Source organism: Haemaphysalis longicornis, unplaced genomic scaffold, assembly GCF_048455015.1.
Source record: "Haemaphysalis longicornis isolate Haplotype H1 unplaced genomic scaffold, Haemaphysalis longicornis Haplotype H1 scaffold_12, whole genome shotgun sequence".
NCBI lineage: Eukaryota > Metazoa > Arthropoda > Arachnida > Ixodida > Ixodidae > Haemaphysalis > Haemaphysalis longicornis.
This window is the reverse complement of record NW_027526225.1, coordinates 62,622,814-62,741,700: the sequence shown is the minus strand read 5'-3', so window position 1 is coordinate 62,741,700 and position 118,887 is coordinate 62,622,814. Positions and strand designations below refer to the sequence as shown.

Genomic DNA, 118,887 nt, shown 5'->3' with positions numbered 1-118,887 from the left:
TGCTAGTCTTATTAATGAGTGACGACAGTCTGGCCTTGTAGTCCGGGGCTTCCACTGGCCGCCTTTGCGATTCGTGTCTGATAAGACTTATTTGAGCTGAGCAAGGTTCATTGTGTCGAGGAACTGTTGTCTGGTGTTGCGCTTTTGAGGCTGCTTTTCTGTTTGCTGGACCACATTGGGTGGAGCAGATCTCCCGTCTAATCACAGTGCAGACGTGTGGTATTTATGAATGTCCAGGTTATATTTGCGTAGGGTTGGCGAAACTGGAAGTGTGTTTGTGTAAAGGTGTCAGAGTAACACTGCCTCTGTTCTTTTGAGTGGATAGGGGAAGGCAGAAGAGCAAATCCTCCTCTACTAAGGTGAAGCTCGAGCAGGGTCTTTTTGTAGGTCATGCACAATGAAGAAGGTGAATGGGATGGGCCGTGTTTCTTAGCTCCTGGGGAGCAACCAGCAGGGGTGAATGCCTGGGATAACAAGTCACGGTTCTATCCCTGATCACCCGGAATTTCGGGTGGATGATGCAAGATTATGCAAAGGGCCTGGCAACGTACCCTGTCCCTGATAAAATTTCAGCAAGCCTCTTGGGAATCTCTTATGATTGCCTGCGAATGGGGAGGTTGCCACTGTGATGGCTACCTCTTCTGTGCCAGTCATGATCAATGGTTTTTGCGGATGTCATTGCTATTGGTCTCTGGCTGGACGAGCAGGCTATGACTGGGCCCTTTTTTTGGGGCTGACAGCATCCAAGTAGAGATTGGGGCGGAGGGCAGGTATCATGTCTTTGACAGGGTCTGGCCTCTGAGTGTCCTACGAGCATGATTTCCCTCTGGATGCATGTGTGTGCGGAGGAGACGAGAGTCAATGCTCGTCTTATTAATGAATAAGCGTTCTTTACTGAGTACCCCAACACGGTGTACTAATGGCTTGTAATGTGTGTACAAGAAATGTATAACTGGCATAGTTTGGACATTTAATCGCAGTATAAATGGAAGGTTCTCAAAAGGAAACGAGCATAACATACAATGAAATGAAAAGTTTCAATTTCGCTAGATAGGCAAATCTGTCAACCGTTGCCCACCACGAAAACTAAAGTTTATCTGTAAAAACAAACAAAAAAAACATCAAATGAAGCAACAAAATTGCAAGAGTACCTGTCTAGTGCCCTCGTGAATAACGAAAAAAAAAACTGCATACAAAGTCTCTAAAAATGAAAATGAAATAACAAAATCGCAAAGGTATATCTAATCAAGCACCATCATGTGGTTAACTGCAACTAAAATGTGAAAAATGAACTAATTGTATTGCAAAGGTCTGTTTAATCTAGCACCATCGCATGATTAACTGAAAAGGAGTAAAGAGAAATTTGATGTGCTTTTACAATGCGCCACCAAGGAAACGGGAGGTTGGTAAAACGGAGGAGCTTCAATGGCTGCACTAAAACCTCATCACAAGAGACACTCAAGGTCACCCGGGAAACATCTCCCTTGTAACCAAGGCCTCTTGTAACCAAAAATTCTAAATACTGTGCGAAGTTGAACCTAACCACTTTGTCATAAGCGTATTCAGACAGGTCGACAAGAAAACTCTCACTTTGGCTTAAGTCATTGTCAGTCTAGTTTTAGGGAGTGCAGATTGTATTAGCTTCCTTCCCAACTTTTGTAGGTGGAGCACTTCACTTTGCAAGCGTTCCTGTTCTAGTAATACCAATAAAGTGATCTTAGACAATTGTCAGCCTCAACTGCTGACACTCTGTCCTACAATGCCCTCGTCATCATCTACTCCTCTGGTTCATCCTCTAGGGCACCGTTTAATTGTCCGAGGATCACATGGTCTGTAGGCTCCCCGAGCACACAAAGTCCACATCTGGAGACACAAACTCCTCAAAAGTTTCTGGAACCTCTGTGGTCTCTTGGATGCAGGCCCAAGCTTCATCTTCAGGGCAGTTTTCCACAAGGTCCTTCATTTAAGGCCCCCGGGCCCTTTCATCAAGTCTCTTCTCAATAGTGAATAATTTACTCTAAGGACCTCAAAAAGTTGCCCTAAATAACGGAGGATCTCTTGTAACCATGTCTTCTGTATGCAATGTTGCTGACATGGTGAACATAGGAAAACCGACCAAACCATTCTCAAATGTCCCTTATAACCAAGTGTCTCTTGTATCGAGGTTCTACTGTAATACTAAAATTTCTTTCCAGCATTAGCTGCTAGTGCTGGGTCTGCCAGGTTTACGTTGTTAATGCCAAAAAAAGAAAGAAACGTTCCCGATATCGCTGTTTCGGAATGTTTGTGAATATTGCGGTGATGCCGCTATCCCACAGACAGGTTTCGCTATACCACAGACAGACACGCAGGTTTAATTTCTCCCTATGCCTAGGGGGCCCTAGCTTCTTCCCTATAAAGCTTACCAGTTCAAGTGCATAGGTTTCGACATAGCCTCTAGGAGAGCAAACATGGACCTAAAGGACAACTGTTTTTTGTTCATTCTCAGACACTTGCATCCTCCAGACATCAAATTCACTTTCACTAAGAAGATTACCTGTAATAACACGTCGAAAACAATTCCCACTTTGTGAACATGACACTGCCGACTCTTGTGAACAGGTAAAACGTTGTACATCCCCCTTTTTTTTCCCAAGCTTGCCGGAATACCGTCCTGATTTTTGCTTGCAATGGTTACCGGCACCACTGTACCTGGAAAATAAAGCTTAGTGTTTTTTTTCAGCGAGCCCCGTACTACTGGATCTGAATTTGGGTAAGAATTAGTAGTTCTTGTTTTTTAAATGATTGATCAGTTTCGGTGATCTCAAATTCACTGCTAAGAGCTATGCATACAAAAACTACAAACTGCTGGATTTTGGGAAGTTACGTCCTGAGGAGGGCTTTTAGACTGAATTTCATAAGGGTTCAATTGAGGGACAACTTTTGTATTTTAGGGTAGGAAGAACGGTAGTAGATTTTTACAAAGTTTGGAATATTTCGTAGGCTAGTAGAACGTTTTGGATCTATTTTTTTTAATATCACGCGTACGTGTGTGATTTTCTGCTAATGAGGGATTAGAAATTTGTACAAGTTGCAAGTTTTCATTCATTCATTAAAATCTGCAACTTTCACAAGCGACAACAAATTGGCCACTGAGCTCTGATGCTGACTAAGCCCCACCGTTTGTGGGGCTAACCTCTTCAGTGTTCATTAAAGTTTTCTCTCTCTCTCTCTCTCTCTCCTCTTACTCAAAAAGGTTTTCCAAAGAAGCTCCTCAAAGGGTAATTGAGCGCATGTTTGTAAACTAGGTTAATAGGCAAAGAGTGGCACACATTCTTCAACATCTGTTACGCGTGCTCACATGTTGAATAAGTTTGTGCTTGTGTTATTTATGCCCATTCCTGCATTTTAACACAGCACTCAACTCTTAGAAGAATGTACCTGGGCTTTAATGTACAAGTTATGCATTTGCACTTATACACTGTATTTCAATTGCTTGGGCCCATATCCTTTGGCCTCTATGTCATTCGCAATGATCTGTTGGCTGCTGCTATGAATAGATTTACTGTATTCGCTGTATATGCAGGAACTCTAATTATGGAAAGATAAGGTGACCGTATTTTTCAATTTGTTGGAAAGGAAACATTCTAGGGTGTTTGGAGGAGCATGCAGTAGGAGCTAAAATAAAAATATTTAAACTATATATGGCCATCAATGCAGATACGTATTAGTGGACCGAATTCTGCATTGTACGGGAATGTGAACAGTTCCGCTAGCCCTTCGCAAAAAACTCGGCAAGATTTATGTACTTATTTATGTTGTTTTAGTTGTCTGTGGTACAAGCCTTAGGCAAGTTTTTACAGGAACCATTTATTTGTTTTGCATTATTATAGCTGTTATGTTAGCAACATGTTCCATTAACTTTGCAACATCACATTATATAGTGAAATTGATCGCTACATGTTTACACCTCCAAAATGAGACATGTGGTCCCCCATCTACAAAGATTTTTTCAGTTGATTTTTACGGCGGTCTTTAATGTGCAGGCTTTAACACCGAACCACAGACTTTTAGGCGAGCAGGCTGTGTGGAACCAATCACAGACTTTAGAGGCATTAAAATTAATCTTGAAAGCTGGTTGAAAGCAGTGTACAGTTTTGGAAGTATTTTCTGGCATAAGGCATTTAAGTTCAATTAATAATTCACGGAGTGATTAAATCTTAAGAGCGTCAAGTGAGTATACCTTCACAGCATCACTTATGCAATGATGCTATGGTGGTTGCAAATTCGCAAAAATTCTGTTGTCACGAGAATCAAATCCTTTTACCAAATCCTTGCGAGGAGAGAATTCGGGGGGCAGGAATGTGGTGTGCTGTCTCAAATTGGCTGTTGTAAATGAGCAGATGGCCCTCGAAAGCATTGTGAGCATGCTCTGATATTTCATTTTCACTACAATTATTGGATCTTTACTGATCGTTTTCAGAATTTCTGTGGCTTGCATTTTGTCCTGATATGGAACGAATGGCAGCTCACTATATTTAATGCCGAATTAGCAACTTGGGGTGAAAGCAGCGTGTCTGGATTTTTACCCAACTCGCCTTATCCCTGCCATGCACGGACTAGCCAAAGTCACTGGTAATTACTAATTACTTTTCATAGTTACCTACGATCGAACGTAAGCAATGGCTATGCCAGCTGTGGCTTCAGTGAGCGGCGTGGCCTTGCCTGGGGAGGGGGGAAGGGGGGGTATAAAAACAAAGGCCAACTGCTGTCATCGTGAGTCGTTATGCGGGTGTGCAACAACACAAAAATACACTAATCATTAACCATAATTGCAAAAAAAAAAAAAAAATTAAGTGACGGGGATTCGAACCGCGGACTAGCATCTAATAAGCGGAGGCGGTAACCGCTAGACTAAACACGGAGAGCTGCGATGCACTGCATCAGCAATATTGTAAAGTTTCTATACCCACACTTTGATAAACGCCCTCTCGTGGTGCATTTGTTTGATAAGCAACCGCTTCTGATGGATCAGCGTCGGTAATCTCCGCACCAACAGCAACTGTGGCAACAGCGTGAAAGAACGACGGAAGCAACGACTGCTGTCAAGCGTTGTTCCTTCGCGACCTTGTCATTTCCCGCTGTATGTGTCGATATGAACACCAGCCGACACGCCGAAATCGCAGTGTCGTCCCGTAACGCCGACCATCTCGACGCTGAACGTATCGCCTCGTCCAGCCATGAGTCCGCCTCGTTCGAGAGCGAAGAGGAAGTTGCGAAGCGGACGTTCGACAACGCGCACTCATAACGTCGCTACTGGTACGTACACATTTAAGCATTCTGCATTTCCCGCGCGAAAGTCTGCGAAGTGAGACGCCGTAGTGTACACCTAGAGGGCCGTCAGCACGAACGCTTTCGGCGGCGGGGAAATCATTTGAAGGCACGAAAGCGCTGCTTGTGTTGCTAAAGCTCTGCCGTTCACGACGGTGTCGTGAAGTTTCCCGGCATCGCCGACGATTGCACCCGCAACGTAATCGGGCTGATCGCTGGTGCGTTCAAGCAAATCCAGCCAAACTGACGTACGAGCCAGTGTTTACGTGTGTAGTAGGGAACGCTCCGAGGTTGCCCAGCATCGCTTTCACTCGAAATTGGTAAACAAAGACAGGTTATTGAGTTGCACGATAGCCTGCTTCAAATAGTCGAAGATGGCCTGCTGAAATAATTGTGTACGAAAACGCAGAAAGCGATCCGCCGGTGACTGTCACGCAGCGTTCAGAGCTGATCGCAGTTTTTTGCGTAGTTTGTGTGACGGCGCCACTCGGACCCTCATGGCTTTCGGAAGTTCACATCGCCGTTTCCTTCGTGCAAATGTGCTAAAGCCGACATTTTTCTGTTTCGCCGAACGCGTTTAAACGGCACGGAGACGCAGACCTACCTGACCGCGTCCTTAAGCGCCAAGTGAGCGTACCAGAGTCATGGTGCATATCATTCATCATGTGTATCGATCACACAGGGAGCGGTGTCGTGATGTCTCATAGCTGATTGTCGTCTGTTTTTCACCGAAGATGTTTATGACTAGGGTTCTGACAATTTTATACCTTTGCTACACTGTCCTCCGAATGTCATTTGACTCAAATGCGAAGTTGTGCTGCTCCACTGGGTTTTGAAATGCCATTCGAGCCAAATGAGCACCAAGACAGACATTTGGGGCTCTCGAATGCCATTTCTAGCACTCTTGCGCACGTGTTCCAAGTCACGAGCGTTGGGAAGGACATTTCAGTCGAAGGACCTTCGAAATTTCAAGTGGCATTCAGACTGGAAGGAGTTTCGCCATTCGAACTGGAAATTGAATTGAATGACATTTATTAAGATGGGGGAGGCCACATGGCCGTAGTTGGGGAAGGGGAAGAAAGGAGGAGAGGGGAAGGTGATCACTCAATCGTTAGAGATGACTCGTTGAATATAGATGATCAGTGATTTCTTTGGGGGGGGAGGAGGGGGGGGATGGGGAGTGTAGAACCCATCTCACACAACCCTTGCCAGGCCACTCTTAAAGGGACACTGAAGTGAATTTGTCAAGCTCCCGTTTTTGCTTGCACTGCGTAGACTGGCTCAAATTAGCACACTTTTCATCGTTTATTCGGTTGACAAATCGGTAATTATTTTACAAAGCGCGAAAGAAGAAAAACTACCATGCGCGGTTTGCGGCGGCCGCACCAACTAAAGCTGTGACGTTAGGAGGAGCGGGCACCGTGATTGGACGATGCCCAAGGTGAGCAACCGAACAAATTTCGGTTTCGGTTTCGGTTCTGTAAAACACAACCGTTGGCGTTGTTGGATGGGCATTCTCAATAACTCAGTAATCATCGTACCGCGCTTCTGCCATGTTGTCAGCTGTAAAAATGCATAAAGATAAGACTCCTAGGACGGATTGGAATCGTAGCATTCACTAGCGGAAACCTACGCAGTGCATGAACGCCCTCCGCGTACCCGCAGACGCCCAAATGTCATGCGCTTTTCCCCCATATTTGGAGCTTGCCTCCCTCATGCCTGTGTCGTAAAAAGCGTGTTCGCACCAGGCCAAGGATCTGTTCATTCTGGCCTGTGCCCACTGCCTGCAAGCAGTCGGTGCTTATGGCAACAGCACGCCAACGAGAACTCGCTAGCGCGCCAGTGCCAGCCTGCGCGCGTTTTGTGAACTAGTTCGTGGAGCCATGAACGTTGCGGCCCAAAAAAAGGTGAACTCAATTTAGAAAACATCGGCGGAAAACAAAATAGTTAACTTACAAAAAAAAAAAAAAAAAAAAAACGCAAGTACCCGCGGGGATTCGAACTCGTGACTTGCAAAATACTTGCGGTGGCAAACCTAGCACCCCAGACCGCTCGGCCACGGAGGGGGCTCTAGAGGCAGCGATAATATAGGGTATATATTGTACAACCAGTTTACACTTTTATTTAGTTTTGGCATTTAAAGCAGCTTAGGTGACTGTTTGTTGTATTGCACTCGTGCAGTAAGCGTCGCCCGAGTTTCCACACTAGCTCACGTCTACCAATTGCATTTCGTAGACGGAAAAGCGTTCGCAGATGCGTAGTCGTGCTGCTGACCGCTGTAATTGTTCGCCCAGCGCAAAAAAGTGCTTCCCGCACCCTAGTTTTACGCTGTACGGTAAAAATATCAGTTGATTTTATTTCCTTAGTACCTATATTGACTTCGCTGACTCTTCTCCCGCCTTCAAGAGGCCTTATATTTTCCTACTGGCATACCAGTCAGCGAAGCGTCGCATGTGCGCTTGTGCGCAGCGCTTGTGTGAAGCGACCTTGACTTGGAGCTAGATACAGTGTACAAACTAACCAAGTAAAGAAAGGCAAATTCTACCATTCACAAGCGTGTCCTGGCTTCGTTTCAACTGAGCGAACGAATTGCGACGACCCGTCGACGGCCGGCGGACGAAACGCTGGGCCGACTGACTCTGTCTGAAGGCCGGGGAGCCGTGCAGTGCAGCCAATTGCCAGCTTATCCCCTCCTGACGTCACACGAAAACGCCGCAGAAAATGGGCGAGCGTAAAGAGAGGAGGACAGCATTTTCGAATTAATTTTTCTACTGAATAAAATCGCGTAAACGCGCCCAGGGTGGTCGAAACATGGCCTGGGGACTCCGGACTACAATTTGCGAAAGTAATCCCGCAATGTTTACATATCACTTCAGTGTCCCTTTAATGGAAAACACACAGAGCATGCAGAAGAAATCGTTTTTTTTTTTTTCTTTCGCAGCGCCGGTGTTGAGAGTACAGTTACCTTGTGATCGAAAACAAAAACGTTCGCGTTTCAAAGGCCTTTGAGAACCTCAAAGGTCGTTGGTGGTGCTCCTTTGACTCAAATGGCATTTCAACCAAAGGCCTGTGAAACGTCGTGTGGGAGCTCAAAGATGTCATTTAACATTCGACTCAAAGGCTCTCGAACCGCTGCTGCAGCACGGGTGTGGCGCCGCTAAGGGGGGGGGGGGGGGGGGTGCCATTTGTGCCCCTACAATGTGTAATGCCAATGTCGAAAACTGGAAAACGACCGCAGCGAGACCACAGCTTTGGCCTGTTCAATTTACGTCCCCAACAGTCTATTCAGATTTGTTTTCTGGTACAATGGAACAAAGTGAGTAGAATTTTGGCATCCAGGAATGTCATGGTAGTCGATGGGCGCGGCTTGAGGAGTTAATTGGCTGCAGGGTGAGCGGAGGCGAACAAGGAACGATTCCTGGGAAGGGGGTGCCGTTGATTGACTGCGACGTTCGGAGGAATGTAGCGAGCGAGCTTGTTTTTCAATGGGACGACAGGGGGCTAACAAAGCCCCTTCATCACGCCTAGGACCACTGTCGGGGCGGCGGACGAGAGCAGTACGGAAGGCGGGGGGGGGGGGGGGGGGGGTGAAGGGGGGAGGCATCAGGGCCAACGAGTCTTTGGTCATGTGTCCTCGGCGGTTTTCCACGTGCCTTTTTTTACGCACATGAGGTGTTGTCATATTTTCAGAAGGAAACCAAGGTGAAAATGACTTGAAAAATAAATACGGGGAAGATTGAATCTTGAGGAAGCGGAGAATGACAATTACAACGAAATGAAAGTAAGTGCGAAACATGCAATGAAGGTTGGTGGGGAAGAGCGAACTACAAATGGACCTTTTTCCAGTACCGGTCCCTCTAGCGGCCGCCACGGCGAACTAAAAATGGCAGTAAGGCGCACCCCCAAGAAAGTTTGGCTTTCGGAGAACTCGTGCACAAAATATCCTGGTCCTGCTACCCCTCCCGCACTGAGCCGTCACCCGCACCTTTCACATGAATGTCACGGTAGCAGGCGAACGTTCTCGGGACTAATCTGCCGTGTTCGAAGCGCCCCCCCCCCCCATTTTTTTTTTTTTTTCATTTTCGTAATCCCCTCACTGGCAGCCATGTGCTGGCAGCGTGGTCAGTCTCAAGCGTCTTCGCCCCTTTTCTTAGAAATCCATTATTGTATGCACGTACGAACCCACCAAGAGGAGTCCAAAGAGAGAAAAAAAGAAAAAGAAAACGTGCAGATTATAGCCGCTCCCTAAGCAGAAAACCGAGGGGCGCGCTTTTGTTTATTTTGCCCGAGGCGCCTGCCAAGAATGGCGGACCGGCAGCCCGCGCATGTGCAGATCGCTACTGGAGAAAGGTCCATTAAGCCTGTGTTGGGAGGGGCGCAAGTGGACGGGGAGGGGGGCTCATGTGCCCGACATTGGGGAGACAAATGGGTTGTCGCGATTTCCCTTGGTTGCACCAGATTCCTTCAATGCTTGCACGAGCCAACCAATTCGCGGTCCAAGCCATCACGAAGGATCTGAAATCGGGTGTTGAAGCTCATATTTTTTAAGTCGACTTTCCTTCATCATGCCCAGCGACGCAGCCAGCACAGGGCGATTGCACGAAGATGGCGATATATGAAAGGGGCGCATCCCATGCGGCCCCGTGTAATTAAACTAGAGAACAACGGACGAGTAGCCTGTCGAACAAATTATGCAAAAAAATAGAGCGGTTATGTAGGCATTTATTTTATTTACCAAACTGTTAATCAGGTAAATCTACGTTTTTTTCATTTCATTCTCCTGTAAGTTAAACTAGGTGAGTATTTGCGTTGCGCACATAAATAAAGCGGACAGCCTTGTGTTTATTTTCTTGCTATTTTATCATGGTTTTCGTGTGGGCGTCCCACGGAGTTCTAAGTAAAGAAATATTTGAAGCTGATGACCTAAATATTTTGCTCTGGTAGGTTCATCTTTCGAAATGGAGGATGAGTAAAGAAAAGAAGAGGGCAACGAAATTAACTGCATAACAAAAAGATAAACATCAGGTACATCACCCACTCACTTTCTCTCATTAGGCATTGGATCCGCTGAGTGCTCCCATCTTGGAAGATGGTCGGGGGACCACACGGTAATAGAGGTGGGCGAGAGGGGCAGAGTTTCTCTGTGCTATAGTGAAAGCGTTCTGCTTAGTGCACTGTAAACATTACTAGAAAAAAAAAATTCCAAAGACTGTGCGACAAAGGACAGGACGCCCGGTGTCGTATACAACATTTCTGAGCTGAGTGCCCCTCTCCATGCATTGGGGAGAGGAAAAATCTAGTGGAAAGAGTCAGCAACAACGACGTCCGGCTGCAAAACCTTTGCCCAGTACTGCGAAACATCAGACCGCAAAAGAGACTTCGGTTAAACGTTCGGGAAGCGTGACCAACGGGAGAAAAAGATGCAAATACAGGGGGTCCGGACAGTTTATCGAACGCCGTTTTATCGAAAGTGTTTTTTGTCGGCCTTTTCATTAGAGAAAATTTGCAGTGTATTTTTTTTTAGTTTCATGTGTGTCTACACAGCGGGTCCTTATTTACCAAAATTTGTAGTATATATAGTAGAGGGGGATACGGCCCGTTCGTCACATGGCGTTTCGTCATAGGCCGGTTCGTAATAGGCCGTTTTGTTACATAGGATCATTCGTCATAGGCCGGTTCGTAATAGGCCGTTTGGTCACATAGGATAATTTGTCATAGGTCAGTTTATCGAACGCCGTTTTATCGAAAAAATGCCCGTTTTATCGAACCACCTATGTCCGTTTTATCGAAAGTGCGGTTTGGCGGCTTTCATTGTACTTTTCGGGGTTTAGTTTGTTTGACTGGCCATTTTTTTTGCGTCTTCATTGATTGCACTCAAGCATGTATGTCCCCCTTGCTTATATTACAGAATTTGACACTGTACTATAATAACAAACCGAACCCCGTGAGCAATATACTTTGCATGTGTATTTCGGTTGGTGTTGCCAAATATATCCCTTATTTTGCGCCATGGTTCATCATTACGTGATAAAAACTCTTGCCCTCCCCAATTTTTCTTGTCACGTAGTTTGCACGCAACTCCTACGCGGACCATGTGGTCACATTGTTTGCATCTGGAGAAATCTCGTGCCAACAAGAACTTCTGAAAGATAAGTGCTATGAGAATAGAACAAGGGGGGGGGGGGGTGATTCCGACAGTGAATGTGAGGCCAAGCTGGTGGAGTCTGGGAGAACTCGGCACAAGTGAACCCGTAACAGCCAACTCGTCATATGTGACCTCATCAAAAGAGCTAGAAAAAAAAAAAAACATGTCGGAGCAGGCTTTTACTAGCTGTCCAGTTTAAAGTTTTGACACTGGACGCACAAGCGCTGATTTGATTGATGTTGAGGTTTAACGCGTAGAAGAAAGACATCGGCAACGAGGCGCGCCGTAGTTGACGGCTCCGGATCAATTTCGACCACTCAGCAATCTTTGACGCGCGCCAAAATCTTGACACACGGGGATTTTCGCTTTTCGCCTTCACCCGAAAAGCGCCCACCGCGGCCGGGATCGAACCCACGACCTTGGGCTCAGCAGCACAGCGTAGAGTCACTAACACCGCCTTAGACCTTGAGCCACCGCGACGGGGTTGCTCAAACGCCAACAAGTGCGTTACAGTCAAACCTCGATATATCGAATACGGGTATATCGAATGATTGCCTATATCAAACACTTTCTATATCACGCGGAAAATCACATGCATTTTCAATTTTTTATTTCGAACTGGGACGGACATGAAATGGGTATATCGAACTCCGCCGCCCCAGACTGCCCAGACTGCTCGCGCTCTGTTGACAGGCGGCGAGCTATCCCGCAGTACCCTCGAGGATAGCGGTGACGCGATGGGCGTTCCCGACTACGGCGCATCGGTTGCACCGAAGCAGAATAGACCCTATGCAAAATGCGCCCCGCCATCTCACGTCGACTCCGGTAACTAGGTCCGCCATTTTGGTACGGTCGTTTGAAACCGAAACCAATTAGCAAAACATGGAAGGCGGGCATTGACCGCTCTTGGTGATGGACTACAATGCCGGAGCATTGCTTCGTGCCGCAGAGCACGCAATGCGGAAATACCGGTTCAAATGGAGAAAAAGTACGTGAAGTTCCACGCTTTTGAACGAACTTTGTGACGCGAACTGTGCCGGCGCGAGCAACCTTTGTGACACGCTGGGCGCGGTGCGCTTGGAGCGAATATTTGTCGTTAGTTTGCTAAGCGCGGGGTTCTGCAGTCGCTGTCCGTATGAAAAATACAGCTGCGTTGGAGTTCTCTTGTCCAGCCTTTGTATTCTAAATGAAGCCTGAGCGTGCGCCGCCTATTCACGCGACTGACAGCGGCGCTCGACCGGGAAAACAGTATCACACGTTGCCAAAATTAGGCTGTTTCTTTACTCGTCCCTGTGGCTCTGCGCCCGCTTCATTTCATTGTTAAATGGTACCGCTTAGCCCCTACACGAGCCTTTATCTTACCTATGGCTGTAAACAAACTTTTCTTGCCGCACTACGCCGTCACGGCGGTTGAAAATTTCCTGTGGCGGGCGCGCACGGTATGGGAGTGTGTTGTTGGTTTCTTTACGTTGCACTTAGCCGCATGTCGTTGCAGAAGTGGCGAGCATTGTTTTATGATCTAACGGTGGAAAATTCGAGCTTTTGCACTTGGTTCCCGATTTTCCGGGCTGAAAGGTTTGTTGTTACGTCAAGTTAACTTTGTGCCCATTGTCATTCCAGCAACGATGTATTTACTGTCGAATATTTTGCGACTAAAATACACACTCACTCCTCTAGTTTGTCACATGCTGCATGCATGCCTCCGACGTAATGATAGTGGCCATTGATGTAGGTAGCTGAGACAATTTTCAAGTTTTATTCAAAAAGAAAACGGCCACAGTTGCATCAGGCTGCCGCGCATCAGCTTGAGAGCTTTTGCGTTTTTTGTATCCACAGTGAAAATCCCAGTAAATTAAACTACTTCGCTGATTTATAGCGCGTGCAGTATAGCAAACTGTGGATATAAATGGAACAAAAAGAAGCATTCGCGCACCCCTGCATGTCGCGGTCTAGTAAACACGACGTTGCCCAGCCTTTGCGTGCTCCTGAATGCTTGCTGGTAGCTCATAGGTGACCCTTCAGGTGTCATGCCAGTCCTTGTTTCTGTCACTAGCGGGGGAGGGGGGGGGGGGGGGAGGAGCGGGAGGCCAGCACAACTGGGGCAAAAAACTCATTCCCAAGGCTACCAAGTTTTCTCCCAAGCGCCTGCACGGCACTTTGTTGCTGCTCACATTGCTCCTGTACTCGACGTGCATCGAACAGACGCATTGGCAAGGGAAGGGAGGGGCCATTTTATCGCGGGCTTCTCCAGTCAATGTTTTGGACACTCGCTGGCTTGATGCCCTGCTGTCTCGGACGTCCCCACTGTTGTGGCAGCTCAGTGCACGCAAGGATCCGGTGGCGCCTCTTAAAACCTTCGGCTTGCAAGAGGGCGAGTAGGTGCACAGCAGCCAGGATGTGACTCCATGCTACACTGCAACCCGCCGGGCACTCGCACGATGCCTCCCCAATCGCCCCACTGTCCGTCTCAAAGGTGAGGCACACAACATAGGGCCGGCCACTTTTCTTCTGGGAGCGAAAGCAGCTGCTGAGCACATGGATGAGGCCCAACCTGCAAGAACAGAGAGAGTATCAGTAAATAACACTCAGAGAAGAACAGGACTAGTCCGCTACAGTTTATGGTAAAGGGACAGAGCAGAAAGAAGTGGCCGCAAGGAACAGACTCAAAATGACCAGATTTTGTGTCTTCCTTAACACTGTTGCAAGGGCAATAATCTACACCTCGAACAGCAATGTCGAAATTGTTTGTCAAGTTCGAGCGTGCAAGTATCTCTGCATGCTTTGTTAATGCATTTTTCAAGAGAAGGAAGTTTAACATTTAAAAACCTCAGCGTGGGTGATGATTCCAGTACCCGCATAATCGTGTTCGTCATAACTTAAGCAAGCAATAATATGATTCTCTGGAACTCACTCCCAGAATCTTTCGAGATAAACAGGTAAACATACGGGCTATACCGATGACCCATCGAATTAAAAAAAAATCTAGTTCAGTGAGTTCGAGCTAACGAGGTTTTACTGTATTATCTATTCATGCACACCAAAAACATGCGCTTTAGAAACAATCACAACCACCCCACCGCCAAAAAAGGAGAAGAAAGACACACAAACAGATTTTTGCGCAGAACATGCGCAATAAATAATGAAAACACACAAAAAAAGAAAATTCAAGGCGTATGTGCGCTTTTGTAGTTGACTTCGCCGCAAAGCACGATTGCTTTGCGACAAACGCGCGGGCGGACGACCGTCACGGAAAACGGCCGCAACCTTTCCGTAAACATCTTCGCCAAAAATCATCCCGTAAATTCCATGTACAGCATTTGAAAATACCTAATCCACCCACTAGCGCTACGGTCTGGCGATTGTCGCTCTCCTCTTTCAGGGGGTCTATTCGTTTCACCTGCACCACGTGAACCAGTTCAGGCGGTGCAGCACTTCGCCGTTCGTTTCAGTGGTGCAGCTCGCGGCACCTGAACCGCGCCGTTCGATTCACCGGTGGTGCCGACGGGTGCAGGACGAGTTCACGGCTTTGCCTGCACTCCCTGCCGAGGAGGTGCAGAAGCAGACGACAAAAGTGCAGGGCTGGTTCCGCCAATGGCGGAACCCACTTTGCACCGCTGTGAACTGGTTCAAGAGGTGCAGGCTGAATCGAATAGACCCAGGGTTACTGCAACAGGGTCGCCGCTCTACCAGGGGGCGGAGAACGCGGAGCTGGACCGAGACATCGAGGAGTGGGAGGTCAGGAACGCCATGCAAGACCTAAACAGAAGATCTGCCGCGGGCCCGGACCGCATCGGCAACAAGGCGCTAAGGAACCTGAACGACGCGGCGACGGCGGCCCTCACGGACTACTTCAACAAGTGCTGGAGGGCCGGACGTCTCCCACGGCAGTGGAAGGAAGCTAAGACCATCCTGATCCCGAAGCCCGGCAAGCCGCCCGGAATCGAGAACCTCAGACCGATTTCCCTGACGTCGTGCGTGGGCAAGCTCCTGGAGCACGTGCTCATGAACAGATGGCAGCGGTACCTAGAGGAAGCAGAGCTGTACCCAGACTCGCTCGTCGGGTTTAGGGGCAAGTTGGGAACCCAAGACGCCATGATCCAGTTGAAACGCGAGATCGTGGATGATGAGACGAACACCAAGGACAACAGAGCGGTGCTGGGTCTGGACCTGCAGAGTGCCTTCGATAAAGTGCGACAGTCTGCGATCCTGGCCCAAGCGTCGCGCCTGAACCTAGGAAGAAGATCGTACGAGTATATTAGAGACTTTTTGACGGACCGGACGACCAGAATCTGTGCGGGGGACCTGAAGTTGCCGGAAAAGACGCTAGGCAGCGAGGGGACGCCACAAGGAGCGGTCATATCGCCGTTCCTTTTCAACATGGTGATGATCGGCGTTGCCAACCGGCTGCAGCGAATCGAAGGCGTGCGACACACAATCTACGCCGACGACGTCACGCTGTGGGTCACGGGCGGCAGCGACGGTCACATTGAAACCAAGTTGCAGGAAGCAGTGGAGGCGATAGAAGATCAGCTAAAGGGCTCGGGCCTGGTATGCTCCCCGTCAAAATCGGAACTGCTGGTGCTTCCGCCCAAGAGAACAGGCCGCAAGAAGCAGTGCACCAGAGACTGCGAGAAGATCAAGGTGCGAACGCATGGGGGACGAGTCATCCCCGAGGTGGACAAGATCCGGATCCTGGGAATGCTCATTGAGCGAAACCGGGTGAACGGAGCAACGGTGGCCAAGCTCGCGGCCAAGACCGGCGCGGCAGTGAGACTCATCAGGAGGGTATCCAACAGAAGAGGCGGAATGAAGGAGGAGAGGCTCACGAGGCTCGTCCAGTCTTTCGTCGTCAGCCACGTTGCCTACGTCGCGGCCTTCCACAACTGGAGGCAGTGCGAACGGAGAAAGATCGACGCGATGCTTCGCAAGGCTTACAAGGCGGCACTGGGACTCTTGGGCAGCACGAGCACGGAGAAGTTGGAAGCCCTGGGAGTCCACAACAACCTGGAGGAGATTGCGGAAGCCCAGCAGACGGCGCAGTTCGAGAGGCTCTCGGAGACAAGGACCGGTCGAGCGATACTGAGCCGCCTGGGAGTCAGCGTAAGAAGGGAAATCGAGACGGAGGAGCGAGTACCGGAGGGAGCGAGCAGACGCATCGTCGTGTGCCCGATCCCACGGAACGTGAATCCCACCTACAACCAGGACAGGAGGTTGGCGAGAGCCAAGGCGCTCATCGCAACCCACGCCAACGACGAGGGAGCCGTGTTCGTGGACGCGGCGAGTTACCGGAACATCGACGGCGCCTACAGCGTCAGCGTAATCGAGGCCAGAACTGGCGCGACCAGATCGACGGCCAGCGTGAGAGTCAAGACGCCGTGTCAGGCCGAGGAAGCGGCGGTGGCCCTAGCCATCGCGGACCCAAGATGCACGACGGTGCTGTGCGACTCCAGGACGGCAGTGCGCAACTTCGCGAGGAACAGGGTGTGCTGTGCGGCCGCGCGTATTCTGCGCAAGGCTGAAGCCGACGGTGACAATGACAGTGTCGTGATTAAGTGGTTTCCCGCACACGCGGGGGAAGGGGTAGCGAGCCCGCTGGGGCTCGCCAACCACAACGAGACGGCCAACGCCGTGGCGCGAGGACTAGCCGGCCGCGCCGCGGGAAGGGCCGCCGACGACGTGGACTGCCCCGACAAGGATACTATGACCAGCTACGGCGAGGTGCTCTCATGGTACAAACTAGGCAGGAGAACGATGGCACCACCTCACCCAGGGCTGACCCGAGCCGAGGCGGTTGTGTTTAGGCAGCTGCAAACCAATTCAGTGATTACCCCAGTGCTCGCGAAACACCTGTGGCCGGAGGTGTACGTGACTGACGTGTGCAAACTGTGCGGGAGTGAACGGGCCACACTGGCTCACATCCTGAGAGACTGCGTGAACCAAGAATATACAAACAGAGGTGACGTTCTCCCACCGCCGTTCGAGGCGGCCAAGAGATCCAATGACTACGAAGAGCAGCACAAGGCCGTCCAGCAGATCCTGGCGGCGGTCGAGAGGCAGCGACCGGATGGGCGGAGCGCTGAAGGGGCCAGTCCCCGGAAGTCGACGCCCGCAAGACGCTAGCCTCGCCGCCAGGACGACGTTAGGCCACGTCGATCCAAGCCTCCGCCTGAATAGGTTGGGGCAGGGAAACTGCAGGCGCTTCAATAAAGTTGTATTCTCTCTTCTCTCTCCCCCGCTACGCATTTGCGTGGTAAACAACGGTGAACAAAGTGCTCTACAAATGCTCATACCGGTTAACTCGCGTCAAATAAAAACAAAGAAGGATTTACTTACTGCGAGTCGCACGTGTTTATCCGCACCGATGGAGGCGAGCAATGCCTGCCTCGGTGTCTAGGCGGCATGCCCTGCTCCGCTGCCGCTCGGATGGGTCTTTGGCGCGGCACCCCGAGTGGTATGAGTCTTCAGACACAGTCGGCAGCGCAGGCAAGTCCTTCGTCCACAATCAGCGGTCAAGAGCCGGAAAACACCGTCCAGTTTGAGCCATACCGCGTTACCGTCACCTACTTTCCGATCGGCGCCCGTACCAATATGGCCGACGGTCTCGTTTACATCAGTGTTGCTAGATCACCAAGCAATTTCGCATAGGGTCTATTGACGGTGCAAAAGAAGAATGCGAGCTTGAAGAAACCTGGGGTTAGCTGGAGCGCTTTGTTTGGTGCTGAGCCGCGAAACATGTGCATCCATGACATTGTTGGCGGTGACGACAGCACCGGAACGACGGCGGAGTTGACGGATGTGTATATCCTAGCGGAGGTTACTACTGAACGCACAAACGAAGACGCTGCCGAGGTTGTACGCGCAAGCGCTGATAGTGCGCCGCTCCCGACTTCGACCGAGGCTTCAGCGGTTTTGGCCCTACCGCACCGCTACTGCAGCGCTATAGAAGGCACCGGCCTGTCGCTTGTGGAACGTTTGGACTACATTGAGGAAGTCGTGTATAACACGCCAGGCTACCCTGCTGCTGTACTTTAAGCCAAAAGAATAAATACTTTGAAGCACCAAGTGAGTATTTACTGCACAATTTGTTCATTTATTGATTTGTACCAGTTTATGACGCGTTTTTTAAGTGATTTTATATATCGAATTCTGGTTATATCGAACTATTTCGCGGGCACCGCGCTGTTCGATATATCGAGGTTTCACTGTACTTACATAAACACACGCGGGAAAATAATTATGCGGCGATACAAAGAGGGAGTATGAAAAACTAAGAAGCATATCAGGGCATTATAGCCTATACGCTACAAGGACGTGTATGCTGCGGATCAGATGGGGGACCATACAGAGACGGAGAGTCGGTATAGAAGTTCCGCCTGTACAATGAACCGAATAAGAAATGAACCCAAAAACATTAAAAGCATGCAGGAAATAAAAGGCGTCTACTATATATAATACAAATTTGGTAAATAATAAGGAACCGTTGTGGAGACAATCTTTTTGAATTACGAGTAGCATAGAGGAAACGGAAAAAATATACTGCAGAATTCTCAAATGAAAAAGCCGAGAAAAACATTTTCGACAAAACGGCTTCGATAAAACGTCCGTCCATAAAACGGCGTTGGATAAACTGTCCGGACCCCCGGCAAGAAGCTTCTCTTTTTAGTATTTTTGAAATATTAGCTCCCGCCTCCCCCCACAGCGACAAAAAAAAAAAAAAAAGAACTGTCCACCTAGAATAACCACCCCTATGATTTTAGCGGTCGAAATTTCTGTGTTGGCTTTTCAAAATTTACTTTCGTTTAACTTTTTAAAATTTCATTGCTCAGATGAACAGCCCCAATCTTTTATTCTCAGTTTTGCTGAAAAATTTGAATGAGGGATTGTTCGTTGATTTCCCGCCTTGCACGTCTTTGCGCTCTTCCGGGTACGGGGCTTCCCGAAAATGAAGGCAATAAAGACCGAAGTTTGAAGTATAGCAAGAAAGTGTATGTGTTCGTACAAAATAACAAAAAAGGGGGAAAGCATTGGGATTGACTACCAGGGAACGAATCCCTCTTCGGCGAAGCCGATGGGGCAGCGCACCGTACATCCTTGCGTTTCAAATCCTGTCGTCGCCCACGCAATCGCTTTCGCTTCGGCGCATTCTGCGAGAAAAACCTGCCTTGGCACCCCGAATGGCCCTGGCTAGCTGAAGCTGCAACGCGTAATTAGCGGCACGAATGGCAGCGGTGGCCCGATCCGAGGGCGAAGCTCCGGCGCAAGCGAGCGCCATGCACGCTCCTCCCCCACTTCCCGTGCGTCCAGAGAAATTCGGGGAAGACAGGTGATTGACCCCACGGCGAACGTCCATCGGGATTCCCAGCCCCTTCGGTCCACAATTTTGGTATACAATAAAAAATTTGATTGATTGTAGGGTTTAACGCGCCGACGCAACGCTGGCGATGAGGCGCGCCGTAGTGGAAGGCTCCGGATTAATTTTGACCAACTGGAGATGTTTAACGTGCGCCGAAATCTCGAACACGCGGGCGTTTTTGCTTTTCGCCTCCATCAGAAAAGCGACCGCCGCGGCCGGGAATCGAACCCGCGACCTCGTGCTCAGCAGCGCAACGCCTTAGCCACTGAGCCACCGCGGCGGGTCACAATAAAAAATTTACAGGTTTAAGAATTTTTGGGTGCATGAACATATCAGGTTGTTCTTTATTTTGTTTTTGTTTTGATTTGTTCTTGCACAGGATCTCCAGGATCTATTTTTATAAAGACGGCATCTGAGCTCTTATTGTGATTATTTAACGCCTACTTATGAATCCGCGTACTTTTCAAGCGGTACTTTATTGCAGGCCATGTAGGCCCAAGCAGGAGGGGCATAATGTGGTAACAGTATCAACCAAATACAAACAGTAAACAGCAAAGAGCAGAAACAAGAACTGAAGTATAAAACAGTGAATATCTCCTGTAAATACAGAATACAGAATAAATACAGAATATATCCTGTAAATATTTGTTGAGGACAGTTCCTCGATCCTCTTTCATTGGTTTATACTTTTCTCATAAATGCTCTTTGAATAAATTTTTCAATTACTTTACCATATTTTAATTTTTTTTTTTTTTTTTTTTTTTGAGTAGCAAAGTTCTTTTGCACAAAAGTACCGAATGTGAGCTTCAGAGATACGCATGAGCCGCCACCCAACGTCGCTCCTAATCGGGGACGCTGTTTTGACGTCCATGCTTGCTGCGGAAAATATTTCTTACGGAATGAGCTGTCTTCCGAGCTGTTAAAAAAGTAAACAGGATGAAATGGTTTACCAGTGCTGTTAAAACACATCATCAGTCGGAATAATAGCGCTTAAGTGTTGCAGTTCGGGTTGTTCACTGACATCATTCCGCGCGAGTTGAGTCCAGCAGCTCACGATAACCTGCAGCATGCGTGTTGCAGTCGGCAATCGTTCGTTTTTACACCATGCGTTTTTTACACCATAATGTCGCGCGGACACCTGCTTCTGAGAAGATTAATTAGTCGGTGATATTGTGCGGCTCAAAAAAGTACTGTTGGGGAGCTGCTAGTGACATTATGGGAATTATACTCTGCGGGAATTATACTATGGGAATTATACGGTGTATGCACAAGCGCCGGTGACGCGATGCATTGTGGGTAGGTCGTCATCTTGCCGTTCATCGAAGCGAGTTGACGGCCGGCGCAAGTGGCGTAACAAGTTGCCGACTATCGCGCATTTGGAGCAGGTAATTATACTCCAAGAATTACAGATGAGCAGTCCTTGCGAAGATGAATAACTGTATGTATGCTTCGGAAAACATTGCAAGGTGCTTTCGACATCATTAAACAGCATTTCCAACTTTTGATTCACAAACACAATAAACCCGCCGCAGTCCCTGCCAACTACGGAAGCTTGCGGCACGATACAGTATAGGTGCATTCCGTAATGCATTGCTAGTAATGCCTCAAGTACTTGCGTTATCAGAAGAAAGCAACGCGCACAAATGCAGAATGCCAAGAAATTGCAACCTCTTCGTCATTACTTTATAAAGTCACAGTTTTATTCCCCCTTGCGGTGGCATTCATTTACGCAGCCGTTGTCGTAGGGACTCCGCAAAGTGCAAAAAGAAAATATTTACTCTCACTGATTTTTGAAAAAAAAAAGCGATTGATAATAAGTCGTCAAAAAACGAGTGAAAAACACGATACTGTCATTGATTTGTTATATACAATGCTGGTGATAAAATGTTGCTAAAAACCAAAATAATGAACAATTAGGTTTATCCCAGATAATATTTAACACATAAACCGACGTTTTTTTTTTTTTTTTTTTTCTGGCAGGGCCGTACACAACCATTCCCTTTCCTAAAATAACGCACAATTTGCGAACAAGAACATAACGCGCGCAGCCTAAAACGCTCGCCAGAATTTGTCTTTGTACCGAAACACCCGTGCACCGAAAGGTCCGTGTCCCGAAACGCCCGTGTCCCGAAAGGTCCGTGCACCGAAAAGGCCGTACCGAAACGCCCTGTACGGAAACGTCCTGTACCGAAAAGACCGGAGCCGGCTGTATGCGGTATCGGTTCGTCGCTGACGAGTTCTGCTGCCGGAAAACTAAAAGTTTTGTCTTTTCGAGACAAGCTCACAATTTGAAATGTCGTCTCCCCCGGCTAATACTTAGCACGTGCAGTGAAGTTTATAAACGCTCAAATCGGGTGACCAAGCTTTGTTAAAACCTACACAAATATTTCCCGAGCTATCCCAAAGGCTGCGGATGTGAGCATTTTTTGTATTTTTTTATTATGCATTACATAATTGATTTGGTAGCTTATGCGACGTGACAATGTTTCGATGTGTTTTTTTTTCCTTTATCTTTTCCTTAGTTTTTGTTTTGAATTGTGCGTTCGTGCATGAATTATTGTCAGATTTGCTGCAGCAAATTTATTTATTTCGAACCTAATGGCTTGACTGTGGTAACCATGTATGCCGCCGTGTATGCCATGTATGCTATGCCATGTATATCGCCCTACGCCGCGCTACGTAAGATTTAATTGCAGAAAGTTGAAGTGGCGAACTTCCATTTTGTGCAGCCTCAGTTGTGGCTCTGCATCGGACTACGCTGAAAATGTACCGTTGGAATAATCTGCTTGAATGACTTGCGCTGCGAAATATATACCGCTCAAGATTTCAGGTACTGGTTAGGGTGGCTATTCCAGCCACCCAGTACTGGTGTTCTCGAGAGTGCCCCTCGCAAGGTACGTGGTGTTCGCTGCGAACATCGCTGATCATACGTCCCGAGCCGCATCTTTTTCTCTGCTTTTCGACACTTCGTGTGATCTACCTTTTGTTAGAAGCGCGACATATGGGGCCTGTGGAGGGAACGTAAACTGTTGGGAGCGAATGACTGAATGACGCTTGGTGGCGCCGCGCCGGAGACTCCACATGCTTCCGGACATTGGAGCGCTTCCGCGAACGTTCTGTCCCATTTCGCGACCACCAACGGGAGCTCCGACTGCGTCCACAATATTAAACTATGAATTTTCTTTGTGCCTAACCAATTTTGCTAACGGCGCACTACGAGCGGACAATGGGGGTCTGTGGCGAAACCGAAATTGGAAAAGGCCAGTAGTGGCGCGAGTGCGGCACTAGCGCCAATTACATAATGTGGGCCTAACTGCTCGTTGTAAACTTCAAAAACGTAGTATATTGGCAAGCCCACCAAGCATTAAAGGGACCCTGCAACACTCTTTGAACAGTGCAAGTAAACCTGCGCGACGTTTAGATTACACTGCCAGGAATACCTGAGCCAAATATTACACGTGCACGTGAAGCGGTGAGCGCGCAAATCGGTGTGAAAGACGCGGAAAAACAAACCGCTCTCTCTTCAGTTGTCCTCATTATGCATGGCCTAAGGGACGTCACATAGGCCATGGCTGCCCGATCGGCTGTCACTGGTCAACATCGCGGCTAGATTCTCCCATTTCCGTCGTCGTCATCGCTGTGTACTAATCTCTTCTATGCCTGAACCTGTAGGCACAGTTTTGCCGTTTATTTTGTGTTTTGAGTGCGCGCGGAGTTTGAGTGATGAGCTCAATACTTCCCTTTCAACGGGATCACTCGACTACAAACGTTTATTGCTTCAAAAACGCCATACCAGCCCGAGCGCGCACTTGCGAGCAGGCACCCATGCCTGCTTTTTTGTGGCACCAGACCGGAAATAGGCCCCTCCGCGTTGCGGAGAAAAGGAGAAAACTACCCGGCATGTGATATATCGAAGGCCGCCGAAGAGAACGCCGCGAGCCGCTCCCTCTCCGTATACTCTCCGGGAGAGAGCGCGCAGCTTTCGTCGCCTTGTCCGCACTCGAGTTGAGAAGGAACGATTATGCGCGATTTCTCATCGCGCGTAGTTTCGTTAATTGTGAACGGATTTTCATAATTCTTGCGGGAGGATATTTCTGGGACAATAGACTTTATCCCAAAATACAGTACTAGTAGTCGATGGCAAGTGTTGCAGGGTCCCTTTAATGGTTGACTTTATCTGAGTCGTCTCAATCAGAGCGAAGAGCGAAGAACGGCGCCTGCTCACTGCTTTACGAGACTTCCTTGAGACGGGAACCGGCCCACTCGTCGCAGCCAACTCGTCCTAGGAAAACCGGTCATAGGGAATCTGGTCAAAGAGGGCATCTCGTTCTAGGTGATCCCGTACTAGGAAAAGTGGTAGCACTGACCTTCTCGTGCTAGGAAAAGTCGTCTCGCGGTTCCATTTTTGGCCGTTTCGAGGAAATGGGGAGAGGAAATTAGTGGCTTCTAATCTTATAATTACTCCCAGGTTGACCTCGTCAGAGTTCGGGGGGGTCCTCTGCTTTTGTTAGTTTGCAGGCAGTGGTTGAAATGGTTTTCCTATTTTAACACGTTCCTCTGTCCCCTTCTTATTTCCCTTCTTGTTGCAAACAAAATTCATTTTTTTACTGGGTAAGGGGTTTCTTTTCAGGTTTATTTTTTTTTCTTCTCCTTCCAAGAAATATTCGTCACACTTTTTCTGTGGAGGGGGGTCGACCTTTTCTTTCTTTTGCGTTTTCTTTTCTTTCTTTTCTTTTTGCGTTATCTTTTGAAGCTTTTTGCCTGCTTGTGAAGCTTTAGGCCAAGATTTTGCCCTATTTATAGATATATACACAATATATCTATAAATAGGGCAAAATCTTGGCCTCTTGTTTGTTTGCAGGTGGTAGTTGAATTTGGCTTTTCGGTTTCAGCACAACTTCCGGTTTCTTTTTTTGCTTTTCATCTTCTAAAAAATATTCGTCACACTTTTTTGTGTGAGTGTGTGTGGGGGGGTGAAGGAGGGGAGGGGGTCAACTTTTAGGTCCAGCCTTGACTTTCGCTCCCATTACAGGTTATATGAAGACTAACAAAACGAAAGTTACCCAGCTTGACAATCATCGTTTGTCAGCAAGCATGAAAACAAAAGATCAAAATACTAAAAAGCAAAAACACAAAACGAAATCGCAAATCCCAAATCCAGCACCGTCACTTAATTACCAAAATAAAAACAAGTATTAGAGAAAACAGAACGGGCAAACTAAATCTAATGTAAAAGACCCACGTAATTAGCTGCACAAAAAAAAAAGATACGCTGTCTGGCTGGCGCGTTCCTCGAAGGCGACAAAGGAAACATTAAGAGTGGTGAATTGAAGGAGGAGTGTAAGAATGTTACGCATAAGATGAGAATTATACAAGCTTCTGTACTCTTTCATTTGAACATGATAAACGAAAAACGTAAATAGACCCTTTGCAAAAAGGTGGACAACACTGATAATTCAGCGGTGGTAACACTGGTGGTGAACGCGACGACGCCATTAGAAAGGAAGCAGGTCGTAGCAACGCCGTTGCGGTGGCACGTTTTCACCCACGGCTTCACGAGTCTGTTGCCCCATCGCCGTAGTCACATTTCTCTCCTAAAGTGGTGTTTTGCGCTACCTTTGGAAGATTAACGCTGGTCAAATCGCTTCCGCTTATCTACCCCGCTGCACAACGGCTCGTCTGGGGCGAGTCGAGACGCGCCCAGGCTTCTTTTCTCCTATTTCTTTTGTGTTTGTTCCTTCCTCTGAGTTCCTCTCCAGGTCGACTGCCTCTGCTCGCTGCTGACAAACGCGTGTGACCTATCGCTCCCGCATTAGCACCGCATTCACCGACGGAAAAATTAAGCGCCGCAAGTACAGAGGCGGTGAATCGCAAACATGACCTGTAGCAGAGACATCAAAATCAGTTTCATTATGCATGCTTTGGTCATTTTCGCGAATAGTTTTGAAAGTTCGAACATACGCAAAGTGAGCGCTCAGCAGAGACGGACCCTTCATAGCCCGTTCATAGCGGCCAGCCGCCGCTACCACGGGGCAAGGGCGCATCGATTAAACACAAAACTCGACAACCAAACAAGGAGGCAGCGCTAAGGCTAGCTGTTTGTCAACACTGACGATGGCGTAACGTAGGACTCCACGCTGACGTATGATAGCTCGTACTCGTAGGACCTTTCAGTGGTTGATCTCGAAGAATAAAAATCCTGAATATGCAGCTCTTCTTTCGAAGGAAGGGCGGCGAAGTTATTTTACCATCCTGCAGTGGGAAACACCACTTCGCGGGTGGACGGTAGCTACTCCATAGAAACTCTGTGCTCGCAGCCTTTTCGCTTCCTTTCTAATGGCGGCGCAGCGGATGCACGGTGTTGCCACAGTGGCTTGCTGCTTTTCCGCCAACGATTTGGCCATTTTGCAAAGGGTCTATTGTGACGAGTTGGACGAGTGTCCAACTCGTTACGAGTGTCCCTAGGTTACGAGTTGCCCTAGTGCGAGATGGCCTATGACGACTTGCCCTATGTGACGAATTCACCTATGACGAGTTGGCTGCGACGAGTTCACTTTTGACGAGTTCTCCTAGACCCCCTTGAGACATCTGGCCTCCACCGTTACCTTTAGTGTCGTACTCCATTGGATGTATCAAAATTTTGTCCCAATATATTAGTAAATTCCTCTTTTCCTAGACACCGAAATTCGCTGAAGCGTAACATGGCGTCTTTGTATCCCGTGTGCATAAAATACATGTTTGTAACCACCACCACCGTAGGTGTCAATCTCTCTCTCTCTCTCTCTCTCTCTCTCTCTCTCTCTCTCTCTCTCTCTCTCTCTCTCTCTCTCTCTCTCTCTCTCTCTCTCTCTCTCTCTCTCTCTCTCTCTCTCTCCTGCTCAAAGCAGTTCTGAGCAACTCGAAGCTGCTCCGTATTTTCTTTGCAGGAACTGCTCCTCGTTGGCTCCGCCTACCACTTCCAGAGCTGCTCAATCGTATTTCATTGCACCAGGGAACAGCTCAAAGCTTCCCAAAACTAATCTCGCTAAGTAAAGCATGTTGTTGGGCTAGTTGGTTCTTCATACTTAGACGTAAAACTGCATGCGCATACGGACGGGACAGGGAAAAGAAGAGACGGGGCTCTCGCTGACTCGGGCTGACTCTCGCAAACTCTCGCTGCTCGGGAGGAGGAACAAGTTAAGAACGGAAATAGCTCATGTACGGAACCACTCCGCAAATGCGACGGACCCGGATGTCAGCGGCCGCGCGCCTTTTTAAAGGAGATTGCTATGAGTGCATGACATCACCTTCCTTTTCTCACGTAGTTTATTTCTAATCACTGCAGTAGCTCATAAGCATATCAGGTCCACAAAATCACGGAAATGGTTCGTGCAATGTTCAAAATACTCCCGGTAACTCAGTACTTGCGCCGCGCGGTGTAACATCCGGCTGTGGGATAAGGCACAGCGGCAACTTCCGTTGTCGTTCTTAAGTTGTAACCGGGTTTGGCAGACAGCAGGAAGGCGAGCAGACGGCACATGCAAAGGGACACTCGGAATACAGTGACTCCCGTTAGCGTTTTCGCTCCTCTGGCGTCAGTTGATCGTCTGCGCAGTGCGAGAACGGCGGCATTGTGTGGCGTCCCGTCGCAGTTCGTGATCACACAAGCGACGTTGTTCGGTACGCGGTCTTCGACGAAGACGGGGCAGCGGTGTTTTATAACGAAGGGCACCAGTTTTTCGCGTCTGCCGGTATGTATGTACAAATGGCGACGTTTAATGTTACCATCATAAAATGTTTGTATGACCGTTCGCTGAGGCAAAGGCGGCGGGATTTTGCATCGGTTTGCGTCCTGGATTGTAAATTTCTCCTCAACATACGCCGCCGTTTCGTCGCAGTCACCATGGAGCCGAGTGTCTCCAAAATTGCAGATGGGGCACCGGCTGTGTGAGGTTAACAGCTCATTTCGACGCCAGTGCTCACCTCACAAAATGTTTCCTCGATTTGGCTGCGTTTTTTTTTTTTTTACAAAAGGAAATGACAGAACTGGAAGTTTTCGCTAGTTTAGCATAATTTTGTATCCTTCGTCTAACAATGAAGATTTTAGGGCCATGTGGCGGCTAGTAAGATTAATACAACCGTAAACAAACAAAATGGCGGCGCACGCGACGGCTTCAGCGGGTGAGGTTTTTCAACTCTTTCTCTTCGTTTTCTCAAAAGTCTTGCGGTACTAAAAATATAGCAACAATGCATATCACACAAATATATACGTACGTGGAAATATCCAGCGCACTTGACGCTCCTGACCTCTGGGTACACCCTTCTGGGGATACGGCCCGTTCGTCACATGGCGTTTCGTCATAGGCCAGTTCGTAATAGGCCGTTTGGTTACATAGGATCATTCGTCATAGGCCGGTTCGTAATAGGACGTTTGGTCACATAGGATCATTCGTCATAGGCCGGTTTGTCACTTGGAAAGTTCGTCCAAGGTGCACAAAATGAATGTCCACGTGTTGTTTTTTCGACTCGAAAGAGAGAAGCGAGGCACAAGTTTAGTTAGTTTTTTTTTTTACTTTGGGCCGTACATCTAGCAAAGCTCAACAAAGAATGCAAGCCAGAGTGGGCAAGTAGAGTGACGTGTTCGGACAAGATTATAGATACGAGTTCAACAGCCCAAGTCAGAAAAGTGAGACGGGGGAACCGGCCCACTCGTCGCAGCCAACTCGTCCTAGGAAAACTGGTCATAGGGAAACTGGTCAAAGAGGGCATCTCGTTCTAGGTGATCCCGTACTAGGAAAAGTGGTAGCACTGACCTTCTCGTGCTCGGAAAAGTCGTCTCGCGGTTCCATTTTTGGCCGATGTCGAGGAATTGGGGAGAGGAAGTTAGTGGCTTCTAACCTTATAATTACTCCCAGGTTGACCTCTTCAGAGTTCGGGGGGTCCCCTGCTTTTGTTAGTTTTCACGGGTGGTTGAAATGGTTTTTCTATTTTAACACATGTTCCTCTGTCCCCTTCTTATTTAATTCTTGTTGCAAAAAAAAATCACATTATTTTTACTGGGTAAAGGGTTTCTTTTCAAAGTTATTTTTTTCTTCTCCTTCCAAAAAATATTCGTCCCGCTTTTTCTGTGGAGGGGGGGTCAACTTTTTCTTTCTTTTGCGTTTTGTTTTCTTTTCTTTTTTTGAAGCTTTGTGCCTGCTTGTGTATATATCTATAAATAGGGCAAAATGTTGGCCTCTTGTTTGTTTGAAGGTGCTGGTTGAAATTGGCGTTTTGGTTTCAGCACAACTTCCGGTTTCTTTTTTTGCTTTTCTTCTCCTTCTAAAAAATATTCGTCACACTTTTTATGGGAGTGTGTGTGTGGGGGGGTCACCTTTTAAGTCCAGCCTCGACTTTCAGCTGATATGAAGACTAACAAAATGAAAGTTACCCAGCAATCATCGTTTCTCAGCAGGCGTGAAAACAAAAGATGAAATACTAAAAAGCGAAAACACAGAACAAAATCGCAATCCCAATACAGCGCCGTCACTTAATCACCCAAAATTAAAAAAAAGTATTAGAAAAAAAAAGAACGGGCAAACGAAATATAATTAAAAGGCACACGTAATTAGCTGCACAAAAAAAATAGGATACGCTGTCTGGCGGGCGCATTCCTCGAAGGCGACAAAGAAAACATTAAGGGTGGTGAATTGAAGAGGAGTGTAAGAATGTTTAGGCATAAGATGAGAAATATACAAGCTTCTGTAATCTTTTATTTGAACATGATAGACGAAAAACGTAAATCGTTACGAGGTGGCCGAGTGTCCAGTTGCCCTAGGTTACGAGTTTACCTAGTGCGAGATGGCCTATGACGACTTGCCCTATGTGACGAATTCACCTATGACGAGTTGGCTGCGACGAGTTCACTTTTGACGAATTCTCCTAGACCCGAGACATGGACGTAGCCCAACAAAGTTATTGGAAGACGGGCCAGGCGTCTGGTTCTAACTGGGCCCGTAATAGGGAAAGTGGTAGCACTGACCTTCTCGTTCTTGGAAATTTCACATGGGCCATTTCGTGTAACTTCTTAGTGGTTTAATACAAGTGGTGCAACTAATTATTTGATGGACCTTTCTCCAGTAGCCATCTGCGCATGCGTGGGGCGCCTGTCCACCATTCTTGGCAGTAGCTCTCGGGCAAAATAAACAAAAGGGCGCCACCTCAGCTAACTGCTTGGGGAGCGGACGTGCCTCCTATAGGGCTGCACGTTTTTATATCCTCCTTTCGAACAGTTCGAGTGAGTTCTTATGTGCACACAAAAAAAGGTTTTCCAAGGAAAGGGGCAAAAATGACCACGCTGTGAGCACTTGTCTACCAGTGAGGGAGCAGCGACAATGAAAAAAAAGTGGAGAAAAAGGAGTGCTACGGCCACTGCAAATTAGTCATGCGAGCGTGCGCCTGCTACCGTGACATTCATGTGAAAGGCAAGGAGGACGGGTGGGAGCGGTATGGACTGCAGGACCAGGATAATTCGTGCGCGGGTTCCCCGAAAGCCAAATATTTTTGCGGCGTGCCTTACTGCCAGTTTAGGATCGCCGTGGCGGCCGCTAAGATGACCGGTACTGCGAAAAGGTGTGCAAAGTAGTTATAGTCATGACTCATCACCACTTACGTCTAAAAAAAGCCAGGGATTTTGATTTTGCGTTCCTGTAACGTACTTTCTTAAGTGACAAACTGGCCTATGACGAATGATCCTATGTGACCAAACGGCCTATTACGAACCGGCCTATGACGAAACGCCATGTGACGAACGGGCCTACACCCACAATTATGTACATGACTAAAAAAACAAGCTAAGACTTGGGGTCAGTAACCTGCCAGTTCCTCTTATTTGGTGATATACAGAGCACAGAAACAACAAAAACAAATTTGTAGGGGGAAATAGCGAGCGGCGTCTGAAAGGGTTAAAGGGGCCATGCAGACAAAACGCAAGTTTGGTTCATTCGAAATATTTTCTCCTTAAAATCATACTGACACCACTGTTAACGCACACTTCGCTCGAATAAGCTATATAATTAGGAAAAGGAATGGCCACGCGACCTACTGACTGGCTCAATTCCCGCAACAGAACCAATGATGTCATATGCCCAGCTGCGCGATTGGCTGAGTTCGGCAAACGCAAATTAAGCAGAGTTCATAAGCTTGTCGAAGGAGCTATTTGCGCTTAAATGAAATGCATATTCATCTTATAGCAGTAAGAATGGTGGGGTAAACAATGAAAGTTGCGAGAATACATGTGAACATAGAAGTACCGACGCGCACTGCTGTTGGTACTGGGCGCACTATGCTTTTTTTAGCTGCACAACATAAATTTTCAACATACTTTTCAATATTCCAGCGGTTATGTCTCAGTTGAAAGATCGGTTTGGTAAACGACAGATGGCGCGACGCGGCCAAGTTAAAAATCACCCTAAAATAGGTACGAATATCCTCCCAGAGAACAGCCACGTAAGAATGCTCGGTGGGGTTCTAAACAAGCGGGTAGTTCCCAACTCACAATCACCAAAAACTGAAAATCTTTACCCAATAATGCCCCACAAGCAAAATGTCCAACCACGAACGAGTAAGAAAAAAAAGAAAAGAAACGGGAAGACTCATGCAACCACTGATCATGACCAGAATATACTGCAGAGCCTGCCGTACCACAAATCCCCCCCCCCCCCCCCCCCCCCATAGAAAGTGAAAGAAACACCATCATAGGACAGCATATAAGGCAGTTCTCAACCTCGCAATTTTGACCATGAGACGAACTAGAAAAGGGTGGGCCACTAGGGCAACAGTATGAACATACATAGACGGGTCGGCCATTTACTCGACGGAGGGATCACGAGGCCCCAATTGTCGTAGTTGAATACTCTAGCAATCTTAGGGACCGCATGACCCTCCAACATACGTGAACAAAGAAGTGGAAGTTGGAGCCACCCTCTTGGCAATCCGAATAGCGCTAGTATCAAACAAAAGCGTAACATCATTACAGACTCGCAAAGGGCATTATACAGTTTTCTGGGGGCAGAATACCAAGTGCTTCGATAATAAATTCCCATCCGTAGTGCAGAAAGTTAACGTAACCTGGACAGCCGGATCCAATGGTCTGAAAGCGAACGACGCGCTATGCAAGAGGCGCACGAACTCGCATACCGTGCTCCTTGGGACCACAACTACCACACTTCCCTCTTCGAAAAACATTAAGAACGAATCCTTATCCTATGCCTAGGAACACAATCTTTCCCCATGCTACAACGAGGTCTCAATGCCGAAGTATCACAAACTCTGTGTACGAAAAACCATCACAGTTATCTGAAAATCATGTGCGTTAATGTGTTCGGTGGGAACATCAGGCATTAAAATAGGGGAAACATCCACCCTCTTGCGCGCAACCTAGCCACGTCCAAGGGTATGGCCAGGGGAGAACTCAAACATAACATATTCCACTTCGAAACATGGGAGGCAGGTTTGACCACCTCGGTACCTAAGATCAGCGCGAGCTGATTGAGAGGGCAAGGGAAGGAGCTGCTGCCTCTGTTGCCGTAGACTCAGGTTCCTCCTTTGAGCTCTGCCAGCTCTTTCGTAAACCACAACTATTTCTTCTTGAACAAAGATCTCTCTCTCTCTCTCTCTCTCTCTCTCTCTCTCTCTCTCTCTCTCTCTCTCTCTCTCTCTCTCTCTCTCCTCTTTATGAAAAAAGCAAAATTGTTCAGCCTGGCCTAGAAGTCACGGAATAAACATTTTGATACACTGACACTGCATCCTTTTCGCTCAAACTGACCAACACCTGGCATTTGCAACCTTTCACGCTCACATTTTAACCGCAGAAGCGCCGAGAGCCTTTGTCTCTCCTGGGACACGGCGATTAAAAGCCCTGGTTGCTGGTCTTTCTCTTTTCGATAAACTTTCCCGCTCGTGAAGCATAAATCGGAAATGCAGCAGCTGCATACGGGGAGTCGAAGTATCGCTATCGCGCCTTATATCTTAGGATATAAACGTAGACGTCTCTGCAGCTTTTTAAAGCAAAGCTTTACTGCTTTCGTCCAGAGTTCACCTTCATTTGACCGCAGACACGCCGCTTCGATTCGCCGGGCCGCTTTCGGCGCTGCGCACAAGACCTCATTTTCAGTCGTTCTGCTCAACCATGAGCGACGGCGGCCGCACCGGTTGCGGTCGATCAGCAGATCGGCAGCCGACCACCCCCGCAGCGTCCCACGCATGCGCCGCTGGGGCGTCTCAGGCTACGTGACTCTCGTCTTGCGCCGCGTCCGCCGTGAATAGAGAGTTTTAGCATAGCGTGCTCCGTCCGCTAACGCTACGGCGGCGGGTAGCGGGGCGCGACTGGGGAGAGCAAATTCGTCACGCGGGGGTGGATTAGTTCCGCGCGGCCTACCTCCGCCATGCCCGCTCTTTCCCTCCGCTGAGGGGCAACCTCCTCGCACTCTCCGCGCGCGCATGCGCAGTCCGGTCCCGCTAACCTTAGCATAGCGTACGGGAGCCGCTATGCTAAAACGAAAGCTGGGCGGACCTCCTTATATGAACGTTGCACGGTACCGAACGACTTTGAGCCGTGGTTGGCAATAGATCTACATCAAAGGTTAACCAAGCGGCACCAAGACTCAACCAGAGTAGGCCAAGCCTTTGCTTTGCATATCCAAGATTAGCTGAGCTAAACCGCTTCCATTTTTTTGTCTCCTATTTTCTCTATTTCACAACGCGCGTGCTTGAAACATGGAGATTCATCGTCACCAGCGTCCTATCGAATCGCATCTATTCGGTATAACCCAGTTTGGCCGTCAAAGGAAATCGAATGAGTAATCCCTCATAGTGCGGGCATGTGCCATATCAGCTGGAAGGCCGGCGGCGATGTCTCAGATCTGTATATCATATCCCGTTTTCCAAATCTGAGGTCATCTGGAGTCCTGCAGCGATATAGCGGAGTGATACCTGATGACTCGTCGATAAACTGACGCGGGGAGATTGGCCTAATCACCGTCACCACCACGATAATAATCGTAATCGGTGGTTCGAGCGTGGAGCTAGTGCTGGGTTTTGTAGCGAGACTTCTCCAAGAGGGCTCGCGTGACGTCGACGACACCGCGGATTCGAGTGGAGGGGAGATGCGCTGGTGAAATAGAGAAAAGGCGACGACCAAGGAAACTGTTTTGGCTAGAACTCCCAGGAGTGCCCTGGGAGTGTATTTGCCGCTCCACAAACGGGCAGCCACCAAACCACTGTCACGATCATCATCATCAGATGATCTAAGTGTACAGTCGTGATCCCTATCACGCGAGCAATCTTTTGAGCAATGCTTCTGGTAGTCATTTTGCGGCTTTGTTATGGCATGCGATATTTTTTATCTCATCACCGTTTTTATGATTGTAGCCTGTAGTCAGTCTCCCTTGGGTTGGTTCGTGGTGATACCGTGTGGTTTGTCGCGAGCATCGTCACTATCATCATCACCGGGAAATGTTCTTTCGGTGGCCCTGTTTGCAACCGAAGGGTGCAATTCCGCGTCAGCACAACTGATCGTCTGCGGCCCATCGCCGGCTACCCCAGCTTCATTTCCTGGCTCCACCACGATAAAGCCAGCCTTTCAACTTTCTGGACAGCGTCGGTTCCCTAGCTTCAATGGACGTAGGCGACGCTGCCAAGCGTGAGTTCGATTTCTGCTAGCCCTTGCATGTAGGGCCGTCTTCAACCCGCTTTCGTGGTGGGCAGTGTCCCATGTACGTTAGCCTGCCAGAGGAGTTTCGGGGGGGGGGGGGGGTAGGGAAGGAGAGGTTAATTGGTTATACTTGGGTACAGGTTTATTAAGAGCGGCAATAACTCATGTAGTGTATCACTCCGCCGTAGCGACGGACCCAATGTCAACGCACGAGCTCGTTTTGAAACGAGATTACGCTTAATGCGTAGCATCGTCTCCTTTTTTCACACCTATAGTTCTTTTTTTAATCGTCGCTGTAGGAATTTATAAACAGATTATAAACGACTCGTGTGACAAGGCGCTTTGCGCCGCGCGGAGTAACAGCCGGCTGCGGTTACCTTCCTTTTTTTTTTATTCTTCCCGTTCTTCCTTTTTACATTTTTTTCGCAGCAGCATAAAAATGTAAAATAAACGTGTTCAGCAACACGGTGAGACGCGCAGGGGCAACTTCCGTTGTCGTTCTTAATTTTTCCCCTAGTTTATATAACATCAGAAGCCGAACGAAAGTTTGGTACATGGCCCCCTTGCCATTCCTGCCTTCACCGGGATGCTGTTAGCCATAGCAGCGCTGACCATTCAGGACCCGTCTTAGGTATACGACCCAATAGAGCGCCTCCCCGCTATGGTCCACAGCCAATCTCTTCACGATCACCGCTCTCGTCCGGAACATCCAAAGTTGCTCGACAGGTATTGACATTATTAAGGCTTTCTGAAACGGGCAGTTCGGCCCTCCGTTTTCTACACCGCATAGCACGGCAGTGATGATCCGAATCCGCAGTGGTAAATAAACCAATGGTTTTAATCCTGTGTTACCGAGGTGAATAATTGCAGTAACAAGCTGCCAAGTATCGGGTGGGCAACGGCTGCTCTGGGATACGGCCCGTTCGTCACATGGCGTTTCGTCATAGGCCGGTTCGTAATAGGCTGTTTTGTCACATGGGATTATTCGTCATAGGCCGGTTCGACAAATGGGAAAGTTCGTCATATGTGCACAAAACGAATGTCGACGTGTTTTCTTTTTCTTCTTTTTTTAACGCATGTGGGTCCCACCGAAGTAGGTAAGATGGTTCGACTCAAAAGAGAAAAGTGAGGCACATGTTTTCTTTTTTTCTCTCTTTTTGGCCGTACATCTTGGAAAGTTCAGCAGAGGATGCAAGCCAGAGGAGGCAAGTAGGGTGACCTGGGTTGATCAAGAGTATAGATAGGAGTTCAACCACCCTCGACAGAAAGGTCAGGCAAAGACGTAGCCTAATAAAGTTCTTGGAAGACTGGCCACAAAGAAGAAACTCCGCCCCTTTTTTCAGTGTTGCGGCCGGCTTGGTCACCCTCGTCACAGCCGATTCGTCTGGTCAAAGAGGCATATGGTCAAAGAGGCATATGCCAAAGAGGCATATGCATAGTTCTGGTCAAAGAGGCATAGAGGTCAAAGAGGCATATGCATAGTTCTGAGTGCTCCCGTAATGGGGAAAGTGGTAGCACAGACCTTTTCATTCTTGGAAATTTCGTCTGAAAGTTTCATTTTGGGCGGATGTCGAGAAGGGGGGGGGGGGGGGGGGTTGTTAGCGGCTTCAACTTTGATAATTCATACCAGGTTGTGCCTTTTGGCATTTGGTGGGTTGGCCTTCCCTTTTTCTGTTTTGCAGGTGGCGGTTAAAATTGATTTTTTTGGTTCAGCACGTTGTCTTTCTCGTCTTACTTCTCCTGCCAAAATAAATTTGTCACACGGGTAGTAGGGAAAGATATGGTACAAAACCTATTAACTCCACATTGCTGAAAAAAGATTGTGAGAATCACGAGGTTTGTGAGAACAACGTGTGCAAATTAATTAGTTGTAATTAGACTTTCTTACTCAGCAACCATTACGCAAGATGGTCAAACGATAATATGTGATGCCTTATCACCGCTTACGTCTAAAAACACACCGCAAATTTTGTTTTACAGTTCCTGTGACAAACTTTCCTAAGTGACAAAGTGTCCTATGACGAATGGTCCTATGTGACCAAACTGCCTATTACGAACCGGCCTGTGACGAAACGCCATGTGACGAACGGGCCTACACCCAGCTGCTCTGTCGCCAATACTAATTTTCCTATAGCCACGCAAAAAAACAAAAAACAAAAGCGGTAGTCAGAGTTCTAGGATGCGTGCATCGAGCGTGCTCATTTCAGCATATCTACCTAATAGAAACAACCCCTAAAGGCTCAGTTTTGTTTTGGGATCTTGGCAGATACCACTTCGCCTGCCTAAGCTTTCTTACGCTGCAGCCATTTTCGCCCGAACCAGGATCTGTTTTTGGCCGATCAGTCTGACTTCCATGTGCTCCAACTGTAGCTACAGTTGTGGCGGTGGCCCTGTTACTCCCCCTTATCTGCCTTCCTCGGCAATTTAATCGTCCCTTGCCGATTTCGGCTGCTAGTCAGTTAACGCTTCCCTTTTTAAGCACCTGTGGTTCACGAAGGTGGACGTCCCCTCCGTTTCGTGCATGGTGGACAACGTGGCATACAAAACAGCCTACATGCGACTTTCGACCACATAAGCCGCGTTTACATGAATGCGAGAGTAGCGCGTCACCTTTATTAGCGCATCACGAGTAATCCGATGCGCTAGCGTTTACATGTAGCGCCTTACCCCTGGTGCGATGGTGGCGCCATACTGTGTCGCACATAGAAGGCAACGCAGCGGCGTTTCTGGCGCTTCAGGCGCGGATAGTTCGTGTTGTTTTTTTTTCTCGACTCGCATTGTTTGGCCTCTTACATCCGATTAAGATGTTTTTAAATGCAAAGCTGTGTTTGCAGGCCTTACTTTTGTTGTCGACGTAATTCCTAATGCGATGCGCTGACATTTTACATGCACTCCAAAAGCCCACTTAGGCGTCTCAATCCACCCCTGTCTGGTGCATTAATGTGACGCACTGTCCTAGCGCCGCTAGAAAGCTGATGCGATGCGATGCGCCACTTGTCGCATTCATGTAAACGCGGCTATACGCAGTTATGGTTTGAGAAACAATTCGCCAGTTTCCTCTAAAAAAAGTTGTGTTTTTTTCAACAGCGGAGCTGTTTAAGTTTCAGTTCCGGCCGTGCCGGGCGTCGCTCAAAACTCGCTGAACCAAAGGGGAGAGGAGAAAAATTCTATGCCAAGAAGTGTGAGGGGTGTGCCGAGGAGCCAAGGAGCCGACGGGCGGGTGTGGGGAGTGCGCGTCGCGGCGCAGATGTTCGGGTGGGGAGGCGCGCGTCGGTGATTGGCTGCGCCTAGTGGTGACGTAAGCTCTGACGTGCAGATGTTCTCGTAGTTGAGAGGGACTGCGTACCTAGGCTCGGCGGAATCAGTGTCCGATATGCCGATAAGATAGGCTAGTGAAGGCCACCAGTTCCACTGTTTCCCTCAGTCTTCGCATCTCAGTTGCGAAGGTGGCCAATTTTCTTTTTTTGCCGGGTTGAGTTTTCTGTGTTGACAATCTACATTAATCTCCCAACGCCGTCTGTCGGCCGCCTTTCGGCGCAAGTTCGTTAACAGGATTCACTCACCAGAGCTGCACGGGAACACACTGCAATCGTTTCCTCTTCGCTGGCACACCACTGATTGGCCGTTAGTGGTCACGTGTCAGGTCCTCTCCCGCTCCGCTTTTTTTGCGAGCGGGGGCGGTAATGCAATGGGCTTTGGATAGAGGGGAGTGCCATTTGCGACATGCACCACAATCCAACCGGGAATGGCTAAGAAAATTCGACGTCGATAATCGCCCGTGATTGGCTTTTCCTTCGTCGTTGCTCTTGCCGGCCAGTGACGGGCGACTGTCTCCAGTGATGTGAAATAAGGTCCCTGGTTGTTGCGCACGTCCAGAGCGGCGTGTTTTTCTTCTTTCTTATAAACCGAAAAATACGGTAAGTCGAGAGCGGCAGCCTTCTCCACTCTTCCCTGCACGGCCGGCCGCAGGTGTTCTTACGCGCTGTGCTGGAGAGCGGAGAACCGGCACTGGTACGGTACCCGGTTGGCGACCGGCGCTACTGCGCTTGCGCAGAGGCGAGAAAACTGGTTGTGCGCAGGCGCAGGTGTAACCGGTACTGTACCGGGACCGGTTTTCCGCTCTGTTACTACTCTCTCCTGTCTCGCCGATTTCACACTCTTAGGCCTGCGCGTAAAAATGAATGGTGCGACATCTTACATAAATGTTTGGATCTAGTTTTAAACAAACGAACAAAAAACTGAATGAACAGAAGCGCGCATACCTGAGCCGAACTCAACAAAAACTTTTTTCATCCTCTGGATCCTTTAGGAGAGCGCTGAATGCTGTTGACAGGGGTAGCAAATTTTCTAGGCGTACTTTTATTGCTAACTTGTTGACTGCTACGCGAAGGTCAAGAACTTACGAAGAAAAATGCTTTTTTAGGGTAAATTCGGTACGAATGCAGTAGTTGGTTTTATTGTTTTTATTAAAACGAAAATTACACGCAGAGAACAATTCGGGACAGTGATGGTGGCAACGGAAGATTGTCCACAAAGACCAAATGTCAGTGAAAAAACCAAGGCCTATGTTTCTGCTGGAGGTCTGCACCTCTTTGGGTAGTGCAGACGATAGTGCAGACGAACCCGGTCTAGCTTGTCTGCACCGCCGGTAAATGGAAGGGTGAGGTGCAGGCTGCACTGGCCAATTGAAGAAGTCGTTAATGCACTGCCTGCACTCAGTTCAGCCACAGTTGAGACAAATCGAAGGGCTCCAGAGCTGCACGATTGTAAGCATGACAAGAGGCGATCGAGGGCAACGTTCAGACCTTCATCGCCGCTCTGTGCCGGATTAGGAAACTTCGGGGCCCGGGGCTACTGGGTCCTTGGGGCCTTAATGATGATGATAATAATGATTCCGCTTTTATATGCGAAAATTTTCGAAGCCCATGTTATGCTCTCTGAACAGTGATAAATTATACATAATTTAACGCTTTCCGGAAACTAATTTCTTGGCTTGATGTCTAGTATTATATAACGGATTTTATCAGGCGTAAAAGTTGGTATGGTTTGATTGCCGGTCCATCACAGATTCACAGTTAATCTAAGCGCCGTGTCGGCGTGCACACGACATGGTACAGAAGAGTATTTTCTTAAGCATATTTTATTAAAGGTGGCCTGAGATGGATTTCAAAGTGTTTTTGTTTGTGTCAGAAATCTACTCTATAATTCTTGTAGAAACAAGTCCAAAAATAGTAAGCATATTCGCTCACGCTAACAAAAGTTATTACCCCGACGAGACAGAACTATTTGTTGGCTCGGCGGCTTGCGATGACGACATAGTCCGACCTCGTCCGAGGCGAAGCACTCATTTCATGGTTGGCCGCCGGAATGTCCGCGATTTTTGACGGCGGCGGTTTGGTTTAGAGCGTCGTCGTTACCATGGTTACTTCAGCGAGTGGGTCGCACATGAGACGACGACGTCCTTTTTTTTTTTTTAAGCTACCGTACATACCCGACTCTAACGCGCCCCCGATTCTAACGCGCACTCGATTTTCCTGGCAAAAAAAAACGAAAAAACTTGCACCTCCGATTGCAACGCGCGCGGAACTTTTTGACCCAGACAAACGAATGCGAGAGGAACAGGTGATTTACTTCCCAAAGTAATCTCACTCCTCGTCGCTCTCCGCTGTTCACGACATGTCGTCCTCGGTGCCGTCAACCGCATTCGCGATGCCACACTTCTGAACGAATGTTCAACCATGGTCGATGGGATCGTGGCCTACGCCTCACACGCCCATCCCGCGAGCTTCTCCAGAGGCACACGCTTCAGCCGATCGCTCGTTTTGAACACGTGAGAGCCGCTGCTGCCATTGCTGTTATTAGCGCGCAAGTGGAACGATTTGACGATTCGTGAGAATGCTGATAGGCGCCTATGCTTCCTGCGTCCAAAATATCGTTGCTAAAAGGTTTGGCGCCGTCTTGAGATGGCGATGGCGATGAGTGGGACGATATTTCCGCTGTTTAGGCAGTTTCGGTTTTGTTTTCGTATTCGATTCTAACGCGCATGCGATTTTTCGGGCTATTCTCCCTGAAAAAAAGTGCGCGTTAGAATCGGGTAAATACGGTACGTTTTCAGTCTTGACGGACTTTGAGCAGGAGATACTGGTGATTGCGGAAGTCGACCTTACATGCGCGAAAGTTTCCGTTAACGGTAACTTATTTTTAAAGTCGCTACATAGCGATACAGAGGCTAGAATTTCTACCGACTGTATAGTAGCGAGCCCCCTGCGCCGGCGAAATGTACGCTCGCGTTTTGATTAGATTACCGGAAAGTTCCGAGTGAACGCCCTCCCCCGAAACATCGCCCACCCCCTTTTACGGGTGAAATATTCAATTTACTGAAAGACGTGCGCCCACCCCGTAAAATTCATGGCTTTAGCGCCGATGAGTGAACAAAACAAACCCGAATCATCTCTTCGTGTGTAGGTGCGGTCACTTATTCGTCCTTTCCGCGCTTGACCCGAAATTTCGCCCATCTCGTATTTTTCACTTGATATCACTCTACTTAAATTTGGGTGGGCGTTCTTCCGGAACTTTACGGCACAGCAAATGCGCTGTGCTCTGCGCTTCATGCAAGCGATCTCAGTTGATGTTGTTTACTACATTCTTGCTAAATGATGATCAGGAGCACGATAAATGAAAAATTTTTTTAGAATGATCGAGCGAGCAAAATTTCCGCCCCTACTCCAGCTTCCCACGCTTCCAATGGTTCAGGTGCCTTTATGAACTAGCATAACTCTTTTATGCTTTCAAAATCGTCTTGGGCAAGGTAATATAGGTAACTGCGGAATCATTACAATATATCTTACTCATTTTATATCGAAATATTTAGCGGTGGCGTGAATTCTGCTTAATGCAATACTTGGTCCTAATTATTCCCACTAGATGGCGGCGTCAATGTCATGTTTTCGATTTTTTAAGCTCTACAGTAGAAGTATACGGCTCTTTTTTAAAAAAATTATTGTATTGTGAGAGTTCAATCTAAGACGTCTAAGATTCAAGCCATTTCAAGCGTAAGCGAACAGTTCTGGGCAACAAACGTTTGTGTCATTTGCTTTGCGACAAATTCGCCGGATGTCGCTACTCGGCAGAGCCGGTAAGCCGGAATGCAGAAACCACAGAGTGCAATCCTTTCGTTTTCAGCGGCAAACGGCTACTCTTGCTTCATTTAACACGGTAAACGGTAAAGCGCGCTAAGGACACTAGGCAACAGGTTCATTCAGAAGGCCGGTGCAGCAAACCACACTTTCTGCGATTATGACTTGATGGGAAGCAATGAAATGAAACTCTTTGGCAGTTGTCGTTACGGGATGAGCATGCTCTTGCCCTTGTCGCGACCGCCGCCGAGAATCAGCTGCGACAGCGTTTGGGCTTGAACTGATTTATTCAGCCCGCGTGAGCGCACTTGAGCGTGTGCCTCGTGATCACGAGCAGTGCCCGGCGTCGTCCATGTGCTGCGTGCGGAGCTGCTCCTTCGTCGTCGGCGCGGCGCTCCCTTGGCGCGCCGTTCGTTACCACCTCTGAAACAACGTCGAGGCTACGCTCGAAACACAGATGGTGCAAAGAATCCTTTCGGGTACAGCGTCCAAGAAAGCAAATGGAAAGAAAACTGATGATACTAGTCTAACACCAGACACGGAGCGCTGAGCGATCACGCTGGCTGCAAGCGTCGTTGCTCCTGCGCTCACTGTATCCTTCCGCCGAGAACGGAGGAGCGTCAAGCCCGGTTTGGCCCGGTGTGTAAGTGCTTTACACTCCGGTATAAAACAAATATGTGTGACTGTGTAAAAGCACCCACACACAAAAGATGTTTTTTTGTAGCTTTCTGATGTTTTTACGCTCGTAAAAAATTGATTAAATCAAGAGCGCACAAACACGTCACGATTAGTTCAAGAAATAGCCGTTGCGCTCCGATACCATCGACCCCCCAAAAACCCCCATCTCAGGGGCCCTTTAAGGTTTTAGTTTTATTATAAAGTTCTCCACCTGCATATATGGGAGGGCTCAAAGTCCGCGCACGCAGCTTTCACTCACAGGCATCTGCCAAACAGGTAGCCGCCACGGCTTACGGGCCAAAATCCCGTAGGTTACCCGCGCAGACGAGAAAGCACGCGGCGGTTAGAACACGCGCCGCCTTTGAAGGAGGTTAGGGGGGGGGGGGGGTTCAGACATGCCGCGCAACGCCACCTTCCTATCGCAGCACGATTAGCACAAAGACGATAAGCAGAAAAATGTCGCTTTTTGGGTTGGGGAGCGGTCCGCTTCGTGGCGGGGGTTTGCGCATGGCCGTCGAACTTTCAGCGGCGATGAACGCCTGTTGCGCAGCTGGGTTGGTCTTGCTAGTAGGCAAGCCGTTACACATTAACGGGACCCCTTTGGGTTGGAGAGCGAATGGCATCAGACAACATTTTAATAGGGATAGAATTTCTCTGCTCACCTCCGCGCTGCTGCTACCGTCGGTGTCGCGCAACAGTTCCAGCAGTCAGTAGTTCGTTGTCGATCGGTCGGGTCGTTGTTCGGTCGTAACTGGCAGTGGAAACACGCTAAAGCTTCTCGTCTAGATTCGGGGTCTACGACGGAGGCGAGTATGGATGGACCTCTCGTTTTCGAATCATCAACACGTCTGCCGCGTCCACTGTTCTCCCGCGCTCCTTCGGGGATTCCTGTTCTCCTGCCGCTGCGCCCAAGCGGGACCAGATCTGCGGGCCGCCCTTTGGTCCGCGCCGTCCGCCGACTCATTCCAAAGCGAAAAGCGCCCACGGGGACAAACAGCTTACCGCAGCTTACCGTCCCCGAGTCGCGGCGGAGGTCCGTTTTCAAGGCGGCGTAGAAAGGGCCGCACACAGGATGCGTTTTTAAGTGGACACAGCTTTCGTCATCCCGACACGAAACAGACGTTGTTGCTTTGTTTGGCGTCCACGCCTGAGCTCTTCACACCACCTAGGCCTGCTGATTCCCCAGCTCGAAGGGAGCCGCTAGGGTCGGGCTGGCCCGGCGGCCTCTGCGTCCAACGGAGTGGCGCCTAGAGAATTACGCTACGAATGGAGTCGCGCGGACATGCACCTTCCGCGACGCTTGTTGCTCAGACAGCCTGCAGAGGCTACAGCACAGAGGCGCGGGCCGAAGCCGAACGACCCCGCGAGTGGCCTACACAGCGAGAAATATCGAGTCGTAATCACGCTTATGCGATTCAACTAATCCACTAGCTTTATTGAACGGGTCGTCATCGCAATGAACTTCCTTGTCAAGCGCTATACATTGAAATTTGTGGCAGAAACTGTGCATGAGCCCGTAGGGCAGTGCTTAAGTTGTCAATAATTACATATTACGTCCCTCAGGCTTAAACAATTTACAATGCTCTTCAGACATTATTTCATTATTCGCATGCCTGACCATTTCTTATATCGAAACGTGCGCGCGCCGAAACGTCCGCGTATATCGATGTCCGTGTACCGAAAAGGCTACCGAAACGACTTGTGCCGAAAAAGACCGGAGCCGAGCTAGGGACCTTTTTTTATGTGGCTTCTGAGGCCCGGTCAAGCTGTGTACCCACGACTTTTGGTCCAAGACGTCTTCTCATAAACCTCGGGAAAACAAGGGAGGAGTAGGAATAACTAAATCGAATCCGCCTCTTTCATTGCGGTGTGCTGCCACCTAGCGTGCCTAGCGGAAGTTGAAGCTGTAGGGTTTGCCGGCGTTTCCTCCGGCTGCGTTCTCGTTGTATGCACGGCAATCCCACATTACGGCGAGGAGCAGCCGAAGTTTTTCTTCTTTGTTGGTGTTATAACGCCTTAAGATGACAGCCCCTGGTCATCACATAATAACAGGCGGCTTCTTATCACTGAATGAGGGCTGGCAAAGAAATCTCGGACAGATCCCTGTTCCCGGTGTGCCGTCCGAGTAGCAGAGCGAGCAGTACTTGGAGTCGTCTGGCATGAAGTGCGATCGCCAGCTCAACAAAGGCCGGCAGTTCGCAAAATGCCTTTAAGCGCTGGACACATGTACGATTGGTACACGCGATTCGCATGCGACTGATCGTTACGATACGACTGTCGCCACGACTAGTCGTACGCGTGAATTTCAGACGGCCCGATGCGCGCATGAGATGCGTCGTCGGCGTCGCTCCGCCTACTGTTTTTGCTCCACGGTCAACTACGATGATCACTGAGCTGAATTTGTAGATTCTGCGCTTTTGTTCGCAAGAAATGGATAAAGCAAGCAATCGTGAAGCGTTTTCTGCCTTTGGAAACAGTCCGCGCACACGCCGGCCGCGCCTGCCAGCTCGGCACACTCAGCGGCTCGAACCGGCGCAGACCACGGTAGCAACCGCGCTTGTCGCTGCTCTTCTGAATCAATCTGATCGCTAAAAAGTTCCACATGCGAGAAAGTAGGTGTTAGTGTGGTGAAAAATTGTGCTAGGGATTGTTGTCAGGGCTTATTTTAAAAGCGGCGATCAGATATATCTGCCGCGATGCAAGCGTATACGCTGACCGGTCGCCGCGGCGCGCGTTGCGCCGAGCGGCCGAGAGATGGCGATACCTGCGCGGGAGCATCGAAACAGGCTACGCAGATGTCTTGGTCACCGATCGCTCAAACGGCAGTTATAACTTAAATAGAGTTCCACATGCGAGAAAGGGGATGATAGTGTAGTGAAAAGTTGTGTTGCGGATTGTTATTCGCAGTTGCACAGATAGCAGCGATCAAATATCCGCCAGGATGCTAAGACTAATGTTCCCATCACCCGAGCCCGAGCCGACGCGAGCGACGCAAGCCGCCGTAGCCGATCGCGTGCGGCCGTCGGGAAGCGATACAAGCCGACACCGTTCCCTTTTCGGCACTCCGAGAGTCCGACTTACAGCGGAACGCAGCGCAAGTTGTGGGCATTGTTCCGCGCACAACGAGCACACACAAAAAATCAAACGATGTAAATACAACCACGACCCCTTCCCGCTTGTGCGGGAGCTGTGGGGAATGTCGTCTGCTGCCCCTACTGGACTGCTTAGGGACTTGGCCGCTAGGGAATTGCGCATGCGCAGTGGGGTTGTGAAAGAGGCGGATTGAAATAGACTCGAAAGTTGTCAACCATAACTGGTCAGACGTCACTCTGGTCAGACGTCACTCGGGCCCCTCCCACTGCTCGTCCCTCCCTACCTACAGCTAACACCCAATCCATCCCTCCCGTCTCCCCTGCCCTCGCCTCGGCGATCGCTGAACTCAAACAGCAACAGCAGAGTTTTCAGTCACAACTGGACGATCTAACTAAAAAGATAGAGGCCCTGGTGGCCACTCCTCCTCCCACACCCTCCCCGCCGCCGCCCCCACCCGTAGAACAATTACACACTGTGATTGACGCCAGAATTACGACGCTCATCAAAGAACTGATTGACACCCAAAAGGAAACTCTTGCGCCTCTTTGCACAGGCCTGCAGGCGCTCACAGACCGACAAAACAAACTAGAGCAGGCCATCCTTAGCATTAAAGAAAACCTCGCCGCCACCCACCAGCCTAAGAAGATAAAGCATCACCCCTATTATGACTAACGCCCAGTCAGCTTCGCTCTCCATATTACAGTGGAACTGCCGCTCCTTCGCAAGTAAGCGCCACCAATTGGCTTTCTTCGTCCTGCAAGACCCCCCGGATGTCATCGCCATTCAAGAATCAAACGCCGCAGTCCCCTACCTGCAGCAATACACTGCATTTACGGACGACCCACAGCACCGCACCGCCACTTTAGTGCACAAAACACACCCGGCCCAGTCACATCGCCTTCCCCAAGACATCCCCCACACTTTCGTTGAGCTTATTTCCAATCGGCCCCAACACCCCAGTATTTACATCCTTAACGTCTACAGTCCCCCCACCGGCAGCCTATCCACCCTAGAAGCTCTACTACATGAAGCCACGTTAATTGCAAAAAACTGTCCGCTCCTACTTCTCGGAGATTTTAATGCTCCACATCCTTCCTGGGGCTATGCCCTGGCCTCCAAAAAAGGCACAGCCCTTCTCCGGGCCACGCAGAACCATCAGCTCGTCCTTTACAATGACCTCACCATGAGACCTCACCATGAATACTCGCATTGGCAACAGCGTGGCTCGAAACACAACGCCCGATCTATCATTCGCAAGGAACGTCACCGGCCTCACTTGGACATGTCTAGAAGAAACCCTCGGTAGCGACCACCACATCATCTCCATCCATCTTCCATTAACACAGAAACTTATAAGGAAAGGCACCGCTCGTTTAACAAATTGGCCCGCTTTCCGGCAAGACACAGATACCCTTCCTTCCATTACCCAAGATCTGACTGCTTGGACGCAAGCCCTTAACCAACGGGTCAAAAAGCACACACAGGAAATTGCACTCACCGATACTACGCCCGCTGCCGACCCCCATCTCACCCATATCTGGGACGCCCGGCGAAGCCTCACTAAAAGATGGCAGAGGCAAAAACATAACCGCACATTGAAGAAACGCATCGCTCTCCTCACCCAGCAAGCCCAAACGTATGCACAAGAACTCCGACGACAGAACTGGCGCAGCTTCTGCGACCAACTGCAGGGCACGTTACACTCAAAAAGGACGTGGCACCTCCTTCGCTCTCTTCTCGATCCCAATACCCGGCGGCATACCGACCATAAGATACAACGCCTCATCAAGAACAGTGATCTCCCCTCGCAATGCCTTCTTGAGTCGATCCAGCATCATCTCTTCGGCCACCCAAGTTCCTATCCCCCTCCTCCGGTCAGCCACTATACCGGTAGTCCCAATGAAGACCTCGATGCCCCTTTTACCTTAATGGAACTCACCGCAGTGCTTGCCCGCCTCACACGCAATACCACGCCCGGGAAAGATAACATCACATACCGCGTACTCCGTAACTTGGATGAGGAGACCCTGCAGGAACTCCTCACTCTCTTCAATGCTCACTGGCAAGCAGGAACACTCCCGGCAGATTGGCGACATTCGGACATCACCCTCATCCCGAAGCCGAACAAACCCCTCACCCCCACCACTATCCGCCCAATCTCTCTGACCTCTTGCCTCGTAAAGCTTCTTGAACACCTGATTCATCAACGCCTATCCGATCACTTAGAAAAGCAGAACCTCGACCCTCTTACCATGTTTGGTTTTCGCCAACACCTTTCCACGCAAGATGTGCTCATCCAGATCAAGGAAGAGGTGCTTGACCACCTCAGCCGCACCACCCCGAAGACCATTCTTACATTAGACGTCAAGGGAGCCTTTGACAATGTTACACATCAGGCCATACTAGATAACTTAAACACCACGGGATGTGGACTGCGAACTTTTCAATTCGTCAGTGCCTTCTTGCGAGACAGAACAGCAACTCTCCGCCTGGGCCCCCTCACCTCAACTTGTTTCCCCACCCCGGCCAAAGGTACACCCCAGGGTTCGGTTATTTCACCTTTACTCTTTAACATCGCCATGCTCCACCTCCCGGCCAAGCTGCAAGAAATTCCTGGAATTCACCACGCGTTCTATGCTGATGATCTCACCATTTGGACAACCCGGGGCTCTAGCGGTGAGCAGCAAGACAGCCTACAGCAAGCTATTGACACAACAATGGAATATCTCCAACCTAGAGGACTAACATGTGAACCTACTAAATCTGGCCTTCTCGTTCTTCGTGCTCGCACTAGGGGAAGAAAAGCTAACACAACTCCCGATCCCCAGGTCAGCATATCCGGTGCTTCCGTCCCACAAGTTCCCACGCTTCGCATCTTGGGAGTTCCATTCCATCAAGACGGATCCGGGTCAGCTCTCCTACCACAGCTACACAAGACAGTCTCCCAGCTGACGCATCTCATTCGCCGTATCCGGGGCTCCTCATATGGACTGCGAGAGTCAGACACATGTCACCTCGTACAAGCCTTGCTCACCAGCCGTATCACTTATGGGACCCCCTTCGTCAATCTGAAACCCCAAGAGACTAGCAAGTTGGACGCCCTCATAAGAAAGACGTACAAATCAGCCCTCAGCCTGCCTACTTACACCGCGAACGAACGACTCATGAAACTTGGCCTCCACAACACCCTGAATGAACTTATCGAAGCCCAGCGCGTATCTCAGCTGCAAAGACTTGCCCTCACCCCCACAGGCCGTCAGGTCCTTCATAATATAGGCCGAACCCCGCCCCTTGCTCGTCTTAACCTACAGCGCATCCCCCTTTCCACTCGGCAACAACTCAGAACAGCGCCCATACCCAGGCACATGCACCCCATTTACAACCGGGCACGAAGAGAAGCTCGAGTACGCCACCTCGAGAAGCGTTACGGCAATGACCCGCAGACCCGTTACACGGACGTTGCGCATCCCTCCCCCAATTCTCCGGCTACGCTTGTCACCCTGGACATTTCTGGCAACACCCTTACTGCGGCAACTTACCGAAATATGCCTACACCCGAAGCCGAAGCCCTGGCCATCGCCCATGCCATTACTACACATCGAAATCAGCCTTATCTCACCATCATTAGCGATTCACAGCAAGCCTGCCGCCTTTACCAGGCCGGTCTCGCCCCACAGCAAGCCTTACCCATGCTACGCTACCTACCTCCGGACCTAGAAGTGACCATTGTATGGACTCCTGGCCATGCCGGCCTGGTTGGGAATGAAGCGGCTCATGCCGCAGCCCGCGATCTGCACTGCCGGGCACTCCCAACTTCAAGGACCGACACTGGTTGCTACCCTCCCACCACTGAAGACACGCTCCCTGCCCTTGATTCCACCTTCAGTGCCATACTGTCCCACTACAGGCACACACGAAGAATATACCCCCCGCCCCACCCCTCCCTCCCAACACACCACGCCACGCTTTATCGCCGCCTGCAAACTGAAACCTTCTATAATCACCCCATCCTACACCACATCTCGCCGTCCCTTTTCCCCTACAACTGCCCGCACTGTCACATACCTCTCACGACTTACCACCTTGTTTTCTCTTGTCCTCACCACCCTAACTCCATCCCATCCACCAACCCTGAGCAGTGGGAGTCCGAGCTGACCAGCTCAGCACCAGAGCGACAGCAAGCCCTGGTGCAACGAGCTCTGGACGCAGCTCGGACTCGCGGCCTCCTGGACTTGGGAGGCTGAGCACATCGTGGTGTGCACAATAAACGTTTATTCCTCCTCCTCCTCCCCCCAACTCCTCCCCACCTGTCACGAGTTAGTCAGCTTCGGTGTGAAGGTGAGGGGTTGAAGCTCCTACCTTCAACTTTCACTGCGGGCAGCGAGCCCACTCAAGATATATTTTTTTTTTTCATGTGATCGAGCGGGGCCCCTGACAGCGGGGGGCCCGGGGCTGCAGCCCCCGTAGCCCCCCCCCCCCCCCCCCCCCCTCCCCTTAATCCGGCCCTGTCGCCGCTTGATGGTATGGGAGCGAAATTCTTAGTTGTCCGTACTATTCGGGACGACAAAAAAGAAAAAAAGAGGGGACACGACAAATATTTCGTAATGTTTTTCTTTACTTTTTTTTTCTAGGGCCTCTCATTTCTAATGCCGAATAATTGAAGTTCCTACGTTTACATGGAGCACTGACCGTGTGCCGTGTAGCAAGAGTGTTTGTATTTACGGGACGAAAGGCGGAGCCGACCACAACGGCTTCTTTTTTTACTATTTTACGTCAAACCCTGGAAAAGTAGTAGTACTAACTGATTTATTCAGAAATAAGAAGCGGAAAGTTCGACCAAGGAAGGCCTCTGGGAAGGCGAACCCCTCCTCTCGTGCAAAAAAGGGTTCGTGGACGTTATCTCTGGAGGGCGCGTGGATAGCCCGCTTTGACAACGCGCTTTTGTTCAGGGTAGTTCGCACTGTTTTGACCTGCCACCCCCGGATCTGACGACGTGAGTTCCCCGCGACACTGCGCGTCGTTCGACGCGTTTGTCTGTCTTCTATACTACTACTAAGTGGTTCAAGAGAAAAGGAAAGGAGATGCACTGGGAATATTATTGAGCCCAGCTGGGGGCTCACCTGCATACAACCCTGTGCGGGGGGGAGGGGGAGGAGGGGTATATAAAGATTAGAGAGGAGAAAGGGGGTGATAGTCTTCACAGCGAGAACGCGGTAGCGCCACCGGTAAAAAGAATGCGTCTGGCCTCCCGCCAAGTCAAGTTGCTCGCGCGTAATTCCATTGAACTTCAAAGCTCGCTTCCGTCGCGGTTCCTTTTGTACAGCTGCTTGTGGTCTGCGGTTCCTCCCCCAAGCGACATGGAAGGCGAGGGGATCTGTTTGGGGTGGGGGAGGGGGGCCTAGAAAGGGAGGAAGTTGAGGCGCACGCAGGGTAGTCTCGGGAAGGGTGAAGGACCCACAAAGCGAGGACGGTGTTGCTGTCGCGTACACCTGCGTTCGTGGCGTCGCCCATCGAGTGTCCCGTTCCCGCGGTGTTCGCAGCGTCCGGCGACGCTCTGGAGGCTTCCGCCGAGGAGGACGGCTGCGCGGAGAAGGTTCGGCGGATGAGTCTCCACGAGGTGCACGGCGACAACGTGCGGCTCAAGGACGACGGCAGCGGGGCCCGTCGCGCGGACGGCTTCCGCAAGGGCGTCGTCTTCAGCGCCCGTCCCGTGGGCGCCGACGAGAAGGTCAAGGTTCGCGTCACCAGCTGCTGCACGCAATGGAGCGGCGCGCTCAGGTGGGTTGTACCGCCGCATGGTTGACGGAGGACGTTGTGGCGGGTGGTGAGACGTGTGCTGAGGAGGTCGTGGATAGTGCGACTGACGCCGCTATCAAGGATACGACCGCACGCATCCTTCAGAAGCATCGGTTGCTAAGAAGCGTCCGCTTGTCTGAATGGTGTCGAGGTACCGCCAGAGGCTGTAGGTTAATTCCCCATTGATCCCCATTTTTCCGGGCTTCTTATTTTATTTTTTATTTTTGCACAGACGAGCTTTTTTGGAGGTTTAACACCGTTTGTTATATTTCTATGCCCTTTTCTTGGTGAAGTGGATGGTAAATTCTAGTTGGCCATCGGCAAAGTGCACATAAAACACTGGTCTTCACTTCGGCAGCTCACCCTTTCAAGGTAATAAGTCTATTTCCCCACATGCGGTTTTCTGATAGGGTTTCGGGCACCGTTTAAAGATAACTCTATCGGCGTTGGGTGGAGGGGCATGTTTTAGGTCGCTGTCGGCACAGCCGTGGATAAATACATGGTTAATATTTTGGAAACTAACGAAGTCGTGCATGTTTTGATAGGTCACGCGGACCTACGCTTATTCAGTGGAGATAAAACCTTGAGTGCGAACATAATATTCTGCGCCAGAAAGCTTACACAATCGTTTTTCTCTGTGAGAGACCAAACCTGGTTGAAACAGACGGTATCACAAGCAAGTTGTGCGGGAGTTTTTAAGAGCCTGAGTAATGAGTTCTGTGTCATAGAAACATTTGACAAAGACTAAGTTCGATCAGTATAGTAAACAGTATTTAGTAGCCATTGCGGTTAGTCAGTGAACGTTTGCGGTTAGCGTCACTAAAGCCTTTATTTAGTGACGCTAGTTGCGGTGTAAAAATCGAGATAGACTACTCTCGGTTTGGTTCAAGTCAAAATAAGATTGCTCTCACCGTGAGTTGAGAAGGGGGCGCGAGTTCTGAACCTAACGCTAGCCACAGCATTACTAAGAACTATTGTCGGTTGCCTCATAAAGATGCCGGGTGCCAGATCGGGCTATGTTTAGAGCTTCAAACCGATTTTGATTGACCCGTGGTCTCTAAGTGGTAGAAAACGGTATACCCGCCTGCTTTCTCATAGCAACCGTGCCGGCGACCACGATGGATGTGTGTGACTTCAAAGCTTGTGCCCCTTCAAGTGGCATGGGTTCCCAGCAAAAAATAGCGTACTAACAAAATAAACAGACCCTTGTCAGGAAGCGTAGCGTTTTGTCGCCCGCTTCGACCTCGGTGGAACCGCGAACTCCGACGGTTTCCGACGGCCTGTTGAAGGGCTAATCCTTTAATTGCGCCAAGGGGAAGCGCTTCTGTTCAGGCGCTCGTGGAAGTTGCCGATTGCTCGGCCAGGAAATGGTCGTCACGTGACCCCTAGTTCACCATACCTCGGCGGCCGAAGACAAGTGGTGGACTGTGGATACCGGCGACGTACTCGCCGGCCAGTCTTGCCTCGCGCTCCATGGGCTGGCATGGATCAGTAAAAGCGCAAATACCAGAACGCAAAAATGGGTGTCAGCGCCAGTGGCGGATCCAGTGGGGTAATAGAGGAGGGGGGACTCCTCACTCCCAGGCGTCCCTGAAAGTGGCACTCCCAAGTGCCCTCCCCTCTCCCCTCGGCTGTGCGTCAAGATACCCGACCTACTTACCCACCTCTTTGGAAAAAAACGTTTCGGATTGCATCAACGTGGTGGGAGAGAGACGCTCGTCTGTGGCGGCGCGGTTTCACAGGAGTTGGGGGCGCGGGATGCGCGAACTTTGCCCCGAAATGCAGCTTCACCGCACAGCGCGCTGTGCCGTGAAGCATGCGTCGGCACCAGCCGTCATTGCAATCTTTCCGCTTAGCGGCAGGCGCGACATCCCCGCCCCCCGTTTTCTCTCCGGTAAGCCCGCTGTTTACGCTGAGGGAGGCAAACTGATACACTAGTGCGTTCGTTATTTGGATAAGCACGACGCATTGCACAGTATTTTTTTGGCTTAGATAGAAGCATGTATATTACTTGGCCAATATTGCGAATAATACGGTAAATATTTTTTCCTTTGTTTTGTGAACGTGAACATTAATACTTGGTTTTAATTTCTCTTTTCCCTCTTTGTTTCTTCCTCTCTTAGTTTTAGTTGTAGAATGAAGGTAAACCTTCTTAGATGAAGGACAGACCATTTATGCCTAGCTCTGGTCTTCTCTTCGTTGTTTTACATGGCTGCAATGTGTTATTTTTCACTTCTCTGAGGTCTAGTTTGGTGTAGCTATTTAAAGCATTGCCTATCTCTAGCTTTTTTTTTTCTTGGGGATTGCTCTGTCAGCTGTGATGCTTTAATTCTTGGAACGTATATTTTTCTAACTTGTAGAAAAAATGGTATGTTCAGTATTGATCGAATGTTGGGTAAAAGCCACTTGAATTTTTTTTTTGTTCACCAGAAATGAAAAATGGCAAATAAATAGTGTTTGCTTAGAAATCTGCTCCCAAGCAGACTTGCACTGCTACAAAATTTGCCTTTTGGTGCTCCAAAGGTGCTCCAAAACTACCCTTTTACTGCTCTAAAGCTGCTCCAAAAGCCTCAAGCCCACTTCCACCCTTGGCTTGGGTGGAAGTGCTGCGCCATTGGCGCCAAGCTGCTTTCCTGTGCCACCATGCTCCTGGTGGCAGTATTGGAGTAAGGCACCGTAAAATGTGACGCAACACTGAGATGATGTTCAATGCAGTTGCACTGCGCAGGGAGCAGTAGGTACTTGTTCGTTCAGCTGTGTCAGTCACAACAAGGCGTGCTCCGGCGGGCCCTCTAACAGACTAGTGCTCTCAGTCACCCGTCACAATTTCCTGCTCTCCAAGTGGCGGCGCTGTCATTTGACTTCGGAGTGAACTTGGTATCCGTGGAATGCACAGAATTCACCCCTAAATGTGGCTTCACCACACAGGGCGCTGAAATGTGAAGCACGCGTCGTTCATCAGCAGTCGTTGCAATATTCCCGTTTGCTGCCGAAAGCAAGGACTAAAAAATCATGCACTCTCGATGGTTGAACGCGAAAATTTCTCGTCATGGATTCTTTGGTTGGCCAATCCCACGCTGCGAGTATGTTCTACTCTGGAGGTATGCAGTTCTCCTGGTCTGCGCGTGTTAGGTGTCCATTAAGCTGTGCGTATAAGATATTTTGCGCATAATAGATCAAGAAACACCATGTTTTCACCACACCTTGCACAGCAAAGTCTGTGTAGCTGCACCTAATTTCGCACAAAACACTCATTAACAACCTTCTGACAGCTGGATTAACTTGGTTGGCGACCGGATTAAATCGGTTAGCACTTAGATTAAATTCAATGGCACCTGCATTAAATTAGATGGTGTTTGGATTAATGTAGGTGGTGCTTCGATTAAATTGGCTTGCCCCTGGATTAAATTGGATGGCGCTTGGATTAAATTGGGTGGGAAAAACCTGTAGTTCATTCAGACTTTGGCACGACAGGCCCATGCCAAGGCACTTGCTGTACGCTGGAGTACCGTACTTTCGCGCGTATAACCCACACCAAAAATGCGAAACTTTCAGTGGCAAAGTAGGTGTGCGGATAATACGCGGGGTTTTCCCTTTAGTGCAGCTTCATGGCAATGCGCGTTATGGCGTGAAGCTCGTACGCAGTAGCACCGACTGAGCCTTACATGGCAGCAACTGCGCAAATCATACAGGGACAATGAAGAAAACAACAAGGACGAGCGCACTCTAGCAACTGAATTTTATTAGTGCATTGTGACTTTCGCCTTGCAGTCACTGTATTATACTTGCTAAACATATGCTCTTTCTGTCTACATAGTATGTCATGTGTCGCTTGAGCAGTACCTCTGGCGCAGCCTGTCGTGTATCACATGTGCGGGCAATACGCGAGGATTTTTTTTCTTTTCCGGCGTACTGAAAGTGCGGGTGCGGATTACATGCAGGGGTGGGTTATACGTGCAAAAATACGGTACGCACGTCTCGTGGTTGAGCGACCCTCTTTTTAGCGTGACGAGACAGAATAAAACGAGGTGCCCCATGTTAAAAACGAAGAAGCTACCCACAAAATGGCCGCCTGGGGGGCAGGGAGGCTGGAATGGCGGTCGTGTCGGCAAATAAACCCAGCGCCCTGGCCAGGAGTTTGTGACCGCGAACATGAAACCTGTTGTAATTAGCCTTATGTAGTGGATCCAATGAAACCCTTTGGCCGCAAGTCATAAGATTTCATACCATGGTGAGATGTTTCCACTCTTAAGGGCACAGGGTAAGCCCTATACTTCCCATGTATTTTTGGCCATTTTGAGGTACATTTTTCTCAGCATCTAATTGAGGTATCTACATAACATATATATCATTTTCTTTCAAATTTTGTGCTCTTTTAACTGTACTAGAAATATGAACATTCTTAAAAAATTCAGTTTTTTATAATTTTTTGTCCGTTAGTACCTAAATTTTGGCATTATTTTAGTATTAAAAGTTGTGTACCAACAAAACTGTTTCGTGCATATTTTCAATTCTAGTACAGCAGGTGTGACAAGTTATGTAGATGACAGGGAAAAAATATCAACTTGTTGTCTTGGAAGATATAGGAAATAATTGTACCTAGGTAAGAAAAAAACATTGTTTTGAGATAATTGAGTTTAAAGTAAAAAAAGAAGTGAAAAACAATACTTTTTTGCCAGAAATACCACTGGAGCCATTTATTTAAAAAGCAGCAGCTTCATAATCGCTGTCAAAGTCATATTTTTGCTTTTCACCCGGTCGTCTGTCCTTCCTTAACTATTTTGTGCACCATCGCACAGATCTGTTCACAAAGTATTTTGCTTGTGGTCAACCTCTTTAAGCCACTTGATGGTGGTGTTGCGCCCAGGTTTTGGTCTGAATGATTTCGAAATACTGGCTCATGCGTTGCTTCATCATTTAATGAAAGAACAACACCCAATGTTGCAATCATTAGAGTGTGAAGCCCAAAAAGGATGTTTTTTTCTGCGCAGCTTCACAGGGCAAATGTGGAAAAAACGTGCAACAGGGTCTTTGGATTGCCCTCGCTGAAAAATCAGCTATGCAATGGTTGCTAAGCAATTTCTTAATACGGCTGGTTCCAGAAAAGCATTTTGATCTGAAACTGGAAGTTTTTTGATGAAAAAAATGACAATAAACCCTCAGAACATTCTTAAGAGGATGTGGGCACTTACTACTTGCTTACGGGAAAACTGCGTTTTAGCGAGAAATAAGACATTTTAAGGCAAGTGTGAATATGGAAAATGTGCACAAGGGATTGAACTTCCCCAATTGCTAACAAAAACAAAATGTCATTTTTTCAAAATTTCGCCTTACCCTGTGCCCTTAAGCCTTTTCGCCCCCCCTTCCCCCCTCCAAAAGAAAAGGGTTGTAAACAAAATAAAGAAGCCGCCGCAGCTCTTGGATTCCCCCCCCCCCCTTTTTTTTATTTTGTTACATTTTCAGTCTCTAGTGTATTTTGTGTTGACAGCACTTAAAGGAGTTCACTGCCGCAATTATTGATGGGCTCGGCTGGATACAGAAGAAAGTCTGCTCCTGCAACTCTCTCTCTCTCTCTCTCTCTCTCTCTCTCTCTCTCTCTCTCTCTCTCTCTCTCTCTCTCTCTCTCTCTCTCTCTCTCTCTCTCTCCCTCCCTCCCTCCCTCCCTCCCTCCCCCCATGCACACACTGTCAGAAAATGTGGCATGGAAAAGGCTCTAGTTATTTCACAGGAGAGGTCAGGGCTCCTTGGCCAGCAAATTGTATGACTTCTGTCATTATAGCTCCCACCTCAAGCACCCCCACCCACCACTGATAAAGAAAGCTCGAAGACCTGACCTTGCTTGAAATCGCATTTATGCTCTTCTTTGGCTTTGAATTTTCGTGCTCTGCTCCCGCTGGCCTTTACTGTGGTCTCTGCCCTGTTTACGCAGAGTGCATCTGAAACTTCACCAGATGTTGTCAGGACGTCTGGTGGAGTTCCATATGCACTCAGCGAGACATCTCCAGTGACATAATTTCCGGCGGGATGTTTTTTCCCTCGCAGGTTGGGCTTCACGGCCCACGACCCCGCCACAATGAAGGGGAACGTGCCGTCCAGCGCCTTCCCCAACCTGAAGAATACGCCGGGCAATTGGGTCGCCAAGCTCGAAGAAAGGTACGTTACTGCACCAAGAGTCGTTGCTACCTTATGTGGGACCCGCTGCATTGGCTGTGGCTGAAGCATTGGGCTGCTGAGCCCAAAAATGGAGGTTAGATCTTAGCTGCAATGGCTGGTTTTCAGATGGAGGCAAAAGAAATAGTCAAAATGCCGTTTGTCAAGATTTTGGGGCTTGTTAAAGATCCCCAGGTAGTCAAAATTAATCCGGAGCCCTCCACTATGGCGCGGCTCATTGCCCAGGCATAGCTTCAATGCGTTAAACCCCATAATGTGCGATCTCTTATACTACCACATTGGCTTGCATGCAATGAGTTGAAAGTGATGGAAATACTTTAAATACATTCCTCTGTAATTTTAGGGGCGAAGCTCTTTAGGGGCTCGGGCTGTCGGCGTCTCATGACAGTACTAAAACGCCGGGACACTTGTTTTCCAACGCCTTGCACTAGAACATTTCATCTCCATGGGCAAAAACTTTTTTTGCATACTAAATAAAACACACAAAAGCACTCATTTTTCGTTTGTGCTTGCTTGCCCGCTTCTATGTCACTCCGTACTCACTTTGCAGTTTCATTTCGAATTTCACTTCTCCGTCTTTATAATTGGGATGCCACGTATATCAGCGCGTGACGTGTGGCAACAGAGACATTTTTGAATACACTTATACACTGCACTGTACTCACAGGTACTCACCGACGGGGCAGAAACTTGGAGGCTCACTAAGAGGGTTCAGCTTAAATTGAGAACTCAGCGGGCAATGGAACGGAAGATGATAGGCATAACATTAGGGGACAAGAAGAGCGCGGAGTGGGTCGGGGAACAAACGCATGTTAAAGACATATTAGTAGAAATTAAGAAGAAGAAATGGACGTGGGCAGGACTTGTAATGCGAAGGCAAGATAACCATTGGTCATTAAGGGTAACAGAGTGGATCCTTAGAGAAGGCAGGCGTCGCAGGAGGCGGCGGAAGGTTAGATGGGCAGATGAGATCCAGACGTTTGCGGGGATAAATTGGTCACAGTTGGCACAGGACCGAGGTAATTGGAGAATAATGGGAGAGGCCTTTGGCGTGCAGTGGGTGTAGATAGGCTGGTGATGATGATGATACACTGCATGCTTTGCTCCTCCTGAGGTTTCACGTTAATGGAGATGACAAAGTTTTTTTGTATCTAATTGTTCGCATTTCCTTCCTCTGGTGATCACCTAATGGTTTTGTTGGTTTTTTCGTAAATCGAATATACCAAAATTAACTATGTTTCTATAAAACTTACAGCAATGTGGAAAATATGAAGATTGACAATTTAGGAATGTTGTTAACTGCAGTGTTATGCCACACGTGTGCTCTATCGGCAACACTAGCAATTTATAGTACGCATGCACAAACACACATTGTGTGTGGGAACCCTAGGCAGAGCTCTATTGTATATGTGCAGCTGAAGTCCTTGAAAGGTCCTTCCCATTATTAAAGATAAAGCCCCTTAGGGGCTGGGGCTGTTGGCGTCTCCTGCCGTCGTCAGAATCGTCTCACGTAGTCACAGTACTAAACACAGGGAAACTCGTTTATGCCTCTTGCTAGAGCAGAATGCGTACTAAAAAAACACCGGGACACTTGTTTATGCCTTATGCTGGAGCACTTCGGAACGTGTACTACAAAAACATCGGAACACTCATTTACACCTCGTGCTAGAACGCTTCGTGCTTCAGAGACAAGATACTTTTACAGCAAAGCTGTGTACCTGTACCCCCCAATGGTTTCATATTGCGGGCGAAAGCTCCAGGGCACCAAGAATACACTTATACACTGCACGCTTCGCCCCTCCCGAGGTTTCACGTTAGTGGGCATGGCCTTGGATTTTTTTTTCCCCGGTCCTCCATTATATTTTTCTTCAGCTGCTGTTGGGAAGGAACAAGCAATTATTTTGTTGTTACTAGCCACACTGTGCCTACGACTTTTTTTTTTATTTGTATTCTTGTATGGTTTTTTTGCCAGCCTTGCAGCAGAGGGGACCGAGCTCAGTTTCTGCGTGACCTACAAAGGCGACATGATTGTTTGCGTCAACGACGAAGAGGGGGAGGTCGTCCTGAGCGGCGTTGACACTACGAGGCCTCTGTGGGCAATGGTGGACATCTTCGGCAACACGACGGGCATCGAACTGACACGTGAGTCGTCGCCTGACGGCACGCATTTTGTGAGGTGGAAGCCCCGAGTGCAACGTCCTGTGTGAAAACGATGTTGTTGTGGTTGTCGTCGTCTGGTTCATAAAATGGCAGCCGCTGCAAAAAGTAAATAAAAAGCACGTCCTAGTTTATACGCAATTTGTACCCGGGTCTTTAAGTTGGGAGTTGATGGCATTGCCACTGAGCTATTTCTGCGTGCTTCTTGGCACGGGAATGAGTTGGCACATGAGAAGAACAGGGGCGCCTCAGACGCACGCGCTGGTTTCGGGAAAGCTGTGGTGGGCGTTACTGGTCTGCTTCTTGAATGAGCTTGCATCTAAGGATGAAGGAACGAATGTAAAGGAAGAAATGCAAATACAATGGGAGCAGCAAAGAAGTCTTTGATAGGTATCGCCAGGCCTTAGCCTTCATAAGAATTTTGCCTACTAATCATGCTTTAAATGTTCTGGCTGCCTGGTTGTCTGGGTTTCTGCCACCCCATCACGAGTATCAATAGGCGAACATGTTTTCCTAGTGCTGGCATGGGCGGCATGGTTCATACGAGTGAATGTTGCTTACCAAAAAAAAATTTTGAGTACACCTGGTGCCTCAATTTTGAGTACATAACCTCTGCTAGCACCGTTTTTTTTTAATTATTAAAATGGACATTGCATTGTTGCTATAAAAGCAAGTTAAAGTTGCCACGTGTATATCTGGTCCGCATCAGTGCCCAGATAGCCGGACTGGCAAGGCATCCAACGTGTTATTGAAAAGCCAGGGTTCGGTCCCCACTCTGTACGAGTTTTTTTTTTTTTACTTTCTTTTCTATCGTACAACGAAGACATACTATATGGCAACTTGTGATTTTAAGGGTAAAAATGAGCACAATAAAAGGCATGTTTCACGAGACGTTTCGTACGGGGATTGTCAATCCTCCAGAATGCTTCGACTGTGCAACGCAGCAGGGTTGTGTACACTTGAAAGAGTAAACAGTTGTGAAAAAAGAGAGAGAGAGAGAGGAAAGAGAGAAGTGACTTGCAGCTTGTGTGCAGAGAAAGGCACAAAAAAGGAGACGGACAAGACCAAAGAAAGAGGTCCGGCATTCTTGGCCTCTATAGCATGTGCAACGGGCAAGTAAAAATGCATGCATGTATTCTTCCCACCACCGGTGCTTCAAGAAAAGGGGTTCCTGTTTCTCATTAACGCTGCTGTGGGCAATCTCCGTGTAGTGTCATACAATGTGTGTGTAAAACTCCAGACTTTATTCTTATCTTTTCCTGCCTTGGAACCCGTAGGCACCGGGTTCGACCTCGTGTTCTGGCAAGCGTGTTTCGCTTCATTTTTCAGCTGCGTGAGGAAACTGTCCTCGCACGCATTCGCACACAGAAGATATTAAAACTGCAGTTTGGATTCTGCTAGAGGCCTTTCGTGCCTAAAAGTGTCTTTCGGTATCGTTCCAGTGCCGGATACGTCGCCGGACCTGGAGCCTGTCGTCTTCCACGAGATCTGCGGCGCGAACGTGCGGCTGGCAGAGGAGGGCAGGCTGGCGCAGCGGGTGGGGGACTTCTGCAAGGGGGTCACCTTCAGCTCGCGGCCCGTGTACCTCTCCGAGAGGCTGTTTCTGCGCGTCAAGGAGTCCTGCACCCAGTGGAGTGGCTCGCTCAGGTGGGACCAGCACTTCCTCCTGATACGTCAATTTTGGGTCTCTGTCGCACACTTAACCCTTTTACTCCCAGTGTTGCTCAGGAGCAACAACTCAATGTTTTTTTTCTCTCGCACTTTGTGGTTTTTTTCGACATTTACACACCACCTATCGACAGACAAAGGATCCTGGACCTTCAAAAATTAAAGAAGAGAGGGCAGCACATACTTCCGTGTGCTAAAAAAATATTGTCTACGCCTGTCAACTCGAATCGAGCCCTCAATGGGCTAGTGACAGGTGACCGAAATTGTGCAATTTCGTTGGTATCTCAAATGATAGCAATACAAACTTTACGCAATTGTCTTCACTTGAACCATGAGCCATGGTGATCAAGGTAGCTCTCTTGTTCAAGTGATCTATGGGCAGCCAGTGCCCTGTGTTTCCCAGTGTGTCTTAGTGTCCATTCTAATGAACCAAATTTTTTTTACTTCATATTTGTGATGTCGGAAGTCCTTTTAGATCATTAAAAGCTTCTCGTACGCTTAAGCAAAATAACAAAGTTTTGGGCATCAAAGGGTTAAAACCAAGTGTACGGAGTGAAGAGGTGGCGCCCACTTATTCCTGCTAAATCCAACTGTTAGGTTTAGGCACTCTGTGTGCACGGGGTAGCAGGTGTCTTCCTTCGAAAACGAAAATTTAAATAGCCTGCAAATCCTAGTGAGCATGCAGACTACGGCCTGCCATGTTGTTTGTACCCTCCCTTGACTCTTTTTCCTGATGGAGTCATGGTATTTTTTGAAAAGGAGTTGGGTGAATCTCCACGGGAGTAAGCAGGGTGTCAGTACTGGGACAAGCTAATGACTCTTTTTATCTTGGAGCGTGTTCAGTAAACCAGCGACAGCAAAGCAGCAAAATGTAAGCATTATTTGAGTGCAGTGTGAGATTAATGGCCGCTGGTCAAAAAATACGAGATACCTAAAAACAAGGTGCATGGTGGTTTCATCCCTGTGGTGTTTGTAGTTTTCGAGCCAGCTTGCGTTAATTTTGTAACATACTGTTAACCCGTCCTAATAAAAAATCACTTGAGCCACGAAAAGGGAGAGAGGGGCAACATGGGAAGAAAGGTAAAAAAAAAAAATCGTGAGCCATCCCACTCTGTGGAGTTGAATGACCAGCAGAGGTTTCCAGCACACGACATAAAGGTGACACGGAATTTAAGTGACCAGTGAGGGAAAGTTTTGTTTCTCTGGAACGTTGATGGCAATCATCCCAAAGTGAGACATAAATACGCACACGTACCTTTATTTTGAACTTGTTGATCTTGAAAATGGTGCGTATTGAAACTAATCCACTCTAATGCTCTGTCGATAAGTAATCTTAAAATGCATGTAAGCGTGACAAATAAGCTTGAGGTCCACATCATGTTTTATATGCTGTGTGACTTTGGTGGTGACCATGTATGCATGTACGCATGTTTGGTGGTGACCATGTGCTAATAGGTCACACACTGGGAGTTTCGATTTTCATTGCTCACACTATAAAACGCCTCACTCTTCAAAGACGTGTGTGAAACCTTTCCTCGGATATCGAAAATATGTGGTGCCCTACCTATAGGTGCTATTCGCTGAAAACTTTAGCGGTCAATTTCTTCGCCTGGCAACACTGGAAACGGCCACAGACATGGCCGATGCCCCAAGGACACGGCGCGGCTTGGGCCACTGCGCCCGCACGCCGAAGAAAAAAAAAAAACACCGGCGTGCGTCATCTGCTCCGTTCCAATCTGATTCTAAATATTGGCGTCGACAGAGATGTTATTAATAGCACTCACGTTGAACTCGAGGGAATACTGTGCGTTCGGTGAGGTAGAGTTAGTAACGTGAAACAGTCACGTGTTTCACAGTCGTGCTCAGCATGGACAAATACTGCCATCCTGCGGAGCCCGACGTAACGAGTGACGGCGCACCACGGCCGGGCTAGAGCGGGGGCACGCGCTGTGTTGATACGGCCTTCGCAGCGGCGGTGGCGGCGGTGGCGAGAACAATGCAGCCCCGTCTCGACGTAAAGTTCCGCTACCAATGTGCCCACACTGCTGCTCTAGCCCGGCCATGGGTGCACTCACACGGTTGCACGGAGAAGAAGAGGGGTGCCTGATCTGCGGGCCGTGCGCACAACGTCGCCTAGCAACAGACGCTTGGCCACAGATATGGCGGCGCACACTTGGTTGCCTGCATTCATTCCGCGCCATTGAATACCGGCTATAAGCTTTGCTTGGAAACGGAACATGGGGGCGCACGGGTCTTTGGCAACAAAAAATTGCCCCAGAAAGCATTTTTTAGGTATCACTTTTCTCTTTGTTTTCAGTCTGTCCTCCTGAAAGACGGTATTTGAACAGAGCCAGGTACTTTTAAAATCCATACAGGCACAATTTCGACGAAAAATTAGTAATTTTTCCACAATTTCCAACTTTTTCACCACAAGTGGTATCGCAGCGATAGGAAATTCTTGAGAGCTACATCTCGGCATGTAGTGCAGCTAGAAATGCCATTTCTTTTGCAGCATGAAGCTGAATGTTTAAACCTTGCAATAACGGTAACAGATTTTGCATTTCATGTTTTTAAAATTTGTTTATTTATAGCACTATTTATACTTTGTTAGCAAGACTATTTCAAACCAAGAAGTTTGAATTGATTTAAACTTGCTTGTGATTGCCAAACAAAAAACAAACTGCTTCTAACATTGTTTTCTCTCTAACTTCTAGTATCTATTTATACCTTGTCAGTAATTTTTTTGTCGAATAGTTCCTTTTATATTGTTCTCATGAATAATCGATAAGGTATTTAATTATCTTTGAAAACTAATTACCTTATTCTTGGCTTTATTCAGACCCATTGAAAGATGTCTGATCATAGTGGCCAGAGCAGTCATCAAAACTTGCATGCTTAGTCCATAACTTAGTGGCCTTGTCAGTTTTCCCCTGCGTAAGCCATTGTAGGGGGGGGGGGGGGAGGGGGGGACTCTATGTTAGTTTGGAATAACTGAAGCTCTTGGTTATTCTGCTCCATCATCTCGTGCATACGGCCATTTGTGTACTTCACATCCATCACAAATACAGTCTGTGCAACCATGTATCGAACATGCTACCGTGGGGCATGTAAGGAACAGCATGAAAGCCTTCTTAAAAACACATGGTGCTCGAATTGCACACGGCTGGCTCTGTCTAAAGAGCACTTGTGTCAAATACAAAGCCTCCATTGCCATGAATGCATGCTTTGGATTGGGCTGGTGTAACAAAGACTGGTTTTAGAGTGCTGTTTTGTGAATCAAAGTGATAACACAGTTTTCAAGGGCTTATTCCTGTGAATATTTTCTAGCATTGCAGTTTGTTTTTGTGCAGCTATTATGAAGGTGAGGACTTATTTTTGGGCATGGTTCCAAGCTTGAGAGTGGCTGCTATCAGGTTCGGTTGACATGGAGATCGTTGAATGTACCGTATTTACTCGCATAATCCTCGCACTTTTTTATCGGAAAAGTCAATGCGAAGTTAGGGGTGCGAGAATTATGCGGGGAAAAAAAAATCCGGTGCACAGTGTTGCCAATTTGCATCCTGCCAATCCCGCTAAATGTAGCGGTCGTTTTTTGTATATGTAAGCTCAGTGTTGCCAACATAAGCTATTTCTTTTTATTTTATTATTTACAACATAAACAGTCTCCCGTCGATCAGCGATCATAAAACTGCCGCCTTTGCTTTCTGGCGCGCGCCTTACCTCGTCGTCGTCATGTGCGTGCCCTACCCCAGTAACGCACGTTGAAATCGGTGACGCCGAAGTGCCTGCCTGCGGCGTGGTTGCCGTGTTCGATTGCGTACTCTATCACTTTCAATTTGAAAGCGGCAGTCTCAATAGCGGGCACCAAGCACAAAACAAAGATCAAAAAGTTCTCGAAATGGCAGTGAGCTATCCACCATTGACGCGAGTGATTCACTGACTGCTGCTGCTCAACGACGGGACCACGACGACGACACGACAGCAGGCTGCGCGAACGCCGTCTAGTTGCGCGCATGCGAAACCGGCTCAAGGACAGTGTGAGTAGCTTGTTAGGGCGCCTGTTAGGGAGTAGCCATGCAGGTTGTTAGGGCGCCTGGATGGCCTTGGATACACAGCGCTCTCCGCCGAACGGAGAGGCGGCGAGGGAGAGCGCGTGCACCATGCTGGTTTCGCGAGCAGGACTTTCGCCGCTGCAAAGTTGGGGGTGCGAGGATTATGCGAGGAACCAAAAAATCTAAGTTTTGGTGGCTCACATTAGGGGTGCGAGGATTACGCGAGTGCGAGGATTACGCGAGTAAATACGGTAAATCTACAGGCAGGAACTTTTGTTTATTTGTTTGTTTATTTGATACCCACAGCGCCATAAGGCATTACAGTGGGGGGAATACAGCTTGATTACAAGACAGAACACAAGCTCAATTTGCAGTAAGCACAGTACAGCCTAACCAGCAAGTAGCAAGTTCACTCAATACACAATGTAATGCAGATTTACAAAAATGTACGAAACATTGTAGCGGGTAACATACAGTAAGACGAAAAAAATACAATATAACGGGCACACAAATAACGGGCACACCTTTTATAACAGGCACACAAATGCTTGGGTGCTTTACAGGGTAATTTTGTACTGGTCAAGATGAACCAACTGCTGCTGTGTGTAAATTATTGCTCCTTTTAAAGTGGTTCTACTATACAGTTACTAGATTTTCTGATGAAACGAAATTGTCGAGTTTAGGGTTTATGAATGCTTTTTATTGAGGGTTGCTTCTTCTGTCACTATAGGCTTGGTTTCACGTCGAACGACCCTGCCCTGTCACAAGGCACTCTGCCGTCAAGCTCTTACCCGCATCTAAAGAACAGCCCCGGAAACTGGGTCAAGGTGTTGGACGAAAGGTACGTGGCAAAAACCGAAGGCGCTGCCAGCGTTTTTGCTGCGTCTTCCTCTTCCTTTTTTTTTTTTTTTTCTGCAATATTTAAGCAGGAAACCAATAGTTTGTTTTCGCAAGTTGCATGCAGCACAGTGGATGCTACATTGTTCTCAATGATCCGGCCGCATCAGTGCATCTAACTCGCCGTGATATTTTACGGTGGGTGGCTGAAAAGTGAAACTAGGCACTGGGGCCTTCCTTGAAAGGACTTTCCCAGCCACTCACTTGGTCGGTGTAACCGAAAGGCCCCAATGCTTACTGCAGCTTATCGTTAGCTGGCCACCATATACAGTATGTAGCATGTGAAATACACCACATATCACCATGTGCGGTATTTTAGTGTCTGAGGTGGCTCTGCGTTATGTTTGAGTTCCCGTGTGTCCAACAAGCCACCAGGCAGTGAAGTTGACGCTGACAGTTGATACATCGCTGTAGGCTTGCATGAATCCACCTGGTAGCTGCCAATTTCGGGAAGAGTGGCTCAAGCGCCTTGCCGTCAGGTTGTGTGCTCATTGGGGTGGAACTTCGAAAATTCGTAGAGCTCATTGCATTAGGCCCTTTGTCTAGGTTACCGCTTCAAGGTTGCTTTGATTTACAGTGACTGACTGTCCTGAACAGTTCTAAACATGGATTGAAATTGTTTTTTTCCAATGTACTTTCAGGGTAGTCCTTGGACTGCCCATGAACTGTATGGGACTGGTAAATCGAAGGGACGTCGTCGTGTTCTATTTCTCGTCGTCGCGTTTGGAGTTGCTCACTTGTTCAGTGACTCCGAAAGTGAAAGGGATATAAGGAAGGGTCTGGTTAGGATAATTAGGATAATGTTGAGATCTTGTGAACTGCACTCCGCTGAACAGAATGCTCGCTTTTCCGTCATGTTATTTGCCGTCAGGCCACGCACCCGATTGGCACCTCGTTAAACCTTTCAGATAAAGCTGGGAAGTTGTTGATTGAGTTCGCTTGCTTGGCAACCAAACAGTACTTTCTTCTCATCGCAGTTGCCCTATATGCATGGAAAATTTCTGTGCCTCTATGAACACTCATGTGTTAATAGAGGCACAGAAATTTTCTTATGCTTTATATGTTGAATGCCTTAGGTTGTGAAACATTTGACAGCACTCAGCCATAAACACTTTTGCTGGTATGCGCTTCCTCGCAGCTACGCCAAAGTAGACAACCTGATTCACTTCTGCGTGAACGACATGGGTGAAGGGCTGATCGGAGTCAATGGCGGCGAGGAGAAGGTCTTCCTCAAGGGCATCGACGTCAGCGGCAACCTGTGGGCTCTGATCGACATCTATGGCAACACAGTCACCGTCGAGATGGCGGGTATGTAAAAGACAGTCTCACCGTTTCGGTATGCCTCGACTAGAAATCCACAGCCTGCAAGTAACTGTGGTTTTTGTGATGTGCGGTGTCGGTCAGGCATAGTGAGAGTAGAGGACGACGGGTTAAAATAGAGGACAGGAGGGTGCTAACTTTCAGTTCCTTTTTGGGATTCTTCTGTGGTGCCGTTGAGTCGAGTTCCCCTTTCAGTGACATGCTCGGACAACTCTATGGTTAGCCTGTAACCTCGCTGGAGATGCTAAGCAGAGGAAAGGAGTTGAAGAAAAGCAAGCCTTTCCTGCATTCCTCAATTTAGTTCACTCGGAGTCCCTCAACAAAGCAGTAACATGCACAGTCAAATGAACCTGAGGCAACGCCCTTTCATTTTCCTCTTTTAGCAGTAACTGTTTCCTCTTCTTCGTGGTACTGGATGCGTGAACAGGCGAGGCTAAAATACATATCTTGCTGCCTGTATAGAGGCTGTCTCTCCTACACTATCTGCCACTCAGCAGTATTCTGTGGCCATACTTTACACATCCATATAGGTTATGCAATGCAAGTCGTGGCATAAGTTTCTTAAGGGCTCGGGTTGAGTTAATTCAGTCCTGAACTTTAGTGTTAACTCCTCAGTAAAACAGCTTAGGATATGTGAGCACAGGTAAAAGCGTGCAGTTACATTAACTTTGTTGACCTTCATTACTTCCCATAATGATTTTCTCCGTAATACCATACATTATTGCATCTTGTTTGGGGCTGTATTTGGTACCAAGTACCCCTGATAGTGCTTGTGTGATTCCTTTTTTGCTGTGTTAACTTTTACCAATCGGTTGCCTTGTCCTGTAATATTAAACCATAGTTAGTGCATTAGCAACAATGACCTTCTTTGTTCTAAAGGACCAAAGTGTTTAACTGGCTGTAAAAAACGCGGTTATGTCTGTAAAATAAGTTACCTCCTGTCCTGCATACTTATTGGGGAAAACGGGTGGCTGAATTGAAATGCTATAATCTGGAACAATAAGTCCCGCACCCCAAAAATTTTGAAACCCTTGCAATCATTTAACTGTTGGCTAAAATAACCTTTTCTTAGTTAACGGTTCGTACACCTCGTCTTATAATATTCAAACAGTAAACAAAATAATTAGAGCAACAGATACGATTGTGTGAAATAGCGAATATTGTGTTTATTAGTAATTTGTTTAAGCAGTGTTGTTTTAAATGTGATGTTCTTGTATATCAATTGTCATGCTTGGCATTGTCCTGTCACACTTATGTCTTGCAGAAGATGAACTTGGCCTGAACAACAAGGAGGAGATCCTTGCGAAGGGTGAGCATCTATGCATTTCAAAAAAGCTATTTCTGTTTGTTTTATCTCATTATCCTTGCGTCATCTGTATTTCAGTATGTAGTACTTGGTAACTGATAACATACCAGGTAATGTCATTCATTGAGAACAAATGCAGGTAGCCATTTTTCTAGTCAAGAAATAAGGGTAGTAACTCAACATCGAATGGGATTTCTCAATTTCAGAACCCGCCCTGACAAAAACAAGGGCAGGAATTTTGGTTTTGGTGTCAAGCCTCTTTTTTTTTCTCTCGCCGTGGAGTGACAGCATGGAAACTTCGAAAATACATGCATTGCTGCTGCTGCTGTAGTTTTTCCAAGCAATTACAACGAACTGCTCAATATTCACTATACTTTGGTTGTGTTGCATTTCTTTGCCTCATCATGCTGCAGTTTGTTAAACGAGTAACGAGCTAAGTTTCACGAGCGAAGTTAAGGGGGGACGCGGCTTTGAACTTCGGAAAAATGACCAAAACATCGTTTTTTTGAAACCCGCATATTCGGCTTCTATGTTTCCTATTCTGTGCGTCTGCAAAGTTTTTACGCTGAAAAGCGTCGCAAAATGGCATAAAAAATACTTTTGTCAGGCGCGGTGACAAACTATCAGCGCAAAAGGGCGAAAAAACGGCAATTTTCGGAGCGCTCTATCTCCGCAACGGTGCCACCGGGCGCGGCCATTTTGATATGGTTAGATCGGCCGAGCGATCGTTTTTCCGGTTCCGCTCGTCTCTTTTATCTTCGTTCATTCACAAACGCACAAACGGCAGAAAATAAACGACGCACAAACGAAGCTAGAAATAGATGCTGAAGCGCTATTGGTCCTCCGGAACGACGACCCTCCTGATTGGATGTCGCGGGCGCAACGCAAGATGGCGGCCGCCTGAGCTGCGTAGCGAGCGGATTGAGTTCATTTTCGCCGCTTCGCTCGGCCGAGTTTCTGTTCAATCTGTGGTATTCAACACGGACGTTATCGCGATGGGAATGCCAGAAATAACGATCCAGATTACGGGAAGTTGTGTGGCTCGAAAGGCGGAGGTCATCGAACGCTTCGTGTTGCGCGTGACTCTACCGTCGCCAGACCCCGGAGGGTGACGCGGTGTGCGCGCTTGCGATAGCGGTTCGTGAAGTGAACTTTTAGTCGGATTTGCGATGTTTACACGCTTAGTTATTGCTGTGTTTTGACTGTGGGCTCGCTAGCCTTAAGAAAGAAACGGTCGACGCGTCAAACGCTGCGGCGCGCACGGCATAGCCGACGCGCATTGGAGCATCACATGACTGGGCAACCGGTTACGATTGAACGCCAGTAGTTGTAATTAATGCCTGCGACGTTAGTTTTAATCTTAAAAGCGACCTGACCAGCCATATCAGGTATAATCAAAGCTCGATATGTCGCGGTAAGCGTGCGCTGCGATGCGCGCGAGCCATATCGCCTTTCTTGCGCAATGTTTCCCGTGCACTTGTAATTTTCATGCAAACAGGTTTGAGTTAGTAATATAGGAATAAAATATGCTCTCTGCGTTAAAAATGTACGTTACTGTGGCAGCATTTAACAGTGATTTTTTTAGGCAAATTATTGATACCATTGCTCAGGGCATACTGGCTGTGCTGCGAGAAATATTGGATGCCTTGAATGTCAAAAGCAGTAAAAAAAAAAATATGCTCTTGCATTGAAGTTGGGAGTTATGCAGAATACTCTACCAAGCTTCAAAGTAGCTCACTTTCAACCTTGTGGTATGCAAACTTTTGGCAATGAACACCTGCACTATGAGTACTAAGTTGCTGTGCCAGGCAAGATAAAACATGAAAAAAAAGCCAAAAATGTTCAAATTTAAGTTAAAAAAATGCTTAACTTGTTGCCATGGTGACACCACTGCAAAAGTAGGTTGTCCAGTGCGATACAGCCAACCAACTAACCTACTTTGCATTGAAAGCCCATTGAAACCCATCTCCCCTCTGTTTGGTTTGCAAAGGGGGGTATGTACTCTTCACGGAGGAGCTGAAAATGATGTTTTCTGGAAAGAGAAAGGCTGAAAAGGCACTCCAATTTCAAGGCAAGGCCTTCCAGAAGCCCCATGTTCAAAAGGACATGAAAGGCTACAACCTTGACGACTTTTGATATGTGAAACCTATGTTGCAACTTCGGAAGCCGTTTTCTCAAAACAGTTTTTTTTGCCACCTGTGTCGCTTGTCCCAGGGATTTCTTCGTGACTGCTGGGTCTATTTTGATTCCGTTTCTTGCATTACATTCCTTGATGAACTGTTCAGGTCGTGACACTTTTAGTTTTGCAGATTTGTTTTTTGTGATTTTTTTATTCAAATAATCGTTCACAGTTGACATGCCTGTTGCACATTAACCTCTAAAAAAATGAACACTAAAAAACATTGTGTTGTAAAAAAAAAAATTCTAAAACTGTCACGACCTCGTCCATTCATTTGGGAATGCAAAGCACTTCGAACAAGTTTTCTATCGTGTTTTATAAGCCGCTCAAGCTCGGTACAAGCGGAACAGAAAGAAAATTTCATCCATAAAAAAGTTATCAAAATATTAACTTCAAATTTTTGTGGTGTTATCACAGAAGCATTTCCAGTTGCTGTGCCAATTTTCATCAAAATCCACAAAGAAATAAAAAAGTTGATTTTGAAAGCCACGTCCCCCCTTAAACGAGCGAAGTTTCACGAGGTTTTATGGCGAGAGGGGACAGTGCTGCAATCAATGCCCCAAAAAGCAGCCAGGGAGCGTTATTCTGTCAACGTTGCCATTTCAGCGCGGATGAGCCTCCTGGGGAGTGGGGCGACGGCGTCGGTGTGCGGGCAGAAGCCGGTGTCGTTCCACTACGTGCACGGAGACAACGTGCTGCTGGAAGAGTACGGCAGGGTGGCCCGCCGAGCAGCCGACTTCTGCAAGGGCATCGTTTTCAGCAACCGACCCATTCCACTCAGGGAACGGGTGGTCTTCCGCATCGCCGAGTGCTGCAACCAGTGGAGCGGCACGCTGCGGTGAGTGCTTCCCCACCCCTCCCCACCGTCTCTCCCAATCATCAGCCTCCTGTAGCGTTGCTCCTCAGCATCGTTGCATCTCTTTCCTGAACGCATCCCGGTGTCCTTCCCAAGCGTGTCGCGCTACTTTTTAGCCCACCTCCCTGGCATCTTTCTGAAACATCCTGCTTTCGTGATCTTGTGTGTAGCCGGTTACTATTTTTGCTGCTGATCCCAAAAGCGCGAGTTTGATTCCTAGCACCACGGCCATTTTTCTGATGGAAGCGAAAAGCGAAACGCCTGTGTGATCTTTCGAGATTTCGGCACACGTTAAAGATCCCCAGGTGGTCAAAATTGATCCAGAGCCTTCCACTACTGCGCGCCTCATCGCCTGTGTAGCATTGGCGCGTTAAACCTCAATCAATCAAATCGGTTGCTCACTATACACCAGTTGTGAAACCTGGTATCAAAAACCTGTTCTTGGTTGGCCCCCCTGCGATGGGGTAAACGGCGGCAAGCACGGGGCAAGTGTGCTACCCTGCCATCTGTGAGCAGAAAGTTCTAGTACTCAAGTGCTTCTGGCTGCCGCTGTAAGTTGTGAAAGAAATTGTGGAAAGAAAAGCAAATGTCGCAAAAAAAAACGTCGCCTAGTTTGAAAAGCAGGCTTTATTTTATTAAGCTGTGTAACTAGGCAGATGTTTAGTGAAGTTAAGCTATTGTCCACTAGGTGCCGCACCAATGCACTTGCCTCCCCCTCATCTCCAACAAAGCAAGGCTGCTTGCACTGCCCTGATAGTGAAGCAGAGCTTCGCAACTGGTGTGTATACAGTTAAAGCTGGATATAATGAAGTTGGCGAAACTTCAGTTTTTCGTTACGTGCAGGTTTTTGTTACATGCAGGTTTCGAGTAAAAGCTTGCGTGAATGAAGTAGAAACGAAACCAAAATGCTAGACATCAGCGATGGTGAACCCACCCTTTTAGGATTCATTGTACAGTGAAAAACTGCGTGATTTTTGCCAGTTGCTTTCCCACAAGGTGATTCACTGCACGGCATTCCAAAGAAGCAAGATCACTCACCCACGTCGTATTCACAAACATAACTTAAAGGGGCCCTGAAAGGCATTTTGAGCACACTAAATGAACTAGCGCAACCGTTAGATTGGGTCGTCAACGTCCTCTGTGCCAAGTATTACTCTTTTACATGCAGCGGAAAGCTCACACTTTTGTTGCAAAGTTTGTCGTTTTTTTCTCAACCTTCCCTTCGTGTTTTTGGACGCCGCCATCTTCACATGTCTACATCATCGATTCCCAGATGTTCGTCATGAGCTAGACATCCTGCTATTGGGCGGCTTTTTCACGCACTTCCGGCAAAGAGATGAGTCGTCTGCTCAGCGTCGGCTCGCCGGCTGACCTGCCAGCGGAGTGCCAGAGTGCTTGGACATTTTATGACAAACGAAACAAGTGTAAACAAACGCTTAACCGTTTGTATTGAATGCAACACGGCCATAACACGACGTGGATATTCTGTTACCTGAGTATGTTCCATAAAGAAGGCGTTGAAGCCCCGTGGCACTTCTTTCGTGCAATCGCAGAGAACGCCCTGAGCCGAATGCCCGGGTTTGACGCATACGTTTTATTCAACTTCAAAACAATCCAGAGATGCATTTCTAACGAACACAACGTCACAACATGCGTTGAAAGTCTGAACCACGATTGACAGAGGATGGGTTGCCTCCTGCCCGTCGTAAATTCGGTACTCACCTCGCGCGCGCTTTGCGGGGACGAACAGCAAGTCTCTTAACTCTGGCGCACAAGCCGATGGCTTTTAGCCACGCACACTGCACATACCCCATGCGAGGTTGAGTCTTACGTCGCTCGAGAAAGATAATCCAGAACATGGGAAGCACTATCCACCCGCGGAAGCACAACGTCGCATTACATCGCGAAACAAAGGCGTCCACAACACACACACCATCGCCTCCTGTAATGCCAGACCCATCTCGCACTTCCCAATGGGAGTGAGTGGTACGCCTGCAGTGCCCACATGTCGCGAAGTGGGGCCCCAAGCTGAACCGGGATCACGCAACCGTAACTGACTTCTGGAGCGGTTTGTGCCTTGTTGCCAAGGCAACCGATGTTTGAGATTGTCAAAGAAATGGCGCTCGCTCCAGCGCTAGAAAGCTCAGAGCAGCGGCGGAGCATGTTTTGCCAACGTTGCCGCTCTCCACCACGCGTCGCCCCAAGCTGAACTGGTCACATGATTGAAGCGTTTTGTGCACGGGTTCTGTATTGGTTTAATGACTTTTTCACATGCCGCCGGCAGGAATTACCACCGCCGCAAAATAAGACCCGGCACCAGCGCGGCCACATCTGATACGGCGCTTTTTGGATAAACAGTGTGCGGTGCATCAAGGGAACGAGCGCACGACCCTCCCCGTGCGGCTGCGAGTTCGCCGCCGATAAAAAGTCATGTGCCGCCAGCAACGCACACCGCAAAAGGGCAAGGCCAGGCCGCCGCATACATGCGGCCAGATTTTTCGTTCGCTTTTCCAGCCTTGAGCGCAGTGCGGGATTCATGGTGTCAACAAAGCTTGCCCGTAGCAGACGACAGACTGAGCAGCGCAATAGCGGAAGTACGTCACCGCTGCGGAGCGCAGCATCATGGGAGGCAAGGCTCGCGCGCCGTCAACAGCGGAGAGTAAGTCGCAAGGAGGAGGAAACGCGGAGCGACGATAATGCGCGGTTTTTGATTTACGATTTCTCAGCTAATACTCATCGCTTTAACAAAATTCTTGCGGGAGGAGATTGCAAATACATTGCTTTATTTGGGTACATGTACATATCCATGCATCGGCGGAAGGTATTTCAGGACCCCTTTAAGTGTCACTTTTGCCCTTCGCCAGTTTTTGGTGTCCTAACTCCTTTCAATGACACACTTATGCTGAAAGGATGCTCTTTTATCCAATCAGAATTGGTGACAGGGTGCTAGCTTGGACACTGTACCAGGTGGTGACACTCTTCTTTCTCGCCAGCGGAGACGGCATTTAAAATTGCAAGCTTATCTTGGAAAGACAAAAGTTTTCATTTTCCGGCAGTGGGAATCATCACTGACGAACCGACAACACAGATAGCAGTGGAAGCGCGCGACTACATGCCGGCAAGCAGGCCTAGTACCTAACCGACACTGCACTCGCACGTGAAAACACACGGTAGTTTGCGGTGCGAGCGACATTCGCTAAATTAGTGCATTTCTCCGATCGGTTTTCCAGAAAAAGTGCAGAAAACAGTGGTTCATCAGCGCAGCGAATTCGCTACATCAAGGTTAACCGTTGTGACGTCTTCGTTGCATAGAAGTCGCAAAAACATGGGTTTCAATGGCGCTGGCAATGGGGAATAGAAAATCTTTGTTAAATACAGGAATTCGTTAAATACAGGAATTCGTTTGCTACATCCGGGTTCAACTGTATTAATGAACCCCATATTCGGAAACTGTTGTGCTGGGTTGCGCGAATTGTGCAAGTTCAGGCATGCTGGCTGCAGCGGTTCTTCCTGAAGGCCAGAACAACTCTGCCTCATGCCTTTTCGCTTTCTCTCGCGCACTGCGAGCCACTCCAGTTTCATGACTAGCTCAGTGTTTATCCACTACAGAGGCAACTGCACATTGAGTTCTTCCTAAACTCTGGTAGTGAAGAGATGACTCAGTTTCGGAAAATTAACTAAAAGGTGTGTTGTTAGTTTCCTCTTTACTCTGTACACCAGATCATTACCCTATTTGTTGCTTTTTCTCCATTTCTTTTGCGCCTTGATGTTTGGGCACTCCACAATTGGCCCACTACGTCTTCTTTCTTTTGGCACCAAATTCATCTCGTCTATTTTTCATCTTGTGTAAGCATTACCCTCTTTATGTGACCTTTGTTTGCTGACAGTCTCTCATCGTGAACTTTTCTTTTCTTTTCTTTTTTCAACGGCGAAGCTGCTTAGCAAATCATAATTTTTTGTCTCCGCAGTTAAAAATACCAAAAAATTGCTGAGCGCACGCACGTGAGTAGAGGCCTTGCAGCGACCGCCAGGCAGTTAACAAAACAAAGAAAATGCTTAGCGCTCGTGTGTGCGTGCCTCGCGACGACCGCCCAGTGTCTCCTGCGCACGGTTGTCGAGCCAAGCATACCCACCTAGGGAGATTCGCAATACTCCAGCGTTCGCCATAATCATGGCAACACTTGCTTGGAACGAGAAAGACTCCAGCATTCGCCGTAATAGTAGCAACAGTTGCTCAGAATGAGAACACATCGTAGTGTACGCCCTTCCAAGGTGATGTCTAATGATTATCACTTCCTAAAAAATGAAGGAAGCTCACAGTTATAGCAACAATGGAGCCTAGGTCATTGTGGCAGCGAAAAAGAAGCAAATCGGGTGCAATCGTGCACTTAAACCTTCGTGATATTCGAGAAGGTTGTGTACAGCTTTGCCACCTTCAAGTTTTGCACGTTCGTGTGAGCTTCCTTCATTTTTTGTTTTCTTAGAGTGGATTTCCCAAACTCTGACACCTTTCAGATATGTTCAAGGAGTAAAAGCATCACTGTGTTCAAAATTATTGCATATAGATTGCGGTGTCCTGCATGGGCGTTGGTGATGGACTGCTGGAGGACAGTAGCACCATAGCAGCTGGATGATCTTCCAGAAGTGGAGGCAATGAACGGCCAGATGGAGAAGAGCGGCCAATAGTTGTTCACAGCAGTTGCTCACTCAGCAGGAAAGTAGGTCTGCATGAGCCAAACGTGAACAAAAAAAATTTCTGAATGACTGTATTGAAAGCATTCTGCTTTTCATTTCCTTCATGCCAGCCGCAGGAGGGGCATGACTGGTGGGTGCGTTCTTATTCCTCCCTCTTCTCAAATTCTGGTGGTTTTTATTCAGAATTTTGAAAGTGTTCAATCGGTCTAAACTCTCTAGGTGGGTGCTTCTGAATAAACACTGCCCCATTTTAGGCTGCTGCCTGAGCACAATGTATTGCAAGGTGTGGCAGTGAAGGTTCAAAGAACCTCAATTTCACTGTTCAGAATAGTGAAGGGGTGAAGTGATTGTTCCCATTCTTTAGTTAGCCGCCCCCATTCCCCTTCACGTTTCAAAATTTTCTGGAGACACCCATGCGAGAGTCTCCCAGTATCTTAAAACAGTCGACAACGTTACTTTGCTTGTAGTAGCTTTTTATTCCATCAACTTGAGGCTCTTAAAACCCTGAAGTTAATGGAAAGCTGCTAGCCGTACCTGGGAAAACATTTTTTTGTAACCAGCTGCAGATTTTGTGTGCAAACGAATGATCCAGCAATTGCAGTTGCTATGGTAGACTACATCGCATACTTTCCTATTTAGTATAATTCCATGCTTGTCAACTGTTGGCACACCCACAGGCTGGCCCATTGTTTCGCATCCCAGAACTTTTTGGGGCTTGGCTTGACTTGGCTATATGCTTGACTATGCAAAGTCATCGGTGGTTCTTGCAATTCCTGCAGGCTGGGCTTCACCTCGCACGATCCCGATACGTTGGAAGGCAGCCTGCCGGCCAGCGCCATCCCCGACATGACCCAGACACCCGGCAACTGGGTTAAGACGATAGACCACAAGTATGACCCGCTTCTTTTATCCCTTCTACGACGCATGGATGTAAGAGACAATCGGGTGTAAGAGACACTATTCACCCACATGTATGGCCGCCCTATCGTTCCCATAAAATTGTCTTCTTTTATAGCAGACATCGGTTGTAGAAGGCAGTTGGTTATAAGGGACAAGTTATCCTTGAATTTTGGTCAACAATCTCGCTTGTAACAGACATTTTAACTTCAGATGCAGTGCCACCAGTCACTAACTGAAGTTGCGTCCATTGTGGAAACACAGGGGGCTGACATATGGCCGCAGTCGCGATAATAAATAACTTCAGCAAACACACGGTGGTTCAGCCAGCTGTGAAACGACAAGTAGCCCTGCCAGTGGAAATGCAACACACAGAAGTGACTAAAGCTTGCTGCCATGCGTACAAGCGCAACCCTGCATGCAGGCTTCTCTGCAAGCCAAGAGTACCTGGAGTGTGCAGTGGGCTCTCCCAATCGCATAGCTCCCGATAAAGAAGCACCGCAGATGTTGAGTCCTGCAAGCGTGATAAATAGCCATAGCACACAGAAGAAGAAGCTGTGCGCTCTGGCTATTCATCAGGCTTGTGAACTCAACATCTACTATTCATCTTCTGCCAACAGTGGAAGAGGAGAAATCTTGTAGAAGTCATTGTAAAAAACAGTGTAAGTACAATCATGAAGCAAACAGATGCAGAACTATTTCGTAAATTCTGGGGGCAAAACAAATTATAACGAACCTTTCGCAACAAGCTGTGCTGTTCTTTTGAGCTTACTTTAGTCATACGGTGCCCACACTGAACTTGGGGTTGATCAGTAATTGAAAACACGGTTTTCTGCCTATATGAGACCTCTCATATAAGAGACAAAAACTGCTCTCCCATACGTATCTCTTATAAACGGGTTCAACTGTATTTGATTTTATGATACGTGGGAAGAGCGGAAGGCCATAACGTGCGATTTCCTCCGGCAGCTTTCTTATTGGCGTGAACGTCACGGTACTCTCAGCTTGTAACTGGGGAATTTTTCTTTGCCCCTTGCATTAAATTGAATTAAATTAAGCCTACATAAACCAAGACTTTCAACCCTTCTTACCACTTGTTGCTGTCACACGGTGCAGTTAAAGTTGTAGTTGCAATTCGGGACTGAAATGGAGGACCTTTAGCGTTGGTTTGTTGATGAGCATGTTCTTTTGGGGATGTTCGTATGCCAATTATGACTCGACTTTTTCCTTGCTGTGGGAATCACAACTGGTCTCCTTTACTACTAATGGCATTGTTGATGATAAAAAAGAGTACCGATACAACCATGCTTCGGCCATCTAAATCTCTAACCACAATACCCCTATGTTGGTGCCAATACTTTTGTAAAAGTGCTTTACTGCTCTTGTGTTCTTCCAACAGCTCAACCCAATCATGTATACCTAATTTTTGGGGCATAATAAACTGAATGAAGTTAAATGTGAGGTGGACATTTTTAGTAGCAGAGTGACATGCTTCTCGCCTTAGTGGAGTGACTTATTCCCTGAAGTCACTTTTCATCATGTGTATTTCTTATATTGTGTAGCATAGAACCATTTGAAGTATAGAACATGCTGTTAAGGAAGACTCGAGTCTAGAACTGAACTTAAACTTCGACCTCACAGAATCTTGTTTGTCAAATTGACGGCCGGTGACCAAAGCCACTGCCGAGACACATGACTGGGCAGTTGTAGTGGGGCCTCTAGTTTCAGTTGATTGTATCACTTGAGTGATAACGGGCGGTTAACACAGTGATAGTTCTCTTTTTAGAGTTCCTTCCATTGTGTTACTGCTGAAGTTGTGTAGTGCAATATTGGTAAGGTATTTTGTCTTCGTGACTCCTTTGAGCCAATAGTTCTGCAATAAATAAAACGACATTGTCATTTTTCGTTGCACCGAAAGTTGGTGTGTGTGGCATTTGTGGCGTGACACTTTGTTGGAACGGTTTGTCCGAGACCGGTTCCTCCTCCGCCTGACGTGCAGGTATGCCAGGGAAGGGGCCGTGCTCCACTACTATGTGAACGATACGGGTGACATGTTCTTCGGGGCCTTCGGCAAGGACAGGGGCCTCTTGATGAAGGGGGTCAACACCAACGAAACCCTGTGGGCCGTCATCGACATTTACGGCTACACCACGGCCGTCGAAATGGTCGGTAGGTGCACTCTCTCTCTTCTTTCATCGATGGTGGGCTCTGAAAACGATTGCCAATATCGGCGGTGCCCTGTTATTCGTTGGTAATGATGTGGCACTTGTGTTAATGGGATTTACCGTATTTACTCGAATCTAGGCTGATACTTTTTTTTTTTTAAGTCGTTTAGGAAAGTCGGGGGTCGGCTTAGATTCGAGGATGCGGCTTTCCTGCCATCGCTAGACACTCAACGCCATCTCGCGGCCGCAGGCTTGCAGCTGGCAGGTTTTCCATAGGTTTTCAGAACCCTGTGGTTATCAGGCTCCGTTTTGCCTGTTTGAACGCTGTGAACCATATGTTGTGAACCCAGCTCTGAGCGTTCCGTGATTGCTTGCGTACATCGTCGCGTGACCTCGAGAAGCGCCCGTGTTCGCTGCGCAATGGCACCCACCAAGCGGTGCATGCTCTCAAGTGGAGGGTATAGTCTTGGAGGCCGAGAGAACTTCAAACCTCCAAGCACAGCACGACTTTGGAGTCTATGAGAAGAACGTGCGCCGGTAGCGGAAGCAGCGGAACGAACTTTTCAACTCCATCGCCAAGCGAATGGCCTTCGCAGCACGCAAGAAAGATCTACACCACGAGGTGGAGAAGGAAGTTGTTGACTTTACCCAGCAGCAAAGAGAGGGTGGAATGCCTGTGATGACAGAGATAATACAGGTGAAAGCGAGGGAGGGCGCAAAAATTCGAGGTGTCATGCGGGCTCAGTTCAAGGCCAGCAGGGGTTGGGTTAAGGGTAGCTTATTTAGTGGCGCTAGGCCAGGTCACTCGTTTTATGAAACGGTTCCAATTCCGCCCGCGAGTAAGCAGCATTGAACATGCTGCGTCAAGCACCATGAAAAATAAAGTGCATGTTCTAGTCTCAATCCAGTGCCTTTTTCATTCGCCTTACATTCGAGGTAAGCTTTTTTTTTATTTTCTCTGAATTTTGGGGGTCGGCCTAGATTCGAGTAAATACGGCATGCCTCCACGACACGGCAACTTTCATCTCACAATTGAACGCTCACTTACAAGTGCGACCTATGTATTTACAATGAGGCACTTGATGGACAATTGGTTTGATGGCCTTCGGAAGGCCTTTGAAATGGCCGTGTCTCTAATTATGTGGTTATCACAAGTTGACCGGATTGTGATTCATTTATTGGAGCTCTTGCTACAACCAGTTAATCGATTAACCAATTTCGACTCTGGTTTGTTAATTTTTTAGAATGTGGCGGTCCGCAATGAAACTTTGTGACGACAAATGTAATCTTTCTTATCACTTCTCTTTCTCCCTTTTTGCAGATGAGCGGTCGTTGCCCGTCGGCCTTCAGGACATGTTCGCGGATGGTGAGTTCGTTGAATTTAAGGAGCCCATTGCCTTTTAAACGTGTTTCCTTCCATGGATAATAGTTTCGGCAATTGTTTTGTGTCGTGCTCAACTTTGTTAAAGGCTGCAGAAATGTACGTGCGCCTGCCTAGCTGAAACCCTTGGTTGTGCATTGTGCACACAACTTGCGGATCGCTAGCAGAAGTATAATGGAGACGTGAGCTAGTTGGTTGAAATGCATTGCTGCAGCCTATGCTCTGGTGCATTTGTATGTCTTTGCGGTATACCACCCTCCTCATCTAATCGTCCTCCTTGCCGCCTTATTTCTCAATGCACTAAAACCTCGTTACAAGAGACACTTAGTTATGAGAGACGTTTGAGCGAAAACAGCTTGGTCGGTTCCCCTATGCTCGCCATGTGAGCACCTTTGCATACAAGAGACATGTTTCTCGGATCCCTTGAGTGTCTCTTGTAAAGATGTTTGACTGTACTTTGTTTCCACGTATGCCTTTCGTGTTGTGATTAAACATGAGGATAGGTATAGTTGAACTGCATGCCCCTCCCCCCCTGCCTCTAGAGCCATTGCAGTAGCTGACTGATTCTGCGGTAATGCATGGGACTGAAGGATTGTCCGAATAAGAGAATGTGTCCTAAAAGTTCTTACTGTGGGGGGGTGAAACTGGAAAGAGCATTTCTCGCAAAAAATTGTAATTTCCAGCTTCATTTCTGACTAGATTTACAGATTCTAGCTGGAATCAACAGCTTCTGACTAGAAAAATGCTTAGTCTAGCTGCAGATGATTATTTCCAGCTTGCAGGCTTTTTTTTCTCTTCCAGCTGGGCTGACAAATGCTAGCTGGAAGTAATAGCTGCCAGCTAGAAAATATCTGTCCAGCTAGAAATGAGCTAGAAACTGAATTTCTAGGTAGAAATTCTGCCTATTTCTAGCTAGAAATAGTCTAGCTAGAAGAAATTTCTGGTTCAATATTCCGGCAACACAAAAAAAAATATTTTCACCTGGGGTGGGCGGGGGGGGGGGGGGGGGGGGGTGTATGGCATCATGGCTTATTGTGGGACCTCAGAGTAGGTGTGCAAAAAATTGGTCGTTGGCCTGGAATTTCGAAAACTGGGTCGGGTGCTTTGTTGCATTATATTTGCTTGGCCAAAGTTTTGCACTGTGGATGCTGTATATTTATCGACATTAAACTGGTTCTCCTAAAGCAATTTCTCACCAGGATGTGTTAAGTATACTACTGTGGTTAACATTGGGTGGCTGTCGTATTCCGTATTGGCTGCCACGAGAGCGCAAAACGTACAAGCACCCCACAAGTGACCTTCAAATGCATACATACGCAAATCTGCCTCGCCTTAAACTTCTGTCGAATTGGTGCGTTTTGTAGGGTTCCCGGAAAATGGCGACGGAAACAAGGCTTCGCTCAAGGTACTTCCCATCCTTTCTGCACTAGTTTAGCTGGCTGGTACGCTTGAAGGTAAAGGCATATCTGTCCAGATCATTTACACGCCAGGTCTTGTGCTTCAACTTCATTAAAGCAGACAGCCTGGTCAGGATGTGAGGATAGCTGTGGAGAAGTAGCAATACTACAAGACTAAATGGACCAACAGTGGGGAGAGCTTAACAGCCTTCTTTGGTATTCAGATGCAGATAATTTAAGGCAGACTAACACAACCTAACTGGCTTCTCTGCTGAGTGGTGGACACTGCTCTTGAAGCGATTTATTTAAATTGTTAAGTAAACTCAGTGAAACTGGCCAGTCTTGCTACTTTTTCTCCTGCTGATTTTAAATATGCCGTTGCTGTCAGTCAAGGTAAGTAGAGATTAGTCATTTTTGGAGAAACAGTAGACAAGACAGTGATAGTGATAAAAATATAATCTTTACATTTCTTAATACTAAGAACCCTGGTGAGTGCAGTAAGAGAATCGGTTTTTTGGTGCATCGCTTGGGACTAATTTTACAGCTCATTGAACTTCAATGTTTGAAATGGGCATTCGAAATGGTTCCTTGCCACTGGTGCCACGAAAGTTTAATGAGTTGTAAAATTAGTTCCAAGCAATGCACCAGAAAACCGATTCTCTTACTGCATTCACCAGGGTTGGTAGTATTAAAAAATACAGATTACAGTTTTATGACCAACATTGTTTTGTCTATTGTTCCTCGAAAAGGGGCTAGTTATCTCTAATTACTTTGGAGAACTGATTGAATGACCAAAAAAATAATGGCATATTTAAAAGCAGCAAGACTGGCAAGTTTCGCAGAGTTTGCTTAACAATTAAAAGCAATTGTTTTAAGAGCAGTGTCACTCCGTAATCAGGGTTAGCTGTTTGAAAAATGTGTGTAGCTGCAATCTCTTGGGCAAACAAAACTCCCCGATCGGTTTAGCTTAGGCGTTTGGGTGACTGTATGGATTGAAATTGGTAGAGGTAAAATATGAAAAGGCTGATTTTTTTTATCGTCTAGTGAACGTGTACAGTTGCCCCGCAATCTCCCAAGTCGGAGTTTATCACTTGCGTTTTGGTCCGTCACCTCCGGCATGCCAGTAATGCTTGCGATAATTTTGCAGGAGGATGATAACACACCTTGGACACCGCTGGCGTTCCACAGTATAATGGGTCCCAATGCGAGGCTGGATCCACAAGACAGGTAAGGCTGGAATGGTTTATGAAGACACACGCGCTCAACTTTTTCTTTCAACTCGTTTCTTTTTTCTTTTTTTTTTCTTCTTCTTCTTCTTCTAGTTATCTCATTGAAAGTTATTTCCATGTTACCCAAGTTGACAAACCGAAATGCAAAAGTAGGATGACAGGTTTCCTGCCACTCTGAATGATTATCTGCTTTGTTGCCCAAGAAATGTAACATTTATTTTTTTGGAAACCAGGTACAAAATCATCTTAACGTATCATTTAGGGGAACTGTTCTTTTTTGGGGTTCAATTTCAGAGTATCTAACTCTACAATGGTCACAACAGTTGATGATCACATAGCTATCGCTCACTATATTACTATCCTCCGTTACAATAGAAGAGAAGCAAGCACGGACACATAAGGAATGTCAAATGGTATGAAACACTGTGTGTATATCATTGGCAGCAGCAGCAATATGTTTATGTGCACTTTAGGCCCGCCTTGTCCCACTGAATTTCAACAGATCCTATCATAAGCTGTCCAAAGCCCTTCTTTGCTGCTTAATTTCTTCGTCCCTCCGTTGACTTCTCATGGTGGCCAATGGCCAATGAATGGTTATCATTTCATCACATTACATGCCTATATTCGCATGCACGTGTGCACGTGTTATTAGGTTATTGGACAGCAGAATGGTGAGAGGAGAATGAGGTAGAAAACAAAAGATTAAAGCTTCGTAGCCGTTGTTCTTTCCTGGTCCCCTCCATGTGGTGAGTTAGTGCCACACAATATATTTAAGATTTCATTTCATTATTTTTTGCTTTTTGAAGTATAGTAGAGGTGTGTAAATACTGATTTATGGTGTGACAGTGAATACGAAGCAAATGCTTTGTTCTAATCATTCAAAATCTGTAAATAAGAACTAAATAAATCTGTTAATAAGAAAGCTGAAGTTTACAATTTCTCAAACATGCTTCAGTAATTAGCCTGAAGGAAAATGTTTCTTTAGAAGGATTTGCTTAATGCCATAGAAAAGTTTCACATGTATGCAGAAGCTATTTTGCCCCTTTTAGCTTTATTGATATTGTATATTTTATGGGGGGGGGCAATGTTCATCTTGTGTGGTGACCTAAACCGAATGTGTTTCAGTATTAGTGTACTGACGGTATGTATTCTGATAAGCTGCAAACGTATTCTGATAACTGCTTGCTGTAAACGGTCTATATTTAGGACAATACCCAAAATTCTTCTAGCAATTTGAGAACAAAACCAAAAGAGGTAGTTTTTCGTGGGAAATGGTTCTTCAAGGAGGCCTCTTTCAATAGCTATCACCATTGTTCGTTTTTTGCTAAAGCTGAATGCTAGAAAAAGGAAGGCATTGCAGGGAAGACCAAACTGAAGTCAAAAGTGACCCCAAGGACCAAAGTCCTAGTTTGACGCCATGGCTGTAAATCTAAAAATACTTGCACTGCCAACTGTATACTTTGTATGTGGGCTGAGTGCTTTCCAAAATTTTGAAAAATATGCAAAAAGGTTTTTTTCTGCTGAAATTTAAAATTTCAATCACCCGATGACCTAATTAGAGGTCATGCCTGTAAATTGCTTATTACTCCACCGCAAGCTTAGTATTTGGTTGGAAAAAGCTTCACTTCGGCACGTTTTGTCTTTGTGTTTGCCCCCTTTGCAGCCAGGTGGCGGAGCGGTGCGACCCGTCCAAGCGGCGGGCGTACGCCTTCCTGTCGCGGCCGCTGGTGGCCGACGAGCGGCTGCTGGTGCAGGTGGCGGGCGTGCAGCCGTCCCTGTCGGGCTCGCTGTCCTTCGGCCTGACGACCTGCGACCCGGCCTCGCTGGAGGGCAAGACGGCCGAGCTGCCCAGCCAGCTGGAGGACCTGCTGGACCGGCCCGAGTACTGGGTCTTCCAGATCGGCATCCCCTGCGGCCTCGACGACAAGCTCGTCTTCGTCACCCGCAAGGACGGTGCGTCTCCGGGGAGCCCTCAAGGCAGCCGTTTCAAGGCAACGGGTGAAGTCATGCGGGGTTTTGTAATAACGTACCGTATTTACTCGATTATAAGCACCCTCCCCTACTTTCAGAGGAAAAAATTGGAAAAAAGTTTCCAAGAGAATGTAAGCACCCCCTTTTCTGAGCAACCATCGCGAGGTTGATTTGAGACGAGTGGAAGCGGGCCCAGGTTGACCTTTGGGGCCAAGTCATTTATGAAGTTTACAATTACAAACCACTTCAACGGAAGAGAAGACTACCTGCTGGGGGATGCTGAAAGCGGCGACTCAAGCGGCACAACGGACTTGAATGGTAGTGAGGGTGACCGAGTATCAGACGTAAGCGGTGGTGGATTCACTGCCTGTACCTATCTTTCTTTTGAATGTTTGCAAAATAAAACATAATTCCTTGCGCCCGTCTCGTCGAGATACGGGCATGAAAAAGGTGTCGCGGAGGGGGGTAATTTACGTTTTCAATCTAAGCACCCCCCTCGCATTGGACATTGAGATCGTGGGAAAAAGCGGGTGGTTAGAATCGAGTAAATGCGGTATACACTAGAGGGAAATCTGCGAGTGTCTAGGCAAAGCATGCTTTGGCAAGTGTGCCATCGCATATCAGGTGGGAACGTTCCAGTTGCCCTTACCATGGCACGCCAACAAGCTCAAAAGTTGCCTTTGTCTGCAAAAAAAAAATAATACTTTTATTTATTTTTTTTTTGTAAAGAAGTAGTGCTTGAAAATTATTTGTCGAGAGATTGCTTAAGAAATTTATGCAAGACAAACCGGGAAAAAAAATATAACCTTTGCGATTTTGGAATCGGGTGGTACGAAGCCATGTTACAAGCCAAGCCAAGTCAAATAAAGGTGGACTTACAGCAACCCAGCACGGTGGCCCGACTTTTGAGCCATAGAGTGTTATATTAGTAGTACAAAACTCAGTAGCACCAGCATTATTCTCTCTAGCTGTTTTTCTATTCTCCCCGTGTATGTGCGTGCATTTGTTTTGAATTTTTTGTGGTTTGACACACAAGGCGTCCGTGCATTGGGGAGTGACTTCTGCCTGGAGACCACACAGAGCAAGGGTGGCTTTGTACCAAATGCTACAAGCATTGGCTTTTCTTATTTCTGTAGTTATTACATGAGATACTTTTTGACTAATATCTGAGGGCGAATGAGTGAACCATAGCCACACAGTGAGTTCACTGTGAGGAATTGGAAAATTTGTGCGATACCATAAGTGATGATGTATCAGCAGTCCGTCACTCTCATTGACAAAGCAGGGAAACATGGCCAGGGTTACCTAGGCCAAAATGTCGCCCTGGCAGGAATGCTTCACAATGGCTTCACATTAGAATGCTTCACTTGGGGTTTACATGCGAGCAGGCAGTTTCTGTTGCAATGTAAGAGCACTGACAGATTGGTAATTCTTGAAATGTGTGTGTAGAGTGGGTATGTCTTTGCAATGTTCCTTGTCGTCGTGCTTTCAGGAAAGGTTGAGTACTCTCGCAACGGTGGACCCTTCGAGAGCATGATGCACATTGATGGCGAGGAGGAGTTCTATGTTTTCTTCGACATCGCCGGTCAAGTAACTAAGATCAGGCTCCTAGGTACGTCGCACTTCCCTTCTCTCGAGTCTCTTGTGCATCTTTTAACAGCAAAAGCTTTTTTGTTGTCAATAGCATGATGGGCCTAATGTCAGCATGTGGGTCCGGTGCATGTTGCTTTTGAAGTGAAGGATGTAGCACCATCTACTGCAATTTCCACATTTAAAGGGCGCCGTATACGTACTAAGTACAGTTGTTCCCAACCATACAAATTGAGCCTTCCACTGCGACCATGTGCGCACAACAATGACACGTGCCAGAGTTCTTCAAGATCAGTCTCAAAGCAAGGTCAAGGTGTTCATGTGAGGCTCTAGGATTTCTCCGAACCACTCAGTAGAGTGACAGGTGTCACCCTTTAGTTCATAGACCACATACACACTGACCTCTCCCATGGGCCCGTCGTCGTCATAGGAGATTTCAACGTAAGATGCTGTGCCAAATTGTGGCTTCAGTGGCCAAACTGGCTTGGTGTTTATTAGAGATCCTAACTTCGAAGCGCTCGTCTGCGGATTGTACCATACCGCAACCAGGCCTGTCATCTCCTGGCTTGGTAGTGCGATTAGAACACTGCAATGGTTTTCTAGCAAAAAAAAAAAAAAATCCTTTGACCAATTTTGTTGTTTTCTTTCATTGTTCCCAGCTGTACTGGAAGGAAGTTGCTGCCTGGTTAGATATGAAATGCACGTACAATGCGATTTGCTGCAGAGCTAGCAGATGTTAATTAATAGACCAGATTTAGGGGAAATCCCCAAGGTGGAGTAGGTATCTGCGAAGGAAAATCCTGGACCAGGAAACATTTTTCTTCAACTGCGAAGGCTCCGAGAGAGCTGTACAGCTTTCCTTTGTAGCCATAAGGCTGCATTAAGGTGGATGTCGCAGAGCTGGTAGATACAGTCAATTTTTTTTCCCTCATGAGCAGTTCTTTTCGATTGATTGTGGGGTTTAACGCGCCGACGCAACGCAGGCGATGAGGTGCGCCGTAGTGGAGGGCTCCGGATTAATTTTGACCACCTGGGGATCTTTATCGTGCACCGAAATCTCGTTCACACGGGCGTTTTTGCTTTTCGTCTCCATCAGAAAAGCGGCCGCCATGGCCGGGAATCGAACCCGCGACCTCGTGCTCAGCAGCGCAACGCCTTAGCCACTGAGCCACCGCGGCGAGTGAACAGTTCTTTTCAAGTGTCTTAGAAGTGCAACCCAAAAGTTGCGGTGGTATCTCATCTGCAGTCTTTTTTACCTGTGTTTCACTAATGCGCGTACCACTTTCAGTCTGGCGTTGCCAACTTCCTCTGCAGGTACTTAACGAGAAATTGATGACCATTGCATTGCGGTGTTTTGTGTAATTGCTCGAGATTGGGTAATTGGGTTTCTAGGCATATTGTCGTCTACCAGCGGGAGAGCATTGGGCGTTATCAATTACGTCCCGATTTCATTACTGCGTTGCATGCACCAAGGCAGACTGTTCCACGCTGCAGGAGTGCTTGTAGTTGTAGCCAATCAGGAAACAAAAAAAAGTTAAAAGTTTTAATCCCGTGTCCTGTTGTAACTGCTAATGGCTTGGGCCATGCGGCCAGTTGAGCACTTGTCCATGACTGAAATAATGGCTTTCTGGCAAAATGCAGAGCTAACTTAACTATCCACTCTTCGCAGTGCAAGAACTTGCAGCTATTTTAATGCCTGGTATAATTTTATTGCTGTTATTACAGCAGCAGTAGCTATTGAACCGTGTTGTCTGTCGATTATCAAAAATACTTTGCTGCAAAAGCAATTTCCAGCGCACTGTGCAGAAAAACAATGGCACACATCCTCGCAGGTGAACAGCTGATGATCTAAATGTCCTGCATAGCAGTGGCAGCCGCAGCTGTGATGGCAATAAACTGTCATTTGTTGGGCCATGAAGCCAAATCTTCTCCCTATTGACGTGACCAGGCAGCGTACTTTGCAGTGGTGTCAACTTTACAGTGAAAGCTTTCCCGTTATGCTCGCCTGTGAAACTCTTAATTGATAATCGCCTTCGATAACTTTTTATTAAATGCCTCACAAACGAAAGTTGCCAAACCGTCGGATGTGTTGCCACATTTGGTGACGCGAGGCGTCTTTCTTAGTGGCAGCCATAGATTGCAGACTGTGAAAATTGCAACACAACTGCTGCAATAGTGGCAGCCATAGATGGCAGACTGTGAAAATTGCAACACAACTGCTGCAATCTACCGAGCGTTATTGTTGTTAAAATTATTGTTGTTACTATTGTTAAAAAATCTATTAGTAATAATATGCCTGTAGTGAAGACACCTAGTTTCATGCGTACATTACACTCGGATCCTGGATATATCAAACTCCAAGGGGATCGCAAAGTAGTTCGGCATATCGATAATTGTAAATATAAAATACGCCCATCTGAAGCTTATCTGAAAACTCCACCAAGGTTCACCCAGGTCCTTGAAAACCTTGAAAACCCTTGAATTGAGAAGTGTCAATTTCAAGGCCTGGAAAGTCCTGGAAGTTTTAAAGGGTCCTTGAATACCCTTGATTTTTCCGGAGAGAATCAATGGCCCTGCCTTTTCACAAGAATTGAAAGTGTTTGTCATGGATTTTAGGTGTTAACAAATGTAAAGAAACATTGTAACAATCAAGTTTCAGTGTATTGCGCGAAATTACAAGTTTGGTGGATTTTCATTATCACAAGGCAACATTGGGAGCAGGCACTTGTCAATCCAATCCATATCACGATACAATCCAGTGGAAGCCAGCTTCTGTTCTCTATCTTGCATCTTCCATCTAGACTGTGCCTCATACGCTCCATCTACGTTTGCTTTTACGTGCAAATGCTGGACGTGCGCATAGTTCATCCTGTCTTCAAACAACACTTGCTCGACTTAATTCCAGCGGATGCTCTTGCTGACAAAGCAGGAGATGCAGGCAACGTGAACTAAGTTTTGAACTCAAACAGCCTCAGAAAAACACAAAGAAAACAGAAAAGCCTGTAAATACCAGCCGTGAAATAAAAAAGAAAGTGCTACGAGTTGTGCCTCGCCTCCGCCAGATGGCGCCACGGGTCCCGCGACCGAGAGAAGACGCAGTGAAACATCCCCCTCGCGAGGGGCACGATCAAATGCAGAGCATTTTCGGGGGCGCACGACGTTAAGTAGTTTGCGTTACGTTAATGTTGTTGCACTTGTGGCAACTGCTGACGAGAGAGCGCTCGTCAGCAGTAATTTGAATGGGTCAACGATATAAGGCGCGTTCGTAGCGTTCCATTCCGTGTCGGCTTTGTGGCGCAGTGGGTAGAGCACCATGTACATTGCGTTCCGCCCGCAGGGTCGAGGGATCGAAACCGGGCGGCGGATAGTATTTTTTTTTATATATAGTAGGGGGGGGGGGGTGCGGTGCGGACTACGGACGTCAATGCGGTTGACATCGTGAGTTACTGAAATGCTCTGTATTTAAAAAAATAAACCTAGGGGGAGCATTTACGAACCCGTTAGCACGTATATAAATGTGCACTAATGTGCTTAGGTATTGTGCAATAAAAAAACTTTTGCATTGTGTTGGAAAGGTTATAAATAATCCCAGATAAAACATTGGATGGGCTTGAAAATGTGTTGTGTGGTCCTTGGAAGTCCTTGAAAACCCTTGAATTGTTGCTTTTGAAATTGTACGAACCCTGTCCACACATCACTGAGAGCTTTCCGAGATAGCGACAATCAGTAGCTCCCCCATCTGTTCCTCAAAGCACAAAAAATACACACCACGCGATGATGACCACTGCACTTTATTTAGCACGAAAAAAGTCCGGGAGCTTCGCTTTATCTTTTGAGTCATGAAGTTCACCTAACTGACACCATTCAAATGAGAAAGCCCAGCACCGTGCTCTGCACGCGCCACCGCGGCCCTGAATTAGGCTGAATGCTGACGCTAGCTCGGATGCCTCAGGCAGTCGGGAACGTTGTCAGGGTCACTAATAATGTCCCTTCAGTAATGGTGATCCTCGCTGCAATTGCCGAATCGCTGCGATACACCACATCCTGCATGTTATCGTCAACTCTTGCAGTCTTACGTGCTCTCACTGCATCCGGAATGGTACGTAGGAACGCTAACAGCTATCTAATTCACTCTCGAATCACTCAGTGCCGTCGTCTTCTGTGTCCGAACACCTGTCATCTGGAGCCGCAACGAAGCCGCTTTGCTGAACCAGCTGAAGGAACACACTCACATGACGCGCTCCAAAATGGCTGGGCTGTGCTGCCTTTGCCTTGCGCCAGCTTTTGCTGCACAGTGTCGTGCTCAAACATGCTGCGAGTGATCCTAAATTTCAGAAATGCCTCTGGAACCGATGGTTACTTTTCATTGGGCTCCACCCGTCTAATGATGTCCACCTTCATCACTAAATCTAATTTTTTTTTTTCGATCATGGCAACGAAGACGCGCCGTTGCAAACAAAACAGAAATGCCCCACCCACACCGGTCTCCATGCCAGCAGAGCCACCGCTGGGTCACAATTCCGCCCATCGGTTTCCCCGTTCCCTTTTCGCTTCCAGTCACATCCTGCGTTCTCATTGTTATGAGGCTTTCCCCGTGCTGGTCCATCGACCAGGTCGAGCAGGTATTCAAGACATTCTAGTAAATGTTCAAGACATTCTAGCAAGACATTCTAGTAGAAAGCAGGTATTTTAGTGAGTGTTGAAGGCCACCCAAGCGACTCGGCGCGCTAGAAGTCATCGTTCACAACTTGATCAGGAGAAGCGCACTTACAGGGGCACTTGTGGCGCGGCGTTTGATGTATTGAATGGGACGTTGAATGAAAGTTCAATGCACGTGTACAAGAGTGCTGTACTTTTGAATAGGATTTCCAAAAGGATGTTTGAACTGTTTGATACATGCAATAATTCGGTATATCCGGTTTGATATATGAAGACATCGTATGCCCTAGTTGCATGCAAACAAAGAAATCACTTTTTTTTTAACGAACGTGCAGGAACAAAGGGCGGACCAGCCGTGGGCAAAGACAAAGAGGCTGCTGGGGGCGAGAGCAACTAAGCGTGGACGTGATTCGCCAGTTGGTGGTAATACCCCCATTACAGCTTGGACGTGAATGTTTTGCTTACTATGTTGCATTTTTTTGGTCAAATGTGGCTTTGTTGGGACACTACAGCCTTGTGCAAGTCGACCATGCTTGCACAAGGTCGACTTACTATCCTTATGTTTTTTTTTTTTTTCTTTTTATTGTTTTCTCATGTCCTCCATTCCTTTTTTTTTGGTCTCGTGTTGTCTCCCGCCCCACCCCACCCCTTTTAGAGATCAAATCCTGCATACGTTTGCTTCCAGTGACAACAACGTCGGGGACATTATGGATCAGAAAACGAACTTGTGTAGAAGGTATCCTAGCGCAGAATAAGTGAAAGAACTGGAGTTTAACCTGGAAGAATGTGATCACAGTGGCAAAGTCCCCTGGTGGCTTGAAGACTGTGGAAGAGTGACGCGTTTGAGGCTTGGTACGCTTGGCAAGTCATGGCGACTTGTCAAAATTTCAAAGAACATTTTGCACTTTTGTTCGACTGCAAGTGGCATGGACGTCGAAGTTACGTCTTCCACATTTTTAGTTACGCTTTTATGTGGCAACGTAATCCTGATCAGGTGAACGTTTAAGAGGACTACAGGGCCGGTTGTATGCCCTTTGGACAATGCTTTAGCATTTCGTTTCGATGCCAGTGATGAGCAGTTTATCTATTGGCAACAAAAGTTTGTTGAAACACAACACATTTTTATTTGCAGGCTTGTACAGTGGGCCACGGCTCCACTAGAAAGCATCTGCATGGCTGCAACCAACAGTCTTTCGTTTTACGACGCCATCAGTGCATTGGACACAAGGCTGCCAAAACCAAAAATGTGGCTGGCCTGCACGCGTCATTCCGAGTTTTTTTTTTTATTGGCTTCGACTAGTCCAGAATCTGGATTTGTGTCAGCTTACACGTTCATCGCTGTGCGATGGTTTTGTACTATACTTGTACATTTTTAATAAATTATGGCATGCAACAAAGAGAAATCGCCTGTCAAGACTGCATTATTCACACACAGTGATATTTTAAGTGCAGAGAACATTAGGGGCTCGCCTTGTCGTCGTAGCTTGCTCGCTGGACCCAAGTAGAGACACACGGCGTTCCGTCGTTGTGGCGTAACCCAGAGGCTTCGAAGGCCAAGCGGTTTATATACAGTCGAATTCCGCTACAACGAAATTGACGGGACGTGCGAAAAATTTCGTTGAAGCGAAAATTCGTTGAGGCGAAATCTGCCCCAACACACCACGGAAAGGCCAGAAAAATAGCCCCGTACGCTTCCGCAACATTGGCAGCATAATACAATGTTTAGAAAAAGGAGTGACGCGCAAGAACTCATGTTTATTTGGATAACAAACATACCAATGGTTATCTGTTTTTTCACCACCCAAAGAACGCGTTACGGAGGGGGTGAAGATATGCAGGTGCAAAACGTATCGCTGTACAACAAGGCGTGCCCACCGAGCTGATTACTTGCAGATAACTGCTAGGCCGTCGGAAGCCCCCCTCTCGCATGTGGCAGGAGCAGTGCCATTATCTTATCCTCCGACAGGGCACGGCAGCTACTGACCTTGGCAGGCAAGACGCGCGCGCTTGCATTTAACATGACAGCGCGCCCGAGACTAAGATAGGATGACTAGGCTTCAAGACCAAACACGCAAACATGATTTTTGCTCTTGGCTATGAAGAATGGTAGAAGGAAAACGGCAAGGACAGCTGCTCACAATGCATACATGACGGCACCGCGCCAGTAGCGGGGCACATTCATGCAATTTCAACTGGATACGGACATACGGATTGGCTGTAGCTCTGGGGCTCCGCCTTGGCGAAGTGGGCCTGCGCCTCGTGTAAAGACGGCCAGCCACATCGTTATCACCATCAATCAATGGCGTGCGCCTATGAGTTATTTTTTGTTTTGTTTTGGATGGCGGTGTGGTCGCAACGCGCATGTTTCGGTGAAACTAAGCGTCCTGAATGTATAAAAAGTTACAGATAGCTGGCGCTATGCTTATTTTATTGTAAAATAATTGTTCGAACCCAGCCCAAATCATCTAAAATTTCGTTGAAGCGAAAGCAAGCCAGACAAATGGTTCGTTGTGGCGAGGACTTTGTTGCATTGACTTCTATGGCTAGCTGACGGGGAATTGGAAATATTTCGTTGAAGCGGAAATTTCGTTGAAGCGGCGTTCGTTGTAGCGGGGTTCGACTGTAGTCATAAGCGTTCGAAACTTGTGAACCGCTACTGCTTGTCACACCTCTCCCCGTTGTTTGGCGCAAAGAAAACTGCAGCTACAATACGCGACAAATGAAACGCGAACACGGGTATATGAATCCGAACACGCAAAATTTAAAAATACAGTTGAACCTCGTTATAAGAGACATGGATGTAAGAGACAAATGGGTATAAGAGACACTATTCACCCACATGGTTGGCTGTCCTATCTTCCCCATTAAATTGACCTCTTTTATAACAGACATTGGATGTAGACAGTTGGTTATAAGGGACAAGTCATCCTTGAACTTTAATCAACAGTCTCACTTCTAACAAACATTTTAACTTCAGATGCAGTGCCACCAGTCACTAATTGCATTTGCTTCTATTGTGGAAACACAGGTGGACAACAGACGCCTGCAGATGCTATTCATTATAACTTCAGCAAACACACAGTAGCTCAGGCAGCTATGAAATGAGGATGAGAAGCCCTACCAAGGGAAATGAAACTTACAGAAATGGTTGAAGCTTACTGCCATCCATTGGAGTGCGACCGCACGTGCGGGCTCTCCCACTCGTGTAGCTCCCAATCAAGAAACATGGCAGATGTTGAGTCCTGCTAGCGTAATGAATAGCCTGAGCCCACACCGGAAGAAGCTGTGCACTCTGGCTATTCATCAGGCTTGTGAACTCGACATCTACAATTCATCTTCCGCAAACAGTGAAAGGAAAAAAAAGCTTGCAGAATCGGTTGTAAAAAACAGTGTAAATACAGTCATGAAGCAAACAGATTCAGAACTGTTTCATAAAGTCTGGGGGCCAAAAATAAATTAGAATGAGCCTTTTGCAACATGCTGTAGCATTCTTTTGAGCTTATATTAGTCATACGGTGCCCACATTGAACTAGGGTCTGATTAGTGAGTGAAAACATGGTTCCCTGCTTACAAGAGACATCTCGTATAAGAGACAGAAACTGCTCCCCGGTACGTGTCTCTTATAAAGGGGTTCAACTGTACTGTTCGTTGAGGTCTAATAATGGCGCGCTATTGGTATATGCGGGAAGCCGCATTTCCAGACTTTGCTTTTGTAACCAAGCCATGCATCATTTTGGCTTGTATGGAAAGAAATCTCGCTATTTGCATGTTTTGATTCATATTTTCGTGTTCGCGTTTCATTTGCCACGTATTGTACATTTGAGGCAAAATATACATAATTAACAGGCAACGCCCGCGTTCATTTAGGTAGGAACGTTTGTTGGGATGGTTTTTGCAATAGTAAGCGAAAAATGGCAGTGCAACGCCGGCACGTACAGTAGGAAAAGAGAGCACAGAAAGAACAGCACTCCCACTGGCGCAGTTTCAGGCCGGGGGCGCTCGAGCGCTGCGAAGGCGGGAAATTTGAATTGCATTGGGTGGTAGGATGAGCGGATAATGGCGCTGCAGCCCATTGTGGTGAATCACTGCTCTGCACTTCCAGCAGCTGTCACGTTGAGTGGAATGGCTTTGCTCAGCGTTACTCAGCGTTAAATGGTATGAAGAAATGCATATTTAGCTTTGTACTTGGCTTGGCTTTGTACAGGCTTTGTACACTACTGTGGCTGGGAAAATTCATTTAGCCATGCCCTAGCTGCCTCGAGCACACTCAGCCTCAGGCTCGCCAAAACTTTCCCCGAATTCCCCATTTGGGGGCCTTGTCTGTTGGAAATAGTTTTAATGTGGGATCAAAAAATGGCCCATTAAGCAGGAATTTAGCTGCTATCTAGTGTGTGTAGCAGCGAAGAGCTCCTAAAATGACCGACACCACAGAGAAAGTAAAAATATTTAGATAATTCGAGACTGGGTGGTAATAAAACCTAGGGCCTTCGGAAAGCAAGTCCAGCACTGTTCCTTAATGTCACTTGGCACGTGGCTCTAGCTGACCTAAAGTAGGGCTAGTGAATGCGTTATGGCATTTCAGTTAAAAACCGTAGCATGAAAGGCCCATTTTGGAGCCCGTATTTAAGATTTTTTCACGTGCTTGTACGGACATCCACAGCGCAAGTGCGTTCTAGAAGTGAAATTCATGCGTTGTCAGTACTGGGAAAAAGATCCCACGAGCAAGTGCTAAGTGAGGATCTTTCTGTCGCAGCATGAAAGCATCTGACAAGACTTTAAAAGTAAGGTTAATTTTTCTTGCCTCGCACTGCCCTATACACTGTTTCCTGTTTCGTTTCTAAAGCTAACAGGAACACTCCTGGAACTGCTGCTTGTGTTTTTCTTTTGAAAAGGAATCAGTTAATCTCAGCTTGTCAGAATATAGGCTCATTCATTGCACTAATGCTGAAGCACTTGAGGTTGAGGTCACCATTTAAGAGGAAAGTTACCCCCATAAAAAACAAAAAAAAACATTCCTCAAGGTGCACGTGACCCTTTTATGCCCAGTGTTGCTCAGGAGCAACAATTTAGTATTTTTTTTATCTCACACTTTGTAATTTTTTCGACATTAGCACCTTCTATCGACAAAGGATCCTGGACCTTCAAAAATTAAAAAAAAAGATATTGTTTACGCATGTCAACTCGCATCGAGCCCAGGTGGCTCAATGGGCTAGTGACAAAGAGAGAAGTGATTTCGTGCAAGAGAGGAAAGGAAAGGAACCGAAATTGCGCAATTTCGTTGCTGTTACAATTTATAGCAATACAAACTTTACGTTATTGTCTTCACTTGAACCATAAATCATGGGGAGAAAGGTAGGTCTCTTGTTCAAGTGATACATGGGCAGCCAGTGCCCCATCCTAATAATTTTTTTCGGACGTCATATTTGTGATTTCGGAAGGCCTTTTAGATCATAAAGAACTTCTCACGCACTTAAGCAAAATAATAAAAGTTTTGGGCATCAAAAGGCAGAAGCCTGGCAATACGTAAACAAAAAGTATTGCTTTGTTAGTACTGCTTTTAGTAGTAAAGAGTACTACGTTACTGCTACGCAGTATTTGCATCTTTCTTCGCTTTCAATCTTTTTCTTTCGGCATGCATTACTTCGACAGGCCTCTTTTTTGCTACATTGTGTTTCATTTCTTCATCTTCATCTTCTTCATCATTTCAGACTGGCATGTGGCGCAGCTTCCCTAGAGCCTGTAACCTGCGCTGTTGGTGTGAACCTGTTCTACTTGCGTGCCGTCACGTTCAGGTGTCGCACATCACACACTATTGTGCGCCCTTTAAGTTTCCTATTCGTACTTCTGTGAAATTTGTGAAGCCATCACATCGGCCCCCAAAGCTGTCGATTCCTAGCCAAAGGCCAACCCCTTTAACCATAATATCCAATTCTGAGACAACCATTTAAAATTTTGCCGCAGGCCTGTTATCGCCACAGGCAACCAAAATGCAACAGCATCCACCCAGTAGAACTCGTATGGAATTCATTGCATGCTGGCCTTTAGGGTAACGAGGCTGCCCACACTATAGCTCGAGGGCTGACTATCAGACTATGGAAAAAAAAGGCTTTTTCTGCATCCATATACAAAAACAGTTTTTAGTGAAGAATAAAAACTAGGGCAATACAGTTGCCTGTATTTTCACTGACCACAAAATGTGTCCTCGTGTGAAGTTCAAACGAAATCAAGCCAGGGGTTTTGTCGAAAGAAATCTTTTAAGGTGTGTTATCTACCTGCATACAGGGGTGAGACAGCTGCGCATATTGCGCTTTTTTTATACGATTCCATTTGCCTGCGCCAAGCTGCTCCAAAAGCACGAAAACGGCGAAAGTTGCGCCAAACTGCTCCAGAAGAGCCTCAACGGCTCGGATTTTGATGCTCATGTCAGTTTCGGCGGGGACGAAAGCCTCCCGCTTCCTGGTCACCGCTTTTATCGTCTGTCAATCGCAAACACAGAAATGGCACAAATAGAAAGACTGAAACGAAGCAAGCGATAGCTTCTAAAACTCGATTCGCTTTCCGACCGGGTTCGCTGAAACGGCCTTCTGGATTAGGCATCGCTGTGGCAACAAACATGGCCGCCGCCTGATCTGGCTGCTAGCTCAGTGCGCATCGCCGATATTTTCCCTGGTTTATTTTGCGCTATCAGCTGGGTTCCAGTCTATTCATTCTATCTGTTGTGGCTCTGAACAGTGACGTTAACGCGGGGATGTGGTTTGAGATTGGTGCCAGATTACGGGAAGTTGCGCGGCGCGAAAAAAAAGTTAATTGAAATGTGGGCCCGGGCCTAGGACTTCGGCGTGGTTTGTCCTTGAGTGCGAAACGCGTGAAGTGAATTTTTTGGCTCGTTGTGGTGTTATAAAATGCAGAGGTGTTGCTGTGCTTCGAAGCGCTATCGCGAGCCTCGGGGATGGAACGGTCGACACGAAAGTTGCGGGCTGTGCTGCGGCGCCGCGACCTGTTCACGCCGCGACTACACGGTTGCCATAGAATGCGACTATAACACTTGATGTATGCAAAGTGAAATTGAATGCCAGAATCTAGGTGGCTATAGACAGTAACGCTAGTCATATGACCATAGGGTGAACCTGCGCCCCGGGGGCTGAAACGGGTTATGCTGGTTGGGCTATGCGACCGTTACTGTAGCCGTGACTACAGTCGTTCGTACAACGCAGCCTGGGATTACAAAAATAATAATTTTAGCATTAAAACGGCAAAAAAATGCCACAATTGCGGAGCCCTTAAATTTGGTAAGAGTTTTAGCAGTCCGTCTGTTCCGTCGTGTACGTAGTTACCGTGCTGACCGGGACTCGTCTGGGCACTTGGGCATTCGTAGCAGTAGGGGTATTAGTTCCGCGGGCCTGCCTTCGCCCTGTCCGCGCCTCCTCGCCCTTCTGCGCGCGCAGGCGCTGACCGGTCCCGGTAAACCCAGTAACAAAATAAAAAACAGAACAGACGGACTGCTAAAATTCTCTAATGTTAATGGCAGTTTTGTTGTCAGTGTTGCGTGCAGCTGCAATACAATATCACCAGTTAGGAAAAAGGTAGTGCAGTTAGTACTTTGTGATACTCTTAAAAACTCTTTCAGGTACGGCTGTTTCAGTGTTCTGTGTATTCAAAACTGATTTAAATGTCCACTTGACCCTGCAAATTTCTGAAATAATGATTTTTTAAGCTCACATGACGATGTATTAAATGTCCCTAACTGCTCCAAATCAAGATTCTTCTGCTCCAAAATAGAAATTTTGCTGCTCCGAAAACTGCTCCCAAATCTGTTTAGGCTGTCTCACCCCTGTACATACTGCCACTCCGTTTGCGTGAACTCCACGGGCGCCTCGACGCCACGTGTCGTGTTACAGGGTCTTTGCCCTGTTTATGTTCTCGCTTCTCTCTCTTCTCTCGAGACCCACTCGCTCACAACGTATACGTATACAGTCAAACGCCGCTACAACGAACGCTTCTACTACGAAATGGCCTGTACAACGAAGCATGCCATATGGCCTGGCCAGATTCCGGTGTTTCCTATGTATTGTGAACGCCACTACAGCGAATACCACTACAGCGAATTTGCCTGTTTAACGAAGAAAATCATGCGTTCCCAATCGCTGAATTGTTGTTTGATAACGAATACGGCTAGCCGCACACGTGGTAACGCGCAGCAGAGAACCGAATCCGAGGGCTGCGTCGCCGCGGCCCGCTGCTGACGTCGATGGCACTCGCTACTGCAAACCGCCAGACCAAGGCCACCTCGGGCTACCTTTTAAAGAACTACAAAAATAAAAAAGGGCGATAATGCCGCTGCACTGCTGCTCAGGGATCTAGCCAGCGGGAGGAGGGATTGCGACCCCCCTGCTTTCCCCCTCCTTCCAACATATTTTCCAGGCAGCGCGCGTAAGCGAGGGCTAGTGTTTCCTCCCACAAAACTCCTCCCCGGGAAGCCCACATGTTTACTTTTACGGAGCCAGAGAGGGGACGGTTCGCCTAATTGCGCCTTTGGCGATTGGGGCGACGAACACAATCACTGCGGGGGCGCAAACGCTTGCACAGAATGGCGGCGTGGCCCGACTGCGGTTACTCGCTCTTTTTAAGGCTTTGGCCTGGAGCTGAACCAGCTGTACCTTCGGCCTTTCTTGTGTCGACAGACGCCGAATAGAAAAAATAGGAGAGCGGAAGACATCGACAAACAATTTATATGTCGCCTCTTAACTTCCAGGTTGGGTGGCCTTCCTTTTCTTCCGCTCCCTTCACTGTTTTCCTGCCGGCGGAAAAGCAGTCTGGGCCGAGTTTCGTCGTCGCAGCAGGGTCTACAGTGTAATAAATAAAATGAGAAATGGCACAAAAAAGGCATGGTACGTCGGCGTGTTCCCAAGTCCTGACTCGCTGTTCTGCTGTTCCCAGAGCACTTGCACTTTTTCGCGAGAAGAAAGAAGGAAAAGGGTGATCGGTGGGCAAATTTGGCATGAAACGTGTATTTGAGATTTTTTTTTTAGAATGACAGGGTGGTTGCGAGAAGGAAGGGACAAAGGGCAATAACGATTTGGAGGAGAGTTTTCGGGCTAGTCTTGGGGAGGCGGCAGCAGAAAAACGGCGTAAGAAGAGTCAGCTAAATGTGCGCATGCGCGCACTGCCTGACTGCGGAGGGAAGCGAGTTTGTTCCTGATCTGGTCTGCAGCGTGGTTGTTCGATTGCGCCGTGTTCGTGTTGCAACGTCTTAGAATTGCGACAAGTGCAGGTGAAGGTGCAGGGACTAAAAATCGACGACATTTCAGCCTCGATGAGAAGATGGAGGTCATCAGTGCCGTGCAGAGCGGCCGGGAAAAAAAGGACGTAGCCGAGGAGTGCGGTATCAGCGCATCGACCTTGTCGACGTCCCTTAAGGACAAAGAAAAGATACAGGAGCAAGTGGCATAACATAAAACGGACCCGTCAAGGAAGCGGATCCGTGGAGCCACATTTCAGGATGTTGACGCCGCCGTCTACAAGTGGTTTGCCGATGCATGTGCAAGGAAGATTCCTGTCAGCGGGCCGTTGCGGTGTCAGAAGGCCAAACAGTTTGTCTTCGCCCTCGGCGTGGATGAAGCGGACTTCAAAGCGACGAGCGGCTGGCTGAGAAGCTTTAAACAACGACATGGCATTGGTTTCAAGACTGTGGCTGGCGAAGAGGCCGACGCACCGCACGCCGACAATTAAGTCCGAACTGCTGAGAGTGCTGCACGAGTACAGGCGGAAGACACATTTAATGCCGACGAAACTGCTCTTTTTTATGAGTGGCTACCTCAGAAGACCCTGTGAGAGAAAACAGATCAATGCAACGAGGGAAACAAGTCCAAGCAACGTCTGACTGTGCTGCTCTGCTGCAATGCAGCAGGGACTGAAAAGCATGAAGCCGCTAGTGATTAGGAGGTCGGCAAAGCCACGATGCTTTAAGGGCGTGCGTAGCCTTCCAGAAGCAGATTATGTGCGAACAAAAAGGCCTGGATGACGGCGGACTTTTTCCAAACCTGGCTTTTGCAACTGGAGAAAACAATGCGCCTTCAGAATCGCAAGATTGCTCTTCTAATCGACAACTGCACCGCACACAACAAGATCCCGGTGGTGCTAAATCACGTGGAAGGGATTTTCTGCCGCCGAATTGCACGTCGGTGCTGCAGCCATTGGACCATCACTGCGAGCCGGCCTGGTTGGAACTGATTCATTTTAAAGGTAATAGCGCACAGAAACAGGGACCTGCCGTTTGTGCGCTATTAGTCCCCGTTTCTGTGCGCTATTACCTTCAAAATGAGCCATTGGACGAAGGGATCATACGGCCCCTTAAAGCCCGCTACCGCACAATGATGCTGCGGCGATTTCTGCTCAACCTTCAACACAACATTGAAGGGTCAACTAGGATCAATGTCCGCCAGGCCATTGAAATGGTTAACGGCGCATGGTGGAAGGTGCCCGCCGACGTTGTGCGGAATTGCTGGCGCAGTGATGGCTTCACTGAAGCTGACAACACAACCGATAGGTGTGCCGACGATCGTGAGTCACCCATTTCGGCCACGGAGCTGCAGGAGTCCATAAACACGCACACTGCGGGTTGCGACGCTGCATTGGTTGTGACGGCCGACGATTACGTCTCGGTGGACGACCAGGTCCTAATTTGCCCTGACCTTACAACTGACCACATCGTGGAGGCCATCATAGAGAAAAGGGACGCCACAAATGACCAGGCGAGTAGCGATGAAGAACTTGCAGAGGAGCCAAGCGTTATGACTACCCGCGAAGCCATAGCGGCATATGACGCGCTACAGATACATAATCTCGTCACTCCCTGACCTCGCGCCGCAGCATGCCGTGAACCTCGATAGCATCAGGTCGGTGGTAGTTGCGCATTCAGTACGTCATACTACTGTGCAGAAGAAAATTGTTGACTTTTTTTCGCCTATTGGAGTTTAATAAGTCTGATTTAAATAAACGTATAGGTTCGCTGCTAATTCTTATTATTTGCTTACTTTATTCCACTAACTACGGTAAAATGCATTCGCATTTTTAAGGTATTGCGAACTACAACAGCCTGCCCGATGAACTTGAAGCTCTATCATCTTTATCATCATATAAAAGGCTTCTTAAGATTCTTCTAGAGTGCTGATTGGTACATAACAGTCACAGTGAAACTTTTTGTGTATTTTTGAGTATTAGTCGTTGCACTTTTGCGTATTGTTTTTTCTCGCTAAATGTATGTTTGTAGTGCTGCACTGGGTTTTTAATATATTATGTTACATTTCACTTTTATTCCTTCTTTTCCTTTTTGGTTCATCGTGTTTTCTCATACTGAGTGAATGTAATTATGCCTGCTTTTGTTTCTTTTTGCATAGGGTGTTTAGAAATATCACCTAGATGCGCGGTTTAGTGTTTTCTATCTCGTGAAAATTCCTTAGTGTTCTTTTGAATATTACTATAGTTTTACATGTGTAATATTGCGTTTCCTGTTATTCTATTTGTCTTTTTTCTCCCCCTTCGAGTCCGCCCTAAATATACTACTTATTTTGTATTGCTATATTGTCAATATTTTTTTTATGATTTATATTACTACTGTGCAATGCATATAGCTCTATAATATGCCACTGTATAATATGATTCTAGCGGCTTTCACTGTGTTTTATTCTTCTATGTAATAGTTCATCGAGGGTCCTGGTGCAGTCGCGACTATGGGACCCTCGTCTGTATAATTCTGCTTTGTAACCTTCACCTTCTTGTAAGATTGAATAAATTTCTGCTTCTTATATATGCTTATCTGCTTCATAGGGTGTCAATTTAGTGCGCGACGCATACAGCGAAGTGACGTGTATAACGAACAATTACCACGGTCCCGCACGCTTCGTTATACAAGCGTTTGACTGTACTGTACACTTGGCTCCAATAAACAGTTTTGCCTCGGACTCCGACTTGCGAACACCGCACTGGCTACGAGGATGGGATCGCCGCGGCCCCAAGCACGCAGCTTCAGCCCGCTCTGACTTAGAGAGCTGTCTCCACTTGGCCGCGGGTTCTAGCGCGTGCTTTTGCGGTCCACTTTAGGAGAGATGTGAAAGGCTGCGGACAAAACGATCCTGGTCTGTCAGGCATGGAGAACTTTCAGCGCCAGGTTCGGGAATCCGTGTTAGGTGCAACCGCCGGGTCTCTGACTAAGGGAGAGGGGCCGCCAGCTCTGCTGTTTCCCAAGGCTTGCACCGCAAGTCCAAGATGTGCCAATTTTTAACAGCGGAGGTGGTGTTTCTGGTGTTAATGTGTGCGGCGCCACCACAAAACCGAAAGCCATAGTTACTTCGGCCGTTTACCGAGCACGTGAGCATGCTGTTTACGAGGAGCGCCTGGTGTCGTTCAGGTTTGCGCGTGTCACTTACAAAAATACCAAGAAAACAGTTCACGTGCGTGCGCGCATCAAGAGGGCAGCACAATACAGCTGGCGCTGTAGACGCACAGTTCGCGAAGCCGGTTGCAGCCAGTTCTAGCGCAGGGCTGACGCATTCAATTTTGGGAGAAGTGTGAGTCTGCGAACAAAATGGTATGGGCCCGTCATTGATGCATTAGGAAGACGACGATATAGATGGATATGACGATGACTACCACAGTGAAAAGTGACGAATATGTAAATAAACATATTTCAAACCTAATGCAATGGCGTGGTGGTGTGTCCTAATTTGTGCTTACATAGAAATAAATCCTCTAGCTCCGCTGTGGTTCAAGCCTTGCGCGACTTGGTGCAAGTTTTTTTCGAAATTTTTTTCCTTTTTTCTTCCTCTCTCTAACACTCCTTTAACCTTGACTCCCCCTCTGCTCCCCCTTCGCCGCACTGTGTTGTATATGCAGGTAAGCTCCCTTCTCAGCTCAGTAATATCAATGATAATATCACCCGCGCTCTTCCTTTCCTTTTCCTTTCTCAAACCACAAAAACACATCCAATACGACCTCCTCAAGAGGTGAAATGTAACGACGAGCTTGGGAGGGCGGGTTGGTCGAGTGCATAGAGTTTCCCACTATAGACTCTATGGTCAAGTGGTTGTGGTGGTGTTGCCAGAAGATCTGGCTCATACCCACTCAGGGCGATTGGCCAGGAAAGAGGCGCTCACAGAGAGAAATTATAAAGTAATTAAAGAAACACATTTAAGGAATGAAATAAAATATTAGGGAAATATAAACAAAAAAAAACTGCCTAAACATGATACATAGCATCAGGAAGTGTTGAAACCGACATAAAAAAAATGGTGACGTGCGCGGCCGCAAAGTTCAACAGACGAACAACAGGGGGCTGCTGGCGATGGAGTAGTCTTAACTAGTGTCACTATATAGTGTCACTACCTTATTTAGTGACTCTAGTCTTAACTATATGGGCGATGGCGAGTGACAGAAATGAGCTTCGGAAGGCGTTGTCCAAGGGGGAGGTGTATGGACGGGCGCGGCCTCAAAGTGCTACAGAAGGTTCAGCAGCAGACCAAGAAAAAGTCCAATTGATCTTTTGCTTCCACATGCTTACAGAGATGCAAGCGTTCCCCGTGTTTTCGGCAGAAAAGTTGCTATGCGCCAAGAAAGTTCAATCTAGCCCGCGACACGTACGCTATGCACTGTCATCATCATCATCACCACCACCACCATTCTATTAGACTTACAATGGCTCTTTACTGCGCAGCCCGAATGTGACAAGTGTGTGGCGCCCCCCATCCCTGATATTGGTTGGCCGCTAAGTTCAGTGGCCCCACCAGGCTCGGTGGGCAACGTTGTGTGTGGCCGGGCAATAAACACCGCCGAGCACGGCTGCTTGGTGGTCAGTCACCGTCACCACCAGCACGCTGCATGTCGTCTCTCGGCTGGAGGGTACCCCCACCCTCCCAGGTTCACGAACGCGGGTCTAGATCGTGACACTGGCGACGAGGATGGGATTCGTCGCCACTAAGTCGCCACTGACGCCACTCGTCGCCACTGACAATGGCGACGAGGGAAGAAGCCCGCGGAGCGGCCGAAGCCACCGTGAACGCCGCCACCGAGAACGCCGAGACACCGCCCCCTCAAGCCAGCCGCCATTACGCCATGCCGCTGTACGGAAGGCTCGAGCCGTTCGAGGGTGAAGGGTCCGCCTGGCCGGTCTACGAGGAGCAAGTCGGCGTGTTTTTCCGGGCGAACGACACACCCGAGGCAAAACAGCGCGACATCTTCCTGGCCAGCTGCGGGACCCGCGTCTTCGCTCTCCTGCTCGACCTGCTCAAGCCGGCCACGCCGCACGACAAGCCGCTGGGTGAGCTGCTCGCTACGCTACGCTCGCACTACAGCCCGGCTCCGTCGACGCTAATGGAGCGTTTTCGCTTCAATAACCGGAGCCGCCGAGACGGAGAGACGCTCGGGCAGTTCGTCGCAGCGCTGCGAGGGTTGGCGAGCGGCTGCGCCTTCGGGGAGCAGCTCGACTCGCTGCTCCGGGACCGTTTCGTCTGCGGCATCAACGACCCCGCCATGCAGACGCGACTCCTGGAGCTTCCCGACCCCTCGCTGGACGACGCCGTGAAGGCAGCGCTGGCGATGGAGGCTGCGGCCAAGGACGCGGGCGAGCTAGCACGTGCGGCCGGCGCACCGTCGGCGGAGGCGGCGGTGAACAAGATGGCGGCACGGCATGGCAGGTGCAGTCGCTGCGGTGGTGACCACCCCCCCTCCCAGTGCCAGTTCGCGCAAGCGGAGTGCTTCGCGTGCGGAAGAACTGGGCACATTGCTCGGGCGTGCCGAGGGGGGACGACGGCGGACGGACGGAAGCAGCAGCCGGCGTCGAGCACATGTTCCGCGCCAGCCCACGGCCAAGGAAGTCGGCGCAAGGGTAGGCGGCGGCGTGCGGCAGCAGCTTCGGGTGCCGCGGCTAGGCTTCACGTCGTGGCCGAGCACCCGCAGATTTTCGACATGTGGCACGCGGGCACAGTGCAGCCGTCGGTGCCACCATACATGCTGACCGTCGAAGTCTGCGGGCGCCCCATCTCCATGGAGCTGGACACAGGGGCCAGTGTGTCGGTCATGGCCGGGAAAGCCTTCAAGCGCACCTTCCCTGGCGTGGACGTCGAGGCGTCGGGCGTCGTGCTGCGCAGCTACTCCAGACAGCTCGCCCAAGTCGAGGGTCAAGCCCAGGTCAGCGTCCGCCTTGGCGACAGGGAGGCCACCCTTCCCCTGTACCTGACCAAGAGGCCGTCACCGACGCTGCTGGGCCGGAACTGGATCCAGGCGTTGGGCGTGAGGCTGCCGGAGTACCAGGAAGCAGTGCATGCAGTGGCAGACGTCCCCGGCCTCCTGACCAAGTTCGAGGCCCTGTTCCAGCCCGAGGTGGGGACATACACCGGCACGGCGGCAAGCATTCAGGTGCCAGAGGGAGCACTGCCCCGTCCAGCCCGACTGCATGGACGGTGTCATCGAGCAGCTGCTGCACCGGCGAGAGGCCGGCACCAACGGCGGCGGGGTGCTGGGCACCAACGGCCGCCTGCTGCACCTGGTGGTGCTGAGTGCCAGGGCCAGCGCCCAGCAGGTGGCGCATGCTATGCGGCAGGTGCTCCCGCAGGGCTTCCGGCTCGACGACAAGGCCCAGTACGCGCTGGTCGTCAGGATCATCGACGGCGACGTGGGCCTGCCGCACAACTTGTTCCGCACGGAGCCCCACGGCTGCCTGTGCGTGTACACCAGCCAGCCGGAGCTCAAGTACATCCGCGAGAGCCTCGAGAAGACCCTGCTGGCCAACCTGAAGCAGGAGGACCGGCTGCCCTTCCACGGCCTGCCCCTGGTCATGGTGTTTGCGGGCCAGGGAGACTGCCTGCGCGAGGAGGGCATCAACCGGGCCAAGAGCCTGCAGTGCCCCTTCGTGGACGACGGCGGCGGCCTGGACCCCGTGCGGCTGGAGCAGGCGCTGTGTGCGCTGGTGGAGAGCATCGAGCGGCTGCACATCTACCAGACGCTGCCCGCGGTCGCGGGGCCCCGGCCGGACCTGCGGCTGATGCTGTGCATATTGTGTGGGGACCCGTACGCGCCCGAGTAAGGTCCCTAAAATTACTAAGGTAGCGCCAACTACTCCCTCCTTCTCCGCTGCCCTCCTCTTTTTTCTTTCCCCTCACCCGCGGCGCCGCGGTCCCTTTAACTCCGTGCCGGTGCCGCCATATTTGTTGGCCACTTGAGAGCAGACGCCCTCGCTACGCTTCAGGGCGCTCGCTGCAGTTTGCTCTTGTTTTCGCGCCGAAATCGCTCTTTGGTAGCATTTATAGGATTTCTAGAGCCCCGTTTTACCAACACGCACTGAGTGATAGTGTTTTGTTTTATATTTTTGTCTACAAGAGGATATTTGCGGGGCGGATGCCGCTGGCGCATACGCACAGCGCGGTTTTTGTTTACGTGTGCGGCATTCTGTAACACCTCAGGATAGCTCGTGAATGCGAAAGGATCGAGCGTGCACATTTCAAACTGCTCTGTTACGGTAGTTCCGTTCTTGCATTCGCGTGACTGTGGTCGTGCAATCGCTGCACAGAGGTCTTGCGCACGGTTCGCGGCAGTATACAGAGCGCTTCATTCGCAAATGCCCTAGTTCGAGCGCTGCGCTGGCGTCCTTGCACTCGCTTTCTTGCGATAATTGTGAATCCTCAGCGGCGTTCACTCTGCGCCCGCTTTTACTAACGACCTATATCCACCTTAATTCCGCGCAGTTTAGAGTGCTTTGCCATTTTTGTAGAAATGTTTCCTTCACCTTCATGTCGTTATAGGCTCCTGTGAGTAGATTAAAAAGATACACATGCTGTTGTGCGTGTGTGCACGTACAGCGACGTGAAAAGCCCCTGCTTCCCCGACTTCGCAGCCGGATACACTAAACTGCACTCGCGGCCGTACGTTCATGTGCGAACCGAGTGAAAAACGCAGACTTGTAATTCTGGGAATACGCGCCAGAGAAGACTGCGATCAATCGATCGGGTAAACTGAAATTACAGATTTGTGGCCTCTTATTTCTCATACGAACCAGAGATCGAGTCCCTCTAGGCACAAATTATGTAACTAGTTACTGCAGTTAATTAATCATGCAATACGTTTTTTCACCGGGCGCGGTCGTTTACAGCCGTTATTAATGGAGGCGCCTGGACAGAATTGTTTTGTGCTGGGATATATTCTGGCATATTTGTACATTGCACTAACACAGGGATACACCCGAAAGAAATTCAGAAGAGGACCAATGTCACGATGATTATCAAGAGAAAACAATAAATCACAAAAATGAATTGGTGCCACCAAATAGATATTTTATTGGAACAAACGTCCGTAATGACGTCGTGCAGGTGGCTTGTGCTGCTGACGTGGCTTCCCGTGAGAAAAAAATGTTGGGAGTGGCATTTGGGTTTAGTTTTTTTAACGCCAAGCCTCTCCAATATCCGTTGCTCAAATTGATCCGTGAAATAATCCTATTGAGAAGGGGAAAAATGTCGCCACCGAGTTTGAGATGCGCCACAAACACTCCGCAAATATAGGCAATAATGCATTGCAGAAGGGAGTTAGTGACCGTTCTACCGTAGCATGGTCAAATTCGTGTTCGCGCATCTGCTCAGTGCTGTGTCCGCTCGAATCGCTACACTAAACCCGTTTAGCAAGCGCTTTGCTGGACAAAAATACGCCTGCTGAAAATAATATAGTCGCCCAGTCTGTTTTGGTTCAAATCGCAATGACTGGATACGCTGCGCCATTGACTACTAAGATGAAGTAAGCGCCCAACTGCAAATGTACGGCATCACGTGTAATGCAAACGCAAATTGTAATTAACGTTCATCTGTGCATACACGGAAGAAAGGGCGTACAGCCGTTAGGTGCGAATATGCATTTGAAGTGCTCATTCAAACGTGCGCGAATTTAATAAAGCGATAACAGAAATTGCGATTCAAACGTACGTCAACGGTGCGGTCACTATATTAGCTGGCCTTAAATTGTTTTACCTAGCTGCAATTTTTTTTTCTCGCAACAGCCTCAATTTGCGCCGCACCGACCAAGCCCATATTACGCAGCAAATCACTCCAATGTCATAACAACGGGATTATAATACCACCCGGGTCGCTAACACACAAAACATGACTTCACGCCAAAAAGAGCGTACACGCACTCGGAACGCACACGATGCATGGTCAGACGCAAGCTGCCGTCGGCCAAAACAAGCATGAATTCAGGTGAACAATTCTCGCGTCACGGAAACCTTACGACAACTGACTGAACACGCTACGCCGCTGATATTGATGCTGGAAGTCAAGCGCGCACACACGGCCTCTTGCCCAAAGCAAAGCTTACGACGGGACGAACTCGGCGCTGCGCGCAATGCCTACTCAGAACAAAGCGTGGACGACGGTCGCGAAAGGAATACGCATTTCTTCGTAAGTGACCGCTCAAGCTCGTGCAGAATTTAACAGAGAAAGAACAAACATTCAGAAACTTACCTCGCTAAAGAGTGATGGCAGCGTCGGCCTGAAGTGTGCCTGTTCAAATCTATGCAACCAAACTTTTCTCCTTTCTGCGTCGCGTTTCCCGGACGGAATAACGAAGTCTTGTGCCCTGCCTGACGATATTCGCGCTGCCTAAGGCACAACACATCGGCACCGAGAAGCAACATAAAACGACACCGGTGCGACGTTTTTTCGAAACGAGCAGCTAATTCTTACTTTGCTATTAGCTGGCGCCTACGATAAAGCCGGTACTGAAGCTCGGTGGCTCGGAAGCCAGCAATGGCGTCGCAGCGGCGGCGTTGCGCAATGTCCCAGCCGGCGAGGCGACCCGGCGGCGGAGCAAAAAAAAAAAAACAACCACGTGACTTTTCCCTTGGCCAATGGCGCGCGGCGTTCGCCGGCGAAAAAGAAAATGGCAAAAAACGAAGTAGGAAAGGAGCGCGGTGGAGGGCGAAAGGCGGCGAGATCTAAAGATGGCGCTACCTTAGTAATTTCAGGGACCTTACGCCCGAGTAGGTGCTGGCGCCCCTGGTGGCGCAGCCGGGCTGCCTGGCCACGGGCCCGCTGCACTGCCTCAGCCTGGACTCCTTCAAGGGGAGCCAGCTTCACCGACCGCTGCCAGCACAGCACCAGGGGCTGGTGCTACTCGCGCCACTGTGGCGCCACGCGCAAGTCCTTCAACACCAAGAAGGCTGACAGCTGGTGCGAGTGTGACCCAGGCAGCACCCAATGCTGCCACACCTGCATCGACACCTGTGCCCAGGCGGAGTGCGAGACTACGGAGACCGCCAGACCGTTACTCGCCGTGGGGACAAGTGTTGTTTTGTGTTTCCGTAGGACAAACAAACTTGGGGGTGAGGGGTGTGACAAGTGTGTGGCGCCCCCCATCCCTGATATTCGTTGGCCGCTAAGTTCAGTGGCCCCACCAGGCTCGGTGGGCAACCTTGTGTGTGGCCGGGCAATAAACACCGCCGAGCACGGCTGCTCGGGGGTCAGTCACCGTCACCACCAGCACGCTGCATGTCGTCTCTCGGCTCACCCTCCCAGGTTCACGAACGCGGGTCTAGATCGTGACACCGAATTCATGTTTGCTGCTGTATTAAACGCTTACTCCACACCCTCATACTTCATTTTACCATTCCATTCCTCCATCGAATAGACTTAATTCTTCCATAGAGCTCTGCCCTTAGTACCCCAACTTCGAGCCTCCCATTGTGCGTCCCGTTCTTCTCGGTTAGCCGTCCGTTTACCCTAGTGGTTCGGCCATTGTCCATTCTCATGTTTACACGCCCAGTTTTCCGCATTACCGTAGCGGGCTGTATTGCATGCTTTAACCAGGTGGGCGAGGAATGCCCTCAACATTCCTCCTGGATAATTGCCGGGGCAGAACTACTTGCCTCGCAAATGCTTAGCATGAGTGCGCACAGGGGGTAAGGAGGGCCGCCCCCTCCCCTAATCATCTTAGGGGGGCGCAGAACCTGCCCCATACCTTTACTCAAGCGGACCTATCCCGTAGGGCTATGACCAAGCTTGTTTTCACGATAATGGCAGCCGAAGAACCTTCATGTTACCTTCCAAAAGCTGTTTACTTTCAGCCCGGCTAAAAGCAAGAACTAAAAGCAGGCTGCTGTGAGAAACGCGTTACCACTTAATTTTCATTTTATGCATCTCTTGCGGAGCCTGTCCTCTTTCGAATTTTCCTCGTTAATAACGTGCGCAGCACGGAGCAAAACCGATGGAGTTGCAAAGCAGATGTGTTGAAATTCCGTCTCATTGAAATAAAAATGTTAAAACCACTCCTCGTCTTTGCAGTGCCTTCTGATCGTTTGGCCCCAATCGAGAACCCTGCACACGCCTATGGTGATGGCTACCATTATTACGCTACCATGCTCGAATGGCGGGAGCATATACTAGGTGTACATGGCACAAAACTACACAGAAACCAGCCAGTTGTACGAGAAGTTTCTAGGGCAGTGCGTTGACCACGGCAGAGCACAAACGGAAATCACCCTGAAGTAGAATAGTAAAGCATTGTCCAGAAGAAATACTGCAGTGTATGGTCAGTATTATAGTGAAGTCGGCTATTCATACTACGCCAACACACGATAAAAAATTAGCAGTGGCTTAGCTCGGCTATGCCAGGATATACGTAGTATGAGCTAAGGTTCAGCTGGTTATTCTTAGGTTTCCTGGTTGTCTAGGATTAGCTGATTATCATGCTTACTGCTGCTTAAACGATTTGCAACCCAATCCAGTCGAGTCCAGTCACTGCTCCTCGAGCATGCGCAGCACGGCTCTCCAGGAGCCACGCGAAACGGCTGTCAAGTGGCTACGTCGCAGCGTCAGACTTGGCTACTGCGCAACGGAGGCGCACGCGCCGACACCAGTGCGACTGCCGCGGCTATGACGTCACTCCTCCGGAACGCGCAGACCAGCGAATGTGCAGACCGGATTGCCTACACACCCGTACTCCAATCGGATTTGATTTCAATCCAACACAACCCAATTTAATCCAATTAAATCAAATCCTAATCAAATCCACTTTAATCCAATCTAAGCCAATCCGGTCGAATCAAGCCAAGCCAATCCGAACCGATCCCAACCAATTCAATGCTCCTCGCGCTTGCGCAGGACGGCCCTTCACGGCACACGCGAAACTGCTCAACCTCGGCCAGTGTAGCTTACGCTACAAAATTGCCTCCACCCCGATCGCGCTTGCAAGAAATAAGTGTGCGAGAAAGACAAGTCGGGAAGTCGACATATTCTTTAATCCTGCTTGAAGGCCGACGGCTTGCTCTCGTATCTGTACACAGATCCATGAGAGCGCATGCGCTGCGCCTGCTCGCCAATGCTCCTCGCTGGCTGGCTCTGGACGCCGCCGTCGTAGCCATCCACCTCGCGGCCTAACTTTTTCGATGTCGAAAAGGAGACGCTGTGGTACGCCACCGCCTCGCCGCCAAACTTCGACGACGCCGGCCTCGAGACGCCGTTGTGCGCCATCATCTCGCCGCCAAAATTTCGCGAACGGCTCCTGTCTTCGATCCCGTACATCGGTAGCACGTCGACGATGTTCCTCGATGGCGGTCTGTTAAGACTCGCCTGTTCGCGCGACCGTATACCCAGAATGTTTAGGAGCGGGCAGCCGTTGCCACCACGCGTGGAACTTAGGGATTTTACAACCGCCTCGCAATGTTTACGAATACTTTCCAGGTCCTTCTGCGCCTGTGATGATATCCGCCCGGTGACGCTTCGTTTAAACTCGACCCCTTCGCCTTTTTTCTTCTCCCGTCGAGCGTCCGAAGAGGAGCTAGAGGAAGACGAGGAATTCTCTTTCTTGGCAGATTTGCCCTTCCCGCGTCGGTGGCCGCCTGAAAGGGAAGAGCTGGACGATGAAGGCGACCTTTTAGTCACAGATTTAGACCGTCGCTTCGACCGAGACTTCAAGCTTTTGCGCCGCCGAGATGTGCGCGAACGTCGCAATTTGCCGTCGGAGGACGAGGAAGTCGAAGAGGACGACTCCTGCCGCCTCCTCGAGGGTTGTCTCCGTGGCGGCGGGCTTTTCCTCGGGACGTCGTAGTCGTCCCGGAAGCGCCGAGCTGTTCTCGATTCACCGTCGTCGTCGCAGATCCGTCGCGGGGACGTAGTCCTCTGCGGCAAACGGCCGCCTCTGACCCGGCGTCCCTCCTTTTCATCAATTTCATACCCCGCGACTTCTCGGTGGATTTGCTGGAACATGCCGTCTGTGCAATGCTCCTGAATGTCGTCCCGTATCTTGTGTAAGAGGTCCAATGCCCTTTTCTCCGAGTACTGCTTTGGTGCGGCCCTCCCCGGCAACTCGTCTTCGCAGACGCTTCGCGAATCCTCACCAGGAAAAGCATGACTTCCGTAAGACCTTGCGTTTGGCGGTCGACCATCGTAGCGATTCGGTCGACAGTCGTAGCGCTGTGGTAGACTGTAGTAGCGGTCTGACCGACCGTAATACTGGTCTGGCGGACCGTAGTACCTGTCTGGCGGACCGTCGTAACGACCTAGTGGACCGTCGTAACGATCCGGCGGGCCGGCGTAATCGGGAGACAGTCGCATCGGCGCGCCGTATCCAGGCATGGGCTGTCTTCCGAAGCCCCCGGGCGCATTCATCGGCCCTTCAAAACTGCCTGGCGCCCTCATAGGCGGCGCGGAGTAGTCGCTGCCAGACTGTACCATTGGTTCCTCGTAATTTCGGGGAAGGTTGATAATATCTTCCAAACGGCCTCCCATGTCCATCAGTCTTTTGACTTCAGGTCCCATTTCGGCGAGCTCCGCAAACTTCAGCGCCGTGTCCATTTCCGCAAACTCCTTAAGCCTTTCGCGGCTACGCTGCGCGGCCAAACTCGTGCCACTGGAGACTCGTTCCGAGGCTATGGGCTGAGCGTAGCCTCCGCCAAATGACCTCCCGGCGTCGTAGCCACCGCCCATGGTCTTTCCCATGCCGTAGCCGCAAGGCTGACCCGGTCCCACGCCCATTGCCATGTTGTACCCGCACTCCGCTCCGGGCGCCATTCCGGGCACCATTCCCGGCGCCACTGTCTTTGCATAAAACCTCTGCTCTGGAGGCACAGCGTCCGCAGGCAGGCTCTCGATGTACATCTTGCCGCGCAGAATGTTCGGCCCGAGCTGCTGCTCGTACGCTTTGACCGCCGAGAGATACTCCTTCTTGGCGGACTGGGAGGGCACGCCTGGTACCATGGCTGCGGTGTCGGTCCCCTGCAGCGGCTGTGGCTGCTGGCTGGGCCCGGTCGTGATTGGCGCGGGTGGCGCAGCCTGCTGTGGGGGTGGTTCAACGAGAAAGGCTTCCCGAGATGGCATGGCCGAAGCCGGGGGAGCAAGACCGGGGGGTTGCTGGGTTGGCGTGGCCGCAGCTGGGAGGTCAGTGCCGGAGCCCCTCCGACTAGCTGTGACCGAAGCTGGGGGCGGAACACCGAACGCATCTTGACCTGGTAACTGTTGAGTCGTCGTTCCAGAAGCTGGGAGGTCAATGGCGGAGCCCCTCCGACTTCCTGTGACCGAAGCTGGGGGCGGAACACCGGGCGCACCTTGACCTGGTGATTGCGGAGGCGGTGGGAGACGCAAGTTTGGAGATTGTCCGAGTGGTGGCGGGGGCGGGAGACGCAAGTTTGGAGATTGTCCGAGTGCCGGAGGCGGCGGGAGACGCAAGTTTGGAGATTGTCCGCGTACGGGAGGTGTCGGGAGACCTACGTTCGGAGGTTGTCCGAGTGGAGGGACCGGAGCCGTGTTTGGTGCACCATCAAGACGTGGGCCTCGGGGAGCTCCAGCCATATTAAGCGGCTAGCAGGCGCGCGGCTTCGATTTTGAACGGTTCGAGGGAGAGGCGCCTCGACTCGGCTCGACCTGCTGCTGTTCGGCGGTGGGGACCCACAGTATACGGGTGGACCTGCAAGGTAGATGCAAGACTTGTAAGGCGGTAGAGCAAGTTGTTTACTCTTTACCTTTCTTCCCTCTTTTCATATTTCGTCCCATATTCAAAGCACTGTATACTGGTGAGTAGCACGGGTGCTCTTATTATTCACTTTCGTTTATTGCGTCATTTTGTTATAGGTGTCATTTTGTTATCAATGGCATGAACAGACACGTGCTCAAGTTTACATATTCCTATCAATAGTAACAAAGTAGGGAAAACAAGTGACGGAATGCAGACAGTAAACTGTTTAGGCCAGTCCACAAAGTCCAACGGTTGCTTGTAGAGAGGACCGTGCGACACATGCTTGTGACAAAGAACGTCCATAGGATAAGCGGTGAAGCACATGGCCTAGCACAGTGAGAAAGGTGTAAACATCAGCTATAAATAAAATACCTAGTGGTGTCCTGTGTTTAGGCGTTAAAATCGTGAAGTTTTCGAAATCATTAGAAGATCGACATGTTTTACGAAAAAGATGGCCGCGTATCTTCCTGCTCCGCTGCGACTTTCGTCGAGAGACGATTGTCTTCTGTGGCCACTGCAACGTTACTGCTCCCGCTCCCAAAAAATGGGCCCTTCGCTCCCCCTCGCGCTTTTCCGATGAATATGCCATGCCGATTTTCAAAATTCAACTGAATTTTCCCGCGCTCGCTCAACTTGCGCTCCATCTGATCAGATAATGCGACACTTTCCTCCCGTTTAACACATTTCTAAAACATTTCTACACTAAAAACCTATTCCACGTGTATTTTTAATTATAAGAACGTTACTTTTGTCTGTAATTTTATTTGGCGCTACATGAGTGCATGGCCCAGTCCATAATATATTTCGAACGGTTCGGCCTATACATGTACTTCTTGATGAAGAAATATTTCGCAATTGGCTGGCGGTTGGATTTTATGACATATGGCCAGATTTCAGGAGCGAAGCACCTTAGGACGCAGTCTCCTGTCGTCTCGTGTAGTCACGGTACTAAAACACCGGGACACTCGTCTTCCAACCCCTCGCGCTAGAACGTTTCATCTCCATAGGCAAAACGCGTACTAAAACAACACACCCCGACACTCGTTTTGCAACGGCTCGCGCAGGGTGTTTTATCTCCATGGGCAAAAACGCGTGCGAAAACACACACCGGGACACTCGCTTTCCAACGCCTTGCGCTAGCATAGTTCTTAGCATGCTGCTGCGTGTGACACGAAGACGACTTACGGCCAGTCTGTCTCATTGAATTGCTTAAAGGGGCCCTAAATAGGCTTCCGAAGGTCGCCATTTCAATCGCGCAATCGCTAGAGTACCCCTTCACGACAACGTGTACCAAATATTACACCTCTGCGTAAAGCAGGGGCCGCACAAACACGAAAAAAAGATTTCACTTTCTCTGCTGGCTCACCAACCATACCTTGCCGCCACACTTGCGCGCTCTGACGCAGTTCTTTCCGGCTCTGACGCGCCTCTATGACGCACGAGACTGCCCAGTGCGGCGCCGCGAACGCGAACCACAGCGACCGCGCTCACCGTGCAACCGGAATCTGGTGGGCGGAGCATGCGCGTCGAGTGCTAAAAAAAAAAAGCGCGCGCAGGGCTTGGCGCAGCCAATGACTGCACGTACATCAAGGAGGGTGATGGATTGCCCTGTTTCTCTCGGTGGTCTTGCGCCGGGTCGATGACGTCGCGGCTTCCACAGTGCTTCGGAGGAGCTACTAGAGGAGGAGAGCCCCAGGCCTTATGGGTGGACCCTTTTAATGAGCGATAACTCGGCTAATACTTAACGAATTTAAACAATTTTTGCGGGATGACGTTCCTTGGATAGTACTCCAGTGACTGCGCACGCAAAATCGTAACATTTGGCAGCCTATTTAGGGCCCCTTTAAATCCGGTTCAACCCAAGTGATGGCGCCACCGCCTCAGCAAGCGCGCGATTGCTCCTCGCACAGGCGCTTCTCCGGCGCCCAATCAGTACGCGCCGTGGGGCAAGAGAGACACACAATATTTGAATACTCTTACACACTGCATGTTTCACCCCTCCACAGGTTTCACGTTAGTGGAGATAGCCCGTAAAGTATTATTCTCAATTTTCCCTCATGAATAGCTCAAGGAAGAGTCTTTAAAAGGAGAAGAAAAAAACCTGGTGGCCTGTAGCTGCATTGCTAATTAGCACATGGCGCGCGATCGTTCGACTTTTTTACAACGATGCTGTTTATCTTGATGTTTATCTCGATATGCATGCCACGCATGCATTCTCAATGGTGCTAACCTAGCCGGCAAACATCCACTAACGGAAATCGGGTGCGTCACGGCAGCACCCAAGATTTGGGAACGCGGGAGCAGCGTAGACACGGGAGAGGTTGATAGTACGGACTCGTGACGTAGCCGCTAGCGTATACGCTACGCTGTGTGTGGCGGGACCGGGACCCGACTGCGCATGCACGCGCGGGCACGGCGAGATAGGACACTTAGAACAAGTCGCTACTACCGAAACAAGACACTTTGATTTTAGGGACTGTTAGACAGAAAACCTGCGGGTTACATTTGCGCGCGTCTATCACCGTTAAAGCCCGCGAAGAAAAACGAACGGCTAAACAGCGCTAGCAGGATAATCTTTTGGCATGAAACATGGCCCAACTATAAGCTACACCCATTGAAAATGGTTCAGGAAAGCTCATGAGACGCGGGAAACTCGGCTTTGATGGGTGCAGATGTGAAATTTAACGTTAATGCAAGCAACTTTTCCTTATAGGGTGTATTCACTCCGATTTGGACCGCGCGGGGCCGCTACTTGCGTGGCCGCACGACGCCATACGTGTGGTTGCACTCCTTCGTGCGGGCAGGACGGTTCCCGACGCGAAAGATGGTTTGCGGCGTGGTGTTGGAAAGAACGTTCGTGTGGACGGTGTTTTTTTTTTCCCTGCGTGATTCGTGGTTTTGCGAACGCCTTTCTAGCATTGTTCCCGCTTCTAAATGCCGGATTGCCCCGACGAAATCAAGCGCGTTTTGCTGTTTCGAAGCGACGGCTAGGGTAGTGCTTGAAGACGGTCTGGCTTCATTCGACGAATTCGCAAAGAAGTTATCGATAATATGGCTAATCAGTACCGAATCTGTTGGCGTCCGTTTCATTTCATCCGGGCCCCGGAGCGATAGGCATCGGAGCTTTCACCTCGCA

General features: G+C 48.5%; 1 protein-coding gene across 1 annotated transcript; it reads left to right on the top strand.

Moving 5' to 3' along the window:
• The first annotated feature begins 4,984 nt into the window (after positions 1 to 4,984).
• LOC144162739 (neuralized-like protein 4) lies at positions 4,985 to 93,175 on the top strand. The gene is made up of 18 exons (XM_077693377.1): positions 4,985 to 5,298; positions 50,927 to 51,164; positions 57,225 to 57,335; positions 59,326 to 59,495; positions 60,953 to 61,157; positions 65,961 to 66,071; positions 67,266 to 67,435; positions 68,712 to 68,756; positions 71,539 to 71,770; positions 77,263 to 77,373; positions 79,380 to 79,549; positions 80,867 to 80,911; positions 82,291 to 82,331; positions 83,471 to 83,550; positions 85,216 to 85,505; positions 87,016 to 87,135; positions 92,108 to 92,195; positions 92,905 to 93,175. Exons 1-17 carry the CDS (start codon positions 5,220 to 5,222, stop codon positions 92,167 to 92,169), a joined length of 2,280 nt encoding a protein of 759 aa, XP_077549503.1. The 5' UTR covers positions 4,985 to 5,219; the 3' UTR covers positions 92,170 to 92,195; positions 92,905 to 93,175.
• The last annotated feature ends 25,712 nt before the right edge of the window (positions 93,176 to 118,887 follow it).

Coding starts and splice junctions, on each gene's coding strand:
- LOC144162739 (XM_077693377.1), top strand. CDS start 5,220: ATGAGTCCGCCTCGTTCGAGAGCGAAGAGGAAGTTGCGAAGCGGACGT. Junction 80,912..82,290: donor TCAGGACATGTTCGCGGATG/GTGAGTTCGTTG, acceptor TGCGTTTTGTAG/GGTTCCCGGAAAATGGCGAC. Junction 82,332..83,470: donor GAAACAAGGCTTCGCTCAAG/GTACTTCCCATC, acceptor ATAATTTTGCAG/GAGGATGATAACACACCTTG.